The sequence below is a fragment of the Arachis ipaensis genome, chromosome B7, assembly GCF_059453495.1.
Source record: "Arachis ipaensis isolate K30076 ecotype BB chromosome B7, ASM5945349v1, whole genome shotgun sequence".
In the NCBI taxonomy this organism is placed as follows: Eukaryota; Viridiplantae; Streptophyta; class Magnoliopsida; order Fabales; family Fabaceae; genus Arachis; species Arachis ipaensis.
The window spans coordinates 112,751,003-112,894,588 of NC_142442.1; the positions used below are offsets into that span (position 1 = coordinate 112,751,003).

Below are 143,586 nucleotides of genomic sequence, written 5' to 3' on the forward strand. Positions count from 1 at the left end.
TATTGATTCTCCTATTTCAGTATGATGATTCTTGAACACAGCTACTTTATGAGTCTTGGCCGTGGCCCTAAGCACTTTGTTTTCCAGTATTACCACCGGATACATAAATGCCACAGACACATAATTGGGTGAACCCTTTTAGATTGTGACTCAGCTTTGCTAAAGTCCCAATTAGAGGTGTCCAGAGTTCTTAAGCACACTCTTCTTTTTGCTTTGGACCTTGACTTTAACCGCTCAGTCTCAAGTTTTCACTTGACACCTTCACGCCACAAGCACATGGCTAGGGATAGCCTGGTTTAGCCGCTTAGGCCAGGATTTTATTCCTTTAGGCCCTCCTATCCACTGATGCTTAAAGCCTTGGGATCCTTTTTATTTACCCTTGCCTTTTGGTTTTAAGAGCTTTTGGCTTTTTTTGTTTGCTTTTCTTTTTCTTTCTATATTTTTTTTTCTGCAAGCTTTGTTCTTTGCTGCTTTTTTTTGCTTCAAGAAACATTTTTATGATTTTTCAGATTATCAATAACATGTCTCATGTTCATCATTCTTTCAAGAGCCAACATATTTAACAGTCTTAAACAACAAATTCAAAAGATATATGCACTGTTCAAGTATTCATTCAGAAGACAGAAAATATTGCCACCACATGTTACTAATTAGAATTTTTTTTCTTATTAGAACTCGAATTTTATTGCCTCTTATTCAAAAGATCTGCTATTTTATTCATGTTTGCTGATGATGATAAAAATAGACTATAACTTAATTGGAGATAAAATCAAAATAGACAATAATTACTATTATATGACTCCTAAGGTAAACTCCTATAACGACAACTATCACAGAGTTAAAGCAGAAATTGGAATTTAACAACCTTTGTTCTGGGAAGTGGATGTTCCTCGAATCTGTGGGGTGCTTGGTCCTTCAAGAGATAACTTCTGGCGCTTTAATTCCCTCAAGTCACGCCCTTGCTCTTCCTGTTCTTTAATCAAGTAGCAAAGAATTTGACTTTGTTCCTTCTGTTCCTTTATTATTTGTTCCATAGCTTCTTGCATCTTGGTAACTGATGTTTCAAGATACTCCCAATATTCAGATTGAGGGATTTCTGGGAGAAATTCCTGTGTTTTCTTCTTGATGGGGTCATCCTGTGCTTGTTGTTTTTCTATTGATGCTTTGGTGATTGGTTTCTCAATTGAGATATACTCAGTTATTCCCATTCTTACTCCAGCGTCCTTGCAGAGCAGAGAAATCAAGCTTGGGTAAGCCAACCTGGCTTCTTTAGAATTTTTGTTAGCAATTTTGTAGAATTCAGTTGAAATCAGTTGATGAACTTCCACTTCTTTTCCCATCATGATGCAATGGATCATCACTGCTCTTTAACATTGACTTCAGAACGGTTGCTAGTGGGCAGCAGAGAATGCCCAATGAAGTCCAGCCAGCCTCTGGCCACTGGTTTGAGATCTTCTCTTTTGAGTTGATTAGGAACACCCTTCGTGCTGGTGGTCCACCTGGCTCCAGGGATGCATATGTCTTCTAGAATCTTATCCAGGCTCTTGTTTGTTCTCATCATTCTCCTATTGAAGGAGTCTGGATCATCTTTCAGCTGAGGTAGCTTTAAGATCTCTCTGATCTTGTCAGGGTGGGTATGAATAATCTTTCCTCTGACCACGGTTCGATAGTCATAGATATCAGATCCAGATAGTCTTTGCCTGTCTGTATGCCACATATTAGCATAGAACTCCTGGACCATATTCCTTCCCACTTTCGTTTCAGGATTAGCTAGGACCTCCCAATTCCTGATTCGAATTTGCTCCTGGATCTCTGGATATTCGTCTTCTTTCAGATCGAATCTAACTTTCGGGATCACTGATCTTAGACCCATTATTTTATAATAATGGTCTGAATGTTCTTTAGATAAGAACTTCCCTTGATTCCAAAGTGGTTTTGGAACGCTCTCTTTCTTTCCTCTTGAAGTGGGTTGTTTTCCCTTAAGAGCCATGCTCTTAGTGATCACGGATAAACACACCAAACTTAGAGGTTTGCTTGTCCTCAAGCAAAAGAAAAGAAAGGAGAGGGATAGAAGGAGAGCTAGGTGCAATTGTTGATGGAGGAGGGTGGAGGCCGAACCCATATATAAAGGGAGGGGTGGGTTCGAAAATTTTGAAAAGATATGATAAAAAGATTGATTTGGAAAAGATAAGATAGAAGATATGATAAGAGAGGATATAGTTTAAAATTGAAAAGATATGAAAATTTTTTGAAAAAGATAAATCTAGATTTTGAAAAAGATAATGTGGAGATTTGAAAAAGATATTAGTTAAAAAAAATAGATTTGTTTTGAAAATTTGAAAAAGAGTTGGATTGAATTTGAAAAAGAGGGTTTGTGCTTATGGATTAAGATACATTTGATATTTTTAAGGTAGGGTTTTTAGAAATTAGGGATTTTAGAAATCAGGGTTCTTAACATGTTTATGCAAGAAATCATGAATTGAAGCATGAAAATTAAGATTAAAATGAAAAATATGAAGAAAAAATGAATTTACCTCCTCCCCACCATCCTGGCGTTTGAACGCCCAAACGCTGCATGTTTTGGGCGTTCAATGCCCAAATGCTGCCTCTCCTGGGCGTTCAACGCCCAGCTGCTGCTTCTTTCTGGCGTTGAACGCCAGGAAGTCCTTTGTTATTGGGCGTTTTTCTGAACGCCCAGAATGCTGTAAATCTGGCGTTAAACGCCCAGAAAGAGCTTCTTTCTGGCGTTTAACGCCCAGATGGCTATCCTCACTGGCGTTCAACGCCCAGTGGATGCTTCTGTTGGGCGTTGAACGCCCAAAACAGACTTTTACTGGCGTTTTCTTGCCAGTGAGCTCTTTTTCTCTGTTTTGTGTGCAAAATCCTTCTGTAACCCTGTGAACTTATGCAACTGATTCTTTACCTTGTTATCAATGAACTTTATATAAACAAATAAAAATAAAAATAGGGCAAAATGCTTAGAGGATTGATGCCCCATGGCTGGGTTGCCTCCCAGCAAGCGCTTCTTTATTGTCTTTAGCTGGACCTTGCTGAGCTTTTAGTCTAGCTTCAGCCTTGAGCACTCTTGCTCAACATTGCCTTCAAGATAGTGCTTGATTCTCTGTCCATTGACAATGAACTTCTTATCAGAATCAATATCTTGAAGCTCCACATAACCATATGGTGATACACTTGTAATCACATATGGTCCCCTCCACCGGGACTTCAATTTTCCGGGGAATAGCCTGAGCCTAGAGTTGAACAACAGAACCTTTTGTCATGGTTCAAAGATTCTAGATGACAGCTTTCTGTCATGCCACTTGTTTTATTTTTCTTTATAAAGCTTTGCATTTTCGAAAGCAGTGAATCTGAATTCCTCTAGCTCATTTAGTTGGAGCAATCTTTTTTCTCCAGCTAATTTGGCATCAAAGTTCAGGAATCTGGTTGCCCAGTAGGCTTTATGTTCCAGTTCCACGGGCAGGTGACATGCCTTACCATAGACCAGTTGGTATGGAGAGGTCCCTATAGGAGTCTTGAATGCTGTTCTGTATGCCCACAGAGCATCATCCAAGCTTCTTGCCCAATCCTTTCTACGGGTATTTACAGTCCATTCTAGGATTCTTTTTAGCTCTCTGTTAGATACTTCAGCTTGTCCATTAGTCTGTGGATGATATGGAGTCGCCACCTTGTGGCGAATCCCATACCGGACCATGGCAGAGTAAAGCTGTTTGTTGCAGAAGTGAGTGCCCCCATCACTGATTAGTACTCTAGGGACCCCAAACCTGCTGAAGATATTTTTCTGGAGGAACTTCAGCACTGTTTTAGTATCATTGGTGTGTGTGGCAATGGCCTCAACCCATTTTGATACATAGTCAACTGCCACCAGAATATAAGTGTTTGAGAATGATGGTGGGAAAGGTCCCATGAAGTCAATTCCCCATACGTCAAACAACTCAATCTCCAAAATTCCTTGTTGAGGCATGGCGTAACCATAAGGCAGATTACCAGCTCTTTGGCAACTGTCACAGTTACGTACAAATTCTCGGGAATCTTTATAGAGTGTGGGCCAATAGAAGCCACATTGGAGGACCTTGGTGGCTGTTCACTCACCTCCGAAATGGCCTCCATATTGAGATCCATGGCAATGTCATAGGATCTTTTGTGCTTCTTCTCTAGGAACACACCTACGGATTATTCCGTCTGCACATCTTTTAAAGAGATAGGGTTCATCCCACAAGTAGTACTTTGCATCAGTGATTAATTTTTTCTTTTGTTGCCTGTTGTACTCTTTGGGTATGAACCTTGCAGCTTTATAGTTTGCAATATCGGCAAACCATGGTATTTCCTGAATGGCAAATAAATGCTCATCCGGAAAAGTCTCAGAGATCTCAAGAAAGGGGAGGGACGTCCCTTCTACTGGCTCTATCCGGGACAGATGATCAGCCACTTGGTTCTCTGTCCCTTTTCTGTCTCTTATTTCTATATCAAACTCTTGCAGAAGCAACACCCATCTGATGAGCCTGGGTTTTGAATCTTGCTTTGTGAGTAGATATTTAAGAGCAGCATGGTCAGTATACACAATCACTTTTGATCCTACTAAGTATGATCTGAACTTGTCAATGGCATAAACCACTGCAAGTAATTCTTTTTCTGTGGTTGTGTAATTTTTCTGGGCATCATTTAAAACGTGACTAGCATAATAAATGACGTGCAGAAGCTTGTCATGCCTCTGTCCCAATACTGCATCAATGGCGTGATCACTGGCATCACACATTAGCTCAAATGGTAATGTCCAGTCTGGTGCAGAAATAATTGGTGCTGTGACCAGCTTAGCTTTCAGCGTTTCAAACGCCTGCAGACACTCTGTGTCAAACACAAATAGCGTGTCAGCAGCTAGCAGATTGCTTAGAGGTTTTGCAATTTTTGAAATATCATTTATAAACCTCCTATAGAGTCCTGCATGTCCCAAAAAGCTTCTGATTGCCTTAACATTGGCAGGTGGTGGTAATTTTTCAATTACCTCTATTTTTGCTTGTTCCACCTCTATCCCCTTGTTTGAGATTTTATGCCCAAGGACAATCCCTTCAGTCACCATGAAGTGACATTTTTCCCAGTTTAAAACTAGGTTGGTCTCTTGGCATCTCTTCAAAACAAGTTTCAGGTGATCAAGACAGGAGCCAAATGAGTCTCCATATACTGAGAAGTCATCCATGAAGACTTCCAGAAATTTTTCCACCATATCAGAGAAAATAGAGAGCATGCATCTCTGGAAGGTTGCAGGCGTATTACACAGCCCAAATGGCATCCTTCTATAAGAAAACACTCCAGATGGACATGTGAATGCTGTTTTCTCTTGATCCTGGGGATCTACTGCAATCTGGTTATAGCCTGAGTAGCCATCCAGAAAGCAGTAATAATCATGACCTGCCAGTCTTTCTAGCATCTGGTCTATGAATGGTAAAGGAAAATGATCCTTTCTGGTGGCTGTATTGAGCCTTCTGTAGTCAATACACATGCACCACCCTGTAACTGTTCTTGTAGGAACCAGTTCATTTTTTTCATTATGAATCACTGTCATGCCTCCCTTTTTTGGGACGACTTGGACAGGGCTCACCCAGGGGCTATCAGAAATAGGATAAATAATCCCAGCCTCTAGTAATTTGGTGACCTCTTTCTGCACCACTTCCTTCATGGCTGGATTTAGCCGCCTCTGTGGTTGAACCACTGGTTTAGCATTATCCTCCAATAAGATTTTGTGCATGCATCTAGCTGGGCTTATGCCCTTAAGGTCACCTATGGACCACCCAAGAGTTGTCTTGTGTGTCCTTAGCACTTGAATAAGTGCTTCCTCTTCCTGTGGGTTTAAAGCAGAGCTTATGATCACTGAAAAAGTATCACCTTCTCCCAGAAATTCATATTTTAGGGATGGTGGTAATGGTTTGAGCTCGGGTTTAGGAGGTTTTTCCTCTTCCAGAGAAAATTTCAGAGGCTCTTTAATCTCCTCTGAATCCTCCAAATCAGGCTGAGCATCTTTAAAGATGTCTTCCAACTCTAATTCGAGACTCTCAGCCATGTTGATCTCTTCTACCAAAGAGTCGATAAGATCAACTTTCATGCAGTCTTTTGGTGTGTCTGGATGCTGCATGGCTTTGACAGCATTCAACTTAAACTCATCATCATTAACTCTCAGGGTTATTTCCCCCTGTTGGACATCAATGAGGGTTCGTCCAGTTGCTAGGAAGGGTCTTCCTAAAATGAGAGTAGCACTCTTGTGCTCCTCCATTTCCAGCACTACAAAGTCAGTGGGAAAGGTGAATGGCCCAACTCTGACGATCATGTCTTCAATCACGCCTGATGGGTATTTAATGGAGCCATCAGCAAGTTGGAGACATATCCGGGTTGGTTACACTTCTTCAGTTAAACCAAGCTTTCTGATAGTGGATGCAGGTATTAGGTTGATGCTTGCCCCAAGATCACATAAAGCTGTCTTGGTGCAATTACCTTCTAATGTGCATGGTATCAGAAAACTCCTAGGGTCTTTAAGCTTTTCAGGAAAGCTTTTTAGAATGACTGCACTGCATTCTTCAGTGAGGAGAACTCTTTCAGTTTCTCTCCAATCCTTCTTATGACTCAAGATCTCTTTCATGAACTTGGCATAAGAAGGTATTTGCTCAAGTGCCTCTGCAAATGGAATCTTTATTTCAAGAGTCCTGAGATAATCTGCAAAGCGAGCAAATTGCTTATCCTGCTCCTCTTTTCGGAGTTTTTGAGGATAAGGTATCTTGGCTTTATATTCCTCAACCTTAGTTGCTGTAGGTTTATTGCCTACAGAAGTGGTTGAAGAAGCCTTTTTAGAGGGGTTGTCATCAGCACTTGTGTGTGTCTGATCCCTCACTGGCAATGGAGTGCCAGAGTTAGAAGCTGGAGTGACGTTAGACGCCAGCTCCTCATCTATTCCTGGCGTTTGAACGCCAGAACTGTGCCTCTTTTGGGCGTTCAACGCCAGATCCTTGCTTGTTTCTGGCGTTGAACGCCAGTCTTGAGCATGGTCTGGGCGTTCAGCGCCAGCCTTCCACCCAACTTCTGGCGTTTTAGTGCCAGAATTATTTTTCCTTGGGCTCTTACTGTCCTCAGATGGATTTTGGGTGGTTTGCTCATTTCTTGGTTTCCTGCTGCCTTGAAGTGGGGAATTTAGTGCTTTCCCACTTCTTAATTGAACTGCTTGGTATTCTTCTGTTATTTGTTTTGACAGCTGCTGCTTTGTTTGCTTTAATTGTACTTTCATGTTTATATTAGCCATCCTTGTCTCTTGTAGTTTATCCTTGAATTTGGCTAACTGCTTTGTTAGAAAGTCCAATTGCTGATTGAATTCATCAGCTTGTTTTACAGGGCTGAGTTCAGCAGTTACTGTTTGAACCTCTTCTTTCAGAGGGGTCACTGCTTAGGTACAGATGCTGATTCCTGGCAACTGTATCAATGAGCTCTTGAGCCTCTTCAATTGTCTTTCTCATGTGGATAGATCCACCAGCTAAGTAATCTAGAGACATTTGAGCTCCTTCTGCAAGCCCATAATAGAAGATGTCTAACTGAACCCACTCTGAAAACATTTCAGAGGGGCATTTTCGTAGCATCTCTCTGTATCTCTCCCAGACATCATAAAGAGATTCATTATCTCCTTGTTTGAAGCCTTGGATGTCCAGCCTTAGCTGTGTCATCCGTTTTGGGAGAACGTATTGATTCAGGAATTTTTCTGTCAGCTGTTTCCATGTCCTTATGCTGGCCTTAAGTTGGTTATTTAACCACCTCTTAGCTTGATCTTTTACAGCAAACGGAAACAATAATAGTCTGTAGACATCCTGATCTATTTCCTTATCATGTACTGTGTCAGCAATTTGTAAAAATTGTGCCAGAAACTCTGTAGGTTCTTCCTGTGGAAGACCGGAATACTGGCAGCTTTGCTGCACCATGATAATGAGCTGAGGATTCAACTCAAAGCTACTGACTCCAATGGAGGGTATGCAGATACTACTCCCATATGAAGCAGTAAAGGGGTTAGCATATGACCCCAGAGTCCTCCTGGACTGTTCATTTCCACTTAGATCCATGATGGAGAAAGGGAGATGATGTCAAATAAAAAATTTATTTTTATTTATTTATTTATTTATTTACTTATTTAGAAAATAAATAAATTAAAATAAAGTAAAAAAATAGGTGAATATTTTCGAAAAAATTGAGGAGAGAGAAAGTGGTTAGGAAGTTTTGAAAAAGATATGATTTGGAAAAGATTTTAAATTTTGAAAAAAAATCTGAATTTTTAGAAAATAATTTTCGAAAATTTGTTTTAGAAATAGAGAGAAAAGATATTTTTTAATTTAGTGAGGAAAGAGAAAAACAATAAAATAGCACAAGATTTAAAATTTTTTTAGATCTAATGCTCCTAGTTTTCGAAAATTTTGGGGGGAAAACACCAAGGAACACCAAACTTAAAAATTTTAAGATCAAGACACAAGGAAAACTCAAGAACACTTTGAAGACTCATAAGAACACAAGAACATGAAGGAAGAACACCAAACTTAAAATTTTTTAGAAAACCAAACTAAAATTTTCGAAAAACACAGAAAAATTAACAAGAAAACACCAAACTTAAAGTTTGGCACAGAATTTAATAGAAAAATTATTTTTTGAAAAAGATTTTTAATAAAACTGGTGCCCAATCATCAAGAACATAAACCAACACTCTAGCCAATTGGGCAATAAATGTAACACTTGTTTTGAAGAAGTATATTTTTTTTTTGAAAAGAAAATAAAAGACTCTGACCCAAAAGACAAAAATTTCCTAATCTAAGCAACAAAATTCACCGTCAGTTGTTCAAACTCAAACAATCCCCGGCAATGGCGCCAAAAACTTAGTGCACAAAATTGTTACTCTCTTACAATTTTGCACACATGACCAGCAACTGCACTGGGTCGTCCAAGTAATACCTTACATGAGTAAGGGTCGAATCCCACGGAGATTGTTGGTTTGAAGCAATCTATGGTTATCTTGTAAATCTTAGTCAGAAAGCCAATTATGTTTATCAGTTTAAATAGTGGAAAATAAAGGAGTGCGAATTAAATACTTGTTGTGCAGTATTGGAGAATATGTTGGAGTATTGGAGATGCTTTGTCCTTTGAATCTCTGCTTTCTCCCTATCTTCTTCTTCACGCACGCACGTCCCTCCTATGGCAAGCTGTGTGTTGGAGGATCACTGTTGTCAATGGCTACCATCCTTCCTTTCAGTGAAAATGGTCCAGGTGCGTTGTCACCGCACGACTAATCATCTGTAGGTTCTCAATCATACCGGAATAGGATTCGCTATCCTTTTGCGTCTGTCACTACACCCAGCACTCGCGAGTTTGAAGCTCGTCACAGTCATCCAATCCCAGAATCCTACTAGGAATACCACAGACAAGGTTTAGACTTTCCGGATTCTCAAGGATGTTGCCAATGGATTCTAGCTTATACCACGGAGATTCTGATTAAGGAATCTAAGAGATATTCATTCAATCTGATGTAGAACGGAGGTGATTGTCAGACACACGTTCATGGATTGAGGAAGGTGATGAATGTCACGGATCATCACCTTCTCCATAATTAGGCGCGAATGGATATCTTAGATAGGAACACGCATGTTTGAATGGAAAATAGAGATACTTGCATTAATTCATCGAGGCACAGCAGAGCTCCTCACCCCCAACAATGGAGTTTAGAGACTCATGCCGTCAAAAGGTACAAAGTTCAGATCTAAAATGTCATGAGATACCAAATAAATCTCTAAAAGTTGTTTTAAATACTAAATTGGTAACCTAGGTTTACAGAAAATGAGTAGACTATGACAGATAGTGCAGAAATCCACTTCTGGAGCCCACTTGGTGTGTGCTGGGGCTGAGACTGAAGCTTCTCACATGCCTGGGCTGTTTTGGGCATTCAACGCCAGGTTGTAACCTGTTTCTGGCGTTGAACTCCACTTTGTAACTTGTTTCTGGCGCTGGACGCCAGACAGCAGCATGGAACTGGCGTTGAACGCCAGTTTACATCGTTTATCCTTGAGAAAAGTATAGACTATTATATATTGCTGGAAAGCCCTGGATGTCTACTTTCCAACGAAATTGGAAGCGCGCCAGTTGAAGTTCTGTAGCTCCAGAAATTCCATTTTGAGTGCAGAGAGGTCAGAATCCAACAGCATCAGCAGTCCTTTTTCAGCCTGAATCAGATTTTTGCTCGGCTCCCTCAATTTCAGCCAGAAAATACCTGAAATTACAGAAAAACACACAAACTCATAGTAAAGTCCAGAAATATAAATTTTGTCTAGAAACTAATGAGAATAAACTAAAAACTAACTAAAATATACTAAAATCTATGTGAAATTAACCCCAAAAAGCGTATAAAATATCCGCTCATCAGAACAATCCTTAACTTATAATTTTACTTATTCACTTGAATATGGTTTGCTTGAAACAGATGGCCAGCTTAGAGCTCTCTGCGGCTTTAAGAGTAAGAGGGAAATGGCTCGTATTCAGAGCTGGTGCACCAGGTTCAATAAGGTTCCACGCTTCACCTCGAAGTACACGGATTGGTATCGTGCTCAATTGCATGGATCACGGAGGATGTTTGGTCGCCACGGTGAGATTCTACTCTTTAACCTGCCCGAATGGAAACTTACAAATCAAAACGGAGGCGGATCTAAAAACACAGCTTGGGATCATGGATTATGTTCTGACATTCGTCATCCCGGGAGGCTGGATATCTGTTTAAAGCTGCGCAGAAGCTTTACATGCTTAGTTTGGGACCCCGGAGGCTATTGGCATTCCAAGCACTGGTGGAGATTTTTAGACGAATTTAAACACAAGCCACCATAACAGGATACTTTTCCAATGTCCAACTTAAGGACTTTAACTAAAAGTGCTAGGTGGGAGACAACCCACCATGGTATGGTCGCTTCTTTTTCAATTTATTTCTTGTTAATTGCTTTCAATTTTTCCTTTTTCATTTTAATTTATTAAACCTGGAATCATGCATAAGCATCCATGATAGTCATTGCATTCTGCACTTTTCACACATAAAAAAAAAAAAGTGGTTGCACGACGCGACCGCATGCCCCATGCGATCGCGTCATATCGCGAAAAACACCACTCATGCGACCGCGTGACCCACGCGGCCGCGTGATATATATATTGGTGTAAGGATCCAACGAACAGAAAGTTGGGCTAGAATCGTGCGGCCCTTGTGCGTTTCGCACAAATTGGCCCACGCGATCGCATGCCCCATGCGATCGCGTCACTTACCCAATACCAATCCCACGCGACCGCGTGAGCGACGCGATCGCGTCGCGTGGATTGCACATCGCCCCAAAAGGAGACAGAGAGTTGCGCTAAAACGGCGCTGGAGTCGTGCGTTTAGCACGACTTCCAGCGACGCGATCGCGCGATCCATGCGATCGCGTCACTCCCATTCTCGTCCCAACCACGCGACCGCGTGCCCCACGCGGCCTCGTGGATTCGAAAATATAACCCCCCCCAGCCCGCGAACCCTATCAGTCATGCAGCCCTCACCCCCAACCCTTTTCCCCTTCTCTGCCTCCTCTCCCTCCAACCACCACCCACCACCTTCCAGCCGCCACCGCACCATCACCCAGACGCCGCCGCTGACCCGCCACCACCGTCGTACCACCCCATCCCCTCCCCTCTCCTTCCTTCTTCCTCTCTCCTTCCCTTTCCACCGCTGCTCGTCGCCACCACCGCCCACCACCGCCGGCCATCCACCGTGCCCCACCCTTTCAGCCAGCAACCCCAACCACAACCTCCCACCCCTATCCTCTCCCTCCAACCACCACCCACCACCTAAACCCTTTCTCCGACACCAACCCCCTCCGCCGCCACCACCGCGTCGCCGTGCACCACCACCGCGCCGGACGCCGCCGCAGCCACCTTCTTCCCTGTTCCACCCCTTCCGCTTACCAGGTTCCGCAACACGCAACCATTTTTTTATCTGTTCGTCACTTTTCTATATTTTTTATTCCGTTTATGTTCATAATTAGGATAGTTAGACTTGCATGTTGTAGTGGATTTTTAGGTTGTTAAGTAGCATAGGCTGTGGTTAGTGGATCTAGGTCTGTTTACTTGCACTGTTCTTACTTCTGTTTTACCCTATGTGCAAATCTATTGCTGCTATAATCATGATTCATATGCTGCTTTCTTGTACGTTGCTGCTGTTTACATTGAGTTTTTATGTTTATTTTATATCTATGTACATGCGGCTTGATTTTTTTTTAATTCATATGAACTGATTAAATTGCTGTTTATTTTTCGGGACAATCCAATTTTAGCCGGAATGCTACCCAAATTTTTTTTAAATTATTTTCGTTCATGTTTTGGTTTTGCATTTCTGAAATCTGTTTTACTTTGTTTTACCCAAACCTTTACATGCATGCTATGGCAGACTTTCTCATCCTTTTTGATTTCCTAGTTCATAAACTGCTTGTTCAATTATGAGTACTTCTATTCTTACCTGTGAATCCTTGTTACATGGAATTTTTCTATGCCACTTACCTTCCTAACTCACTGATTTTAAATTACTAATTTCTTTTTCAAATCCTAACCATACCAACCCTTTTGGTCACTTTTCTGATTATTTTCCCTTTCCTCTAACTTTCTAACCATGGCATATTGCTTATTTTTTTCCATTTAACATAAATTCAATCTCATTTCATATACTCATTTTCCTTATTCTATTCATCCCTTTCCGCTTTGAGTTTCCTTTATTTAAATTGCCTATTTGCTTTCCTATTTTTTTTTATCCATTCCTGATTTTCTGTTTTTCAGGATGTCTGCCTCACACAGGAAAGGCAAAGGCAAGGCCACTGGCAAGCGCAAGAGAGGAGATTCCTCCCAGTCCATCATTTCTCTAATGCACGATACCTCATGGCGGGAGAAGAACTTCACACCACAGGAGAAAGCTAACCAGCTACTTCCTGCAAATGATCCTATAAAATTTGCAAACCGGTACTGTGAACTGAAGTACCCGACTTTCGCAAACTCCAGAAATCTATACCTGGAACGTACCTTGAAGATTCCAGAAGCCCTCCAGCAGTACACTACTGAGCAAATCAAGCAAAGGGGCTGGTACTTTCTGGAGAGACCACTGACAGAGATCAATGCATCTTGGGTCCGGGAATTCTATTGCAACTACTACCTTACTACCCTAGATGCAGTGAACCTGAGGGGAAAGCAAATTCTGATCACTGAGGAGGCCATAGAGACCATTCTCCAGCTCCCAGCCAAGTCCGATCAGCCAGATGGTTTTGCACAGGCTGAGGAGGACATGGGCCAGATGCAGTTTGACTGGGATGCCGTAAAGGCACGGATAGCTCTCGACCCTGCTGTTCCTTGGGAGATGGGTCAGAACACCACTATGCCTAGAGGGATCAAGAGAGTGTACTTAAATGATGAGGCTTGGCTATGGCATCAGATCTTGAGTAATTTTGTGATGCCGAGTACTCACGAGACGGAGATCCCGGCTACCATGATCACCCTCCTTTGGTGTGTGCTGGAGGGTAAGGACATATACTTACCTCGTTTTATCCGGCATTATATGGCCAGGGCCCACGTACGAGGCACCCTCCCCTTTCCTTACCTGGTTACACGGCTAGGCCGTCAGGCTGATGTGCCTTGGGAGGATGCCGATGAGAGACCATCAGTAGCAGACTGCAGGAAGATCATCCCGCACAGTAGGAACTTCCTTGCTTTGGGCTACAGACCACCACCTGTCACTGCTACTGATGAGACAGCCCCTCCGTCTGCTGGACCCTCTTCATCCACAGCTGCCCCAGCTGCCCCTGCTACCACCACTGCACCTCCACCCGCCTCTGAGCCGGTCTATCGCCTCGTGCACCATCTATTCCGCCAGCTTGATCAGATGGAGCGCCGTAACAGGCGCCGGTATGAGAGATTAGAGCGCCGCAGTAGGCGACGCTATTCCCATCTGAAGCTGATGATCAGACAGGGCGCCGACATCCTCTCCGAGCCTGACACCCCTTCAAAGCCATCAGAGGATGAGCACGAGGAGGAGGATGAGCACGAGGAGGAGCCTCATTCCCAGGCGGAGACTCATCAGCAGGCAGCCATAGAGCAGGCTACCCCACATCAGGAGGTTATGCCCCAGATAGAGGCTGCAGATCCGGAGATCCTGCTCCAGTCTGTCCCACCTCCACAGCAGCCAGACCCCCAGCCCACCACCGCCACAGAGACCTCAGGTACCATCCCTACCATTGATGACACTCCTTCACACCAGGCTTGATTGAGCATCGAGGACGATGCTTCATTTTAAGTGTGGGAAGGTCGCCATCTCTGGCGTTTATTTTGGTGAACCACTACATACTTTTTCTTTTATTTTGGATATTTTTCTGTATTTTTGTCTTTTCCTTTTATTGTTATTTTCTGAGTACTTATACATTGCTACTTGTGTATTTTACTCTATGTGCTGCATTTTGCATCTTTAGTTCATACTTTAGCCATTTAGTTTATTTTAGTTATTTAGTTTAGTTTGCAATTCTGATTTATTAGTGGATTAATTAGTATAGTTTACCCTTTTTAGCATAAGATAGTATAGTTTAAATAGAAAAATATAAAAAGGAAGTAAACTAGAAACTTTAACAGAATCAAAACAACCCACACCTTGTATATATAGCATTACATGTTAGTTGACAACATTTCATCAAGGAGGAACATTAAAACTTTAAAAGCTACCCTAAATAATTTTTTCAAGAGAATAATGGGAATTTTTAACTAAACCTGCATATAATATATGAATGATATATGATGCTTGAGTTAGAGAACACACAGCCTGTGAGTCTTGAGCTTAAATTGTATGGTTGCATTCAAACCATAATTTCATTTCTGTGTGTCACATTTCTTTTTATTCTGATGTTCTTTACTTTGCTTTAATTTATATGTCCAATTATAGAATATAGAATAGATACATACCAAGAGAATGATTGAGGCCATCATTTGATTTTAGCTCACTCACCCCAAATCAGCCTACCTTTTACATCACCCTTGTTAACCCTCTTGAGCCTTTTTAAAACCCCTTTATTCTATTTAGCCAAATTACTAGCCTTAAGCAGAAAAACAAGGAAAATTCCAAGTGAATCCTTAGTTAGCTTAAGATAGAAAATTATAAATAGAGTTAAATGTGGGAAACCTTTTGGGAACATGGATGATAGAAACAAAAGGGTAGAAAAAGTAAAAAGGAATAAAATAAAATTTGGGAAGCATGCTCATAAGAAAATCTAAGTGATTTAATTATCATGTGCATAAAAAAAAAGGTTATTTTTCAGCATCTAAATAAAAGGGAATACAAAAAGGAAATTCCCCAATGAAAACAATGCACATGGAATAGAAAAAAATAAAATAAAAAGTGAAACATGAGCATGTAACAATAAGTGGGAAATTATGGGAATTTAGGTAAAGAAATTTTATTTTACTAGATGTGTATGTTAGGTGAGATCTTAGTCTAATTGAGGATTCACTTATTAGCTCACTTAACCCTATACATAAATCCTTACCTTTACCTTGGCCCCATTACAACCTTAATTAAGACCTCATGACTTTTTGGTATGACTATATTCTATAATTGTTGATTGGTTAGATGAAAAACAAAGCTGTAGAAATTAAGAATAAAAAGAAAAAATAGAGTGAATAAACCCAATAAACACTGAGTGACTAGAGAGTAAACACAAAATCCAGTGAGGGTTCAATAACTCATCAACATATATCTGTGCTCAAAATTTACTAATTGTTTTGCAAGTTTGTACAAAGTTTTCTTTCCCATCTCATTTGCTAAAATGCTTTGTTATTTAAGGGTTAGCTATATATATATATATATATCTCTCTCCTTGAGAATAACTTGACTACATGTAGGCTTTATATATGAGTGGATGAATTAGAATTGCATGACTCATTAGGTAGATGCATTTAGCATAGGTTGCATTTCATAACATTCCATCACTTTAACCTTAATTATTTACCTTGGATTTAGCATGAGGACATGCTAGTATTTAAGTGTGGGGAGGTTGATAAACCCATATTTCATGAGTTCTTTTGTACTTAATTAGAGTGGTTTATTCAACTCTTCACCTACTTATTCACATTAATTGCATAGTTTTACTTTCCCTTCCTTATTATGTCATGTAATGAAAAAAACATGTTTTTTAAGCTTTAAAAATTAATTATTTTAATTACCTTTATTTCCATTTGATGCCGTGATTAGTGTGTTGAGTAGTTTCAGATTTCCTAAAGGCAGAATGACTTAAAGGATGAAAAAAAAACATACTAGAATGGAAGGAGGAAGCAAGACGGAGCTTTAAAGAAACTGGTATCCACGCGATCGCATGGATGACGCGATCGCGTGCCAAGCACGAATCAGCAGCGACGTGACCGCATGCCTGACGCGACCGCGCGCCTCAAGCAGAATATACATGACGCGGTCACATGACTGACGCGACCACGTGGCAAGGAAAAGCTCCGAATGACGTGACCGCGTGATCCACGCGGACGCGTGACAGAGGCCACGCACCAGAAATTACAGAATACGCCCCCAGCGAATTCTGAAGCTCTTTTTGGCCCAGATCCAAGTACAGACAGCATAGACCAGAGGTTATAAAGTGTGGGAATGCTTCCATTCAAAGAGAGCTCGCATATATTTTCACCTTTCAATGATTTAGATTTAGTTGAGAGGGAGATCTTCTCTCTCTCTCTTTTAGGATTTAGGATTTCTTCTTGTTTTAAGAGTAACTCTGGATCCAGGTTTAATGTTCTTTTAGTATTACTTCTATTTATTTATTCCAACATTTGAATTGATTATTATTATAAATTGATCTAAGAATTATTCCATGTTACAGATTTCTAATTGAATTAATGATAATTTGAGGTATTTTCAGTTTATGATTGTTCTCTTGATTTAAGTTGCCATTGCTTCCCATCTAAGGACACTTTTATTATTTCAGCAATTTACTTTTTCCCCTTTTGGTTTTGGTTAAGAATTCAGTAACTCAACAGTTATTAAACTCAACATAATTGATAATTGTTATCTTGCTAATTAAGTTGAACTTAAATAATCCCAACCTTTTCTTAGGAAATAATTAGGATTCAAAGGTCAATTTAATTAGTCCCTTGACTTTCCTTTGCTCCGGTAAAGGTTGACCAAGTGGAATTAAGATACAACTTTCATTATTGTTGAGAAGGGTAACTAAGTTGGACTTCTAATTTTCCTTATCTTGCCAAAAGTTGTTTTACAGTTATTTTTTTTTTTACTTGCCATTTAATTCACTCGTCATTTAAATTACTTGCTTCTCACCTTCTAAACCCCGATTACAACCTTTATAGCCAATAATAAGAACACACTTCCTCGCAGTTCCTTGAGAAGATGACCCAAGGTTTGAATACTCGGTTAACAATTTTTAAAGGGGTTTGTTACTTGTGACAACCAACACGTTTGTAAGAAAGGTTGATTGCTTGGTTTAGTAACTATACTCACAACGAGAGTTTTTATAACCTCTAAACCATCAATCTTCTTGCTCTTTCACTGGCTCCAGTCTGGTCCTCTCACAATTGGAGCTTGAGTCAGGGCGGTCTTCAGCTTATCAAACGCTTGTTTGAAATCTTCACTGAACTCGAACTCAATATCCTTCTACAGTAGTCTGGATAAGGGAAGTGCTACCTTACTGAAGTCCTTAATGAATCTCCTATAAAAACCTGCATGGCCAAGGAACGAGCGGACTTCCCTCACAGAAGAGGGGTAAGGTAAATTGGAAATAACATCCACCTTTGTTGGATCTACAGAAATGCCAGTATTAGACACAACATGTCTTAGTACAATCCCTTGTTTAACTATAAAGTGACATTTTTCAAAATTTAATACAAGGTTTGTACTGACACATCTATCTAATACTCTAGATAATCCATCTAAGCAAAGGCTAAAGGAATCGCCATAAACACTAAAATCATCCATAAAAACTTCCATACAGTGCTCAATAAGATCAGAGAAAAGACTCATCATGCACCTTTGGAAGGTAGCTGGTGCATTGCACAAGCCAAAGAGCATCCTCTTGTAAGCATAAGTCCCAAAAGGACATGTAAAAGTAGTCTTTTCCTGATCCTCAGGAGCTATATGAATCTGGAAATAACCTGTGTAACCATCTAGAAAATAATAATGTGATTTACCTTATAGGCAATCCAGCATTTGATCAATGAATGGAAGAGGATAGTGATCCTTACGGGTTGCTTGGTTGAGGCGTCTGTAATCAATGCAGACCCGCCAAGCGTTATGTACTCTGGTTGCTATGAGCTCTCCATGCTCATTTTTCACTGTAGTGACTCCAGACTTCTTTGGCACTACTTGTACTGGACTTACCCATTCATTGTCTGAGATGGGATAGATGATATCTGCCTCCAGTAGTATGGTCACTTCCTTTTTGACAACCTCTAAGATAGTGGGGTTCAGTCTTCTCTGGGGTTGACGAACGGGCCTTGCTCCCTCTTCTAAAAATATTCAACTGCTCTTCTTGTTGAGAAGTGAGTTCTCTTGCAATGATAACTGGACACTGTTGCTTGTCCTCAAGGTAAGCATATTTGAGGTGTGGAGGAAGGGGTTTCAAGTCTAACTTCTGATCATGGTCAGGCTCTGGGTTGTCTGGAGCTGGTAACAATGGTAAAGCACTGTCATTGTCCTCTGAGAATGTCCCCACACTTGGACCTTGTCCTGTGTGCTTCTCCTCTAATTCCTCCTGGTGAACTTCAGCTACAGTTTTATCTATAATGTCACACTGGAAGATATAATGATCTTCTGGAGAGTGCTTCATAACTCCATTCAGATTGAAACTTACTAATCGGCCATCTATTTCAAAAGAGTATGTTCCTAAAAAAGCATCCAATTTGAACTTAGATGTCTTCAGGAATGGTCTTCCAAGTAGGATTGATGATGGCTTCTCTGAGTCATTTTGGGGCATCTCCAGAATATAAAAATTAGTGGGGAATGTGAGTCCCTTAATGCTCACTAATACATCTTCAGCAACTCCAACCACTGTAATAATGCTTTTATCTGCTAACACAAAACGAACTGCCGACCTTTTTAAGGGAGGGAGCCTCAAAATATCATATATAGACAAAGGAATTATACTCACACATGCTCCTAAATCACACATGCAGTCAGAAATTATCACACCACCAATAGTACAATTAACCATACAAGGACCTGGGTCACTACACTTCTCAAGTAAACCACCCATTAAAGCAGATATGGAACTACCTAAAGGAATAGTTTCTAATTCATTAATTTTGTCTTTATGTATATATAAATCTTTTAGAAACTTTCATATTTAGGTACCTGTTGAATAACATCAAAAAGAGGAACAGTTACCTCAACTTTTTTGAATATCTCTACCATTTTGGGATCAGGTTCCAGCTGCTTCCTGGGCTTCCTTGCAAGTTGTGGAAATGGGATAGGAGTGGTGTCTTCTGCAGTATCTGCGCCCTGTGGTGCTTCCTCCTGTGGTTGAACTTCTTCTTTTTCATCTATGTCCTGTGTGTCCTCTTCCTCTTCAGCATCTTCTATTTCCACTACCTCTTCAGCTGAGGCGTGTTCTGGTAGGCTTGGCTCCTCCTGATTCCTCTCCTGCAGTGTGGTTTCGGACCTCAGGGTGATGGCATTAATGCCACCCTTGGGATTGGGTAATGGTTGAGAAGGGATTCCACTGAAGCTCAAAGGCTGGTTATTGGAGTTATTCATTGATCCAATCTGTGAGACAAGAGCTTGCAGAGTAGCGTTCAAACCATTTAGAGTGGCATTAATGTTATTTTTCATGGTCTGTTGTCTCCGATCAATGGATTGTAGTAAATCATCATTAGAAGATGAGGAAGGATAAGTAATTTGAGAGGTCTGCTGTTGGGTATTCTGTGGTCCTTGGGACTATCTCAGGTGAGGTGCTCTGTAAGGCTGGTTCTGGTTCTGCTGCCTGTTGTTGTTATTATTCCACCTTTGATTTCCTTGAGTGTCTCTGCCTCCTCTGTTGTTGTTTTTGTCCCTCCAATTCTAGTTAGAATTGTCCTTCCATCCATGGTTGTAGTTGCCACCTTGATTGTACCCTTGGTTGGGGCGGTCATAGAAGTTATGAGTGGCTGCCACGGTGTTGTCTTCCTGCTGGAGCTGCAGACATTCATCAGTATAGTGGCTATAATCAGCACAGATTTCACAAACTCTCTGTGGGACTAACTATTGGCCTTGCTGTGGTGGAGAGGGTTGAGCTTGCTGAACTTGTTGTTGATTCAATTGCATCTGCTTCAGCAAGTTGGTCATTTCACAGATACTCTGAGTCAAAGCAGCAGTCTCTCTGCTAGAGGATACTTCTGCAACGGCTTTTGAACGGCCTTGTTTCTGCCTGTGATTCCGAGTAGATTCAGCTAAGTCGCTGATCAATTGCCATGCCTCGTCAGTGGTCTTGTACTTTTTCATAGACCCATTGCTAGCACTTTCCAATGTGGTATTATCTTGGGGCCTCATGTCCTGTGTGACGTAACCGAGTAACACTATCTTGTCAATCATATAGTGGGGGCATGCTTTCAGAAGATTATTAAAGCAACCCCAGTATCCATAGAGAGTCTCAGATTCATCCTGAACAATCATGAAAATGTCTTTCCTCAGTTTATCAGTAACTTCAGCTGGAAAGAATTTTTCCAAGAATTCTCTTCTCAGTGTATCCCAGTTGGATACAGTTGCTGCTGGTTGAGTGTAGTACCACTCTCTTGCCTTCCCCTCAAGAGAAAACGGAAAAGCTTTCAGCAAAATTGAAGTTTCATCTGCACCATCACGCCTAACAGTAGAATAGGCTGCTTGAAAATCTCTCAGGTGCTTGATAGGCTCTTGAGCAGGCAAGCCATGAAACTTGGGCATTAAATTGAGCAGTGCGTTCTTTAATTCAAAGTCTGTAGTCACCGCTGGGTGATGTGCTTGAAATGGTTGCATTGTAAAATCAGGGGCTCCAGCCTCCTGGATAGTAACTCTCCTAGCTGCTGCCATGTTACCTGCATGTAAATCAACTAAATCAGTAGAACGGGGGTTGGTTTCTTTCTCAAGTGATGTTTCAGATCCGCCCTCAGAGAGGACTAACCGACGCCGAGCTTGCCTTATTCGTGAAATAGTTCTTTCAATCTCAGGATCGAATACTAGCAAGTTTGGATCAGAAAGTGAACGCGTCATCTAACGAAAGAAACAAGCAGCTCATGGTAGCAAGATAAAATAAAATGTAAATAAATAAGATCCAATTAATAACTTTAGCACTCTATTGTAACTCCCCGGCAACGGCGCCAAAAATCGATGTGGCGGAAATTGGCTAATTAAGAATTGATATAAGTTGTGCGTTGCAAGTATAGTTCTTAACCAACCAGAAACCCGCTTATCAATTTAGAAGGGTTGTCACACAAATTAAAATTAAAATACTGGGAGTATGAATCCCAGGTCGTCTCCCAACGAGTTGTAGAAAGGTGTGCTATTTTATTAATCAGATATTTTCAGAAAGAGTTTGAGTTGAATAAACAGGAAATTAAATTGGGGAAATTAAGTAATTTAAATGAAAGCCTTGACTGGGAGTAGATTAGTTGGAAGCCCTATTCTTGTTGCAGTACTCTCAAGATTAATTGATAATTGAAGGTCGTTCTGTTTAGTTATCCCTTACTAAATAAGGGAAAGTCAAACAAGTTGGAATGATATTTCTACTCACAAGTCTCAATCCGCTTACTTGGAAGGATTGGCGTTAGTTACTAGAGAGCCATCCAACAATAAACCCAATTACAATTTCTCCTTTGAACATTCCAACTCAAGGGTTCCTTTCAATTAACTACCCATCAAGTCAGGGAACTACTCGCTCATTGTGAATGTAGAACTCATAACATAGGAAAGGGAATTAAAGAAAGACATGATAAATAAAACTCAAGAGAATCAATTAAAAATAAAAGTAACTCTTGTATTAATAAATTCTAAAATAATCCAATAGTAAAATTGAGTAAATTAAAGGACATGGAAGAGTAAAGCCAAGTAAAGAAAACGAACTAGAATGACGAAGTCTTGATGAGGTAATAACTCTTCTCGATATCCCAATGCAAATAACAATAGAAAATAAAAATCCTAAGAACTATGAGTGAGTAGAGAGAAAACCTAGAGGAAGAGTAAAACTAGATCTAAAAACTAAAAACTGTGTAGAATGAATGTTGTTTTTGGTTTCTGCATGTTCTCTGGCTCTAGTCTGCTTTTCTGAGCCGAAAACTGGGTCAAAACAGGGCCCAAAATCGCCCCCAGCGAATTCTGCAGATTATGCAGATTGCGCATGTCACGCGATCGCGTCATTCATGCGGACGCGTCATGCGGCGTTTTGCTTTGACACGCGGGCGCGCCGTCCACGCCTCCGCGTCACTTGTGCTATTCCAATCCGCGCGGTCGCGTGAGCCATGCGACCGCGTCACTGCGATTTCCTCTCTTCCGCGCGGTCCCGTGAGCCATGCGGCTGCGTTACTTCTCGCTGGTCATCTCCTTAATTTCTTGTGTTTCTTCCATTTTTGCAAGCTTCCTTTCCAATCTCCAACTCATTCATGCCATATAAAGCCTGAAACACTTAACACACAGATCACGGCATCGAATGGAATAAAGGAGAATTAAAATACATAATTAAAAGTCTCTAGGAAGCAAGTTTTCAATCATGTAATAATTTTAGAAAGGAAATATAAATGCATGCTAATCATATGAATAAGTGGGTAAAGATCATGATAAAACCACACAATTAAACACATTATAAACCATAAAATAGTGGTTTATCAACGTCCCTCAGAATTGGTTCAGCTTCTCCTCCTATACTCTTTGATTTTAATGCTTGAATGATCTGTAAATTATTTGATTCTATCAGTACTTTTTTGAAATGTAGATTCCTGGCTAAAATGATGGCGTTCCTGACTGCTGTAGCCTCTGCTGCTAGGACCGAGCTTGTCACAATTTTTTCAGTCGTTCCAATGAGCAGCTGTCCCTTATTGTCTCTAACCACTGTTGCTGTCGCTCCTTTCCCGGAATTCGGATTGAAAGATGCATCCACATTCGTCTTAATCCAATCCCCGGGTGGAGGCCTCCAGGTAGCTGCTCTACCTTTCCTTGAATTGATTTTTTTAGAATCATGTTGTTCCTCTCTGTCTGCTGCTCTGAATTCAATTTCTAGTGAGTTTGCTGTGCAAATTGTAGAACTAGGATTGATGTTTAAGTTCTGAAAGTAAGCACCATTTCTAGTTTTCCATATTTTCCAACATAAGAAGGCTAGTTTGCTGATCATGATCTCCTGGTTTGTGTTATTGTTTGCTCTAATTCTTCTCACATTCAAAATGAACCAGTTTTTGAAGGTAGAGATTGAGTTTATTGAGTGACTGAGCTGGCATTGTGCCCCAAACCATGTTGCCCTGGTCCAGGGGCAGAGCAAGAGAGCATGTTCTGTCGTTTCTATATTCTCATTGCATATTTGGCATATAGGATTTTCTGCAAGTTTTCTCTTATATAGGTTAGCTCCCACTGGTAGGATATCTTGTGCTACCTTCCACATAAAAATTTTTATCTTCTGCGGTACCTGGAGCTTCCAAATTTCTCTCCATATTTCCTTGTCTTCGCCGCTTGTGCTTGGGGTGTTCTGCCTTTGTTCCAGCCCTTCTTTCCTTGCTGCGTGGTATCCTGTCTTGACTGAGTAGCTTCCATCTAGTTTATGCGGCCAGCTAAGCTTGTCATCCCTGCCTTTAAGACTGATAGGTGTTCTGAGAATTCTATTGCAAACTGCCCTCGAAAAGATCCTTCTGATTTTCTCCACATCCCATCCCTCTCCCTGCTTTATCAGGTCCTCTACCAATTTTACATCTTGATTTTGACCCCTTCCAATTTTCCCCATACCGTTGATCCATATGTCCTCCCATATCTTGATCATTTTGCCATCCCCCACAATCCATCTCCCGCTTCTTCTTAAGAAAATTCTGCCTTGTAAAATGCTGTTCCATGCCCAAGATGATCCTGCCATTGACTCTGCCTCCCAGAAGTTGCTATTTGGAAAATAAATGGACTTCAGAATTCTGACCCAAACTACTTCTGGATTCTCTAATATTCTCCATGCTTGTTTTGCCAAAAAAGCCAGATTTTGATGATGGAAGTCCTTGAATCCAAGGCCCCCTTCTTTTTTGCTCTCACATATTTTCTCACATCTTCTCCAATGTATGCCCGATCCCTTTTCATTTGTCGCCCACCAAAATTTTGCTACTTTGGCACTAATTTTGCTGCAAAACCCTTTAGGAAACAGGATTACATTCATGGCATATGCCGGTATGGCTTGAACAACCGCTTTAATGAGGATTTCTTTCCCGGCCTGGTTCAACAAATTTTCTTTCCAACCCTCTAATTTGTTTGTCACTCTCTCTTCTATCCAGCTCAAAGCACTACTTTTTGCCCTTCCCCAATGTGCCGGTAGACTCAGGTATTTTCCCGGATTATCCCATGCACTCATTCCCATCACCTCCTCTATATCTACTCTAGCTTGCAAAGGTACTTGTTTTCCGAAAGTAATTCCTAATTTTTGGAGGTTTATTCTCTGACCTAATGCATTTGTATACTTATTGAGGATGGAGATTATTTGGTATGCCTCTTCTACATTAGCCTCTGCCAATATAATACAATCATCTGCAAAGAGAATGTGTGTAAGAGTCGGTGCAGTTGGAGCAATCTTGAAACCTTTGACCCTTCCTTTCTCTTGTGCCTCTTCCATCAGGATCGTGAGAACTTCCGCAGTTAATATGAATAAATATGGCGATAATGGATCGCCCTGCCTTAAACCTCTGCCTGGAATGATTTTATTGGACAGGATCCCGTTCACTTTAAATCGGTAGGAAGTAGAGCTGACGCATTCCATGACTAGCTGGATCCATTTTGAATGAAACCCAAAAGCCTTAAGTACCAATTCAATAAAGTCCCACTCCAAGCGATCATAAGCTTTGTTCATATCAAGTTTGATTGCCATGTTTTTAGAAACCTTGCCTCTTTTTTTATCTAGACTGTGATACACTTCTTGTACAATGATAATATTGTCTTGAATAAGCCGGTTGCTCACAAATGCACTTTGAATTGGGGAAATGATAGAATTCAGCATCTTTTTTAGCCTATTTACCATAATCTTAGTGATTACTTTGTATATGAAGTTGCAGCAACTGATAGGCCTCAATTGATTTAGATTTTTTGGCCTCTTTATCTTCGGAATGAGGACGACTGTTGTTTCGCTAATTTCTTTGTGCATTTTTCCATTCTGAAAAAAGTCCTTAACTACTTCAAGAATCTCTTTCTTAACAACCTCCCAGTGATTTTGGAAGAATTTTCCATTAAGACCATCCAATCCTGGGGCTTTGAGGCCTCCCATGCTAAAAACTGCCTCCTTGACTTCATCTTCTCTTACTTCTCTTGTGAGTTCTTCATTCATCTCCTCCGTCACCCTTTTTGGAACTTTTTGGATGCATTGATTAATTCCATTCCTGGTTGACTTGGTGAAAAGCTTGAAAAAGTGTTCTTCAATCAGCTTCATTATTGCCGAACTGTCATATACCCACTTCCCGTTGTTGTCCTTTAATCTCTCGAGCCTATTTCTATCTCTTCTTTGAATTGTTGTGGCCTGAAAGAAAGCTGTATTCCTATCTCCCCATTTCAGCCACTTCAACCTTGATCTCTGGCCCAAAACTTTTCTTCTTGCCTCCATAATTGCTCTATCTTCCTTCTGATTTGTTATGTAACCTTCATTCTAATTCGGGTTCTTTTCTTTTCCCTTATTTTTGGTTGGACGACCTTATTTTTAACCTTTTCTTGTTTTGGACAGTTTTTTTTTTTTTTTACCTTTTAGTTGAAAGTGAGAGGCAGAAGTGAAGTATTGCACTGACTTTACTTTGAGAGGCCCAATTTCCCTTTTAGTGAAGAACTGCACCAACATTCATGGTTTTTTGGACATAGTAACTTTATAGCTGTCTCTTTTGGATCTTAAAGTATATATTGGGCTTCCTAATAAAAATGTGCCTATTGGGCTTCTAATAAAATCCTCGAAGACTCAGCGTTCGACCACACAGCAGAGTTTGAGATCTCTTGCCCTGTTTTCGTATCTAAGTCCAAGTAAAAAATTCTGTCCAAATAAAGAAAAAAGAAAAAAAGAAACCTCATATTTTTAGGATTTAGATTTTCTAAAGTTTGAATTTACTTTAGAGAATAAAGTGTGATCTCTCACCATTTATTTTATGAGACCAATAATAAATATGAGAAAGAAACCATTCAAGAATAAAAGATTGAGGAATGCTAGGAGGACAGCAACTTTTGTGATTTGTAGCCATCAAATAGCCATCAATGATAGTTTTAATGGTGTAAGATTGGTGTGAGTTTTTATCCAATGACTCACTTTTCTTTGCTGGTTACATGCTAGCCAGAATTTAACAAAATTGCTGGTCCCTAGACTTTTTCTAAAAAATTATACTTTACCCTCTAAAATACAAATTTAAAATTTCGAGAATTCAAATTCATATTTTTATATCCAAGTCCAAATAAAATTTTCGTCCATAATTTGCTCACAAACAACTGCACTACCATGACCACACAAAAAAGAACAACTGCTCTACGTTCATTTCCCAGCTAAGATTAGGATTTGGTACTAGAATCCTTGCATAAATGAGGAAGATATACATATAGGTAATGATTCAAACAACATTTATTGATTTGATCAAATAGGTAAACAAGTTGCACGTACACGCGGACAGATTTAGCAGTACATTGGTATACAACGCAGTAGTAATAGTAATAGTAACAGTAATAATAATAAATATTAAAAAGGATCTATGAATCCATTGTAATGTAACAGAGTCGCATATATGCAAAGTAACTCCTATATTACATTCTTCATAGTTGACCCCTTCTTCTTCCACAGCAACCTTAGATGTTTGGCCTCACATTCAAACGACTTGCTACCTTCTGACCAAGAGAACGATCAGCCTGAGTCAGGTATGAGATCCAAATGCTGCGGATTTCATGGGTCAGACGTTGGTCAGACAATGCCTCAATCCATCTGCGGATAAATCTTTCTTGTCTGCCACAATCATAATAATCCAATGTTAGGACATAACAACATATAAACATGCATGTTATTAGTTCCACATTATACTATAATTTGTGATAAGATAATAAGAACCTGTCAGGTGCCCAAGAACGGTATCTATCTCCGCCTTCCTTAAAGTTGTTCTCCTTCACAATTACACTCTGCATATATTAAAATAATTTAATTTGTTATCAGGATTAAAATTCAAACAACTATTGTCATCTGATTGAAGAACTAGCTAACCCTTTCGCGTTGTCCACTAATAAGAGCACTAGACATGGGGACCCTTTCTGCGTGACGAACAGGATCAAACCTTGAAGGGAAGTAGTTCACCTGTCAAATTTGAACAACCAAACCAACACTAGTTAGTTACAAATTTAGTTAGCGAAACAGCATGTAAACTAAAGCAATTAATAAAGGTGTGTGTACCTCTTCATCCCTGTGCATGAAGTTCATAAAACCATCATGGTGATTGTTATGATGAGCACATTTTGGAGCATTAACAGGAATCTGAAGATAGTTAGGACCAAGCCTATGCCTCTGAGTGTCAGCATAAGCGAAGATCCTACCTTGAAGCATCTTATCATTGGAGTAGCTAATACCAGGCACCACATGCATACTGAAAGCAAGCATTTCATTCTCAGCGAAGAAATTGTCAATGTTCTTGTTCAAAACCAAGCGACCAACCGGCTGAAGAGGAAGAATATCCTCCGGCCAAGTCTTGGTAGTGTCAAGAGGGTCAAAGTCAAAATTGTCCTCGTGATCAGGGTCCATAGTCTGAAAGTAGAGCTTCCATTCGGGGTAGTTACCGGCAGCGATGGAATCATACAAATCTTGCGTTGCGTGGCTGTGGTTGGTTCCTCCGATGCGAATGGCCTCTTCTTCTAGAAGGGACTTAACGCCACAAGTTGGCTTCCAGTGAAACTTGACATACAGAACCTTGCCAGCTTTGTTGAGGAGAGTGTAGGTGTGAACACCGAAACCCTCCATGTGACGGTAATTAATGGGGATGCCCACGTCATCATAGAACCACGTGAAAGTGTTGAAGCTTTCGGGGTGGTGGGAGAGGAAGTCGAGAATGCGCCAATTCTCTTGGACGTTGGACTTGGGGTTTGGCTTGAAGGCGTGGATGACGTCAGGGAATTTCATGGCGTCGCGGATGAAGAAGACGGGGAAGTTGTTGCCGACGAGATCGAAGTTGCCTTCGCGGGTGTAGAACTTGGTGGCGAAGCCGCGGGGGTCGCGGATGGTCTCGGGGCTGCCGCGCTCGTGGATGACGGTGGAGAAACGGACGATGACGGGGGTTTGCACTCCCGGGGCGCGGAGGAAGTCGGCGCATGTTAGGTGTGAAACGTCGTGTGTCACTTCGAAGAAGCCCTTAGCGCTAGCTCCCCTCGCGTGCACTACACGCTCCGGGATCCGCTCCCTGTCGAAGTTTGCAAGCTTCTCCACAAATTGATAATCCTCCAACAGAATTGGACCTGCATGCAATTAATTAATTAAACACTCTATTAACTTAATAGAAAAGTACACCATTAGAATACTAAATAATATAAATAATAAATACGTAAGCTATTCAATTTAATAGGTATACAGATGATTATGTTAATTATTTTAAGTGAATAATTATTTTTTTTATTCGATTTACTTATGTGCAGTTAATATTATGTGCAGTTAATAATGATTAAATGTTTAATTTACTAATGTTGAGGTTTATAAAATAATTTGAAGTGAAATATTTTTTTTATTTTATTAAATCAATTTTAAAATTTATTGTTGACATTATTTACAAAAATTATTATTTAACTGACAAAATCCTATATTAATTAACCATATTTTTCTTGTCGCTTCTTCTTTCTCTCTAGTATATATTTTCAATCCATGAACCATCAACTCCACCACTCATCTTTTTGTCTTTGTTCAACTAAAACAATATAGAAAAAGTACTTCTCTTCTTTCTAAAAGAAGAAAGCTTGCTAAGATGGTGAAAGAGATGTGTATCACGACACGGATATTGACCTCAATTTGTTTTCATGAAATTGAAAAATATTTGCTCAAAAAATTATATTTCATCATGAGCTTGTGCGGCTATTCTTGCAACTCAACTAGTCAACTACACTTCTTTGGTACGGTATAATAAAAGAATTGACACTTAATTATATATCATTATATCATAAAAAAACAATTAATTTTTAAATCTATTATTTAAAAAATTATCTAAATAATAAATTAAATTTTATTAAAAGACTAAACTTCTTTATACTATTAACATACTCAAATTAAATTAATATACAAATTATTTACTAAATCAACCAATTTGTATTTATGTATATTTGTGTATATTATTTTATATATTTTTAAAATAAAATCAAATACTTCTAATAAAATAATTAAATCTGTCATGATAAAATACTTAAATATTTTTATAATATTATAATATATTTCTTAACACTAAATATGTATCTTTATAATTATAAATCCTAATTAGTGTCTAATATTTTACGTTGATGGAGCATAATTGTTTTATTTGAACAAAAACCTTTTTAACCTTTTTTTTTCAGATTAACCCACTCTTTCTTAGTTTCTTTTATCTCTCTTCCTTTTTTTTAAATCTCTTTTCTTTTTTTTTTTTCTCTTTGCAAGAGAGAGTTACACACAATTAAAGTTTAAAATGCTAATAATTAATTTAACCTTGATATGTATACCAAAGACCAAAAATATTCCAGTCATTTATATAATTAATGAACAATTAATTAAAAACAAAAAGAAATAAATTTTGAATTTATTATGTAAAAGATATATATTAATTAATTATTTATTTTTACCTTTATATACATAGTTATCTAAAATTAGTTATTTGTATACTATTTTATGAAAAGTGTTAAGGGCCAACAATTTTTGTATTTTGTAACCATTAATTAGTCATCAATAGTATTTTTAATGGTGTGAAATTATAAATCCAATAGCATGGAATCATTCAATTTTCATGATTAAATGTTGGCCAAACTTTTAAAAAAAATACTGGCCCGAGACTTTCCCATATTTGTTTTTTCAAAAGGAAAAGGGTAACAATAATTAAGATGGATGATACCTCTGTTTCCAACAGTAAGAACGGAGTTGTTGTTCCAAACAGGGTTGCCGCTGTTGGTGGTCCAGAAGGGTGTGTTGAACGCGCTGGATGGCCGGTACTGAACAACAACAACCCAATCACCATTAATATTGAAACTCAAACTCAGAACACAACAGATAGATATGTGCAAATAAAAACAAAGCGATCAGTAGTTGAGAGATCAGAGAGTTAGTTTCTCCTTAGCTTGAGTGAAGAAATTAAAGAACGAAATGCATGCATGGATGGTAGTGTTGCATATACCTTGTAAGGATCCATTGTGTTGGAAGGGTAAAGAAGACTACCGTACTCTACTGTAGTGTGACTATCCACACAACAAGAACCCTGTGTTTTCGTGAGCAAACCACAAGCCTTATATAGTTATATTACACCTTTATAAAGCCTCCTCTCTTATTTTCCGCTTTTCTTTTCTCATCCTTATTTTTATAAAAAGGAAAAAATAACAGGTATATTCTTTATTATTAATTAATAATGACTCTTATTGACATGATTGAAATTAAATTATAGTAGATAAAAGTGTTAGGTATATCGCTACAAATATCTCGATCTCAAGTCACAGGAACCATGATCGTGACATATCATCTCTCTCTCTCTTTCCATTAATTAATTATAAAAATTAACCGCGGTAAAATTCCTCATAAATATGAGTAGCCAATTGTGTCCTACCACGTCCCCAATTATATCATGGTCATTATCATCACCAAACAGAAGTGGAAATGTGGAATTATAATCAACTTATGAATTATAAACAAGTATTTTTAGAATAAAATGTATAAAAAATTAATTTTTAGTTAATTAATATTAGTTAATTTTAGAATTTAAAGTTTATAATTTAAGCAATATAAAATGAAGAGTTTATGATGTAGAATTTACAATTTAAAATGAGTAAAATAATTTTAAAAAATTAACTAATACTAATTGAAGAAAAAAAATTAATTTTTTAGCATTGTTTTTTTTTATAGAAATAATTATTAACATTCAATCACCATGCATATCCTTCCATAATTCTTCATCTTATTATGTCCCTAAAAAGATATGACTAGCTAATATAATTAAGTAACTTTAATATACTTTTATTTAGTCATATTTTAGAAAAACCTTAAACTTAGATATATTTCATAGATTTTTACGTGAACAATATATGAAGTGAACCGACAACACACACTGTGTATAGATCCATACAAATCTACATTGGATTCCAGCTACGAAGGGAAGCATATCTAACACCAAAGGCATGTAAATTAATATTAAAATAGCTAGGAGAAGATAGACATATCGAGTATTGGGGAAATTTTTCATAAATTGATACTATTTAAATAGATTTTTTGCTTAATACATCACTTATTAAGAACAGTGCAGATAATAAACAAAATTTAGTATACTTTTGCAGTTAGTTGATCACACAAAAGCTGGTGATTTATTTACTCTTGTATATCTAATTTTAATTTTCTTTTCATGTTGATTTTAACCTTTCCTCCAAAATTTCTCAAATGAATTAGTTGTAAGGTTAAAATATATATTTTTTATTTTTAATATTTATTTTTTTAATTTTTTAATATTTAATTTTATTTAATATTTTTAATATTTTTTATTTATGTTAAAATTATTCTTAAATATTAATTTTATTTAAAATATTAAAGATAAAATTAGAAAATATTTAGAAGTCGATTTGATATAAATTAAAAGCGTTGTAAACAAAATTGAATGAATATAAATCGTTAGAAATAAAATTAAATAAAACATTAAAAATATTTGTTAAAAAAATTTACAAACGTTAAAAAAAATTACACATCATTTATATGTTATATAATTAATATCAATATCTTTATTTATTAAAAAAATTACAAACGTTAAAAACAAAATATATATTTTATATATTATATAATTAATTTCAATATCTTTTATTAAAATTAAATATTTTATTTTATGATTGTCCAAAAGGGGTAAGTATGATTTTGGTCTCTAACGTTGAGGGCCAGAATCGAAACCGTCCCTCATCTAATTTTCGACATAGAATCGTCCTTAACGTTTTTTTTCGTATTAAAATCGTTCTTTTAATTTTTTTTGGACAAAAATACCCTCACCACTACCAACAGAATTACCTCTTCCACCACCAACACCAACACCACCGCCACAACCTCCACCAACACCATCACCAACACCACCACCAGCACCACCAACACCACTACCAATGCCGCCGCCGTCTCCCTCCACCCTTTCCCCTTCCCCTCCCCCTCCTCGCCTCCCCTCCCCCCCACCCCCACCGTCCCCTCCCCCCCACGTCCTTTCCCCTTCCCCCTCTCCGCCTCCCCTTCCCCCTCCCCCCACCCCACTGTCCCCTCCCCTCACCCCCACCCCCACGCGTCCCCTCCCCCTCCCCGTCTCCCCTTTTTCCACCCCCAAACAGAAACAGAAACAGAGAAATAGAAATTCAAGTAATAAATTAACAAATTCAAGTACAAAGTCAAATCAACAGAGAAACACAAAGTCAAATTAGAAATTCAAAGCACAAAGAAGAGATCTGGTTCGAAGAAATTCAAATCAACAGAGGAGCATGCATGAACGGCGGCAGTGAACTCTGGTTCGAGGAGATCCGAGACAGGGAAAAAGAGAAGGACGGGAGAGGGTCGCGGTTGATCTGGACAGGAGAGAGGCAGCGGCTGCAGCGGCGGGACGGCGAGACTGCGGCGGCGGGACGGCGGCTTCCCTTCCCCCTTCATCGTCATCATCATCAGAGTTCTGGAGAAGGCGGCGGCGACGACGGAGGCTCCCCGGCGCCCTCCCCCTCTTCCCCTCCCCTCCCCTCCCCTCCCCCCCTCCCCCTCTTCCCCTCCCCTCCCCTCCCCTCCCCTCCCCCTTCGTATACCCTTTTCTTCCCCCAACCTCCCCCCCCCAAATGCGTTTTCTTCCCCTTCCCCAACACTGCATTTTCGTTTTTTTTTTAATTTTATAATTTTTATTATTAAAATAGGAGTAGGGGTAGTTTAGGAATAAAACAAAAAAATTTATTAAAAATGATGATTTTAATACAAAAAAAAACGTTAAGGACGATTTTATATCGAAAATTAGATGAGGAAGGATTTCGATTCTGGCCCTCAACGTTAGGGAGTAAAACCATACTTACCCCTAATAATAATAATAATAATAATAATAATAATAATAATAATAATAATATATGGACAAGCTAAGGTTCACCTTACAGGGGTAACAGAAAAGAAATTTGCCATGACTGCTGAGATTTAGATGAAATTATAAGATAATGATGAGACAGTCAGACAGACAGTAATGAGACGCAATATTTTTAATAAATTAAAAGTTAAAAAACTAAAATAAAAATTAGAGTGATGATGATAGATGACCTGTAGTGTAAATATCTATGGACTACAAGACGAGGTAAAGCTAAAGGTCCACGTTTGATTCCTGTGTTAATTGAGTGTTTGTGTAGCTAGAAAATAGAAATAACATATTGGTGAAAATTCATGACGTAGCAAATAAAATCGAAAAGTGGGGCTGCTCTTATGGAAATTTTTCTATGCTCACGTGGGAAGAATACCGCAGGACTAGACAATTTTATTTTCAATTATTTTTTGTCATTGATTATCACAGATCAACTGGAAAGAAAAAAATCAAAGAAATATTATAGAGTTAAATAATTTTATGTATCCATTTGTTATTGTTATAATTTGTTTAGTAAACTTTAAAATTTTCTATTTTAATTATTGTTATTAGTTTGTTCTTCTGTTTAATATCGTTGTAACAGGCTAAATATGGAATAAAAACTAAAAGATCAAATTAATAATAAAAACTTAAAATAAATTAAAAACTTATTTAAGTAAAGATTATAAACATGCATCATTAATTGATTAGGAGGAAAGAACGGTGCTTGTGTAACATATATTATAATATTTTTATTTTATATTATTTATTTTGCAAAGAATATTTAATCATGTATAAACTTTTCATTTTTAAAAATTTCAGTCCCTATCCAAACAAACAGGGTAGCACCGAAAAATCTCAAAGTAAGCTTAATAATTCATCCATAAATGGGTCCAAGTCGCTTTCGCTTTAGCTCCAGCTTATTGCCGCAACTTGATTTTTTATGCTACTTTATGTTAGTTTGCCATATATTTTTGTCTAAAGGAAAAAGATTATGCGGTACTGTTTAGGGTTTAGATTAAAATTGATATTTGATAATAAAATTATCAATCAACTTTTTAAGGGTAAGTTACATAAATAAATTAATTAGATTTTAAATTTATTTAATTACAACTTTTTGAAATAAAAGATATATTTATAACAGTTGTAAGAATATTATTGTTTCATTTAAATATTCTCAAATATTTTTGATATTATGCTATGCAACACTCAATTTATTTAATTAATAGGTTATCTAGTATATTTTTAAATAATACAACTTTATATGAGATTTTATTTCATTTAAAACTTGATTTAAATGAACTTAAAATTTTTGATTATCTTGTGTTTCTTATAATTAGTAGGACAAAATTAGATTTTAGAATTCAGAAGTGTATTTTCTTAGAATACAAGTCATGAACCAAAAATTATATTTTGTTTGATTTTAACACACACAAAATTTTTATCTCACAAAATACAAAACTTTTTGAATGTATTTTTTCTTTCAAATATGTTCAAACAACAACCAAAACTCATGCACACTCAAATTCTCACATACAACACTATTTTAGTCCAATAGATTTTAATCCTTTTCCTGATTTATAATTGTCTTTGCATCACATTATGAGGATATTATTCATACATCATCACATCTTAGAATTACTGCTGATGTCTCTAACAATAATAGCTCTTTTTTCATTTTTGAATAATGACATTAGTAAGAATTTTGTATCATCTGCATCTGCATCTCATGAAAATAGTGATAATGCTGCTACCCTTATGCCTCATGTTGATTACATTCAACCTGAACTAACTCAGCCTGTCTTGAGTGGGTCTGAGAGGGATAGAAAACTACTCTCATACCTTAAGGACTTTCATTGTTTCAGCATGACATCACATGAGGATCCTATCAATGCTGTTCATTCTTCTTCAAGCTTTAAGTACCTTTTATCACACCATTTGTCATTTGCATCTTTCTCTCCAAAATATCTAGCCTTCACTTTTGTACTTATAAATAATCCTGACCCGAAGCACTACTCAGAGGCTATTATACATGATTGCTCGAAAAAAACTATTGATGCAAAATTTGCTGCTCTTGAGCAAAACAATACCTAGATCGTCACTTCTCTTCCTTCTGGCAAGAATGCAGTAGGCTGTAAGTGAATTTTTCACACGAAATTCAACTCAGATAGGACAATTGAAAGATATAAAGTTCGGTTAGTTGCTCATGGATTCACTCAAATTTCAGGAGTTGATTATATTAACACTTTCAGCCCAGTTGTTAAAATGAGCACAGTGAAAGTTCTCTTGGCAATTGCAGCATCAAAAAATTGGTATCTTCGTCAACTTGATACTAATATAGCTTTTCTTAATGGGGATCTCCATGAAAATGTTTATATGAAGTTATCAAAAGGACTGAAGTGTGATAATTCCAAGCTAGTTTGTAAATTAAAAATATCTCTTTATGGTTTAAAACAGGCGAGCCGCCAATGAAACATCAAACTATCCAATGCTCTAATTGAATTGGGATATATTCAGTATGAAAATGATGACTCTTTATTCACCAAGTTCACTAATGTTAGCTTCACTGCTATTTTGGTCTATGTGGATGATCTTGTGTTGGCTGGTGATAATCTCTCGAAAATTGAAACTGTCAAACGCTTCTTGGACAACAAATTCAAGATAAACGATATTGGTATTTTAAAATTTTTCATTGGTATGGAAGTAGCAAGAAGCAAAACAGGAGTTGCTCTTTATCAAAGAAAATACGCTTTGGATTTGATCAATGATTGTGGCATACTTGGAGCCAAACCTGCCACTACACCCATGAATTATACTACATCTTTGTCAAGAAATTGTGGTTCTCCTCTACCCGATGCTGCTCTTTATAAAAAGTTGGTTGGTCGCCTTTTTTATTTCACCAATACTAGACCCGACTTGAGCTACTCTATAGGTTGTCTTACTCAATTCATGAATTGTCCTACTGATGTTCATCTCAAAGCAGCTTATAGAGTGATTAGATACTTGAAACAGTCACCAACATCAGGTCTTTTCTTTTCTACCTCTAATTCTTTTATTCTCTCTGGATATACTGATTCTGATTCGGAGGCTTGTAAAGATACTAAAAAATTTATTATTGATTATTGCTTCTTTTTTTACCAAACTCTTATATTTTGAAAAAACAAAAACAATCAAAAGTTTCTATATTCTCTTCTAAAGCTGAATATCGAGTTTTAGCAAATGGAACTTGTGAATTTGTACGGTTGCTAAAACTTTTAAAAAAATTCAAGATTTTTTTTTCCCATCCGTTGATATATTCTGTGACAATAAATCTGCTATATATATTGTTTCAAATATGATTTTTCATGAACGAATAAAGTATGTTGAAATTGACTACCATCAAGCACGGACCCACCTTCATGAATGGGGGCACTTGCCCCAGTGACATTTGATATTATATATATATATGCCCCCACTTTAAATTTTAAATGATCCTACTACAAATAAACTAAGCCCAATTATTAAAAGTCTAAGCCCGTTTTATCTTTTTATGATTTTGACTATTAGTTAACCTAATTAAATTTAGTCTTCTTCTGTTTTTAAATCCTAGCCGTCACTTATTTATTCTCTTAAATCCTTTTCTTAGTTTCATATTTTCAATCTTCTTTTTCTATTCCTTGTCTAGTGGTCATCTTCTCTTCATCAAAAGGTAAATTTTGAATTCTCTATTTTATTTTATATAGCTCTCTATGACTCTATGTATCTTTCAATTTCATTGTTTCTCTTTTTGATATTTTCAATTGCAAATTTTAATTCAAACAATTATAGTTTAGGTATTAATCTATTTTTTATTCTCTTCATGAATTTATATATTTTATTTTATTCTCAATTTAGTGATCCTTATTATTTATTTGTTTATCTTTCGTTCTATTCTATTATATGTAATTAGATTACATATAAATTTTTAAAGTGAATTGATCAATTTACTAATTTAGAATATCTATTTTTATTTTTAGAAATAGTAATGGAAAAATATTTCAAAAGAAAGTTACCACTAGAATCTGAAGTCACTCCATTAGTCTCTTCTAATAAAAAGAAGTTCTTAGAATTCAATGTGGAAAGTCTAGCAGCTGATCCTGGACAACGACCCAAAATTTCAAATTATGATCCAAATGACAAAGATGAAGTTAGACGAGCTTATTTGCAAAAAGATCCTTGTCAACCAAGAGAACATGATTTTCCACAAACATATTTTGGAACTTCTCTCCGTAGATTTAATGCTGATTGGTTTGATGAATTTGGCAATTGGTTGGAATATAGTATTTCAAAAGATGCTGTATTTTGTCTCTGTTGCTATCTTATGAAACCTGATGGTGCGAGTGGTGATGCTTTTGTAAAAGAGGACTTTTCAAATTGGAAAAAGAAGGAGCGATTACAAACACATATTGGAAATCATGATAGTGCTCATAATCAAGCTCGAAGAAAATGCGAAGCACTCATGAAGCAAAAGCAACATATTGAAGTTGTTTTTCCAAAGCATTCAGACCAAGCTAAAAGAGATTACCGAACTCACTTAACAGCAACAATTGAGTGCATTAGGTTCTTATTGCGACAAGGATTGACCTTTCGTGGTGATGATGAATCGCACAATTCAAATAATCAAGGTAATTTTTTGGAGCTTCTTGACTTTCTTGCTCAACATAATACAGAGATTGATCGTATTTTCAAAAATGCTCGTGGAAATCTTAAGCTAGTAGCACCTAAAATTCAAAAAGATATTGTTAGAGCTGCTGCAAGTGAAACTACTAAAGTTATTATTGATGATCTTGGAGATGATTTATTTGCTGTTTTAGTTGATGAAGCTCGAGACATTTCTGTTAAAGAGCAAATGGCTGTTTGTTTGCGGTATGTGAACAAAGAAGGGATTGTAATAGAGCGATTTCTTGGCCTTGTCCATATTTCTAGCACAAATGCGTTGTCGTTAAAAGTAGCTTTGGAATCTTTATTAATAAAGCATAATTTAAGTTTAGCAAGAATACGTGGACAAGGTTACGATGGAGCTACTAATATGCAGGGAGAATTTAATGGCTTAAAAAGTTTGATCTTAAATGAAAATGCTTGTGCTTTTTATGTTCATTGTTTTGCTCACCAACTTCAATTAGCACTTGTGGTTGTTGCAAAGAAACAAGTTGAAATTGCACTACTTTTTAATTTGCTTGCTAGTTTGTGCAATATTGTTGGAGTTTCTTGTAAACGTAAAGACATGCTTCGTGAAAGTCAAATGCAAAAGACAATTGTTGCATTACAAAATGGAGATGTTTCTAGTAGGCATGGCTTAAATCAAGAAACAACATTGAAAAGGACAAGTGATACTCGATGGGGCTTACATTATGGTACAATACTTAGCTTGATTTCTATTTTTTCTTCCGTGGTAGAAGTTCTTGAAGTTATTGAGGAAGATGGAAATAATCTTGAACAAAGAGTTGAAGCATGCCAATTATTGAATCATATTCAATCTTTTGAATTTGTATTCAATCTACATTTGATGAAAAGTATATTAGGAGTTACTAATGAGTTGTCTCAAGCTCTACAAAGAAGTGATCAAAACATTATAAATGCTATGACATTGGTTAAAGTGTCTAAGTAACGATTGCAAAGTATAAGAGACGATGGTTGGTCCTCTTTGCTCAACGAAGTTTTACTATTTTGTGATAGTCACAATATTCTTGCTCTAAATATGAATGATATATTTGTAACACAAGGAAGATCAAGGCGCAAAATCCAAAAGGTCTCAAACTTGCATCATTTTTAAGTTGAATTATTTTATCAAGTGATTGATAGATAACTTCAAGAGCTTAACAATCGTTTTACAGAGGTAAATACCGAGCTACTTCTTTGTATAGCTTGTTTGAATCCAAGTGACTCATTTTTTGCATTTGATAAGGAGAAGTTGCTTCGTTTAGCTGAATTTTATCCACATGAATTCTCTTCTACTCAACTTTTGGCACTTGATAGTCAACTTGAGAATTTTATATTGGATATGCGTCTTGATGATCAATTCTCAAATATAAATGGAATCAGTAGACTATCTCAAAAGTTAGTTGAGACAAAAAAACATATTGTTTATCCATTGGTATTTCTTCTGTTGAAATTAGCTTTGATTCTACCTGTGACAACAGCATCAGTTGAGAGAACATTTTCTGCTATGAATATCATAAAGAGTCGACTTCGTAATCAAATGGGAGATGAGTGGTTGAATGATTGTTTGGTTACATATATAGAAAGACAGACATTCAATCAAGTTGATAATGAAACAATTATTCAACATTTTCAAAATATGAAAACAAGAAGAGAAGTACCTTCAAGATTTGAAGCGAAGAAAGTTAGCAGTTAATGTAATTTTTGGTTTTTTTGTATTCGAATAATTAATGTGCACTTTTATATTTTTAAATTTAAATTAATATATATTTTGATAATAATGTGTATTATTTTTGTCTCCCACCATAAATTTTCTGGGTCCGTCACTGACTACCATGTAGCTCGTAATAAATATAAAGAATGAGTTTCAAATCTTCAATATATTGCCTCTAGTGAGAAGCTAGCTGATTTGTTTACAAAGTCTCTTGCACAGGGACTCTTCTCCTACTTGCTATCCAAACTGGGATTACTTGATCTATACAAGTCAAGTAATACTAGCTTATGGGAGGATATTAGTTAATATAGATGTTGAAAATAGTATTTTCAAATGTAAAAGATTTGTTAGTATATTTTTTGTTTGTTAGATTGTACAACTGGCTAGTTTGTTAGGACTAGTTAATAGTTTGTTATTCTCTTTCATTCTTTTCACACTTATTGAACAAATATATAAACTGTATAGTATAGTGTAAAGTTCTTATATATGATGTATTATTCAATTGCAATCAAAATATTCATCATCACAACACTCTTTTCTCTTTCTCTCGATTTTTTTCTAATCATTCTTTTTTCTTTTCTTTTCTTTTTCATTATGTTGTAGCCATTTTATTGGCTGACAGCAACTCTTTTTTAATTTATTGTTAATTTGTTGTTCAAGATTGATACTATTTTTATAATTATTATTATAAATAATAATTTTTAAGCTTTTGTAAATTTTGATAATACTTTTTTTATGAGAATAAATTATTTTTAAGAATTAGATTTTAAAATTTTAAATAAACATAGAAATAATATATTTTTACAGATAATTTTCCATAATAAACTAAAATTCTTTTAAACGAAGCACCCACTTGAAAAAAGGTTATGCTTTAGATTCAACTACTAAATAACTAAATACCAATAATGTTATTTGAAAAAAAGAAAACAATAATGTTGGTATCAAACATATAAATTAACCCAGGCATGACTTTTAATTAGCTTTTGTATTTTGGTTAGACACTTAGAGGTTGGAAGATGAAATATGCTACAAGCACAATTATTGGAGTTTAAAGGGATCCATTTATTTCACTTATATATTCATTTTTTCTTGCCAAAATTTTTTTGGTGACTTTTTCTATGCCAAAATAATAGAGGTATTCACGAATCAAATTGATTTAAATTTAAAAAAAAAATAAACTGATTACATTTTAATAGATTTGAGTTGTTTTAAATATGAAAATTTTGTATGTAGACCCGAACTAATTTAAATTGATTAAATTCAGATTGGATATTTTTTTTTTTTACTAGATTGGATCTATTTGAATAATTGAATATTTCAATTGAAAATAAAATTTTGAAAAATGAAAAATATATATATAAAAAAAGAGAGAACCATTTTATGTAAATAATACGTAATAATAATAAAAAAAATAATACATCATTAAAATTATACTTAAATAAATATTATAATTTAAATTAAAAAATTATATATATGTTATTATATTTTATTTTTTAAAATAATATAAACTTAATTAAATAATTAGATTTATTTGAATTTTGCGATCTCAAAATTAATATCTAAATCAATTAAAATGAAATTAATCAAATTCAATTACATTCGATTATCCTTTAAATACAAAACTAATATAATAAAATCAGATCGATTTTAGTCGGATCAAATTTTCTGTACCATAAACACCCTTGCAAAATTGCAACTATTCAAGTAGATCGGAATTGGAAGGTACAGATAAGAGAGTTTGATTTTAGACGATAAAATTAGGACCCACACATAAATCGCAATCCTTATCTTGCTTGTTTGTGTCGTTTCTCATCAAAATTTTGGAGAATGAAGCAACATACAAGTAACTAGCTGTATTGTGGTTGGAGTACATGGACCATTGGTCCTTTAATTTATTAATTCTTACTACACCAATGCACAAGATAAAGTCAAGTCCCCAAAAACACGTGCTTTCATTCAATTTTGTTGTATATGCTTCATTTTTTATTTATTTATACCTTTATCTACATACCGTATATAGATATATGCTAGACCTTAGATATTCAGTTCTCGAAGAGGCAAAGCTAGGGGTGCACAAGATTCGGTCCGTCTGAAGATTCGGACCGGACTCGATGATTTTGGGACTAATTTAATTTGGTTTTGTTATGATTCGGTCAGACCTGAGATTTCAATAAATAGTTTCGGTTATTTATTAAATCGGGTTCGGGCCAAGTTTCGGGTCACCCGACCCCGATTCCGACACGTTGGACCTGTGTAGTTATTTGCTATTTAATATTTTGTTGTTATAAGTTGGTATGACACTATAAATTATTATTATTATGTTAATCTTGTGTTAGTTGTTAACTTTGTTTTAATTGTCTTTTGAACTTTGAATGTTTAATGTGTAATTGATATAATTATTATTATGAAACTTTAAATTATTATTATTAGATTCTAAATTATTATTATGCGAATGTTGTATTGTTATGAAATAATTATTTTTCAAAATTTAGAGGTTCAAAAGATGTAGAATCTAATTTTTGGTGATGTCGTGATAAAGTTGATCAAGATCCGGGTTTCACCCGATTTAGATCCGGCTTAAGTATGGTCCGAAAGTAACACGATTTCATCGGATCTAGGGTCGAATAAGGGTCTCATAAATAGATCCGATCATTATTTAGAGTCGAATTCGGGTCACGACGAACCCGATTTCACTTGGCCCCATGTGCACCCTAGGCAAAGCCATTCTAATATTGCGGAAGCTAAGATTAATTAACTCATCCTGTGTTACAATATAATTGCCCCCTCCATTATTTTTAAGGAAAAATTCACACAGTAATTGGAGCAGTAGTAGTTGAGGCCTTTAGTCTATAAAATAATTAGGGAAAGTTTAAAATATTAATATTTTTATTAAAATTTAATCAATATTTAATTAATAAAAAAATGAATAATTTTATATTATTAGATATAATTTTACATTATTTAAAATATTAATAATAACTAATTAAAGACTATAAATCACAAAATTTACTATTTCTTAACATTTCTCAAATAATTATTCCATATATAAAAGTATGCAAACAAATATGTCAATTGACATATTCAATTATTTATAAACTAATTCGGGTGAGATGGACATTATTTTCTTTGATCTTTCTTTTTCTTAATCTAAAAATAACTCCCATTTCCGATATATAATATAAGTAATGAATGAAAAAAAATTAGTACCTTTTTTTTAAGTTAGGAATGAAACTCAAATTTGTAATTTCTAAATGAGTATGGGGAGATTATGCTATTTGAATTATAGTTTATTCGAAATACTTTTATTTTTTTAAAATTTTAATACAATAATAATGTATAACAATTAACCTTTAATTTTAAGTAAAAAAAATATATTTAAAGCACTCTTTTTTTATATTTTTTATAGTATAAAAATAAATTTAACATTTTTCTCAATTTTTTATCAATAACTTTTAATATTAATAATAAAAAATACATAAAAATAGTGTATACAAAAATATTAAATATATAATTATTTATATATCTTTTTTCTCATTTTAAATTTTTTGAAAAAATAATTTTATAATATGGTATTAAAATTTTTATAATCAAAAGATCTAGAATTTAATTTTTATTATTCTCCAAAAAGAAAAAATAATAATATAAGATAAATAAAAAAAATTATATAAAAAATCAAAAATTCCAAACAAAAATTTTTATTTAAGAGAATACATTAAAAATATAATTATACATATTTTTTATCAGCTTAAATTCTTAAAAAATAGTTTTATATAAAAAAACATATAATATTACTCTTTTAAATAATAGTTATTTTTGGTGAAAGATTTGATGCTTGATTCTTTGAGCAGCGACCTAATTGAATTGAATTGAAGGTTATGCGTTTCTGGTCGTAAGAATGATGCAATAAAAAACAAAATCCAACGGAATCAATTAAGGATAAGTGGGTCAGATACATGAGACAATAATCATGTGCGTTGCTTCTGTTCTCTTTCAACCCCCTCCATTATTCCTTTATTCTTATCCTACGCCACCATAAAATTACAATTAAGACTCTCAAGACTTTTTGCTAAACCAATTAGGTCCAGTTTGGGTAACCAACTTAATTAAGCTCTTTTTGATAAAATAACTTAAACAATAAATGACTCTATTAAAAGTAACTTATAAATAAGTTATTTTGTGTTTGGATTTTTAACTCTAAAAGTGCTTATTTTATAGAAATGTAATGAAAAATAGAAGTATTATGAGAGAAGTCATTTTTTTTAACTTCTCTATAAGCTCCAAAATAGCTTCTTAGAAAGTTACAATTTAATTTTAAAAATTACACCAAACATTAATACTACCACTTTTTATAAGTCAAAAATTAAAAAAAACTACTTATAGAGTTTTCTAAACGGACCCTTAATCTCTTAAGACTGCTATGCAAATTAATTAATTAATTATTAAAGCTAAGATAATGCGTGATTGGTTTTAAATAAAGTTTATCTTTCTAAGCTAGTAATAATAAACCATGGTTGAGAAATTATACTAGTTCAAATTAAAACTTTGAAGAATTGAACGACTAGCTAACTCCAAACTTTGTCACTAGTACTCAAAACACGAGAAACTCTTCAACTATAGCCCATGTCTATCAAATACTTTAATGTTCCTCCGATAAGAATGAATTTGGTATTTTAATATTTGTGACTACATCCATGCATGATGCATGCATCTATATTAATCAGTACAATAGTTATTTTCTTGTACAAAGTAATGGAAGGTTTTTAAATATACCGATATACCGGTGTTTCAGTAATTTTTAAATGTTTATTTTAATTATATATATTATATATATTTTTTATAATTTTAAAAATTACTGAAACATCGATATACCGATATATTTAAATTTTTTTCCAAAATAATAGTGAAATATCCTAATAAGACTGAAAAGTTTGTTCAGCCTTTCAAAGAAAATTAGAGAGGTCCAATAATTTTGCAGGAATCCTTGACTGCATGGTCACTTATCTAGATAGACTTATGTATTACCATTTTTATTAAATTTTGGGTTGGATGATTTTAGATTTTCTTGCACAGTCTCTTTTAATCTGACAAACAAATTGAAAGATTGATTTATTACTAATCGGAGCTCTATTTCAGAAATAATTTTAAAGTGATTATAATGAAAAATTGAATTCGATATCTTTAAATTATGAAAGTCGCGTATATACAACTCTGAACTATTATTATATCATATAAGATATATACATCAATATTTGAAATGTGTCTTGACAAAACGCTAATAGTAACGTGAAGTGTACAAGTAAACCAACAGAGAAGAATACAAAAAAAGGAAAAGTAGGAAAGACAATGATAGAAATGCATTATTGTTCAAAGGAAAAGAGGGACTGTCCCTACCCACCCAAAGTTCCAAATCTTCGTTGTATGACCAGTTCAGATACATACACACATACCTCCACTAGCTAGCTAGGCTATGCAATGTAAACAAATTTCATAAGGATATATAGTAATAATTGCACCAAACTACTACAAAAAAATTAAACTAATAAAAAAAAACTGTGATCTTTGACCTATGGTTATAACTTTTTAAACAAAGTCACAATTTTTAACTATGGTTAACATAGTCGTGGTCAAAGTAATAAAAATTTTAATATTATATTATAAAATATTTAAATTAATAAATAAAAACACATAAATAATTATATCTCTTATTATAATAACGTAGTGGTGGAACCTATCGACAAGGCGAAACGATATGTAATAATGATTAGAAATTTTACAGAGCCCAATTATTTTGATTACAAAATGTGGTTTAGTTCTTTAATTCTCACCTCTCTCTTAAGCAAGTGATCACATGTGAGTGTGGGGTGGGTGAGTAGGTGAAGTGAGGTGAGATAATGCCAAAATCAATAGGCCTTTGCATCCACATGTCTGCTGGGACCGTCCTAAAATCAATCTCAAACAATTGATTCAATAATTCAAATTCAAACAAATCTAGCTAGTAACTATATAAGATGTAGTTAATTAGCAGTTATTGGTAATAATATACATTTGTACGGTACATACGGTGTGATCTCTTTGTACTGCATCATATATATATATATATGTACTTCACTTTTTCTTACAACATTGACATTCATGATTCATTATTGTAGTTGCGTGGCTTAGCTCCATGAAGAACAAAACTATGTATGTATATCTGTCTTCATATTACATTTTTCTTGATTTCATGAAACAATGATACAAAAATAAATAATGTTATCATAATATTAATTGTTAGGTGCATATCACTACAAAAATCTCTATCAAAGAAACTATGCATTATGCATATGTGACTATGACTCGACAACTAACACCCGTGTTTCCAATTGATTGCCAATTAGTAAAAAGTTTAATTAGTTGCACTACTAATCAAAATTCTTAGCTAGCCATTACTATTTTTCAACGCCTTTACAACTACGATTACTGGCGCTAATAATGAAATAAATCAAATTAAAGTTGCATTGTCTCGCAAGGGGATAAGATCGGATCATATATATGATTAACCACAAGTAGTGCGCATGTCATCCATCATTATCACCATGCAACAGTACGTAGTGTAAGACTAACAACTTAATGATATGAAACTTAATGAAAAATTAAAGGTAAATTGATCGAATTCTAGTCTTTTACCTTTGAAAATTTTAATTCAATTTTAAAAGTTATCTCATGAGCGAAGGAATATTTCACACCACTTATAAATTATCTTTAAAGAATTTAGAAACGATAATCTAAAACGTGAATAAAATAAATGGATGACCTAACAATATTAAATTAGATATGTTCTAATATCATATTTTAATTAAAATTCAATAGGTCTAACTTAACATTCAAATACTAACTCGCCAAATGAATGATATTTCACACTTATAAATTACTTAGAAATTTTATTCTTGATATATATATGAGTGATGGAGGGAATTGAAGAAAGGGTGTCGGCAGCTTCATCAATTCATCACGTTAGGAAATGAAATGAAATGAATGATATTGGCAATGTTCGTAGGTTCTTTTTCTTGTTTGTTGCATAGCAAAGCAATAATGAAAAGGCTCACTCAAAATCATAATTCATGTCAAAATGGTCCCTTCACCCTCGCTAAGCTACGAGCTACCTGTGGCTCCAACTTGTTCGCACTGTTAGATATTTATTCATTCAGAAAGTATAAGAAGTCAATGGAATATTTATACAATATGTATAAAGACTCTTATTTATTTATTTATTTTTATATATATGCTTACTAATAAGGATATATTGGTTATTTTTCTTTTCTATATTATAACACTAAATGACTAAAACCGGACTATGAAACGTGAGAGATTGATTATATATATGGCCCACCGTAACAAAAATATTTTATATATATTAAAAATTAATTATCAAATTATATGGTCGTTATATATCTATATGTATATATTTATATATATTGGTTTATATTATTTTTTAACTAAATTAACTATTAAAATAATTAAATATGTCATAATAAAACAATAATCAAATTAATAAAGATAAATAGTCAAACTTATTTTATATATACTCATTGATTGATGACTGATTTCTTCTATTGGAGTTAACATAATTGTTAATTTTGTTTTTTTTTGTTTTTTTAAACGATATTTATCTACCCATAAATTAAAAATTAATCTTGTCACAAGTATGAGTTTTATTTAAAAATGTGTAGTTAGTCTATAAATATTACTATATGCATAAAATAAAAATTAAATTTTTGATATTTGTTTAAGCGAACTAGCTCTAGTTATTAAATAAACTCTTTTTTTTTTTGCTTTTGATTAATATAATAATAACAATTAGTATTTTCGGGAGGGAAAAAAGAGATGGGTTTAGATGAGAAATTAGGAGGCACATTAATTCTAATTTTGTTGAGTTGTGAGAGTAGAGGGCGACATTGCATTTGCATGTGCGTGTCACTTTGATGTGTGGCATAAAGAAAGAAAAGTCTCAAAGCTAGCTTAATAATTCATATGAAAATGGGTCCCTTCCACTTTCCCCCCACCTTATTGGGGGATCTAGATATTTTCATATCCCTTACTACAGAAATTTCAGATCAAGACATGTTATGTGGCTATAGCAGATTAACAAGTAGTTGTAAAGATCTAAATTACGAAACCAATGTTTGAAATTATTTTTTTAATTCACAAAGTTTGAAGTTTTCACCATCAACACGCCATGTTATGTTGCCATCAATTATGTTGATTTTGAACGCTGTTTAGCCACAATCCACATATACAAGTCTTCGGTGGGTCTCACTACAGTCAGCATGCAGCCACTACAGTTAATGCTTATCCCAATAAAATGATTAGTTGATTTAATTTACTATTTCTCAAAGGTGCCTTCAATATTGAAAAACTTTAATGCATTAAGCGTACTATGATAAAATTCGTATATATTAACTTTTATTCTTAGCACTAGAAAAATATCATCAGTATTGACAAAAAAAAAAAAAAAAAAAAATCAAAGTCACAGGCATAACCATTTTGAGGTGGTTGATTTTAATTTAGACGGAAACAAATTTATCAAGTAATAGTAGATAAATTTATACTGAATAATCCAGAAATTAGCAAAATCAATAGAGCATCCACTACTACCGTAATTAATGTCGACAAATAACAGATTTTTTGACCGTTTTTAAAACAATTTCGGTATATTACCAACAATATTTTTACTAATTTTTTACAACTGTTATTTATAATTGTATTTAATGAAAGTGTCTAATAAAAATATCTTTTTTATGGTTATGTTTAATAAAATTATCTTTATAAATATACTTTTTAGATGTATTTTTTTATATATGTGTTTAAAATATAATAATTAATTATTATTAATAATAAGTTGGTAGTACAGGGTAGCAAACGGTAGCTAAGAGTACTTTTACTTTTATAATTTTATATTTTATATAAGTAACCAAAATATTGATTTTCTTTCATTAAATTCTCTGGCATAGCCTATTAAACAAGTAAATGACACGGAAATAACGTTTCATGTTAATTTTCTGTTTCTCCAAAACACACAAGCATTAAAAATCATTCCATAACAACATGTAGCATAGCCCAACAAAAAGGGAAAAAAAAAAAAGGGAGAAGAGAGCTTGCATTATTGAGAACATGCATACACCTCCCACATGTACATCAACAATGGAAAACAACGAAACACAGATAAAGAAAATGAGCAAAGCTGGCTGCAAGACAACAAAGGCATCGTGAAAGATGTGATTCAATCCATTCAAGCGACCAAGCTTAGCTTGTATGTTAGCTTTAATTATCATCACCGATCAAGAGCTTTGATGGTAAGTATATATATTATATATTTCAGTAATGTTTGTATTAATTAGTGTCTGTGCTTGAAAATTAAACAAAAAAGGAGGAAAGAAATCTCGATGAGCGAGGAGGATCTGAAGTCTATATATATATATATATATGTGTGTGTGTGTGTGTGAGTTAGCTCTTGCGTGGTTTCTAATAATGGTATTAATTTGTTTAGGGCTTAATTATATATTCACATAACGTGTTCCTATACATACAGCTGATATTTTTTGCAGGAGTGGAATGGAATTATATATAGTCCTTCTTTGCCCAGAAATGTTGCTTCTCTCACACAGTATGTTTTAACTTTCTACCCTCAACTCCACTTTTTTGTTTGTTTGTTATGTGTTATGTTAAACATGCTTTATTATTAGCTAAAACAAATTAAAAACTTCAAAAACTCTGCTAACAATTTCCTTCGTTAATAATAACATGGTTGAAAATTCTTAAAAATGCACTCTGCTAAAACAAATTTCTTACTCTCAAATAAATTTAACTTGAACACATGATAAGGTAATGTAAGAATACGAGTAGTCACCCATTTTTAAAAAATCTTAAAAATATAAAGTTATGTATAAGTAATACGAGATCTGAATTCTCTGCAATGTTATCAAGGATAATTACTACGTCATGTCTACATGTATCCCATTGAACTAGTTAAATTAACATTCAAACGTTTTAATTTATGCATTGTCTGGTTTAATACCCAATCCAAAATTTTGCTGATACCGGACAGATCATGAACATAGCAACGTGGCGTTCTTCTTCTATTTTAATTTTTTTTTCTTTTTGTTTATTTATTTATTTGGTGTGTTTTACATGGGAATTGAACTAGGAACATATGGGAGAGAAAACACATGATCATGTACTTGGTACCGACTGGACTATTCCCACTTTCCCAATTGGCAATGAAAATAGCATTTGGGCCAATTCAGAGGCAAGTTTCCTTTATCACATACAATATGTTTGCAATTAGAATAGCCTCAAACTCGGTAGGTTTAGTGGTTAACTCACTAATTTAATGGTTAACTCACTAATTCGTTTAAATAAATATCGAAATTCAAACTCTACTTAGTATATACAGCAATAAAACTAAAAAAAAAAAGGAATAGTGCAAAAGAAAAAATGAAATTTTAGTGAAGAATAAAAATTACTGTTTTAATAAAAAAATCCACCAAAAAAAGTTGTCATGTGTAATACACATATCTTTTTGAAATTTAGTTAAAATTTACTTTTTATTCAATTTTATCTTTCACTAAACAAAATTTCTTTACAATTAATGTCAAACCTGCTTGATAAAGAGTGAATATCCAACTCGGTCCCTGATAATTTTGTTGAAGTACTATAAGGCTCTCAAACTAAAAAAATATTCTTTCCAGCCTTTATATTTAATTTTGTGGGATTTGTTAGTCCCTCTATCAATGATCTCTTTTCAAAACATACTTATGTGACATGTTAATCACTAATGTATTCTCTATTTAATTTTTATAAGTAAAAACAATCTAAAAATCACTAATATTTTTTAGTTTTACATAGTAAATTTAGCTAATGTATCTGAAAAAGATAATAGAAAAATAAAAATAAAAACTAAATGGTCTTGATAATTATCCTTAAAAGACAATGAGACTCCCAACAAAAAAGAATTTATTAATCCTAGTTAGTTCTTAATGGATAAATCAACAATTTAACATATCATGTAGGCTTATTCTGATAATATCAATAGAAAATATTAATATAGGAGCTAATCAGTCTCATAAAAGTAAAGATCAGGGATCAGGGATAGAAAAGAGTATTTTTTTTTTGTTAAGAACCTTGTTGTCTTTTGAGGTAATTGTCAGAGTCCGTTTAAAATTTTTTCTCGCTTGATAAATGATAATTTCACCATTTTTCCCGTCAACATTCTCAAAACACTTGTAGAGTTGTTGGGTGTAGGCGTAAGTTGGGGTTGTGATTACGATCGTACGTTTGAAGAACGAAGGCTTGCAACTTTCAGGTTTGAAGAAGGAAGAAGCATATCGGGTATGGTATAACAATTGCCCTCTAGCCACTGAACTTTTTCAATTTTTGTGTAAATTATAAATTTTCATTTATAGAAATCTACAGATAAAATTAGTTTCATTTATTCATAAATAGCTAAATATGGAACCAAGTGGTAGCCAAATTTAACTGTCCCTTATCCTCTTCCGTACAACCATTTTAACCTTCATAAATAAATTTATAAACATTTTTAACATTTTTTATTACCAAATTCGTGCAATATATGTTAGGGCTTTTTTTTTTGGGTAGTGTATGCTAGGACTGCATTGTTCATTTGTTTTTCTTTGGGGACCGGAACACGTTGGGACTTTCTAAAGAAAGTCAACTCTAAGTCCAAAAAAAAAAGTCCACTTAACATATTTTTGAATGAAAAAAAACATCGAAAACAAAATATAAGGGGCCCGTAAAAGATAGCCCAGTTTGTCTTTAGGGCATTGAAATAATAACCAATGACAAAAAAAAACTTGACCAACAGTCCAACACCACATATGACCACTAATTAGATCCCATAAGCCGCATTATTTAGGAAACATAATCAAAGGCTTTAGAGGTTGGATAGAGTTACAATATCTTAATTATTCTGTGGAATGCTATTACTTTCTCAAGACGGCATGCATAAGAAATTACACCAGAGAGAAGAGTGCTCAAAAACCTAGTTATAAATAACGGAAACAAAACATTATTTATTTTGAGACAACAGCTTAAAGGAGTTGCATAGACAAATTTGTAGGTATATATTTGGTATTTGGTATACAACACAAATATATTGCTATATCAACCCTTTAAAGTGATCCAAACTGGCATTATCCTTATCATAATCCTTCCACATCTGCAACTCTTGCAAACAAACTCTGCTTTGGTGTGCCAAACAGCCTTAGATGCTTGGCCTCACGTTCAGATGAGATGCTAATTTCTGACCAAGAGAACGATCCGCCTGCGTAACGATACAAAGAGAAACATTGAATGAGCAAACCAGTATAGATTCATTCGGCATTCATGAAAATAAAGTTCATCAAGCGATCAATTTGCACTTCAAGTCTCACCTGAGACCAGTATGAGATCCAGATGCTGCGGATTTCATGGGTGACACGTGGGTCAGACAGAGCATCGACCCATCGGCGGATAAATCTATCTTGCCTGCAGAACAAGCAGAGAGAATCCAGTTATACAGACATCAGCAAATATAATATATTGTATTAATCACATAATTGGTTTATGACAGGAACCTCTCAGGTGCAAAAGAACGGTATCTCTCTCCTGGTTGCTTGAAGTTGTTCTCCTTCTCAATTATGGTCTGCATTAAGATGTAGAGTTGCTTACACATTGTTGATCAATAAAGGAGACATTTTGAAATCAACTAGCTTTCATATTAACTTTGGCCTAACTTTATTGGCAACTAAGAAATATAACTGATTTCAAGTTGGAAGACATTTAAATATGAAGTATTCACATTCACAATAAGAAATCCATCAGAACATACCTTCTCACGCCTTCCATTGAGAATAACCGAAGGAATGGGGACCTTTTCTGCATGACGAACAGGATCATACCTTGAAGGGAAGTAATTGATCTGTGAAATCAAGCATTCAGTCAACAGAGAAAAAGAATGAAAGCAGCTAAAAGCATTTCGCAATATCACAAGAGTTATATATGTACAAAAAAGGTAAAAGCACTACTTTAAAGTGGCAACCAGCTTCTGATCCAAAATTTGAATAAGAAAATTGCAGACAAAGATAAAGATTCACCTCTTCATCCCTGTGCATGAAGTTCATAAAACCCTCATGGTGATTGTTGTGGTGAGCACACTTGGGAGCATTAACAGGGAGCTGCAAATAGTTTGGTCCAAGCCTGTGCCTTTGTGTGTCAGCGTAAGAGAATATCCTAGTCTGAAGCAACTTGTCATCTGAATAGTAAACACCAGGTACCACAATTGCAGGGCAGAATGCAAGTTGCTCATTCTCAGCAAAGAAATTATCTATGTTCTTGTTCAAGACCAAACGACCAACAGGCTGCAGGGGCAAGATGTCCTCGGGCCAGGTCTTAGTCACATCAAGCGGGTCAAAGTCAAATTTGTCTTCATGGTCGGGATCTATAGTTTGAATGTACAGTTTCCACTCAGGATAGTTGCCCGCAGCAATCGAATCATAAAGATCTTGAGTAGCATGGCTGTGGTTGGATCCTCCGACCTTAACAGCATCATCCTCTAACAGACACTTAACCCCACATGTGGGCCTCCAGTGAAATTTAACATAGTGTACTTTCCCAGCCTTGTTGATCAGAGTATAAGTGTTAACACCAGAACCGTCCATATGCCTGTAATCTTGTGGGACACCCACATCATCAAACAAAAAGGTGAACATGTGAAGGCTTTCTGGGTGGTGGGAGAAGAAGTCAAGAATCCTCCAATTCTCCTGGATGTGGGACTTGGGATTGGGTTTAAGGGCATGGACCATGTCTGGAAACTTCATCCCATCGCGAACAAAGAAGACTGGAAAGTTGTTTCCAACAAGGTCGAAGTTACCCTGTATTCACGGAGCAAAAACAGGAATAATGAAATTGCTTCAAAAGATAAATACATTTAAACATATAAAACATCTTTTAATATTTGACATTGAAAGGTATATTTATTAAATTGTGTGGTATGGTCCTAAATGATTACCTCCCGGGTGTAAAACTTCACAGCGAAACCACGAGGATCCCTCAAGGTTTCAGGGCTGCCACGCTCGTGAATAACAGTTGAGAAACGGACAATAATGGGTGTCTGAACTCCGGGGGCGCGAAGGAAATCGGCACATGACAAGTGAGTAATGTCATGTGTGACCTCAAAGAAACCCTTTGCACTTGCTCCCCTAGCATGGACAACACGTTCTGGGATCCGTTCCCTGTCAAAGTTTGCAAGCTTTTCGACAAGATGATAATCCTCTAGGAGAATTGGACCTGCCAAAAGGGTTAAAGAAAAAAAAAAGAAAATTCAGTGAAACAACACTCATCTAAATTCACATCCTAGCTTTACACAAACAGATGGGATACATAAACACCCTCCTTAACAAACCCAAACTATAAATAAAAATTCCAAAACAAACAAAGGAAAAAAATACAGTGTGTTTTGTTTAAACATAAGAAAAGATACGGAACTACTACAACTAAATACTCCACAGTCTACACTTGACAATCAGATAACCTTGAAATAAAAAATATAATCATCACAAAGATAAGAGTGTTTAACAAATCAAAATTATTCATAAATGGAAGAAAATCAAATCAAACCACATTAAAAAGTATGTTATTTCCTAGGGATTTCAGCAATATTAAGCAAATAAGAAAGCATTCAAATAAGTTAATATGTAAAATTATACAATATATACATCACAAATCCAATATATATACATAACCTCTAGACACAGAAAATTATTCATCGCCCAAAAAGGATAAAGAATAAGAAGAAACCTCTATTTCCAACGGTTAGGGATGAGTTGTTGTTCCAAACGGGAGCACCGGAGTTTGTGGTCCAGAACGGAGAGTTGAAGGCGCTGGATGGCCGGTACTGTATGAAACGGAGAAAAAAGGCAATGATTTCAATCACCAAACACCGTTTCACAATTAAATTGATCCGCAAAAAATGGCTCAATTAAACAAAACTTCAAAGAAGCATCAAAAGTCAAAACCAATAGGCTTAGCTTTAACAGATTCACGAGAATCGTTTTCAGAGGAACGGAAATCGATATGAATGAGCTTATGATTAGGAGTTTGCGTACCTTGTAGGGATCCATGGACTTGGAATGGTTGAGAGTGAGAAACAAAGACGAGATTGTGAAAAACAAAGTCGAGAGAGTTTTCGTGTGGGGAACACAATAAAAGCCAGTATTTTACGCTTTATAAAGGCTCTCCTTTTTCTTCTCTATTATTTTTTTTTTTAATTTCTTCTATTATTAGTGGATTGGCAATAAAAAATAAAATCCATTTTTTATTTATGTTATTTTTTAAAAAATAATCTAACGTGAGATTAAACAATCCATAAATAATTTAGTATCATAATCAAGGCTTATTGAATTCTCTAATTAGGCTAATTCCCTACATCACAAATTATGAAAAGTTTCCATTTTAACCAAAATACTTAAAGCATTAGTAATTTAGTGATCGATATAAAAGCAAGCAGTCAGGATAAGGCCTAAGGCCCTAAGGGTAACGAAAACTAAGGTTACCTTAAAAAAAAATTAAAAACTTAAAATCAAATATATAAGACATAAAATTGCGGCATAATTACTTGTAAAAAATTGTATATAGTTATTCAATCATATTAATGAATATAGTTAATTTTTAAATGATAAATGTCAAAATTAATTATTTTTATTAATGTGATAATATAAAATTAATTATTTATAAAATTAAATTCGTAAAAAATTATCTAATTTAGTAAAAAAAGTGTAAATTCGATTGACATATTTAAAATTTAATATTAAAAAATTATCAAATTGAAATTTTATCTATCTTTGATTAGAATAACAAAGTACTACTAAATCAGCAATATCTTATTCGCAAATTAGCAGCACCTGTATTTTATTTCGTATTTTGAAAATGAGAAAAAAAAATTTTTAAGACTAAGATAACTCCAACAAACCGTTGATGCATAAGCAAACGGAACTTAAATGATAATTCCTTCAACAAATGGATATATAAAATTGATGGAGAGAATATTTTATGGAAGGTAATAAATTAGGACCCACAATGATTATTAATTAATACATAATTGGCATTTAAAATATTTTATGGTGGGAAGTGGAAAGATATAGATAAGAGTTTTGGAAGAATATGAGGAAGGGATTAAAGTAGCAGTATTTGAGAACATCATGGATTCATGGTTCCTTATCTTGTTTGTGGCATTTTCTTCAAAAAATTGCCAGAGCCACTTGTGAGAAACGGCGACATGGACCAGTAGTATAGTGCCACGTATGCTAAAGTCATTGAAATGTGTGCTTTTCATCACAATCTTGAATCTTGGCCATAGAGATAAGCAAGGAGCCACTTTTAATTTGGAAGGTCTGACAATTAGAGATGCTCTCATCTTCGAATGTTCACACTTGATCACTTCTAAGTTCTAACATCACAAAATGCTAAACATGCCACGCCCTCATGCAATCTTCAGCATTCTTGTGCACGTATAATTGCTTGGTTACTGTTTTACACTTTTACTAGAATAGAACAAGCTGAGATTTGTTGAATAGGATAATTTTTTTTAATCTTTTATTTACTTTTAATTAAATTTAGAAAAAATTCTACTCTCCTTTCTTAGATACTAAAATGACACTCTTATTCTCTTATTTATAAAATATATATCCTTTATGCCAATGAGTTATAGCTCAAATGACATAATCTTCACATATTTAATTAAGAGGTTACGGGTTCGAGTCTCCTATCTTTGGTAAAAAAAAATGTATATCCCTTATAATTTTTTAAAAAAAATTTTAATCCATTTTAAATTTTTTGTGTTAACTAATATTAATTTTATTTATTTTTCTAAATTTTACAAAAATATCCTTTAATAAAAATTTTAGTTTTTTGTCATTAAATTTTACTTATCAAAATATCTCTTAATAAATTATTTTTTATTGATTAAATTATATTTTTATCAAAATAATTTTTTTAAAAAAATTAATTATTAAATTATAATTTTACTAAAATTTTTGTTAACAATTATTTTTATATTTTATTATTAATTTTTTTATATCAATATATATTATTTTAACATTAAATAAAAAAAATCTTACCACTGTTAATATATATAATAATTAATATATATTGGTACCAAAAAATAATCTTACCAAGATTTTTTTATTTAATATTAAAATAATATAATATTGATATCAAAAAATTAATAATAAAATATAACTATAATTGTTAATGAAAATTTTGGTAAAATCATAATTTAATAATTAAAAAATTATTAAAGGATGTCTTAGAAAAAATAATTTAATTATTAAATTTTTTTAAAAATATTTTGATAAAAATATAATTTAATCAATAAAAAATAATTTATTAAAGAATATTTTGGTAAATAAAATTTAATGACAACAAATTAAAATTTTTGTTAAAAAATATTTTTATAAAAGATAATTTATTTTTTTAAAAAATAGATAAAATTAATATTAATTAATACAAAAAATTTAAAATAAATTAAAATTATAAGAGAAAAAGATGTAAATTTTATAAATAGAGAGAAAAATAATATCTTTTTAGCATCTCTCAAATAAAAGAATTGAAATTTTCTCTTAAATTTATTATAGTTGATATATTTGATATGCTGAATTTGATAATCTCCCGAATTATAATTAAGACTATTATTTATGAATTGAACATGAATCCTTCATCAAGTATTGTGTTTGGCGATATTCGAGTTAAACTCCACTTTGATATCTGAAATTGATGAGTTACATTGATTTAATTTTTGACTTTTTAATTGTCAAAATTCAATCATTTAGATTAAAAAAAGTGTATCAATATAGTCCCCTTGTCAGTAAGATAGCTCAAATTTTGTTATGTTAGACATATTATAACAACATTGTACACGTTTTGACGCTAAAAGAGCACTAAATGATATCATTTCAGGGTTTGGACAATATTAAAAGGGACGTGTTTAACGCTAAAATGTATATCATATCATTTTTAATATGTCTAATGTAACAAGGTTTGAGTTATGCTGCCAATGAGTTATAGCTCAAATGGCATAGACTCTCCATACTCAATTAAGAAGTCGCGCGGGTTCGAGTCACATATCTTTCCAAATTTTTGCCAATGAGTAATAGCTCAAATGACATAGTCTCTCCATACTCATTTAAGAGGTTGCGGGTTCGAGTCTCCTATTTTTGGTAAAAAAAAAATTGAATTATGCCACTAAGTGTTGAATTCCAACAATGAAAAATACACGAAAAATTATATTAATGCATTTTTTTAAATTTAAAAGATTAAATTATAACAATTAAAAAATCATAGATCAAATCAGTACAACTCATTAATTTCATATACCAAAACAGGGTTTAACTCTCGATATTCATGAATTGTGTTTCATACTTTCATTACGAGTTTGGTTATTGTGCGTTATTAAGTTAGAAATATGTCAAATAGTATTATAACATTTTCATTATTTTATTTTTCGTATATGTTGATCGAAAACAACGAAATTTGAATAATGCTGGTATATATGTATTCGTCCGACGTACGAAAAATGTTTATTTTCTTATATTTATATTTGAAATATAGTTTTTGAAAAAAATTATCATGAATAGATTTTAGTTTATATAAAATAATTTTATATTTTTTGTTATTTATATAAATACCAAATAATAATATATTAATCATGTTTTTAATATCTTATATGAGTTACAAAAATTTTATTCTGATTATAAAAATTTAACTAATATCAGTTTTATTTAATTATTAATTTATTTTTTTTATTATTCGTAGTCATAATGAGTAGATATTTTATTTATAATTTTGTATAAAATAAATTTTAAAGATATTTAATATTATTAAAAATATATTTTTTTCATAATTATACGCTCCCAAAATATTCATGTGTAAATAGAGAAAAATAAAAAAACATTAAAATATAATTATACTCGATTCAACAAGAAATAAAATTTTAAAATAATTATCTAAAATAAACTAATAATCAGATTAATATATTTATTCCTTAAAGTGAGTCTATGTATTTAATTTATAATATCTTAAGATTAAAAAAATTAATTAATAATATAATAATTCCATAACAAATAATTATGTATGATTTTAGTATAATTAATATTTAGTGTAATTAATAATAAATTAGATTATTATATTTTTCTAATAATATAATCAAATACATTTTTACTATTAATTGATTTAAAGTATTATTACACGTATTTTAATTTTAATAATATATAAATATTTTTTCTCATAATCATATAGTAATATATACACGTTTCTTTTATAAGCGTAATGCTTTTAAGATTAGAAAAGAAATTATTAATTAATAATATAATAAAGAACATAAAAATAAAATTATACTCAATATATCAAAAAATAAAATCTCGAAATAACTACTTTAAATAAACTAATTACAAAATTTTTAACAATAAAAAAGTTGAAATATTATTATTTTATTCTCAAAATTAAATTTAAAATTATTTTTAATAGATTTACATATTTATCTTTTAATTAGAGTCTATTCATTTAATTAAAATATTTTTAAAATTAGAAAATAAATTATTAATTAATATTATACTAAGTTTATTCTCTAATTTAAAAACAAATAGGTTTGTATAATTATTGTATAATTTGTATAATTTACTTTTAATATAATTAATAATAAATTAGAATATCATTTTTCTCCTAATAATATAATCATATATATTACTACCATTAATTGATTTAAAATATTAATACGCGAATTTTAACTTTAATAATATATAAATGTTATCATTTTTATAGTCATATATTAATATTTATGTTCTTTCTGTAAATACAGTACTTTTAAGAATATTAAAATAAAATTATACTCAATATATTAAAAAACAAAATTTTAAAATAATTATCTAAAAAAATAAACTAACTACGAAATTTTCAACAATACAAAAATTTAAAATTATTTTATTCTCAATATTTAATTTAAATATTATGTTTAATATACTAATCCTCTTAGTTAGAGTATATGCATTTAACTATAATACTTTTAAAATTAAAAAATAAATTATTAATTAATGATATAATCATTTAATTCTCTAATTTAAGAACAAATAATTATGTACAATTATAGTATAATTTGTATAATTTACATTTAGTATAAATAGTCTTAGTTAGTTTTAATTTATATTATTTTTCTCCTAATAATATAATCATACATGTTCTTACTATTAATTGATTTAAAATAATATACACATTTTGATTTTAATAATATAAGAATATCTCTAATATTTAATTTTAATTTTATTTTATTTTAGATCTTATAAAGTGTTATCTACGTATTTTTAGGACCATATATTATAAAATTTAATTTGAAACTCTATAAAATTTGTTACTCCAATGCTTATTTCATTTCAATTTAAATTTAATTTTTTTAATTATTTCAAATAATTTTAATGAAATTGTGAAATTTTAACTAAAATAAAAAATATAAAATTATAAAATTAATATATGTGACACTATTTAATTAATCTATTTTAAAAATAATATAATATCACTTTATTGATACTAGTATCATTTCAAAAATGATATTTAATATAAATTTTAATTTTATATCATTTTAATTACTGTAAAAATAAAAAAATGATACCCAATTAATTCTATTGGAGTTATTTTAAATATTATCTTTCTCATAATAATATATTAATATCTATCTTCATTAAATAATATTAGTTATTAATGTTATGTAATATATTAATAATATACGTAAAGTATTATGTAGATACGTATTTAAAAACATTCTTTTTCTTATACATATTTGTTATTATTGACAAAAGAAATATTATTATTATTTTAAATAATTTAATTTTTAACTATTGATAGATAAAAAATATATTAAAATCATATGACATATTATCATATTAATCGCATTTTTTATTATATTATTTGGATATGTTACTGATAAAATAAACTTATAAATAATAAAAAAATAAAATTAAAAATTAATAATTAAATATTATATATCTAAATTAAATAGACTTAAGTAATAAATTGAGATTAATTTTCAAATTCTTTTGAAACTAAATTAATTAAATCCTAATATTAGAATTAAGTTATTTAAATAATATGTAAGGTATTAAATTATAGATTTTAGATGCATATACATTAGAATCATTTTTGTAACCATAACTAATAAAAATAGTTTGACCAAATTGAATATATAGAATCCATATAAATTCACATCTTTCTAAATAAACTCCATCATTTGTTAAGTTAGACAAACATTGATGTTTTACAATCTCCTTCTAAGGAGCTTTAAAGTGTATGGGTCAACTTTGAGTTCCTTATTCAAATGACATAGAAATGAGTTAAATAATGAATTCATTATATGAGAATGTGTACAACAGAAAAAACGATACCTATAAAAAATATGTGCAGATTTAGAGACAAGAGCTAAAGTAACGTCAACGAGAGCAGATAGAGATTTATTTATGAATTGAGATTTTTTAAACCTTTCTCCTTTAACTTTAGTTTTTCCTACACACTTAATGCCAGCTAGGTCTACTAGCCAAAGGTGGCTCCTTGTGTTAGAATAAATTGTTTTATAATCCAGATCATCCATGTTAAACCATAAAAAATAATGTCACAATACAAAAGCGTACATGTATTCATAAAAGTGATAGAAGAGTTGTCTCAATCTTTCTCAATTAAAATTTTTTGTGTCTCTGATAAGGCTAAATTGTAACTCTTCTAATGAAAAAAGAGTGACAGAGACGGCTTTGGTATCTTGAGAACCGCCGAACCAAAATCCTAAAGTCACTATTTATATTTGAGTATGGCACCCATTAAACCCTAAAACCCAAATAAAAATAGTATATAGAGCCCAAATAAAGATAGTATCTCATTTTATTCTCATTTAATTCCAAATCAAAAGTAATTATGACTTATTCAATTTAGCATTTATAATAATAATGAGATTACTGTTATATAAGTCATTTAATTTGAAATAACATAATTTGTAATTATAATTAATATATGTATTACCCACAAACAAATTAGAAAATTAAATAATTTCTCAACAATCTCCCACTTGGACTATACATATATTCTTTCTTGAGATAATCACATCTTATAAATTTTATGCGAGTATCTGAATGCTATTTTCCTTATTACTTTAACAACTGGTCCGTCTTGTATGTTAGTTATAGAATTATCGCAACTTTTATCACATTAGTGTCGTGACTGAACTACGATAATCACCGTTGATACAAACACATAATATACGAATTAGGAAATAATTAACTATTAGGGATTCATAAATATTAGTAAATATTAGTGATGAGAAAAATAGTATATATAAGGATATGGACTACACTATTGTGATAGGTAGAGAAATTTAGTTAGTTCTCATTTGGAGTTTTACCCTCAACTTGAAGGAGAAAATGACTGTATTTCTTCTTCATCTCAATACTCATACTCATATATTTTTCATTTTCATTTCTTCAATTTGCAGCTCATATGACTACTTTATTGGTATAGTTTATTGTTTACAATTCGTAAATTTTAATTTTAATATTGGTGCTCTCATTGAGAGTCTTCCATGGCGGAAGGAACTCAAGTCGTTGAAAATACCTTCACTATATTCGATGGAATCAACGGTTACAGATAGTCCATTTTAGTGGGCAATTCTAGGATGTTCGTGGCACTCCGAAAGCTCAGAGGTTGTTAGAAGTTTCGAGTGATTTCTCGTGTCGATCTTCAATATGGTTTCAACTATGGAGTTACCGGAATTCACATGCACATTGGGATACTTTTGATCTGACTTTTCTCTATCAATTCCAACCCAATATGCGCCTACTTTTGCCAGAAATTTGCTAGAATAGAGTAAATTTAAAAGAAAACTTAGATCTGCATTTGGAGCATTCAGATCTGAAAGTAATAGATCCAGTTGAGGAAGAAGATGCCATCAGCGGTGACGGTACATCTACAAGTCACAGTGGCATGCGACGCACGACCAATAGCGGTACTGCGGTCGGTGCCGTCATGAAGGAGGAAGGAGATGACACTGTGAAGGAAGGCGGCAGCTGGGTCCAGCGTGGCAACGAGGACGGCAGCGCGAGTGGTTCTGTGGGTGTGCTTAGCGGTGGCATTATTGCAATGTGAGAAGGAGAACTGCGAGCGATGAATAGTCACATGGTGGCAGCGCTGAGTTCCAACAGAGATCTTCACCAAGGTTGGTTCCGATGTGCTTCTCCGATAGTGGCTAAACCACCGGCACTCATGGCGGCGGCGTTTCCATGGAATCGAGGCTGTGAGATCACAACTACCAAGATAACACCACGCAACCAAGACACCAAGAATAGGGCGGTAACCGTAGCAAAGGTGAAGATCCCGATCTCTACAAAGATCATGATTGGCTGCACCAAGGAGGGTCCGCCAGCAGAGGCGCATGCCCCGCCAATGTCACCGAGGTGAATCAGGATGAGGTAAGGGTACAAGTGTGCAATACAAAAGAAGCAACGTCACTGTCAACAACAATTATTAAATCCGTAAGAGAGGAAGTCGGCGTCGACATCGTCCAAATTGGGTGGCACGTGAAATTGGATTGTGTCAAAAACAGGGAGGAGATGTTGATTGTACTCCTAATTAGTAGTGGTGGCAAGATGAAGGATCAAGGGGAAAAAGGAATACGAGCAGGGGTAGTTTCTATCTCTGCAGAAAATGACGAGTTGGTTGGGCAAACAATTTCTGAGGCAATTGACAAGGTGGGACCAGAGGGTGTCTTATCCAATGAGTTTTCATCATCATTTGAGACTACCGTTGAAGTTGAAGAAGGAATGGAGATTGACAGAGGACATACCTTCTTTCAATTTGTTACAAACCTTGAAAAGTTGATTATTGGATTCGAGAATGTAAGAGTCTTGATTACAAATCTGAAGAGTTCGACAATTAAAGATATAATTCCTCTATTGGAGAAAAGAGCTCAAGTGAGACCTCCTTTACTTGTAATTGTTGAGGAAGTCACTGGTGAGCCTTTGGCTACCCTTGTTGTGAGTAAGTTACAGGGTATTCTTCATGTTGCTACCATCAATGCTCTTGGATTTGGTGAGCATAGAAAGCCCCTACTTCAAGACCTTGCTATATTGGCAGGTGCTGAGTTCTAAGTCAATAATTTGGGACTATTTGTTGAGAACATCTCAGTTGAGCAGTTTGGTATTGCTTGCAAAGTAACCATCTCCAAGAATTCCACAACTAGTATTGTTGATGCTGCATCAAAAGATGAGTTGCGAGCTAGGATTGCACAACATGAACTTCAGTAAGAATATGAGAGCCACAATAAGGCTATTGTCCTCCATTTGACTATATTATTGGCACGGATGCTCTCTATGTAGAGCATATATTGGAACCTCTATAACAATACTTGCTTTATCTGAATCTAGGACTACAACTTTATTCAATGGCCGTGGCAACTTTGGAGTGGACAATGATCAACTTGTGGCAAGGGGCAAGAATTTATTTGATGGGACAATAAGAGGCTCAATTACGATGAAACAATTTCCACTGATGCATTTTAAGTAATGGGATCCTGGAAGATTATGTTTTGTGGATTATGGAATATCACTAGAAGTTCCATATAATTTTAGGAGATCATTTGGTTGTTATTTGAATTTAAGTTTCAATGCCTTTTTCCTGAAAATACCAACCTTGACGGCAAGATTGTTTTGAGGGGTAGATAGTTGATATGAACATATAATATACCAATTAGAAAATAATTAGCTATTAAGAATTCATAAGTATTAATAAATATTAGTGATGAGAAAAATAGTATATATAGGGATATGGACTACACTATTGTGGTAGGCAGAGAAATTTGGTTAGCTCTCATTTGGAGTTTCACCCTCATCTCGAAGGAGGAAATTATTGTATTTCTTTTTCATCTCAATACTCATACTCATATATTTTTCATTTTCATTTCTTCAATTTACAGCTCCTATGATTACTTTATTGGTATACTTTATTGTTTACAATTCGTAAATTTTAATTCTAACAATCATACTAATATAATTAACAACATAGATTAAATTTAGATGAGTAATATAGAAATTAAATGCTAAGTGATCTCGTGCATATCTATTTCCAACTGGTCCAACTTTAAAACTTTATTGAAATCAAACACAAAATAAATATTGCAAAATAAACGTTGCATATAACATAAAATAAACCATCAACTTAATTCTGCAGAAAGATAATTCAATATCTGTCATAGGACATATAGTATAAAATAAACTCCCACTAAACTAAGGCATCACATATATTGACACCTATTCGAGTATTGTGCTCATGAAAGACTTTAGGGATTAATTCCTTGGTTAATGGATTTGCTAGCATATATATACTATATTCTTATATGTTTTATGGAAATATGTTTTTCTTGAACTTTTTCATTGACAACTAAGAACTTGATGTCTATATGCTTCGATTTCGTTGAGCTCTTATTGTTGTTGGAGTATAGTACTACTAACTTATTGTCACAAAATATTTTCAATAGCCTTTCAATGTCATCTACTATACGAAGCTAAGTGACAAAATTTTGCAACCATATGCCATGTTTGGATGCCTCAAAGCAAGTAACATACTCTGCCTCCTTTGTTGAAGAAGCTACAAGAGTCTGTTTGTTAGACTTTCGTGCAATAGCTCCTCTAACCAACATGAAGACACATCCTAAAGTAGAGCGTATAGTCGTTTACTATCTTGGCATCCCGCAAAATCAGAATCAGAGTACCTAATAATTTCCAAATTTTCCAATCTCCGATAACTAAGCATTTAATCCTTTGTTCTCTTCAGATAATGCATTACGTGTTTAGCAACTATCCAATGATCCATGCCAAGATTGCTCAAGTATCTATCCAATATTTCCACTATGAATGATATATTGGGACGTGTGTAGACTTGAGTATACATTAAGCTTTCTAGTGTTGATGCATAAAGTTTATCATGCATTGCTGTCATCTTAAGATCATTTTTAGGGTATTGCTTGAGATTAAACTTATCTCCTTTAGCTATTGGTGTGTCCACTGGTCTACGAATTTTCATGCTATATCTACTTAAAATATTTTCAATATAATTCTTTTGTGATAATCCAAGATTACCTTGAGAGTGATCTCTTAGTATCTCGATTCCTAATACAAAAGAGGCATCACCAAGATCTTTCATTTCAAACTTGTTCGATAGAAATTTCTTAGTTTCATGCAACAATCTTATATCGTTATTGTCAAGTAGAATGTCATCAACATATAAGACTAAAAATATGTATTTATTCCCACTGAACTTGCGGTAACACATTTATCTATAATATTTACCTCAAAACTAATGAGATAATGACTTGATGAAACTTGTGATACTATTGAGGGAAAGCTTGTTTGAGACCATAGATGGATTTCTTTAACTTACAAACCATAGATTTTGAATCGCCTAATACAATTTCTTTTTGTTGTACCATATACATCGTTTTATCAATATCACTATTGAGAAACGCTGTCTTTACATCCAAATCAAAATGAGCTACTAATGCCATTATGGTTCTAAAAGAGTCTTTCGATGATATTGAAGAGAAAGTCTCTTTATAGTCTATGCTTTACTTTTGAGTAAAGCCTTTAGCGACTAGATGAATTTTATATCCCTCGACATTACCCTTAGAATACCTTTTGGTTTTAAATATCCATTTATAATTAATTAGTTTCACACCTTCAAGTAATTTTATGAGATCCCAAACGTCATTGTCTTTCATAGACTTTATCTCTTCTTTCAAGGCATCGATCCACTTTTTAGAGTTATAATTTTGTATGACTTGAAGAAAATTGATTGGGTCATTTTCTGACGAACTAATGTCATCCTCATATTTTTGGAGATAGACTACATATTCATCCGAAATTGCACTTCTCTTTTTTCTATTGGATCTCATTAACGACACTTCTTGGAGTTGTTGAGCTTGCTGTATGGGTTGGGATTGAGGAGGATTCTCATTATTCCCCTGTACTGTAGGAGTATCTACAGTAGGATTCTCATAGTGCTCTTGTACTATAACTGCATCTTGAACAATAATAGGTATAAAGACCTGATCATTATCAGTTACAGAATGCTAATCAAAAGTAATATTCCTAATATTTTCTTCCCCCAAACTCAACATCCTCAAGAAATCTCGCATTTTCCATTTCAAAAATAGACCTTGATGCAGAATTATAAAACTTGTACCCCGTGAACGCTCAACGTAACTAACAAAATAGCAACTAATTGTTCTTGAGTCTAATTTTCTCTCATGCGGCCTATAAGGTCCCACCTCAACTGGACATCCCCAAATGTGTAAATACTTTATATTGGGCCTTTTTCCAGTTCAAATTTCATAAGGAGTTTCATTAACTACTTTGCTTGGTACCCTATTAAGGATGTACATTGCGGTCTTTAAGGCTTCTCCCTAAAGTGATTCAGGCAAGGAAGAATAACTAATCATACTTCTCACCATATCTTTAAGAGTTTGGTTCCTTTGCTCTGCAACATCATTCATATTATATTTTCCTGGTATGGTGTATTGTGGAATAATACTACACTCCTCTAAGAAAAGCGCAAAAGGCCTGAGACGTTGCTCACCTGAACCATCATGTCTTCCATAGTATTTACCACCATGATCAGATTTGATAGCTTTAATTTTCTTCCTAAGTTGAGGTTCAACTTCAGCTTTGAAAGACTTGAAAACATCCAAGACTTAGGACTTTTCATGAATTAAATATAGATACCCATAATGAGAGTAATCATCTATGAACGTAATAAAATACCATTGTTATTCAAAGAGACAGTAGGGACTGGGCCACATATATCGGTATGTATTAGTTCTAAGATATCTTTGGCTCTCTGGGGACCTAATTTCCTTTCATTTGTCCTTTTTCTCTTTATGCACTCAATGCAGACTTCAAAGTCTACCAAATTTAGAGGTCCAAAAATTCCATTCGACACGAGCATATGAATTATCTGTTTAAAGATATGACTTAGGCATTTGTGTCATAATGATGCCGAATTCTCATTTAGTTTTCGTTTTGTACCTGTTTGCAGTATTTCATTATTATAGGAATTCAAATCAAGCTTATATAGATTATCTATAAAACCCGGTAAATTAATAAAAAATAATTAATAAATTAATTATGAGTCAAAGAAATTAGAAAATTAAATTTTATAATTTGAAGAAGTAAAAATATTTAGAATGCGAATTAAAACACTGATTTTAAAAATTTTGGCTCAAAATTGAGCCAACCCGGCTAAATCTAGTGAATCAGACCCAAGTGGGGTTCACTCCACCCCATATATAAGTATGAATTCAACCTCTTTCCCCCTTCATTTGTGCAATTCCATGCTGAGAAGAGAAGGTGAACCATGGAACCATAAACCCACTCCTTTTTATTTCTAATTTCAATTCCTCATAACTTTCAATCCGGAGCTTTGATTGACGAGTCATTTATGACCATGCGTTCAACTTGGGATCCTCTTTAATTCTATCTGAACAAAATGGTAAGAAGCTTTGTATTTTGTGCCCAGTTTTCTCTTCCATTCTGAATTCGTATTTTGGTTAAAGGTATTGAGTGCTTTTCACAATTTTGATGGTTTAGGTATAATCTAACATTGGGTTATTGTTGAGTTTTGCCCCAATCATCGGTGGGTAAGGTGAGGAACCACCAATTCCTTGTGAATTATTGAATTAGTGAATCCCAGAATTGATTATGATGTAATCGAATGAAATTAGATTGGATACATTTGAATTGAATTCAAATTGGAGAAGTTGAGTACTTAAATTAGAGTTTTGGTGGATGGGACTAACGAAATTGGTGAAATTGGAGACTTGGGAGTTGTGAAAAAGAGGCTTTGGTGGTTGAAAGCTTGTGAAGGAGGAGTTTTTTTGGTATTCTAAGCTTGAGGAGAAATTGGCCAAGGTATGATTTCGGTTTCTTGTAGTTAATATATAATGTTGCATGAAAACATAGGCTAGTTACCTTAAGATAGGTTGAATTTGCATGAATGATTGAATTGTTATTAAGAGTTGTAAATGTGTGTGATATGAGAATGTTGAATGGAGGTTGAATCAATTTGTATGATGTTATAGAGCGAGGACAAATATTGACGAGCATGTGAACAAAATTGGTGTATAATGATTTTGATGATGATTATTGATATTGATGAAAATATATGACAATTAATGAGTGTTGGTGTGAATTATGTTGGCCTGGAAATTGTTGAGTGAGTTGATAAAATGAAAAATTGATTAATTTAGGTGTTTGAATGATTGAGAGTTATTGAGGACTATTTGGTAATAATGTAGAAGGGGTTGGTATTGATTTTTGGGTATGATTTGGTTTGGTTTGAAAGGAGATTTTGAAACTAGAGGACTTTGGCAAGTTTTGATAAAAACCTATTTTTGACCAACTTTGACGAGCTTTAACTTGGTTTCCGAATTCCAAATCTTGTAAAACTTATTTTGAATAAAAATGGAGTCCGTGAGGTTTATAACATTTGAAGAACAGACTGAAAATGATTTTTAACAAAAAAGTTATGCATGTTCGAAGTTTGGTGTGAAAAACTGATTTTCTGAACTTAACAGCTTTTTGACCAAACTGTTATACTTGCGTACGCGACGGTGTCACGTGACGCGAGTAATGGGCTCTGTCCACACACTCGTGTATGCGAACAATGGCTGTGTACGCGACATTGTCACTTTTACACTCATGCGTATAGGAAAACATGCATGCATATGCAAAACCCTTCCTCTGTCCAAAATTCTCGCATACGCAGACAGTTCATGCGTACACGACATTGTCTTTTCGCTGAAAAGTGCAATTTTTGAGTTTTTAACTATTCCTTTACCTTTCCAAATCTCTGTAAACCTTGTTTAAGGTTCGATAGCTAGTTTTTAGGCTTCGGAGTAAGTGCAAACATATTGAGGGAGTTAAATTGAGATTGAGGGAGATTGTGAAGTGAAGAATTTAGTTAAAAATGAGCTAATAATGCTGAACAAGTTATGTGTTGAGGATGATTATGATATTGTTGAATGAGATGATGGTGATGGTGATCAGGTGTGTACTTAAGAACATTTATGATGTTGAGAGATGAGGACGAATGAAGTTGATTGAGTGATAATGAATTAAGGTTAATGTTTGAAATACTTGGGTAATAGCAAAAGTTGTGGTTCATCCCACTTGTTTCGGGTTCGTAATTGAAACACTTCGATAGTAGCAAGGGTTGTGGTTCGTTTCATTACTCTGGGTTAGTATTTGAGACGCTTGGGTAGTATGCAAGGGCTGTGGTTTGTCCTACTTGCTCTGGATTGAGTTTGTAAACACCCGCCTGGGTAGTACGTAGGAGTAGTGGTTCGTTCCACTTGCTCTGGGTTAAGCGAATAGTATGCAAGAGTTGTAGCTTAGTCCCACTTGCTCCGTGATGTGGTGTTTCTATCCAGGGTTTGCTACCGAACATGTCGGGATTGACTGTATAACCGACAGATGATATTATCGGCCATATGACAGACATGCATCATATGCACTTGTACGTTTTGTTTGAGTATGCAATTATTTTGGCTTGCCTATTTGGTCAACTGTAATTATCAGCTACTTAATCTATTTGTTGTATCTGTGCTCATATTTGTGTTTTCTCTGTTTGTCTTGTCTGTGTTTGTTTTTGAGAGATCCCTCAAATGGTGGAAGAGTGTTGAGGGTTGTTCCACTTGGTGATTTTGGGGAGGTTTGTAGAGAACTAATTACAACGAGTTAGACTAGAACCCTTAAATATAGTTACCTTATTTCTGGCTTAGTGAGAACTCTAGGATTTGATTTGAATTATTGGAGATTTTGGAATACCTTTAGCTTCCCGGGACATTATTTATTATCTATATGGGTACCTTTACCATACTAAAACCCCCGGTTCTCATTCCATACATATTCTGTTATTTTCAGATGTAGAACGTGAGACACCTCGTTGAGCATGTTGGAGGCTCTTCTAAAGAGAAGATTTATTTTTGGACTTTATCCTTTGTTTTTTGTATATATATATGTATTATTCTCTAGTTCTGTATAGATTTGTATTTTGTCTATCTTAGAGGTCGACTTTAGAGAACTAAAAACTGTATTTATGATATTTAGGTTATTTTGGGATATATATATATATATATATATATAGGTCGGCCTTTGTTTCATAGGTCGAGTCTAGAGCTTGTTAATATATATCTCTTTTTGAAACTCTTATCTCATATGTATTGTGTTTCTTCTGTTTTATTACTCACGCGTTTTTCTTAACCGTTTCGAGTGTGATGTGAATCTCAAGTTTCTTTTGTTTAACTTTTTTTCAAGGCTCCTAGTTAAACTATTCTTCATATATATACGCGTGTGTGTACGTATTTTACTTTTAGAGGTCGTAATACTCCTCCACCTCTGATTTACAAACTTAAGCATAAACTTTTGTGTGGTAGGGTGTTACATTATCCTTCAAATGACTAGAGAAAATATAATTCGAATTATAAAAGTGATTGACTTTATTGTTTTCGAACGAACAAAAATAACCTGACTTGTCCAAACAAAAACAAAACTAAATTCTACCTAAACGACAGTACATAAAATGTCTCAAACAAATCCAAATAAAATTCACTCGTAGAACATAATCTAAAGGTTCCTATAGCTTCGACTGCAATTATATTACCGTCTGCCACATAAGATATATCTTTTAGCATCACTTGGCGGTCGGCTCCAAAGGCAACCCTGCATAGTAACACTTACATGAGTAGTAGTAGTAGTAGAATTTACCCACCGAGTATCAACAGGTGCATAACTTAAACTAGCTTCAGAACAAACAAAAGTAAGAATCATACTCTTCTTTGTACGCCAAGTGGCATATTTGGTATAATTCGTCTTCATGTGTTCCACCTTCTTACAGAAGAAACAAGTTGAAGCTTGATCCTGTTTCTTACCTTTTTTCCTGCTGAGAAGGCGAATCCATAGTAGTATCACGCTTTCTTTTATACTGAGAAAATGAAACCATATGAAGACTTTCAGTCTTATCTCCCTGTAGCCTCTCTTCTTCTTGCACACAGTAAGATATAAGTTAATTAGGGACCAAGTATTTTTTAGAGTGTTATAACTCTCTTTGAATTGCCCAAAATATATAGGAAGTGAGATCAAAATAAAATTCACAAGTAAATCCTCAGACAACTCTAACTTTAGTGCTTTCAGTTTAGAAATAAGATGAGACATTTTCATAATGTACTCCCTTATGTTCCCTTTACCTTTATACCTCACGGAGACAAGTTTGTTCAAAGATTACTTGCTTCCGCCTTTTCATTCTTATCAAAGAATTTTTCAACAATTTTCAGGATCTTTTTGGCATCTTTATCCTCAGTAATTAAGCCTCGAAATGCCTCAGGAATTGAACATTTCATAATAATAATGCCCATTCAATTGGATCTCTCCCACCAATGTTTTAACTTCATTGGGATTTTTTGAGGTGGAAGTGGATTTCTCCTCTCAAAGAGTTATATCCAGATCGATACAATCGAGGACAATCTCCACGATATCCTTCAAAACCTTAAAGTTTGTACCATTCAACATAGGAATACTGCTAACTTGTACAGAAATATTAGTAGCTAAAGCCATAGTAACTAGATTAGAACAAAAAATATGCAACAAATATTAGTTAAATAATGAAAAAAAATCCATATTTAGATATCTAGAACAACATTAATTCTCAATCTTTGGATAGAAAAATTAATTGTAAGTGATACTCTCATTGTAGTAATCAAATATTGTCAAAAATTCTTGTCACACATTAAGCCTTTCTTTGGACCAACTAAATACACACATGAAAACTTAAACTTTGCAACCTATTTATTATCGCATATATTTTCCATTAATTGGCCAAAATAATAACCTTCCTTTAGGCTGATTATTGACCACATAATTGATAGAAAATAAACAAAAGTATGCAATTCTTATTATTTGGCCAAACAATAAACTTCTTTTGGATCGATTATTATTTACATAAATAATGAACATCAATTTATTCTTAATTTTTTCTTATTCAAATATTATTAATGTGTACATATAACTTGGCCAAATATAAATCTTCTTTTGGATTGATTAATATTCGCATAAGTTACATACACAATAATTTTTATATGGGATAAGTACTTTTTTCGTCCCCAAGGTCTGGGGTCAAAATCAATTTCGTTCATAATCTTTTTTTGTTATTAAAATCATCCTCAATGTTACAAAACGTTATAAAATCGTCCTTTTCTATTTTTTTGGACCAAATTATCCTTAACTATTAATAAAAATAATATTAAAAAAATAAAAACCCACCCCACCCCCAACCCACCCCCAATTTCCCTTCTTCCTACTCTTTGACTCTCCACCCCAAATCCCATCCCATCCTATCATCATTATCAGTTTCCACCTTTCATCTTCTTCTTCTCATATCTTCTTTCTTCTTCATCTTCTTCTTCTTCTCATTCACAACAACAACCCTTCATCTTCTTCGTCTTCACTTCCATGCGGTGCAGAGAAGATCAAGCCCGTTCACTGTCGGAGCAGCCATAGCCTAGGATGCAGATCTTCTGGAAGAGCCAACCGGTGTCGGAGCCAGATCCGTGGGTTATGAAGATGGTGGCGGTGGGTCCCTTCTCCTCTGCTTCTTTGCTCCCTCCGATTCCTCTCTCCGCACATGCTTCTCTTGCTTCGTTTTCATCCATCACCTTTGAGTTCCATCACCCACAACTGTGACAGTGCCAGCGCCAGCAGCAGTAGGAGAAAATTTTTTTATTTTTATCACTTCCTTCCTCTTTTCGTTCTTCCATTTTTTATTTTTTTTTTTAATTTTTGAAGAACATAAAATTTTTTTATTATTGCTGATTTTGATCTGAAGTTGTAGCTGATGATGATTGTTGAATTGTTAAATCTAAAGTTTCTATTGATTTATTTTATGGTTGTTGTTGAATTGGTTAAAAATGCTGAATTTGTTGTTGCTGTTGTTTTTGTTTTTGTGGTTGTGGTTGTTGTTGCTGAATTGACTGAAGGAGGAGGGTGTTTTGTTTAAGTTTGAGAAGAAGAATTGGGGTTTGGAAAATGGGGAGTTCGAAGAGGAGTAGGAGGAAGGGAAGGGGAGGGAACAAGGAACAGGGGAGTAGGGCGGTGGGGGGTTGGAGTTCGAATAAGTAGGGCGGCGGAAACAGAGAGAAAAAAAATTGAGGTTAGAATTGGGGTTGGGGTTTTGAAGAGAGGGGCATGAGGAAGGGGATGAAGGGTTACGGGAGTGGGGTGAGGGAGTGGGGGGTTACGGTGAAGGGGTGAGGGAGTGTGAGGGGGTGAGGGAGTGAGAGGGTGAAGGGTGGAGGGTTACGGGAGTGAGAGGGGTGGGGGATTAGTTTTGTTTTAATTTTTTAATTAATTTTATTATTTAAAAGGATAATTTAGTAAAAAAAATAAAATTAAAGTAGAAAATGACGATTTTATAATATTTTGTAACGTTGAAGATGATTTTAATAACAAAAAAAGGTGAGGGATAATTTTGATTTTGATCTCAAACTTTAGGGACGAAAAAAAATACTTATCCCTTTTTATATTCTAAAAGGAAAATCAATTAATTTTATCCTATATTAATGACACACACAATTAATTTCGAAACAATTAAAATTTAACAATACTCTATTAATATTTTAGAATAAATTAATTAATTACTTATTATATCAAAAATATAATTCTGCCAAACTAAATAAAAGAAAGACGGTCTCATATAATATATATGAAAAATTGCGATCAATTACATTAACCTTAAAAGGATTAAATTTTATGTTTGTGCAACAATAATAATTATATATGACACACACATGATATATATTAAAGTTAAATTAGTATGTGTAACAACAATGAACAGAACCAATGAGTTATAGCTCAAATGGTATAGTCTCCCCATACTCAATTAAGAGGTTGTGGATTCGAGTCTCCTATCTTTGGTAAAAAAAAAAAAACAACAATGAACAGAACTACATAATACTATTTATAATATACAATTTTACTCTGTAATAATGCTCAATGTAAACAACACATACATATACAATCTAAAAAGATAATAAAATTAAATACTTGTAATGACTAAATTATAAATATGTCTGATACTATTTGTTAGAATAAATTATTTTATAATTCAAATCATCCATATTAAATCATAAAAAATATATGTCACGATACGAAAGCGTACATGTACTCATAAAAGTGATAGAAGAGTTGTTTCAATCTTTTTCAACCAAAATTTTTTGTATCTTTGATAAGGTTGAATTGTAACTCCTCTTATTAGAAAAGAGCGATAGAGACAACTTTGGTATTTTGCAGACCGAAACTCTAAAGTCACTATATTTGAGTATGACACCCATTAAACCCTAAAGCTCAAATAAAAATAATATCTAAAGCTCAAAAAAAGATAATATCTAATTTTATTCTCATTTAATTCCAATAAAAAATAATTATGACTTATTCAATTTAGCATTTATAATAATAAATGAGATCACTGTTATATAAGTCATTTAATTTGAAATAGATTATAATTAATATATGTATTCCCATAATTTGTGTTTGGTTTAGCATTAGGAAGAAGAAAAGTACGTTTAAGTGCATTGAACGCTTTCTTTTTATATTTAGATACTTTTTGTAATCTGAAAGCAAAAGTAATTTTACGTCCTAAACGTACGTTTACAAAAAGTTAGAAATTGTAACTTCTGCATTTAAAAAATTACTTTCGGTAATTAGTGGATCGAACTTATTTTCTTCTTATTAATTCTACCTTTTATTTTCTTTTTCGTAACAACTTATTTAAAAACTTTTAGTGATATAGAATTGAATTCTAGAGTTTGAAATGAATTAATAAAATTATAAAATTGAATTGAATTCTAGTGTTTAAAATGTTTATCAAATGAATTAAAGTCTTATAATGACACTTTTATCCTTTATTAATATAATATCATATTTGAATAATAAATATACTTATTTATTAAATTATATAAAATAATTTAAAAATATATTTTTAACTAAAATTTTTTTTAACTAAAACTTGTTCACTTCTTTAAAAAAAAATAAAAACTAGATTAATATAAAAATATTAAATTTAAAAATATTGTTATTAATTAAAAAATAACAAAAATGCTAGATGTCCAAATCTTTTGAGTAACCAAGTTGTTAAAATTTAAAAACAACTCACGCCCCACTCTGTCTCTCTCACTCCTCTTCCTCTTCTTTTTCCTTCTCCTCTTTCTCCTCTTACGTTCCTTTTTTCTTTTTCCTTTTTCAACGTCATCGTTGTTGCAGCTACCGTTGCCACCGCTGTCTTCTTCTTCTTGATGATGTTATTGTTAATGTTGTTATTGTTATTTAATTTCTTTTCTTTTTTTTCTCATTCTCTTTTATTATCATTATCATCGTATTCATCGTCTTCATCATTTTCTTTCCTTATAAATATTCAGGAGACCAGAGCACATAAATTTTGATGCACAACACATAAATTTTGGTGTACAGCACACAAATTTTAGTATACAACACAAAATTTTTAAAAGATCATACACCCAAAATATTGACACCCAACCAATGAAATACGCATAGTACATGAATTTTGGTGTACAATATAATAATTTTGGTGCATAATACATAAATTTTGATGTGCAGCACATAAATTTTTAGAGGACTACATATCCAGAATATTGACTCACCTAACTAAAAAATACATTTGCAGCCAAAATTTGTGTGCTATATACAAAAATTTGTATACTATATCTAGGAATATTCAAAAAAATCCCTTTAACCAATTTTTTTAGTATATATAATTAAAAGTTTTGTGTCACATTGTACTCATAAATGTATAATTTCAGTTTGATCAATCTATGATTATATTAGAATAAAATATTTTATAAGAGGATAATAAACAAAAAAAATCTTTGTATAAAAGCTTAAAAATAAAGATAAAGAAATTAAGAAAGAAACTAAAGAAAAGATAAATGATGATATAAAGAAAAAAAGAGAGGTTGAAAGGAATGAGAGAAAAAGGAGAGAGGTGAAGAGAGGAAAAAGGGAGAAGAGAGAGGAGAGATGAGAGAGGTTAAATATGATTTTTTTTATATGTTAAAAATTAGTTTTAGCATATAAATTAATTTAAATTAGTTTTATTTTTATAAATTAGTTTAAATTGATGCATTACATTATAAACTGATTTAAAATTAGTTTCTATGTGAAAAAATTGAAATATAAACACCCTTAACTATATTGATAAGTTTGTACAAAATTGTGTTATACTTTAAAAATTTGTGTGCTACGTTTCAAAAATTTGTGTTATATGCAAAAATTTATGTGTTATATCGATAAGTTTGTATTACGTGCAAAATTTAGTGTGCTATACTTTAAAAATTTGTGTGCTATACTTCAAAATTTGTGTGCTCTCCAACAAAAAATTGTGTGCTAGAAAAAGTGTAACACTTTAATTACGTTAAACCTTATCTCATGCCGTAAAACAAAGGATAACTAAAGGTTACGATAATTCTAAAGCTTATATGTCACTTTTTGTTAGTATTATAATTGACACAATTTTACTTAAAATTTCAGATGAATCAGACTGAAAAATATTTGGTGTCATTCATATAAGTTAAATACATAAAATTTATATGTGTGGATATTTTTTTTAGGTCTACATAATAGATCTTTCAAAAAAGGAAGAGAAGAAAATGAAGGTGGTGAGGGAAGAAAAAATGTGTGTCGAAAGGTAGGAGGCGTTGGAAAAAAGTGCATGAGAAAAGTTAAGAAGAAGTAATTAAATTATAAGAACATTTTATACGTTTTAAGTTTTAAGTGAAATTTTAATGGAATGAAATTTTAAATAGAATCTATTTGAATTGGAATTGATTTGGAGAGAAAATAATGGAATTGAATTGAATTCCATCAAAATTAATTTAATTATTTATGTTTCAAATATTGAAATTGAATTCAATTTCTACAAAAATTAAATTTTAAGAAATTTTCAAATATCTTATTTAATACTCAAATCTTTTATATATATATATATATATATATATATATATATAGTTGTATTTTTTTTGTGATTTATTTTTATTTTTTTTGTGAAATTTAATAAAATATATTTTAATATGTTATTCATATATTATTTCTGTTTTTGATATAAAGTATATTTCTTGGTTTCATTATTACCCTGTTAAGGTTAATTAATACAGTTCAATAATATTGCTTGGTCGTACATTGTTACCCCTGTCAAGGTTAACCAAAAAATTAAACATGTTTTTGATTAACTAAAAATTTGGTTTAAGCTAATTAACAAAATTGATTTTATTGAATAAAATTGATTTTCATCCGATTAAAAAATAAAAAATTAGCTTTTACGCAATTATAAAAATAAAAATTTATTTAAAAAAAACCTTGATTTTTGTAAAATAAAAAAACCAATTTTTTAATAGAAAATCCAATATTTTGACAAAAAAATACAATTTTTAAATAAAAAGTCAATTTTCTACCGACAGATCGAACAAATTATTAAAATTGTAGATTATGAGGAGGGATATGGTAACCCACAATATATAGAAGGATATGATAACTGAAGACATTCTCATGTTGTTCAACGCGGTCAAAATATTGACAATGTTTTGAATAGAATTCGAGCTAATCAACGTGGTGATCATTATTAAATGATAAAAATTATTGAAAATATCCTTAATTATATAGAAATAAACATGGATTTTATAAATCAATTCGATTTTATTTCACATACTTCTTACATGTAGTTCTACTTTTTTACTATTATAAAAAAGGAACATAAAAAATCACATGAAAAATAATGAGAAAAAGCTATTAAAGTACTACTAGCACTAAACATATAAGGAAATTTTGTATATTAAACATTAGATTCCTTATCAATGATTTTGCTTGAGCGACCACAAATTTATTGTAAAAAAATGATCTAAAAAAACAAACATGAAAACAAGTGAAAGCAAGACATATGATTAAGAAAGTGGGCGGTAGTTTTCGGATTGGTTAAATTTGCCTACTTGGTCGTTAAAATAATACAGCTCATTTTAAGTATATAATTTTCCATAGCCGTGGTTAACAGTCAATACATCCATCATAATCAAAATGACTATATTAGTTCAATTTTGAGATTTTATTTGTTTAAGATTTTGTAGTTTTTTAAATTGAAGTAATTAGTTTTTGAAACATGTCATTAGGTATACTAAACATGAGATTGGGATAATCTTTATTTTTATTTTTATAATAATACAAATAGAGAGTTCTCAGATTAACATAGTGCTTATACATTGAGTTTAGAAATTTATTTGCTTAGACATGGTCATTAGAAATTTTTAAAATTTTATTTATAAATTATAAATTATTATTTATTTAAGTTGTTACTTTTAAAATTTTTAAATATGCTTTCTTAAGTTGTAAGGTATTTAGTTTTTAATATTGTTAAACTAATTATTTGCTTAGGTGTCGTCACTATAACTTTTTAAAAATTATAAAGGGTAAAGTACTAAATTGGTCCTCTACGTTTGGGTGTAATCCTGTTTTGGTTTTTAAGGTTTAAAATGTCCTATTTGAATCCAAAAAAGTTTCATTTAGCTTCAATGTAGTCCTACCGTAAGGTCAAAATTAAATAATTAACGAAATATCCTCCAGGACAGCAATACAAGAACAAAGTCGATAATATGGAGAATAAGTACAAGCTTCAGAGGTACAAAATCAACCATGGATGCATCAATACATTTATTTATCATTTTCTTTAGTTCTATAGAAAATATTTCATTTAAATTATAAGAAAGATAATTAAAAAATGTATTGATGAATACATGGTTGATTTTGTGCCTTTAGAATTTGTATTTATTCTTCAGATTATTAACCTTGTTCTTGTACTGCTGTCATGTAGGACATTTCGTTAATTATTTAGCTTTGACCTCACGGTGGGACTATATTGAAACTAAATGAAACTTTTTTGAATTCAAATAGGACACTTAAAACTTTAAGGACCAAAACAGGATTACGCCCAAACGTAGGGGACCAATTTAGTACTTTACCCAATTATAAATTATTATTTGCTTAGGTTGTTTACTAGAAATTTTTAAATTTTATTTATAAATTATAAATTATTATTTGTTTAGGTTGTTACTTTTTAATTTTAAGTTATCTGCTTAGGTTATTATTTTTTAAATTCTAAGTTATTTACTTAAATTGTTACTTTTTAAATTTTAAGTTATTTATTTTTTAAATTTTAAATTATTTACAAATTACTCTTTTAAATTATAAATTATTATTGTAACATTCTACCACACAGAACTTTATGCTTAAGCCGTAAAATAAAGGTGGTGTGGTATTACAACCTCTAAAATAAAAGTATATATTATAATATTGAAAAGAATACAGTATATGAGGAACCTTGAAAAAAATAGATAAAGCAAAAATCAGAAAATAAAAAGCGCAACACTCAGAAAATAGGATTACTTGCGTGCAAAAAAATCCAAGATTTAAAAGCATAACTAAAGAAAGTAGAAGTAGAGAGATAAGAAAATGACATAACAAGCTCCTAACTCACCTTGCGAAGTTAAGGCTAGCCAAAGAATATTTACATACAGTATATACATAATAAAAGCCCAAAAGAACATGGTTAAAAGCCCTAGTTCTCCATAACATAAGGTCCTGAAAATGCCAGAGATAATTGTAGAACGCCGACACTCAGATTACGAAGCTTAAATTACTAAACAAAAACCATAAAAGGTGGTCCTCTAAGACCATCTCCAGTAGAAAACTCATCTCAGTTCCTATTTATGGCCGACCTGTCATAAAAAGTAACTCCACATCAGCTTTTGCGTCATAAACAGTAAATAGAAACTCAAACCATCTCTCTCTTCTCCATTAGGAGGAACTAACTTTAGTCCATGTTGTCCCACTTAATTAATTAATTAAAATACTTAAAATTAATGTAATTACTTTTTTTCAATAATATAATTTAAATTATAAATTTAAAAATAATTCACTATTAAAAAATATTAATATTAAATAAATTCATATATAACAATAATACACAATATATCATTCGGAATTACACTAATTTGTAAAATTACTTAATACAAAGAAAAACATAATTAAACTCAATAGTTGATAACAAGCATTGTGAAATTGTCATATGTATTCAATCAAGTCCTTTTTCAATTGTCTATGCTGCTGCCTATTTCGAAGTTGGGCATTTCTTTGGAGAAATTGATGGTATGGTGCAAAATCTTCTTCTCCCAGTTGAGGTTGTGATAAGCCATTTTCGACATCATCATACTCTAAGTCTTAAGCAAAATTTCCTGCATAAGTGTCTCTTTCATCCTCAACAATCATATTATTTAATATAATATAACCTCTCATTATGTTGGCAAGCTTCTTCTTTTCCCAAAAGCGCGCTGGACCACATATAATTGTAAAGCATGCTTACAACACTCCGAATGCTCGCTCCACATCTTTTCTTTGTCCTTCTTGGTATTGTGCAAATAACTTGCGTTTCTCCCCTTGTGGCTTTGAGATTGATTTGACAAATGTGGCCCATTCAGGATAAATACCATCTGCTAAATAGTATCCCATAGTATAATCATTACCATTAATAGTATAATTTACCTCCGGAGCACGGTCATTTAGAATATCATCAAACACTGGAGAACGATCTAACACGTTAATATCGTTATTTGAACCAAAAACTCCAAAGAACGCATGCCATATCCAAAGGTCTGAAGATGCTACAACCTCAAGTACTATGGTTGCAACCCCACGATAACCACTCATGTACATACCTTTCCACGCCTTTGGACAATTTTTCCATTGCCAATGCATGTAGTCAATGCTACCCAACATGTCAGGAAAGCCACGACCCTCCGCCATTTGTAGCAGGCGTCGTACGTCATTTGGATTTGGTTTTCGCAAGTATTCATCCTCGAACACCAAAATGACACCTTCAACAAATTTTTTCAAGCATTCAATTGTAGTGCTCTCGCCTTGCGCACATAATCATCAACAGCATCAGCTGCTATGCCATATGCTAACATCAGTATCGCAGTGGTACATTTTTGGAGTGGTGACAAGCCTCTTCTTTCAGTTGCATCAACCCTCTGTTAGAAATACGGATAGACGTTTGAGAGAGCGTTTACTATCCGAAAGAACACATGTCTTCTCATTCAAAATCTTCGTAAAAAAATGTCAGTATTATACACCGGTTCATCTGCAAAGTAATCTTGGAAAAGGCGATCATGTCCTGCTTCTCGATCTCTGTTGATCCATCTACGAGGAGTTGGGATAGAGCTTCTGTCGATATCTTCTTCTTCTGAATCTTCGAGTAAACACTCATCGATCTAATTATCTATGAGTGTGTTATCTTGCCGTCTTCTTTTGCCATACAAAGCCTCATTAAACATATCATCAAAATTTCTACTCATATCTAGAAATGTAATTTTTAGTTCTCTTTCGATGTGAGAAATAAAAGTTGAAGTGGAGTTGCAGAGTCGGTGATAGTTGATATTTATAAGTGTGTTTGCAATAAGTATCTACTCCTCAACGGCTAGTTTTACAATGGCTAGTTTTGCAACGGCTACTTAACGGCTAGTTTTGCAACAGTCACTTTCATGAACAATAATGGCACAATAATATTGGCTAATTTAAAAAATTACATCAGAAATAAATAAAACAAACTACATCACATACCAGTAATACGCAATAAAAATAAGAACATACTACATAACTCTACGAATAGAAGGAACCATTAAGTAAACCACTTGGCGATTATTTTCTCACATGCACTCTCATGAAGAGCTCGTCATTTTTCACTCATTGTAGACGTGTCAGCATTAAGTATTTGCATATCCATTTCCCTTTCCCTTTCCTTGGCCATCCTTTCCATTTTCCTTTCTTTTGCATTTATCTCCATTTCTTTAATATACCTCTGAATTTGTAATTCTTGTTCTTTCATTGCCGCTTGAGCTTGTAATTCTTGTTCTTTCATTGCCGCTTGACTTTGTAACTCCTTCTCTTTGATTGCCATAATCTTTGCTCTATGTTCCCTCTCCTCTTCTCTTTCTTTCTTCCTATCCATTAGTTCCTTTTCTCTAACATTCTTAATATCTTCCATGAGAGATAATTTTTTAACAACCGATGATTTTTTTCGCTAAAATCTTCAAATATTTGTGCTTTTTCCTTACCTTTTCGCTTGCTATTCTTTGATCCTTGTGGGCGAATGAGAGATTTCACACCGGGTTCATCAGCCAACGGTGTTTCTTAGTTTGATGAGGATGAGTATGCTCTAGTTGCACTAACCTTGGTTCTCTTCGAGCCGCCACTGTGTGTAGGTAGTTGGCTTCTCCATTTTTGCTCCAACCGAAATATGTTCCAATGCCTCTCAAAAGTGAATTTTTGACCATAATTTGTGGAATAAAGTTTATAGGCCAACTCCTTTATATCATCAACGTTCGAACCACTCCTTATGTTTCGACTAGCTTGATCGTAGCAACCAGCAAATTGTGCAACAGCCTTGTTGATCTTATACCATCGTTTCACATATGCAACTACCTCCCTTGTCATGTCGGAGCAAAATTCTACACAGTAGCTATGAATTCGACTCCAAAATGTCCCCCCCTTTTGATCGGTACCAACTATAGGGTCAGTTGAAACATTAACCATGCACTGATCAGCATTTCATCATCTTTTCAATGCCAGTGTTGAATACTATCTTGCCTCCGATCTTCAATATCATCATCATTGAGGTCGATAGCATCTAATCCACGAAGTTTGGCAAAATCTGAATATTGTGAATTTGGACTAGATTGTATAGGAGTCTGAGAGGATGGGTTAGAAGAGCCACCAACACCAGATGAGTTATGTCTTGATGCACTGAATTGAGTTGGAAACGGTAAGGAAGTTGGAGTAACATTTCCGATAGAGGGGTTAAATATGGATGAAAATGGAAAATGTGGTGTTTGTGAATTTGATTTTGCGGTTGAAATATAGGAAATTAATTATTATAAGGAGCTTGAAAATTGAAATTAGAAAGATTTTGTGGATTTGAATTTTGAAATGTATTCGGTAGTGTGAAGTTTTGATTTGGAACTTGAGAGTTTGCAGTTTGAGATTGTTGGGTATTTGAAATTTGAGAAAAGTTTTGTAAGTAATTGAAGAAAGAGTTGAGTTGGTTTGGATCCATTCTTTCGAACAAAAAATAATACTAGCAGAACTTTGATTTTGTAAACTTGGAAGAAGATGAAGAAGAGTAGTAGATAGTGTGAGAATAGAAGTATATCTAAGTGGTATATATAGAGTAACAAAATATTAATTTGTTAATGATAACAGTAACATAGTAATGGCTAATTTCCAACAGCTAATTTTACAATGACTAGTTTTACAACGGCTAATTTAATATAATAATATAATTAATATTCAGTATTAATTTAATTACTTATATTAATTATGATTTAAATAATTAATATAAATTATTAATTAAATAAAATTATAATTAATTATTATAATTATTAATAAATTAAATATAATTTAATTATTTAATATAATTTTTTAAATAACTATATTAAATACTTAAATTATATTTAATTTATAAATAATTATAATATTTAATTATATACGTAAAGTTAAATATATGTATAGTTAACATATTATGCAACGTTAGTTATTATATTAATACTATATTATTTAATTTTTTTAATTTAATTACCACATGTTAGAATATCATTGATTAAAATGAAAACAAACCAAGTCCCTCTGAGTAAGGTCTTGCTTGCTTTGAAAAATGTGCTAGAACTCATCTTTATTTTGCTCTAATAGTTAGTCTTCATTTTTTGTCAGACAAACAGTAAACGGGTCCTTCATTTGTTCACCATTGGAGATGCTCTAAGGATATCTAAGCCTAGTTTAAACTTAATCTTAACACTAAGTCTTTTCACCTTTCTTCCGTTCCTCCATCACTGGTAAGTTTGCAAAGACAGACAAACAGACAGTTGCAAGCACAGGTAGAATACAAGTAATACAGATAGCAAGTATAACAGTTAGCATACTAAAATCATTTAGGCAATCCTAATTAATGCACAAACAATCAAATCAGACAATATGCATATGATGTATGCTTGTCTTATGACTGTTGATATCAACTGTTGGTTATGTAGTCAGCGCGAGATGTCCTGGAAGCTAACCATAAAAAATTAACCATGGAAAGAATTCTAAGCTAACATGGGGAAGACACACCCCAAGCTCATTGATAACCCTGGGTAGGATCCCAAGCTGACATGAGGGAGCAACACCCCAAGCTCAATATTATCCATGGGACGAATCCCAGGCTGACATGGGGAGACAACACCCCAAGGTCAATATATTCAATTATTTCTCATAAATACCATTTTCATTCTCAGTAATAATTCATAGCTCATCTCATCTTTCTCAACGTTACCTTACTCTCTTAAGTGGTTCATATATCACTTTCATAATCTTTGTCACTTTAAATACTATCTTCTCAAACTACAAATACCTTTTAAAAATCTTCTTTTATTTCCAAGTTAAAGGAATGTAAATAGAGGTTTAGAGGTTTGAATTTGAGCTTTAAAATATAAAATCCATTTTTGTTGAAACAGAGGCCACGCGTACGCGTGGGTGTGCATTTTCTGAGAGGTGTCATGAATTTTGGCACAGAGGTCACTCTTTTCTTTCAAGGAATCGACATCCTGGTGGTTATTCTTAGGAGTTGTTCATGGTTCTAAACAAAGCTCGGGTTGATTTTTTTTTTAAAAGATAGTAGGCCCAAAAGTGATTGAACTACTCAAACGGTATTCACTAGAAGATAAAAGGATGTCCTTTGCGGTGATTGCAACAAGTCTTAGAGATTAGGAAAAATGCACAAGAAGGAAAGTAAGGTGTATTTCCAAAGAGAGAATTGAAATCCAAGCTTGATGGAGGGGGAATAAAGTGCATCGAGTTTAATAAATCTTAGCTGATGTCAACAAAATGCAAGCTCGCTAAATAGAGCAGTTTCACTTGCAGCAGCCCCAAGATTCAAGGATTTACACGATTACTCCAGGACAGGCTCAAGTTCCTTTCGGGAGAGATGAGATTCACGCAAGTAGGAAGATAGGATTTGGGAAGTTGATCAGTTAATAATTCATGAAGAAATTTAAGATGGACTCTAGTGTAAGTCACTAAAGGAAAAATTAGGTTGACTCACCGAGACTCCCTCACATATCATTCATCCTGTTATTATCTTCTCTTTCCTCGACATAACTGGTGCTTCACACCGAAAACACTTGATTGAACGGATTTCGTTTTCAATTTCATACTCCTTCAAGCTCCTAAGTTCTACCGATTCTAATAGTGTCGTCGCACCACTCTTAATGCTCCTGATCCCTAACTTATGGTTCAAATTGTATGTACTCTTTCAATCCTCTTGTACTACATAACTCTAGTTATTATTCTTCAAGAACCTAGTCACTCCATCTAAACCAACCAAACGCCGTTTTATCTCACCAATTGGAAGTCATCATTTGATCATTCCCTTGGAAATCTCAATTCGCACAGTTCGATAATGCATTATGACGAGTACTACAGGTCATTATCATGCAAGGCAGTCAAAATTTCAATTACTAATTCACCATTACCTCTAATCGGAGCATCTTTGCCCTCAGTACCATCCGCCGCCATGGTGTACACTCGTCCCGCCTGCAGAGCTCTTCTAACTTTATGACTCTTCTTTTCTGGGCAATTCCAGGACAAATGCTCGGTTCTCCCACAATAATAACATACATCCCAACCGGCTCTATACGGAGTGTTCGGGTGGTACCTCCTACAAGTCAAGTCATCTTGCAAAAACTGAGCCTATTTTTCGTGTCCTCTTCCCTGGTTGTTGTTATTGTTGAACCTTCGGAAGTTACTTTGACCTTGATGTTGCTGTGGAATATTGCTGCCTCGCCTGAAATCTTGACCTCTAGGCGCCAAGTTTCTTCCTTGATCTCCCCTAACAGAGGCTCGGTGATCACCCTTATCTACTACCACCTTCCTCACACACTCTTTTGCCACTCGACTCTTGTTTACGTGCTCGGAAAAGACCCTGATCTTTGATGGAAAGGCAGAAGTCATCCAATTAAGAAATCAATATAAGAAATACGTTGCGAGTATAGCTCTTAACCAGCAAAAATCCACCTCATCAATTTAGAAAGATTGTCACAAAAGTTTAGAATAAAAATACTGGGAGTATGAGTCCCAGGTCGTCTCCCAACAAGTTGCCAAAAAGAGTGCTAATTTATTAATCAGGAATTTTCTGGGTAATTTTGAGTTTGGGCAATGGGCAAATAAATAATTATAAATTCAAGCAGTGAAAATTAAAAGAGATTTATATATTCAAATTAAAAGCCTTGACTTGGGGAATAATTAATTGGAAGTTCTATCCTTGTTGGAATTTTCTCAAGTGTAGTATAAAGATGTTGTTATTTTCACTTAGTTAACCCTTACTAAATAAAGGAAAGTCAAGTGATTGAGCTAACTCTTATTCGCAAATCCTAGTCCTCTCCCTTGGAAAGGTCTAGCGTTAGTAAATACAGAATTAGCCAACAACTTCCAATTTAACTAATCACTTGAGCATTCCAACTCAAGTGTCTCCTCTTAATCAACCTCCATATCAAGTTGGGAGTCTACTCCATCAACATAGATACCATCTTCGTTATTGGGAGTTTGGAGTAGAAAAGAGACATGATAATTTAAATAAGATAGGAATTCAAAATTAATTAAAAGTAAAAGTAATCCTTTGCATTAATAAATTCTAAAAATAATCCAATTGTAACTCTAAACAAGAATTAAGAATATGGAATAATAAAAGAGTAAGAAAACAAACTAGAATAGTATCTTCAATGGAGGTGATGACTCTTCAATATCCAAAGCAAAAGCATAAAACTAATAAACTATGAATGTAAAGAAAACCTAGAGGAAGAGCAAATTCTCTCTCTAGATTCAGATCTAAAAACTAAATGTGTTGAGTCTCTACACATTTCCTGACTCTAGTATGTGTTTCTGGGCCGGAAACTGGGTCAAAACTCGTCTCGAAATCTCCCCCAGCATTTTCTGTTATTTCTGCAGATCGCGCATGTCACGCGTACGCGTCTGTCACGCGTACGTGTCATCCACGCGCACGCATCTTTTTGCAAACTCCAATCCACGCGTACGCGTCAGGCACACGCACGCGTCGCTGCAAATTTCTCCATATCGCGCGCACGCGTGAACCATGCGTGTGCGTCGATGCTTTCTGGTTATCTCCTTAGTTTTTTGTGTTTCTTCCATTTTTGCAAGCTTCCTCTCTATTTTCTAAGCCATTCCTGCCCTATAAAGCCTGAAACACTTAACACACGGATCACGACATCGAATGGTATAAAGGAGAGTTGAAATACACAAATTAAAGATCTCTAGGAAGCAAGTTTTTCAACCATAGAATAAAACTAGGAAGAAATTGTAAAATCATTCAAATCATATGAATAAGTAGGTAAGGACTTGATGAAAACCACTCAAATGAGCACAAGATAAACCATAAAATAGTGGTTTATCAACCTCCCCACACTTAAACATTAGCATGTCCTCATGCTTAGCTCAAGGAGATAAAATAAATGAGTAGGAAAAAATAAGACTCATGCAATGCAATGCAACCTATGTATGAATGCAACTATATACTAAGATGATTCTGTCTACTTAGTTTAAAAATAAATAAGTTCTTCAAGACAAACATAAATCAAATTCCACTAATTCAAATTATACACTAAAAGACAAGTAAACTTGTAAGAAGACAGCTCATGAAAGCATGGAACATAGAATCAAGCATTGAACCCTCACTGATGGTGTATATGCACTCTAGTCACTCAAGTGTGTAGGGTAATCACTCTACTCTTCTCTAATCATGCTTTCTAAATCTTGTTCTTCACCTAACCAATCAACAAATATTTAATGTACCAATGCAAACATCATGAGGTCTTTTCAAGGTTGTAATAGGGCTAAGGTAAAGGTGATGGTATATATATGGCTAAGTGAGCTATAAATCGAATCCTTGATTAACCTAAGCTCTTACCTATACATACACTCTTTATACTTTTAAAATCATACCTAGCAACCCAAAGTTCCCACTTTTGCATATTTCACATACTCATGCATCAACTTTTCTTTTAATTTTTATCACATATGCATTGATCTTCTTCTTTAACTTAACATTGGGGTAATTTTGTCTCCTTATTTATTTATTTATATATTAAATCTTTTTGGATTTTTTTAAAAGTAAAAGTAAACATAACTTATCAATGCACATGAATTTTTAATTTTTTTGGTCTCACATGAGTAGGTACCCAAATTCTCAATATTTTATCAAAGTAATAACATAACATATTCCCTTATTAACCCATGTTCCCACAGTTTTCTCACACTTAATTGACATACAATCTCTATCTTAAGCTAACCAAAGATTCAATTGGGGTGTTTAATTATTTTTTTTTTCGCTTAAGGCTAGTGATGTGGTAAAATATAGAACAAATGGGATTAAAAGGCTCAAAGTGGCTAACAAAGGCAAATGGAAGGGTAGGCTATTTGGGATAAGTGAGTTAATAATCAAATAATGGCCTCAATCATATGCATGCATATAAACACATTAAACATTGGACATATAGGATGGAACAAAATAAAAATTACAATCATAGAGAAGAAAATACACAAGAATAAAATTTTTATGGTTTAATAGTGTAACCATGTAATTAAGCTCAATTCTCACAGGTTGTGTGTTCTAGTTCTAAACTATGTTCCAATTTACAGTCTTCAAACAAGTTTAACACAAAGGTTTTGATTTAAATTAGTGAAATTTTTCAAAAATATGGTCTTAAAAAGAACTTATTATTTTTTTCAACCAATTAGAACATGCATGCAAATACTTATTACTATGCAATCTATCCTATCCTAAACAAAAGAAAAATAAATAATTTATTGGTGCTAAGAAAGAGAAATTACCTCCGGAAGTCAGGTACTGACCGACCTCCCCACACTTAAAGCTTGGCACCATCCTCGGTGCCATCAGTCAGGAACAAAGGGGGGCTGGTAGCACCATCTCCACAATCGGGACCGTCATGGCTCCCTGTGCTGGTAAATGAAGTGGAGTCTGGGGTGTCTGGGTCTTCTTCAGGTGGGTGGTTGCGAACAATCAGCTCCTTGAGGTATGTAAATCGGCGCTTGTTACGATGCTCTCTATGCTTTCCCTGCCGGTCAAGCCGGTCTAACCTCTGAATTATCTATAGGAACAATTGATTTATTGAAGGTTCTTGTGATGTGGAAGGAGAAGGAATATCTCCAACCGGTTCTGCAGGCCGGCTAGTAGTGGCTGCTGGAGGTCTGATATACTTCCCGTTAGGGACGTACTGATCATCCCGTGGAATCATGGCCTTGCTGTCCCCAGCTCTGTAGGAGACTCCGGCTGCTAAGACTAGATCTGAAACCAAGGCAGGAAAAAATAGGTTGCCCACAATCTGTATGTGTCCCATAGCATGCCGAAGGTGTCTTGGTAAATTAAGAGGCTGGTCTGTAAGGATACACCAGAATAGAACAGCCATGTCTGCAGTGAAGGAGGACTCGTGAGTGCTCGAAAAAACGTAATGGGACATAATCTGTGCCCATACTCGAGCCTCCAAGGTGAGTGCTGAAGCCAATATGCCCTTAGGTCAGGATCGATGGTATCCATAGATCCATCTGCTGCCAGGTTGTGCTATAACTCTGAGGACGGTATCCCAGTCAAATTGGTATGTCTGGCGCTTGAAAGAGGCTTCTTGGTATGCGTCCAATCCTTCTGGAGCAGGAGAAAGATCTAAAACTTGCTGAATAGCCTCTTCAGTTATGGGAATTTGCTTCTGACGGACATAGATAGACTGCAGGGTTGGCATGTAAAAATTGGAGCAGAATTCAACTACCCATGAGAGATTAACCTGCCGTGGCTGTCTCCGTAAGAATCTCCATTGTCTACGTTCAATTCTGGGCTCTACAAAATCAACAATGTGGGTCGGGAGGATGAGGAGGTGCTCATTGTTATAGTTTCGCTCAGCCAGAATGGGGAACATCTGCTCACAGTAGCGGTTAGTGAACTGTGCAATGTCCTTTGCTAGAAAGGCTTTCTCTTTTTCATCAACCTTGATGATCCTCTTGACTCGCTTTGTTGAGGGCTTTACTGCTGTTGAGGATGGCTCTGCAACTAGTGCTCTTTTTGTTCCTTTCCTTGCCGGTGGTTTGGTAGTAGCTTTCTCTTTACCTTTCTTAGTGGCCATCCTGAAAAGGGAAAAGGAAAGTAACATGTAAAGCTAAGGGTTGAGCAAGGAAGAGGACAATATAAGTGATAATCAATGCCAAGGTAAAGAAGGATGTCGTTAACACATGGCCGCGACTACATGTGATCAGTTCATCCATGGAAATATAGCAAATGTATATTATGGCAAGTAGATGCAAGATATTTATTGGCATGCTGGCAAAGGCATGAGTAGCATAGATCAAGCATTAATTGCCCAATTTGATTATCAAATGTTTCAAACTAAAAATCTGTTTTTATTGATAATTATATTCAATTAATAAAATATTAAAAGGGATTTTGTGAAAAACAGGCATTAGAGTAGAAGAATAGAATAATATAAAAATGCATAATGCCATACGAGCTTTTTCACAAATACTTAGCATGCATGGTAAATATGTTATTAAAAGTATTAAATTTGAACATGTAAGCAACCCTTAAGAAGTAATATTAATTGTCAAACAATTCCTTAATAATCCACAAGCAAAATATAGAAGAAAATAATCACCCAATTAAATTTCTAACACTAATTAAAATAATGTAAAAAGAAAGAAATAGAAAACATAGATAGTGAAATTTAAAAAGAAAAAGAAAAAGAAAACATAAATAAAAAATAATAATGGAAAAGGAAAAAGAAAAGAAGAAAAGAAAAGAACCTTGATGATGAAGATAAAGAAGGAGGGGGAGAATATAGTAGAAAGTAAGAGGGAATAAAGAAGGAAGAAGGAAGAAGAAAGAAATAAGAAGGGAGAAAAGAATTAGGATTGGGGAAGAAAAGATAAGAATTCTGGTACTAATCTGGGTAAACTATACGGCGCAGGCGACGCGTGCGCGTGGAGCACACAGACGCGTAGTTTGTGCTATTTTCAAGTGACGCGTACGCGTGGGTGACACGTACGCGTGACCTGAATTATGCTATTGGCGCGAGAGCAGCCTCGCGCACGCACAACTCTCTGTCTCATACGCACTTATTGCCAAAAATTCAACTGATGCGTGCGCGTGAGGGACATGCACGTGTGGATGGGCTGGAGGGGGAAATTGACGCGTACGTGTCATGGACATGCACGCGTGACATTGTTTGCACTCCTAGCACTATTCCAGCATTAAGCCATCACAACTTTCTGCCCAAATCTTGTTTATGCCGATTTTGCAGGGTCACGCGTACACGTAAGTGACGCGTATGCGTGGGCTGGGTTTTTCGTAAGCGACGCGTCCACGTCAGGGATGCGTACGCGTGGTCATGTTTGTGCCTAAGGTACGCCTCCAGCCACGCTCTCGCGTAACTCTGTTTCATTCTTCTTTTTCATGAATGCATATATGACGTGTACGTGTCAGCGACGCTCGCGCGTCGCGTGCTTTTTTTTTAAGCAGAGTGCAAATGCAAATGCAGACTATATGCAGAGATTATGAGAAGAGTCACAAAGAAAAATAAGGTAGAATAAAATAAAACAAAACTAAGACTAAAACGGAACGATCATACCATGGTGGGTTGTCTCCCACCTAGCACTTTGCTTTTACGTCCTTAAGTTGGACGGTCTTCAGGCTCATTCTGCTTCTGTTGGTGGGTCTTCCAAGAGGAAGACCTCTAACTCTTTGTGATCCTTCATCTTCTCACCATGATAAAGCTTTAGGCGATGTCCATTGACCTTAATGAATTTGGAGCTAGAAGGATAACGCAGGTGAAAAACTCCGTATGGCTCTGCCTTTTCTACTCTGTAGGAACCTTCCCATCTTGATCTCAGTTTGCCTGGCATGAGCCTCAGTCTGGAGTTATAAAGAAGAACTAACTCCCCTGGTCTGAACTCTCTCCTCTTTATGTGCTTATCATGGACAACCTTCATCTTCTCTTTGTATCGCCTGGAGTTGTCATATGCTTCTAGGTGAAGGTTCTTTGATTCTGCTAGTTGCAGCTTCCTTTCAGCACCAGCTTCTTTAAATCCCATGTTGCACTCCCTCACAACCCAGAAAGCCTTGTGTTCCACTTCTACTAGAAGGTGGCAAGCCTTTCCGTACACTAAGCGGAAGGGGCTCATCCCAATGGGTGTCTTGTATGCTGTCCAATACGCCCAGAGCGCATCAACAAGTCTGGTGCTGCAGTCCTTCCTATGGGGCTTTACTATCTTTTCCAAAATGTGCTTTATTTCTCTATTAGATAGCTCTGCTTGCCCATTGGTCTGGGGATGGTATGTTGTTGCTACTTTGTGAACTATCCCATGCTTCTTCAGTAATCCTGCTAATCTCCTGTTACAAAAGTGAGTGCCTTGATCACTCACGATTGCTCATGGTGATCCAAAGCGACAAATAATATGGTTTCTAACAAAGAAAACAACAGTGTCAGCATCATCAGTACAGGTAGGAATTGCTTCCACCCATTTAGAAACATAATCTACAGCTAACAATATATACAGGTAACCACTAGAGTTTGAAAATGGACCCATGAAGTCAATACCCCAAACATAAAAAATTTCATAGAATAGTATAATCTGTTGGGGCATCTCATCCTTCTTGGATATATTACCAAACCTTTGGTAAGGAGAAAAAGATTTACAAAAAGCAGTAGCATCTTTAAAAAGAGTAGGCCACCAGAATCCACAGTCTAAAATTTTCCTATCTATTCTTTGAGGGCCAAAATGTCTTCCACTCTCAGAAAAGTGATAGACCTCTAAAATGGACTGGAATTCTGATTGAGGCACACACCTTCTAATTACCTGGTCAGCACCACACTTCCATAAGTATGGGTCATCCCATATATAATATTTAGACTCGTTTTTCAGCTTGTCTCTTTGATGCTTAGTAAAATTAGGAGGGAAAGTATGACTGACTAGATAATTAGCTACAGGTGCATACCAAGGAACTACTTCAGATACTGCATGCAAGCTATCAAATGGAAAAACATCATTGATAGGAGTAGAGTCATCCTTAATGTGCTCAAGGTGACTCAAGTGGTCTGCCACTAAATTCTGGTTCCCACTCCTATCTTTAATTTCTAAATCAAATTCTTACAGCAACAGTATCAAACGTATTAGCCTTGGTTTGGACTCTTTTTTAGCTAATAAATATTTTAGAACTGCATGGTCTGAGTACACTACCACCTTAGTACCAAGTAAATAGGCTCGGAATTTATCCAGAGCAAAAACGATAGCCAGAAGCTCTTTTTCAGTAGTAGTGTAATTGGACTGAGCAGCGTCTAAGGTCTTAGACGCATAAGCAATTACAAAAGGATCCTTACCTTCGCGCTGAGCCAGCGCCGCTCCTACTGCATGGTTGGAGGCATCACACATAATCTCAAAAGGCTGGCTCCAGTCTGGTCCTCTCACAATCAGAGCTTAAGTCAGGGCGATTTTCAGCTTATCAAATGCTTGCATGCAATCCTCACTGAACTCGAACTCAATATCTTTCTGCAGCAGTCTGGATAAAGGTAATGCTACCTTACTGAAGTCCTTAATGAATTTCCTGTAGAAACCTGCATGGCTAAGGAATGAGCGAACTTCCCTCACGGAGGAGGGGTAAGGTAAACTAGAAATGACATCTACCTTTACTGGATCTACAGAAATACCACTATTAGAGACAACATGTCCCAGAATAATCCCTTGTTTTACCATAAAGTGACACTTTTCAAAATTCAATACAAGGTTTGAACTAACACACCTGTCTAATACTCTAGCTAAACTATCCAAGTAAAGGTTAAATGAATCGCCATAAATGCTAAAATCATCCATAAATACTTCCATACAGTTCTCAATAAGGTCCGAGAAGATACTCATCATGCATCTTTGGAAAGTAGCCGGTGTATTACATAAGCCAAAAGGCATTCTCTTATATGCATACATTCCAAAGGGACATGTAAAAGTAGTCTTTTCCTGATCATCAGGAGCTATATAAATTTGAAAATAGCCTGTATAACCATCTAAAATGCAGTAATGGGATTTACCTGATAGGCGATCAAGCATCTGATCAATAAATGGCAAGGGGTAATGATCCTTGCGAGTAGCTTGGTTGAGACGCCTGTAATCAATGCAAACTCTCCATAAATTCTGCACTCTAGTTGTCAGGAGTTCTCCATGCTCATTCTTTACTGTTGTGACTCCAGACTTCTTGGGTACAACTTGCACTGGACTGACCCATTCACTATCTGAGATGGGGTAGATAATATCTGCTTCAAGTAGCCTGGTCACTTCTTTCTTGAAAACTTCTAAGATGGTGGGATTTAATCTTCTTTGGGGTTGACGGACAGGCTTTGATCCCTCTTCTAAGAATATCCTGTGCTCACAAACCTGAGGGCTGATGCCTACTATATCCGCCAAGCTCCACCCAATTACTTTCTTGTGTTTTCTCAGCACACTGAGCAGCTGCTCCTCCTGTTGGAAAGTGAGTTTCCTTGCAATGATAACTGGAAGCTTCTGATTATCCTCAAGATAAGCATACTTGAGGTGGGATGGAAGGGGTTTTAATTTCAATTTCTGCTCATGGCTAGGCTCTGGATTATCTTGAGCTAATGATAATGGCAAAGTGTCCTCATTGTGTTCAGAGGGTGTCCCCACACTTGGACCTTGCTCCATGTGCCTTTCTTCTGCTTCTTCTTGGTGAACTTCAGCTACAGTTTTATCAATGATGTCACACTAGAAGATAGAATGATCTTTCGAAGGGTGCTTCATAGCTTCATTTAAACTGACACTCACTGCTCTGCCATCTATCTCAAAGGAGTAAGTTCCTGAGAATGCATCCAGCTTGAACTTTGAAGTCTTCAGGAATGGTCTTCCAAGCAGGATTGATGATGGTCTTCCTGAGTCATTAGGGGACATTTCCAAGATATAGAAATCAATGGGAAATGTGAACCCCTTAATGCTCACTAATACATCTTCAACAATTCCAACTACTATAATAATGCTTTTATCTGATAACACAAAACGAGCTGCCGACCTTTTTAAGCGAGGGAGCCTCAAAGCATCATATATAGACAATGGCATTATACTAACACACGCTCCTAAATCACACATGCAGTCAGAAAATATTACACCTCCAATGGTACAGTTAACCATGCATGGACCTGGGTCACTACATTTTTCAGGTATACCCCCATTAAAGCAGATATAGAACTACCTAAAGGAATAGTTTTTAGTTCAATAATTTTATCTTTATGTATGCATAAATCTTTCAGAAACTTTGCGTATTTAGGTACTTGTTGAATAACATCAAAAAGGGGAACAATTACCTCAACCTTTTTGAAAATTTCTACCATTTTGGGATCAAGTTTCATCTGCTTTCTGGACTTCCGTGCAAGGTGTGGAAATGGAATAGGAATGGCGCCACTTGCTGCTTCTGCATCCTTTGGTGCTCCATTCCTTGGATGAGCTACTTCTTCTTCAACCTTGTTTTGTACTTCCTCTTCTTTTTCAGCATCTTCCACTCCAACTAAGTCTTCAACTGGGGCGTGTTCTTGTGGGCTTGGCTCCTCTTGGTTCCTTTCTTGCAGTGTGGTTCTGGACCTCAAAGTGATGACATTGATGCTACCTTTGGGATTAGGTAAGGGTTGAGAAGGAATTCCACTGGAGCTTGAAGGCTGGTTGGTGGAAGCAGGTAATGAATCTATCTAGGAGATGAGAGCTTGTAAAGTGGTATTCAGACTATTTAAAGTAGAGTTCAGTGTAATCTGCATGTCTTGTTGTCCTTGTGCAAGAGAACGAAGCATCTCGTCATTTGATGAGAAAGTAGGATAAGTGATATGAGGGGCCCGTTGTTGGTTGTGCTGGGGTCCTTGGGATTGCCTTAGGTGAGGTGCTCTATAAGGCTGGTTCTGATTCTGTTGTCTGTTGTTATTGTTCCACCTCTAATTTCTATTGTTGTCTCTGCCTCCTCAGTTATAGTTGTCTCTCCAGCCATGGTTGGAATTATCTCTCCAACCCTGGTTGGAGTTGTCCTGCCACCCTTGGTTATAGTTCCCACCTTGGTTTCAGTTGCTGCCTTGTTGATTGTATCCTTGATTCGGGCGGTCATATAAGTTATGAGTAGCTGCCACAGTGTTGTCTTCTTGTTGGAGATATGGGCGCTCATCAGTGTAATGACTATAATCAGTACAGATTCCGCATACTCTTTGGGGGACCAACTGTTGGCTTTGTTGTGGTGGGGGAGATTGTTGTTGTTGTTAATTCAATTGCATCTGCTTCAGTAGGTTGGTCATTTCACATATAGCTTGTGTGACGGCAGTAGTCTCACTGCTAGAGGAAACCTCTGCAACAGCCTTTGAGTGGCTGTTCCTGTGCCTGTGATTCCTAGTGGACTCAGCCAAGTCGCTGATCAGTTGCCATGCTTTATCTACGATTTTGTACTTTTTCAGAGAACCATTACTAGCACCATCCAATGTAGTTTTATCCCGAGGCTTCATGCCTTGAGTGAAGTAGCTGATCAACACTAACTTGTCAATCATGTGATGGGGGTATGCGTCCAGAAGGTTCTTAAAGCGCTCCCAGTACTCATAGAGAGTCTCCAATTCACCTTGAACAATATAGGAGATCTCTTTCCTCAATCTATCTGTAACTTCAGCTGGAAAATATTTTTCCAAGAATTCTCCCCTGAGCGTATCCCAGTTGGTAACAGTTGCTTCCGGTTGGGAGTAGTACCACTCCCTCGCCTTTTCCTCAAGAGAAAACGGGAAGGCGGTTAACAGAATAGAAGTTTCATTTGCACCATTACGCCTAACAGTAGAATAGTGAAGAACGAAACTCTCACGCGATCTCAAATTTTCACAATAAATTCGCGTTGTAAGTATAGCTTCTAGACCGACAAGAATTCATTTCTTACAAAAGTTTTGTTTGTCACTTAAGCAAATCCAATAAAATTGATAACCGAGTATTTAAACCTCGGGTCGTCTTCTCAAGGAATTGCAGGGAGGTATGACTTATTATTAGGAAAAGGTAGAATTTTGGGTTTTTAAAATAAGGAACAAGTAATTTAAATGACAAGTAAAATAAATTAATAAATATAAAATAAACTCTTGGCAAGGTATAAGAACTGGAAGTCGTATCCTAGTTATCCTTATCAATTGTGATGAGAATTGGATTCTTCCCCCACCTTATTAACCTCTAACTATGAAGGTAAGTTAAGTGGATGAATTAATTTTTGAATCCTCAAGTCCTAGTCTTTCCTTGGGAAAGGCTAGAGTTATTGGAACTCGATTTAATTCTTGAAGAATTCCAATTTTCAATCAGCACCTCGAGTTTGATAACTCAAGCGTCACCAATTACTTAACCAAAGCCAAGAGGAAGAAAATATCTAAATTAAATTTAAAGCATCCATATAAATAAAGCAAAGCAAAATTAAATCTGAAAATACCTCAAATTGCATTAATAAAAGAAATCAAATCTAACTTGGATATTCATAAATTAATTGGGAAAATAAATAAAAGGAAAATTGAACCTGAAAAAAAGAAACAATCCTGAAAGTAAGAGAAATCCTAATCCTAAATCCTAAGAGAGAGGAGAGAACCTCTCTCCCTAAAAGCTACATCTAATCCTAAAAATTATGAAGGAATGTTGTATGTATTGTTGTCTCATGAATGAATGGATTCTCCCACTTTATAGCCTCTAATCTGTGTTTTCTGGGCCGCAAACTGGGTCGAAAACAGCCCAGAAATTGCTGGAGAAGAAATCTGCCACGTCGATTTTCGTCACTGCGACGCGTCCGCGTGAAGCGCCCGTTCGTGTCGCCTAGCGTCAGGGCAACTATGACATATTATATATCAAATCGAAGCCCCGGACGTTAGCTTTCCAACGCAACTAAAACCGTATTGTTTGGACTTCTGTAGCTCAAGTTATGATCGTTTTAGTGCAAGAGGGTCAGGCTAACAGCTTTGCAGTTCCTTCAACTTCTTGTATTCCTTCCACTTTTGCATGCTTTCTTTCCATCTTCTAAGCCATTCCTTCCTTGTAATCTCTGAAATCACTTAACTCACATATCAAGGCATCTAATGGTAATAAGAGAGGATTAATAATAAGCAAATATAAGATCAAAGAAGCATGTTTTCAATCATAACACAAAATCAGGAAGAAAAATATAAAACCATGCAATTTATATGAATAAGTGAGTAAAGAGTTGATAAAAATCACTCAAATTAGCACAAGATAAACCATAAAATAGTGGTTTATCAACTTTTCCACACTTAAACATTAGCATGTCCTCATGCTAAACTCAAGAGAAGCTATAAGAGAGTGAAGAGGAATGGTAGAAAGTATGAAATGCAACCTATCTATATGAATGCAACTATATGCTAAGATGTTTCTACCTACTTGGTTAAAAGTGAAATAAGTTCTTCAAGACAAATACAACCCAAATTTCACTAATTCTAATCGTACAATAAAAGTAAGTAAACTTGTAAGAAGATAGCTCATGAAAGCAGGAAACATAGAATTAAGTACTGAACCCTTACTGGTAGTGTATATCACTCTAACTCTCTCAAGTGTCTAGGGTAATTCACTCTACTCCTCTCTAGTCATACTTTCTAAACTTTGTTCTTCGTCTAACCAATTGACAAGTATTTAGTATACCAATGCAAACATCATGAGGTCTTTTCAGGGTTGTAATGGGGCTAAGGTAAAGGTAAGGGTACATGTATGACCAAGTGAGCTATAATATGAATCTTTGACTAACCTAAGCTCTCACCTAATATACATATACTCTATATACTGTTAAATTCATGCCTAGCTACCCATAATTCCCACTTTTGTATGATTTCCATACTCATGTACCAAATTTTTGATATTTCTTTACTTTTATCACATGTGCATTTTTTTTATTAACTTAGCATTGGGGTAATTTTGTCCCCTTATTTATTTATTTATTTATTTATTTATTTATTAATTTATTAACTTATCAATGCACATGGATTTTTAATTTTTTTCTGGTTTTACATGAGTAGGTTCCCAAATTCCCAATATCCAAATAAATTAGAAACATGATACATTCCCTTATTAACCCATGTTCCCACAATTTTCCCACACTTAGTTGATGCACAATCTCTATCTTAAGATAACCAAAGATTCGATTGGGGTGATTATTTGTTTTTCCGCTTAAGGCTAGTGATGTGGTAAAATATAGAACAAATGGGGATAAAAAGGCTCAAAGTGGCTAACAAAGGTAATTGAAAGGGTAGGCTTATTTGGGATAAATGAGTAAAAATTCAAATAATGGCCTCAATCATATGCAAACATGTAAATACACTAAATAGTGGACATATAGAATGGAACAAAGCAAAGATTGCAATTATAGGGAAGAAAATACACAAGAATAAAAATTTATGGTTAAATAATGTAACCATATAAATAAGCTCAAAATCTCACAGGTTGTGTGTTCTTGGCTATAATTCATGTTCCAAATACAACTTCAAACAAGTTTTAACATAAAAATTTTTCAATTTAAATTAGTGAAATATTATAAAAATTTCTTGAAAAAGAAAATATTACTTCAACCAAGTAGTAACTAAATGCATAAAATCAAACAAATATGCAATCAAATATGCAAATGCAACAATGAACAAACAAAGAAAATAGAGTATTGGTGTTGGAAAGAAGGTAACTAACCCCTGGAAGTCGGTATCGACCTCCCCACACTTAAAGATTGCACCGTCCTCGGTGCATGCTAAGATGTGCAAGTGGACGGGTTGCTTCAACTGACGCTTTTCTCATCAAGGAATGTGCGTAGGAACTTGTTTGTCTCTCCCATGTAAACGTCTTCCGGTTCTCTTCCTGGTGGCCATCCTGAAAGAAAAAGGGAAGAAAAGTAACCCAAAAAAAAGATAAAAAATAAATAAAACATGGGTTGGTTAATGCCAAATAATGAGGGTCTCAATTACATGGTAGCTACAACATGCAAGTGAGAAAACAGTAGAAGTACATGGCAAATCAAGAGTGCAAAAATTTGCAACAATAGGGAAGAAAGTGGGTAAGGAAAGATAATAAAATTCATGTCAATGCAAAAGTAATACAGGTATAAAAGATTGGCATTGATTTAAATAATATTACCTAACCAGAATAACACAAGTCACTAAGCACCCAAAATAATTCAAGAAAAGATGCAACGGTTAAATAAGAAAATTTTTAACACCAAAGGAAAAATAATGAATTTAGAAAAGAAAATAAAAATATGTACAAAATTAAGATGCAATGAATGAAATATGCAAATAAATTAAGTAAAATAAAATAAAAGATAAGAAGAATGAGAAGGGAAAGAAGGGAAGAAGAAGTAAGTAAGAAAGAAGGGATGAAAAATTAGGATTGGGGAAGAAAAGATAAGATTTTTGGCGCTGATTTGGATAAGTTGTGCGGCGCAGGCGACGCGAGCGCGTGGGTCACGCGCTCGCGCAGATAGCTCTTCTATGAAGTGACGCAGACGCGTGGGTCACACATTCACGTGGAGTGATTTGGGCCATTAGCGCGAGTGCAGCCTCGCGTTCGCGCAACTCTCTGTTCGAAACTCTTTTTGCCAAATTTTTGGGTGACGCGGTCGCGTGGTTGACGCGATCGCGTGGTTGACGCGATTGCGTGGATGGCCATTTTTGGAAAACGACTCGGCCGCGTGGGAAACGCGTTTGCGTGGGAGGGCTTGGGCATCCAGCACGAGTCCAGCCCCATTCCAGCCCAACATACTGCCATACACCCCTTTACGTCGATTTTACAGAGCCACGCGTTCGCGTGGGTGACGCGGATGCGTGGGAGGCATTTTTCCACTTGACGCGGATGCGTCAGCAACGCGGTCGCGTGGATCAATTTGTGCCAAAGGCATGCCTCCAGCCACGCTCTTGCGTGACTCTCTGTTCACTTTTCTTTTCTTCCTAATGCACTTGTGACGCGGACGCGTAAGTGACGCTGCCGCGTCGCGTGCGTGTTTTTTTTTATAATAATGCAATATGCAGAATGCAATGCTAATATGAATGTTATGCATGATTCTAGGTCCAATCAAAACTCAAAAACAAACAAAACAGACTAGAATTAAAACTGAAAAAGGAACGATCATACCATGGTGGGTTGTCTCCCACCTAGCACTTTTAGTTAAAGTCCTTAAGTTGGACATTTGATGAGCTCCTTGTCATGGCGGCTTGTGCTTGAACTCATTCTGAAACTTCCACCAATGCTTGGACTTCGAATAAGCTCAATCAATACTAAGTAAATTCCTCAAGCTTTGATGGGGTTCTTCACAAGCTTTTAGCTCCCAAAGTTGATCCTCATATATTCCTGGATCCCAAATATTGTTTCTACACCCATCTTCAAGTTGATTATCATGATTCCATCCGGGTGGTTCAGTCTTAGAATTTTCACTGAAGCGTCCAAACAACTTCCCAGACCCATTCAGTTGAGCTTTACACCAACCCTTGCATTTAAACTTTGAGCACACAACCATGTTGAACCTTGCTTGACAACTCCAACCACTAACCATCTTTCTCTTACTCTTAATGCCACAAAGAGCTCTAAATTGACCATCTGTCTCCAGTAGCCCATATTCAAGTGGAATTAGAAAGCTAAGGGATATGAATTTTACCCATTTGAATGTTGTGAAGGATGATGGCAACTTAGGGGGAGGTATTTCTAACGAATTTGCAAGCTCCACTCCCTTGTGCTCTTCTCTCACAACTTCCACCTCTTTGCAAGTTTCTTCAATATCAACCTCTTCCTCTTGGTAGCTTTCTTCCAATTCAATCTCTTCTTCATTGCTCACCAAGGGCATGGGAGACTGTGCTTCTTCTTCTTTAATCTCCATCTCTTGATCGACCTCTTCCAAGTCCTTAACCATGACATGCCTTGGAGGTTGTACACCCTCCTCAACATCAAATGCAACCGTCTTGGAAGGAGGTTCTATAACCTGACTTTCCCATGGAGGTTTAGCATCTCCTAAGTCTGCAACCACTTTTTCCTTTTTAATAATTGCTGCTTTGTTCAGTAGTTTTAATATAAAATTGTACTCATCCTTGATGATTTTCTTTCCATGACAACTCTTTTCAACTATTCTTTCATCTTCAAGGGTCTCTCCTATCTCCACATTTTGGGCCTCCCCTTTCTCTAAGACAAAATCAGACTCCTCCTTGATGTCTTCCTTCACTAATTCTTCAACTACTCCTTCGACTTCAAGGGTTTTTACTACCTTCACCTTTAGGGCCTCCTCTAGCTCCTTATGAAGTGTGGATTCGCGAAGATGATCCCTTCTCTCTTGTTCCATGTCAATAGTATCATTGGGATCATGTTGCTCTTGGATTGATGAATGTGGGTGCTCTTCCATGGATGGTGGTGATGGGATGGAGAGATCATTCTGTGGTTGAAAAGGAAGTGCACTAGAGCTTGAGGGTTGATTGTTGAAGGTATTTGGTGGTCTAATTTGGGCGACGAGAGCTTGTATAGTAGAGTTTAAATCGGTAAGTTCTTTTTCCATGGAGGTTTGGGGTGGATAGGAGGGTTCATTTGTTGGGAGAAAGGGTTCATGGTAGGAAGGTGGTTCATCTTGATAATGATAAGGAAATGGTGTATATTGAGGTGGTGGTTCATGAGAGTATTTGTGTTGGAATGGGGGTGGTTCTGTGTATGGTTCATATGATGGTTGGTGTGGTGGATAAAGATCAGGGTCATATGGAGGTGAATGGTTGTAGGTGGCTTGTGAGTATGGTGGTTCAAAGCTATGTCGAGGAGGCGGTTCATAAGCATATGGTGGGGCTTGTTGGTAACTGCAAGGGGGTGGTTGTTTCCATGAGGGTTGATCAAATCCTTGTGGCTCCTCCCATCTTTGATTGTTCCAACCTTGATGCTTGTTCTCATTGTAATTTCCTCTTCCTGCAACATAATTGTAACCAGACTCATAGCCAAAGGGGTGAGAGTTCATAGTAGCAAATAAAAATAAAAAAAAATAAAAACAAATTTAAATTAAAAGGTTATTGAAATTTAAATTTTAAAATTTGAAATTTGAAATTTGAATTTTGGAATTTGAAATTTTAAAATTTTTAAATTTGAATTTTTAAATTTTGAAAGTTGAATTTTGAAAAAGTCAACTATATAAGATAGAAATTTGAAAAAGGTTTAAATTTTGAAAAGGTTTGATTTTTAAAATTTAAAATTTAAAATTTGATTTTGAAATAAGATAAGATAAGATTTTGAAAAAGATATGATTTTTGAAAAAGATTTGAATTTTGAAATTTAAATTTTTGAAATTTGAGATTTGAATTTTTAATTTTTAAATTTGAATTTTGAAAATTAAAATTTGAAATTTGAAATTTGAGTTTTAAATTTTGAATTTTTTTTTAATTTAATGAGGATAGAGAAAAACAATAAAATGACACCAAACTTAAAATTTTTAGATTAGAATGAAGAAAACAATTAAGAACAACTTGAAGGTCAAGATGAACACGAAGAACAACTTGAAGGTCAAGATGAACACGAAGAACAACTTGAAGATCAAGATGAACACCAAGAACAAATTTTTGAAAAATATTTTTAATAACTAAATAAAAACCAATAACCTGTTAATTTATGAAGGAGCAAAAATAAAAAACAAAAATAAAAATAAATAAACAAGCAAAAAGCAAATATTTATAATAACCAATAATAAGGCACACGTTTACAATTTCCCGGCAACGGTGCCATTTTGAAGAACGAAACTCTCGCGCGATCTAGAATTTTCACAATAAATTCTCGTTGTAAGTATAGCTTCTAGACCGACAAGAATTCATTTCTTACAAAAGTTTTGTTTGTCACTTAAGCAAACCCAATAAAATTGATAAACGAGTATTTAAACCTCGGGTCGTCTTCTCAAGGAATTGCAGGGAGGTATGACTTATTATTAGCTATGAAAAAGGTAGAATTTTGGGTTTTTAAAATAAGGAACAAGTAATTTAAATGACAAGTAAAATAAATTAAATAACTATAAAATAAACTCTTGGCAAGGTATAAGAACTGGAAGTCGTATCCTAGTTATCCTTATCAATTGTGATGAGAATTGGATTCTTCCCCCACCTTATTAATCTCTAACTATGAAGGTAAGTTAAGTGGATGAATTAATTTTTGAATCCTCAAGTCCTAGTCTTTCCTTGGGAAAGGCTAGAGTTATTGGAACTCGATTTAATTCTTGAAGAATTCCAATTTTCAATCAGCACCTCGAGTTTGATAACTCAAGCGTCACCAATTACTTAACCAGAGCCAAAAGGAAGAAAATATCTAAATTAAATTTAAAGCATCCATATAAATAAAGCAAAGCAAAATTAAATCTGAAAATACCTCAAATTGCATTAATAAAAGAAATCAAATCCAACATGGATATTCATAAATTAATTAGGAAAATAAATAAAAGGAAAATTGAACCTGATAAAAAGAAACAATCCTGAAAGTAAGAGAAATCCTAATCCTAAATCCTAAGAGAGAGGAGAGAACCTCTCTCTCTAAAAGCTACATCTAATCCTAAAAATTATGAAGGAATATTGTATGTATTGTTGTTTCATGAATGAATGGATTCTTCCACTTTATAGCCTCTAATCTGTGTTTTCTGAGCTGCAAACTGGGATGAAAACAGCCCAGAAATTGCTGGAGAAGAAATCTGCCACGCTGATTTTCGTCACTGCAACGCGTCTGCATGGAGCGCGCGTTCGCGTTGCCTAGAGTCAGAGCAACTATGGCATATTATATATCAAATCAAAGCCCCGGACGTTAGCTTTCCAACACAACTGAAACCGCGTTGTTTGGACTTCTGTAGCTCAAGTTATGACCGTTTTAGTGCAAGAGGGTCAGGCTGACAGCTTTGCAGTTCCTTCAACTTCTTGTATTCCTTCCACTTTTGCATGCTTCCTTTCCATCCTCCAAGCCATTCCTGCCTTGTAATCTCTGAAATCACTTAACGCACATATCAAGGCATCTAATGGTAATAAGAGAGGATTAATAATAAGCAAATATAAGATCAAAGAATCATGTTTTCAATCATAACACAAAATCAGGAAGGAAAATATAAAACCATGCAATTTATATGAATAAGTGAGTAAAGAGTTGATAAAAACCACTCAAATTAGCACAAGATAAACCATAAAATAGTGGTTTATCAAACAGGCTGTCTGAAAATTTCTTAGGTGCTTGATAGGCTCCTGAGCAGGTAAGCCATGAAACTTGGGCATCAAGTTGATTAGTGCAGTCTTCAGTTCAAAATCTTCAGCCAGATTTGGATGACGCACTTGATACAGTTGCTGTGTAAAATCTGGGGCTCCAGCTTTCTGAAGAGTAAACCTCCATTCTATCTGCACGTGAATCAACTGAATCAGTAATAAAGGAGCTTGTTTCACTCTCAGATGGCGGTTCAGATTCGCCCTTAGATGAGACTGGTGAATCGATAACAATCACTTCACCACCCTCAGAGGCTAACCGATGCCGAGCTCGCCTAATACGTGAAAGAGTTCTTTCAATTTCAGGATCAAATGCGGCTAAGCTCGGATCAGGCAGTGAACGCATCATTCAATGAGAGAAAAGTATAGCTCATGGTAATAAAATAAAATAAAATACGCAAAAATTAAAAACATGTACACTAATTAATAGTTTAGCACGCAATTGCAACTTCCCGGCAACGACGCAAAAAATTGATGGGAAGGCGGAAGTCAGCCAATGAAGAAATCAATATGAGAAATACGTTGCGAGTATAGCTCTTAACCAGCAAAAATCCACCTCATCAATTTAGAAAGGTTGTCACAAAAGTTTAGAATAAAAATACTGGGAGTATGAGTCCCAGGTCGTCTCCCAACGAGTTGCCAAAAAGGGTGCTAATTTATTAATTAGGAGTTTTCTGGGTAATTTTGAGTTTGGGCAATGGGCAAATAAATAATTGTAAATTCAAGCAGTGAAAATTAAAAGAGATTTATATATTCAAATTAAAAAGCCTTGACTGGGGAAATGATTAATTGGAAGTTCTATCCTTGTTGGAATTTTCTCAAGTGTAGTATAAAGAGGTTGTTATTTTCACTTAGTTAACCCTTACTAAATAAAGGAAAGTCAAGTGATTGAGCTAACTCTTATTCGCAAATCCTAGTCCTCTTCCTTGGGAAGGTCTAGCGTTAGTAAATACAGAATTAGCTAACAACTTCCAATTTAACTAATCACTTGAGCATTCCAACTCAAGTGTCTCCTCTTAATCAACCCGCATGTCAAGTTGGGAGTCTACTTCATCAACATGGATACCATCTTTGTTATTGGGAGTTTGGAGTAGAAAAGAGACATAATAATTTAAATAAGATAGGAATTCAAAATTAATTAAAAGTAAAAGTAATCATTTGCATTAATAAATTCTAAAAATAATCCAATTGTAACTCTAAAAAAGAATTAAGAATATGGAATAATAAAAGAGTAAGAAAACAAACTAGAATAGTATCTTCAACGGAGGTGATGACTCTTCAATATCCAAAGCAAAAGCATAAAACTAATAAACTATGAATGTAAAGAAAAACCTAGAGGAAGAGCAAATTATCTCTTCAGATTCAGATCTAAAAACTAAAACTATGCTAATGAGAATGTGTGTTGAGTCTCTGCACGTTTCCTGACTCTAGTCTGTGTTTCTGGGCCGGAAACTGGGTCAAAACTCGTCCCGAAATCGCCCCCAACGTTTTCTGTTATTTCTGCAGATTGCGCATGTCACGTGTACGCGTCAGTCACGCGTGTGCGTCGCTGGTCATTTTGGTGTGTCACGCGTACGCGTCATCTACGCGCACGCGTCTTTGTGCAAACTCCAATCCACGCGTACGCGTCCGGCACGCGCACGCGTCGCTGCAAATTTCTCCATATCGCACGCACGCGTGAGCCATGCATGCACGTCGATGCTCGCTGGTTATCTCCTTAGTTTTTTGTGTTTCTTCCATTTTTGCAAGCTTCCTCTCCATTCTCTAAGCCATTCCTGCCTTATAAAGCCTGAAACACTTAACACATGGATCACGGCATAGAATAGTATAAAGGAGAATTGAAATACACAAATTAAAGATCTCTAGGAAGCAAGTTTTTCAATCATAGAACAAAACTAGGAAGAAATTGTAAAATCATGCAAATCATATGAATAAGTGGGTAAGGACTTGATGAAAACCACTCAAATGAGCACAAGATAAACCATAAAATAGTGGTTTATCAATCTCCATCGGTGCAACGAAGCTCAGAATATCACTCCGTAGGCCTCCCTCATACTTAATACATTTTCACTCAGCAAAGTCTTCAGGCGCACCTTGATAGATTCGGGAAAAGCGACATAATTCTTCGAACCTATTAGCATATTCAGTAACAGTCATCTACCCTTGTTTTAATTGAAGCAATTCAAGTTCTTTGGCATTTCTGATCGAGCTTGGAAAATACTTTCTGTAAAATTCTGTGCGGAATACCTCCCAAGGGATTACAACACCGTCTGGCTGCAGGATACGTCGTGTACCCTGCCACCAATACTGGGCCTTGTGTTGCAGCTGATAAGTCCCAAATTCAACCCACTGCTCCTCGGGAACCTGCTGAGCCTACAGTGCCCGTTCCATCGCCTGAATCCAATTATCAGCCTCAGTGGGGTTTGAAGTTCCCCTGAAGGTTGGGGGGTGAACCTTCAGGAAAGAAGCAAGCGTCATATTACCCTCATCGCCATTACCGTTGTTCTCATGGTTCATCTGGTTTTCCAGTGCTTCGGCTTTCGCCTGCATAGCCGCAGCCATATTTTCCTGGGCAGCCATGAAGTTTACAAGGTCATTCCCTGTCGGTTCAGGTTTAGTGTTGCCTATTCTACCTCTGCCTCGCCCGCGACCACGTCCGCGAGTCGACATCTGGTTCCTATACACATCAAACAAGTGATATCAAGTTGATCAGTCTCAATATCGCAAGTCTAGTGCTTCAAGTCCCAAATGCATGCTCACGAATATTTATGCCATATATATCAGTTAGATATCCTAATAGCACATAAATACACACACAGAGAATGCACAAAAGTATAGTCAGTCCATCCCTCAAGCTCTATGGTAGCGTTTGGTGGAGAGATAGAGATGGAAAGACTAAGACTGAGAGACAGAGACTAAGAGACAGGGATTGAAATAAATCTCAGTATTCTGTTTGGTGCAAAGTGGGAGACAAAAATTGAAATAAGAATGAAATTCTAATTTAATTTGTACAAAGGGTAAAATTAGAATTAATTAATTGAAATGAAGGTATTTTAGGTATAAGATGTTATTAAAGTTTCAGTCTCCATCTCTAAAAATTTTAGTCCCATGTGTCCCCACTTTTTGGAGGTACTGAAATACTGAAATTTTGGAGACAGAGACAGAAATTTTAGTACCAGTTTTTGAACTAACAAACATGATACTGAGTCTCAGTTTCTCAGTCTCTGTCTCAGTACCTCAAACCAAACGCTACCTATAGGAACCTCTGATACCATAATGTAACACCCTACCACACAGAGCTTTATGCTTAAGTCGTAAAGCAGAGGTGGTGTGGTATTACGACCTCTAAAATAAAAGTATATATTATAATATTGAAAAGAATACAGTATATGAGGAGCCTTGAAAAAAACGGATAAAACAAAAATTGTAAAGTAAAAAGTGCGCAACACTAAAAAAACAGGATTACTTGCGTGCGAAGAAATCTAAGGGGTTTAAAAGCATAACTAAATAGAAAGTAGAAGTAGAGAGACAAAAAAATGATATAACAAGTCCCTAACTCAGCTTGCAAAGTTAAAGCTGGCTGGAGAATATTTACATACAGTATATACATAATAAAAGCCCAAAAGAACATGGTTAAAAGCCCTAGTTCTCCATAAAACCTCTAAGAGGTTCTAAAGATAAAGTGTTCATATACATATAAGGAGAGTCTAATACATATATATATAACAAAAGTAGGGCCTCAAAATAAACCACTTCGCAATAGAACTCCAGACGCATAGCGAGGTGCCGCTCGACCTGTATCTGAAAAACAACGACAGAGTATGGGGTGAGAAACGGAGGTTCTCAACATGGTAAAGGTGCCACGCACATAAGAAATAAGGTCCTGGGAATGCCAGAGGCAATCCTAGAATGCCGATACTTAGATTACAAAGCTTAAATTACTAAACAGAAACCATAAAAAGGTGGTCTGATCATCTAAGGATATCTATGCCTAGTTTAAACTTAACCTTAACACTAAGTCTTTTCACCTTTCCTCCGTTCCTCCATCACCGGTGAGTTTGCAAAGACAGACAAACAGACAATTGCAAGCACAGGTAGAGTACAAGTAATACAGATAGCAAGTATAATAGTTAGCATACTAAAATCATTTAGGCAATCCTAATTAATGCACAAACAATCAAACAAGACAATATGCATATGATGTATGCCTGTTGATGAGCGGATAATTTATACGCTTTTTGGCATTGTTTTTAGTATATTTTTCTGGACTTTACTATGAGTTTGTATATTTTTCTGTGATTTCAGGTATTTTCTGGCTGAAATTGAGGGACTTGAGCAAAAATCTAATTCAGAGGCTGAAAAAGGACTGCAGATGCTGTTGGATTCTGACCTCCTTGTACTCGAAGTGGATTTTCTGGAGCTACAGAAGCCCAATTGGTGCGCTCTTAATTGCGTTGGAAAGTAAACATCTTGGGCTTTCCAGAAATATATAATAGTCCATACTTTGCTCAAGATTTAATGGCCCAAACCGGCGTTTCAAGTCAGCTTAAGAATTTTGGCGTCAAAACGCCAGAACTGGCACAAAAGCTGGAGTTAAATGCCCAAACTGGCACAAAAACTGGCGTTTAACTCCACGAAAAGTTTCTACACATGGAAGCTTCAATGCTCAGCCCAAGCACACACCAAGTAGGCCCGGAAGAAGATTTCTGCATTAATTACTTATTTCTGTAAATCCTAGGCTACTAGTTCTCTATAAATAGGACCTTTTTACTATTGTATTTTCATCTTGGTTCTTCAGGTTCCCTCTCTGGGGCCGAAGCCAATGACCACCATTATCACTTTTGTATTTTCAACGGTGGAGTTTCTACACACCATAGATTAAGGTGTGGAGCTCTGCTGTTCTTCATGAATTAATGCAAAGTACTATTGTTTTTCTATTCAATTCACGCCTACTTCTTTTCTAAGATATTCATTCGCACACAAGAACATGATGAATGTGATAATTATGTGACACTTATCACCATTCTCACCTATGAATACGTGCCTGACAACCACTTCCGTTCTACATGCAAACAAACTTGAATGTGTATCTCTTGGGTTTCTAATCTAAGATTAGAACCTTCGTGGTATAGGCTAGAATTATTGGCAGCCATTCCTGAGATCCAGAACGTCTAAACCTTGTCTGTGATATTCTGAGTAAGATCTGGGAAGGGATGACTGTGACGAGCTTCAAACTTGCGAGTGTTGGGCGTGTGACAGACGCAAAAGGATCAATGGATCCTATTCCAACATGATCGAGAACCGACAGATGATTAGCCGTGCGGTGACAGCGTGCGTAGAACATTTTCAATGAGAGGACGGGAAGTAGCCATTGACAACGGTGATGCCCAACATAAAGCTTGCCATGGAAAGGAGTATGAATGATTGGAAGAAGGCAATAGGAAAGCAGAGGTTCAGGAGGAACAAAGCATCTTCATATGCTTATCTGAAATTCCTACCAATGAATTACATAAGTATCTCTATCTCTATCTTTATTTTATGTTTTATTTATCTTTAATTATCAATCCTCCATAACCATTTGAATCTGCCTGACTGAGATTTACAAGATGACCATAGCTTGCTTCAAGCCGACAGTCTCTGTGGGATCGACCCTTACTCACGTAAGGTATTACTTGGACGACCCAGTGCACTTGTTGGTTAGTTGTGCGGAATTGTGACAAAGTGTGATTCACGTTTGAGAGCTCCAAGTCTTTGGCGCCATTGTTGATGATCACAATTTCGTGCACCAAGTTTTTGGCGCCGTTGTCGGAGATTGTTCGAGTTTGGACAACTGACGGTTCATCTTGTTGCTTAGATTAGGTACTTTTCTTTTTATTTTTCAGAATTTTTAAGAATGAATTCTAGAGTTTCAAGGTGATGTTCTTATCATCACAAAAGCTGATTGATTCTCATCAATTTAGCTGCTGAATGTAATGTCCTGCTGAAGCTTGGCTAACCATGTCTAATCTTTTTAGACTGAAGCTTTAGACTAACATTGCATGATTCCTGGAATTCTTATTAAAAGTTTTGAATCTCTTTATTCTCTTTTCCATATAATTTTCGAAAAATCACAAAAAAAAAAATTTATAAAATCATAAAATCTAAAATATTTTTATGTCTCTTGTTTGAGTCTAGTGTCTAATTTTTAAGTTTGGTGTCAATTGCATGTCTTTATTCTTCTTGCATTTTTCGAATATATGCATTATGTTCTTCATTGATCTTCAAGTTGTTCTTGATGATTTCAGTGCTCTGATCTTTAATTTCTCTTATTTTGTGTCTTTTGTTGTTTCTTACATGCATTTTCAAATTGTTATAGTCCTTAGTATACAAACTTCTAAGTTTGGTGTCTTGCATACATTGTTTATTTGATCTTAGTTGTATTTTTATTGTTTCTCATCATTAAAAATTCAAATTTTTTTTTCAAAATTGTGTCTTTTCAAGTCAATAACACAGAGAATTGAAGATTCAGAACATTCAGCAGAGGAATTACACAAAAAAGCTGGGCGTTCAAAACGCCCAGTGAAGAAGGAAAACTGGCGTTTAAACGCCAGCCAGGGTACCTAGCTGGGCGTTAAACGCCCAATAAGGTAGGATTTTGGGCGTTAAATGCCAGAATGGATGCCATTCTGGGCGTTTAACACCAGGAGGACACTAAAGGGAAGATTTTGTTTTCAATTCAAATCTTTTTCAAATCATATCTTTTCAATCATATCCTTTCAAAATCAATTTCTTTTCAATTTTTTTATTTATTACTATTTTCGAAAATCCTTGCTACAATTAGTAATTTAATTCAAAATTTTCAAGTTATTACTTGCCTATTAAGAAAGGATCAAAAGTTTTAATTCTAGAATCATATCTTCTAATTTCTTGTTAGTCAAGTAATCAACTTTAATGTTAAAACTTTCTTCTTTTAAATTTGATTTTCAATAATATCTTCTCAATCATATCTTTTCAATCACATCTTTTTCAAAATTAAGTCTCAATCATATCTTTTTTATTTCTAATTTCAAAATCTTTTTTGAAAAATCACTTAATTTCTTTCCCAGTCTTAGTTTTCGAAAATCATCAATCAAAATTTCAAATTTCTTTTAATTTTTTTTCAAAATCTTTTTCATTTATTTTCAAAAAAATTCTTCCCCTCTTCTCACACTCTTCTATTTAAGGACTAACACCCCTCCTCAATGAGCAATTCGAACTCTATCTCCCTTGATAAGTTTGAATTCTCTCTTCTCTACCTCCTCCTTCTATTATTCTTTTCCTCTGACACCTCAAGGAATCTCTATACTGTGACATAGAGGATTTCATATTTTTTTCTTCTTTCTTTTTATATGAGCAGGAGCAAGGACAAGGGCATTCTTGTTGAAGCTGATCCTGAACCTGAAAGGACCTTGAAGAGAAAGCTAAGAGAAGCTAAAGCTTAACTCTCTCTAGAGGGCCTAACAGAGCTCTTCAAGGAGGAAGAAGCCATGGCATCCGAAAACAACAATGCCACCAATGCAAAGAAGGTGCTTGGTGACTTTACTGCACCTACTCCCGACTTCTATGGGAGAAGCATCTCAATCCCTGCCATTGGAGCAAACAACTTTGAGCTTAAGCCTCAATTAGTTTCTCTAATGCAATAGAATTGTAAGTTTCATGGACTTTCATTGGAAGATCCTCATCAGTTCTTAGCTGAATTCTTGCAAATCTGTGACACTGTCAAGAACAATGGGGTTGACCCTAAAGTCTACAGACTTATGCTCTTCCCTTTTGTTGTAAGAGACAGAGCTAGGACATGGTTGGATTCACAACCCAAAGAAAGCCTGAACTCTTGGAAAAGCTAGTCAATGCCTTCTTGGCAAAGTTTTTTCCACCTCAAAAATTGAGTAAGCTTAGAGTGAAAGTCCAAACCTTCAGACAGAAGGAAGGAGAATCCCTCTATGAAGCTTGGGAAAGATACAAGCAATTGATCAGAAGGTGTCCTTCTGATATGCTTTCTGAATGGAGCATCATGGGTATCTTCTATGATGGTCTGTCTGAACTGTCCAAGATGTCATTGGACAGCTCTGCTGGAGGATCTCTTCATCTGAAGAAGACGCCTGCAGAAGCTCAGGAACTCATTGATATGGTTGCAAATAACCAATTTATGAACACTTCTGAAAGGAATCCTGTGAATAATGGGACAAATCAGAAGAAAGGAGTTCTTGAGATTGATACTCTAAATGCCATACTGGCTCAGAATAAAATATTAACTCAGCAAGTCAATATGATTTCTCAAAGTCTGTCTGGAATGCAAGCTGCACCAGGCAGCACTAAGGAAGCTTCCCCTGAAGAAGAAGCTTATGATCCTGAGAACCCAGCAATGGAAGAGGTGAATTACATGGGAGATCCCTATGGAAACACCTATAATCCTTCATGGAGAAATCATCCAAATCTCTCATGGAAGGACCAACAGAGGCCTCAACAAGGCTTCAATAACAATAATGGTGGAAGAAACAGGTTTAGCAACAGCAAGCCTTTTCCATCATCTTCTCAGCAACAGACAGAGGATTCTAAGCAGAGCCACTCTGACTTAGCAACTATAGTCTCTGATCTAATTAAAACCACTCAAAGTTTCATGACTGAAACAAGGTCCTCCATTAGAAATTTGGAGGCACAAGTGGGTCAGCTGAGTAAGAAAGTTAATGAACTCCCTCCTAGTACTCTCCCAAGCAATATAGAAGAGAATCGAAAGAGAGAGTGCAAGGCCATAAACATATCTCACATGGCCGAACCTAGAGAGGAGGAAGAGGCAGTGATATCTACTGAGGAAGACCTCAATGGACGTCCACTGGCCTCCATGGAATTCCCTGATGAGAAACCATGGGAATCTGAGGCTCACACAGAGACCATAGAGATTCCATTGAATTTACTCCTGCCATTCATGAGCTCTGATGAGTATTCTTCCTCTAAAGAGGATGAATATGTTACTGAAGAGCAAGTTGCTAAGTACCTTGGAGCAATCATAAAGCTAAACGCCAAGTTATTTGGTAATGAGACTTGGGAGAATGAACCTCCATTGCTCACTAAAGAACTGGATGACTTGACTAGGCAGAAATTACCTCTGAAGAGACAAGATCCTGGAAAGTTCTCAATACCTTATACCATAGGCACCATGACCTTTGAGAGGGCTCTGTGTGACCTAGGGTTAAGCATAAACCTCATGCCTCTCTCTGTAATGGAGAAGATAGGGATTATTGAGGTACAAGCTGCAAGAATCTCACTGGAGATGGCAGACAATTCAAAAAAACAGGCTTATGGACTTGTAGAGGATGTCTTGGTAAAGGTTGAAGGCCACTATATCCCTGCTGATTTCATAATCCTAGAGACTGGGAAGTGTATGGATGAATCCATCATCCTTGGCAGACCCTTCCTAGCCACAGCAAAAGCTGTAATTGATGTTGATAGAGGAGAATTGATCATTCAAGTGAATGAAGACTCCCTTGTGTTTAAAGCTCAAGGATATCCCTCGGTAACCATGGAGAGGAAGCATGAAGAGCTTCTCTCAATACAGAGACAAACAGAGCCCCCACAGTCAAACTCTAAGTTTGGTGTTGGGAGGCCACAACCAAACTTTAAGTTTGGTGTTGAACCCCCACATTCAAACTCTAAAGTTTGGTGTTGGGAGGTTCCAACATTGCTCTAAACATCTGTGAGGCTCCATGAGAGCCCACTGTCAAGCTATTGATATTAAAGAAGCGCTTATTGGGAGGCAACCCAATCTTTAATTATCTATGTTAAAATTTCTATTTTCTTTTGTTATTCTATATTTTTTGTAGGTTGATGATCATGTGAAGTCACAAAAATAATTGAAAAAGCAAAAATAGACTGAAAAACAGAATGAAAAATAGAACACCCTGGAGGAGAAACTTACTGGCGTTTAACGCCAGGAATGGACAAGAAGCTGGCGTTAAACGCCAGAAATGGGCAGCAGCCTGGCATTTAATGCCAGGATTGGTAGAAAGGGGCATTTTTGCACGCCACTTGGTGCAGGGATGAGATATCCTTGACACCTCAGGATCTGTGGACCCCACAGGATCCCCACCTACCCCACCTCTCTCTCTCTCTTCTTCACCCATTCATTAATCACCTCAATACCTCTTCCCCAAAACCCCTCACCTATCAAATCCTACCATTCTCTTCACCACTCACATCCATCCTTCATAAAACCCCACCTACCTCACCATTCAAATTCAAACCACTTTCCCACCCAAACCCACCCATAATGGCCGAACCATACCCCCTCTCCACTCCTATATAAACCCATCTTCACTCCTTCATTTTCACACAACATACACACTACTTCTCCCCCTTGGCCGAAACACTAAGCCCCCTCCATCTCCTCTATTTCTTCTTCTTCTACTCTCTTCTTTCTTCTTTTGCTCGAGGACGAGCAAACCTTCTAAGTTTGGTGTGGTAAAAGCGTTGCTTTTTGTTTTTTTTCCATAACCATTTATGGCACCTAAGGCCAGAGAAACCCCTAGAAAGAGAAAAGGGAAGGAAAAAGCTTCCATCTCCGAGTCATAGGAGATGGAGAGATTCATCTCAAGGGTGCACCAAGACCATTTTTATAAAGTTGTGGCCAAGAAGAAGGTGATCCCCAAGGTCCCTTTCAAACTCAAAAAGGGTGAATATCCGGAGATCCGACATGAGATTCAAAGAAGAGGTTGGAAAGTTCTCACCAACCCCATTCAACAAGTCGGAATCTTAATGGTTCAAGAGTTCTATGCCAATGCATGGATCACCAAGAACCATAATCAAAGTGTAAACCCGGACCCAAAGAATTGGCTTACAATGGTTCGGGAAAAATGCTTAGATTTTAGTCCGGAGAATGTAAGGTTGGTATTCAACTTGCCCATGATGCAAGGAGATGCACACCCCTACACTAGAAGGGTCAACTTTGATCAAAGGTTGGACTAAGTCCTCATAGACATCTGTGAAGAGGGCGCTCAATGGAAGAGAGATTCAAGAGGGAAGCCGGTTCAACTAAGAAGGCATGACCTCAAGCCCGTGGCTAGGGGATGGTTAGAGTTCATCTAACGCTCAATCATTCCCACTAGCAACCGGTCTGAAGTTATTATAGACTGGGCTATCATGATCCATAGCATCATGATTAGGGAGGAAGTAGAAGTTCATGAAGTTATATCCCAAGAACTGTACAAGGTGGCGGACAAGTCCTCTACGTTGGCAAGGTTAGCCTACACTCATCTCATTTGTCACCTCTGTAATTCAGCTGGAATTGACATAGAGGAAGACATCCTCATTGATGAGGATAAGCCCATCACTAAGAAAAGGATGGAGCAAACAAGAGATCCCACTCATAGACATGAGGAAATTCCTCACCATGAAATCCCTGAGATGCCTCAAGGGATGCATTTTTCTCTAGAAAACTATTGGGAGCAAATCAACACCTCCCTAGGAGAATTAAGTTCTAACATGGGACAACTAAGGGTGGAGCACCAAGGGCATTCCATCCTCCTCCATGAAATTAGAGAAGACCAAAGAGTCATGAGAGAGGAGCAACAAAGGCAAGGAAGAGACATTGAGGAGCTCAAGCACTCCATTAGATCTTCAAGAGGAAGAACAAGCCGCCATCACTAAGGTGGACCCGTTCTTTAAATTCTTTGTTCTTTATTTTCTATTTTTCGAATTTTTATGCTTTATGTTTATTTATGTTTGTGTCTTTATTACATAATCACTAGTGTCTAAGTGTCTATGCCTTAAAGTAATGAAAATGAATCCATCACCTTTCTTAAATGAAAAATGTTTTTAATTGAAAAAGAAAAAGAAGTGCATGAATTTCAAATTTTAAAATAGTTTAGTTATTTTGATGTGGTGGCAATACTATTATTTTTTTTGAATGAATGCTTGAACAGTGCATATTTTTTGAATTTGTTGATTCATGAATGTTAAAATTGTTGGCTCTTGAAAGAATGATGGAAAAGGAGAAATATTATTTGATAATCTGAAAAATCATAAAATTGATTCTTGAAGCAAGAAAAAGCAGTGAAAAGCTCCAGAAAAAATATATATATGCGAAAAAAAATGAATGAAAAAATGCGAAAAAAGAAAAAAAAAGAGAAAGAAAGAGCAAGCAGAAAAAGCCAATAGCCTTTTAAACCAAAAGGCAAGGGTAAAATAAAAAGGATCCAAGGCTTTGAGCATCAGTGGATAGGAGGGCCCACAGGAATAAAATCCTGGTCTAAGCGGCTAAACCAAGCTGTCCCTAACCATGTGCTTGTGGCGTGAAGGTGTCAAGTGAAAACTTGAGATTGAGTGGTTAAAGTCGTGGTCCAAAAGCAAAAAGAGTGTGCTTAAGAGCTCTGGACACCTCTAATTGGGGACTCTTGCAAAGCTGAGTCACAATCTGAAAAGGTTTACCCAGTTATATGTCTGTGGCATTTATGTATCCGGTGGTAATACTGGAAAACAAAATGCTTTGGGTCACGACCAAGACTCATAAAGTAGCTGTGTTCAAGAATCAACATACTTAACTAGCAGAATCAATAACACTATCTGGATTCTGAGTTCCTATAGAAGCCAATCATTCTGAACTTCAAGGGATAAAGTGAGATGCCAAAACTGTTCAGAAGCAAAGAGCTAAAAGCCCCGCTCATCTAATTAATACTGATCTTCATGGCTGTTTTTGGAATTCATTGTATATTCTATTTTTTTTATCCTATTTGATTTTCAGTTGCTTGGGGACAAGCAACAATTTAAGTTTGGTGTTGTGATGAGCGGATAATTTATACGCTTTTTGGCATTGTTTTTAGTATGTTTTTAGTATATTTTAGTTAGTTTTTATTATGTTTTTATTAGTTTTTAAATAAAAATCACATTTTTGGACTTTACTATGAGTTTGTGTGTTTTTCTGTGATTTCAGGTATTTTCTGGCTGAAATTGAGGGACCTGAGCAAAAATCTAATTCAGAGGCTGAAAAAGGACTGCAGATGCTGTTGGATTTTGACCTCCCTGCACTCGAAGTGGATTTTCTGGAGCTACAGAATCCTAATTGGCGTGCTCTCAATTGCGTTGGAAAGTAGACATCCTGGGCTTTCCAGAAATATTTAATAGTCCATACTTTGCTCAAGATTTTATGGCCCAAACCGGCGTTCCAAGTCAGCTTAAGAATTCTGGTGTCAAAACGCCAGAACGGGCACAAAAGCTGGAGTTAAACGCCCAAACTGGCACAAAAACTGGCGTTTAACTCCATGAAAAGTCTCCACACATGGAAGCTTCAATGCTCAGCCCAAGCACACACCAAGTGGGTCCGGAAGAAGATTTCTGCATTAATTACTTATTTCTGTAAACCCTAGGCTACTAGTTCTCTATAAATAGGACCTTTTTACTATTGTATTTTCATCTTGGTTCTTCAGGTTCCCTCTCTGGGGGGGCCGAAGCCAATGACCACCATTATAACTTTTGTATTTTCAACGGTGGAGTTTCTACACACCATAGATTAAGGTGTGGAGCTCTGCTGTTCTTCATGAATTAATGCAAAGTACTACTGTTTTTCTATTCAATTCATGCCTACTTCTTCTCTAAGATATTCATTCGCACATAAGAACATGATGAATGTGATGATTATGTGACACTCATCACCATTCTCACCTATGAACGCGTGCCTGACAATCACTTCCGTTCTACATGCAAACAAACTTGAATGTGTATCTCTTGGGTTTCTAATCTAAGATTAGAATCTTCGTGGTATAGGCTAGAATTATTGGCAGCCATTCCTGAGATCCGGAACATCTAAACCTTGTCTGTGGTATTCTGAGTAAGATCTGGGAAGGGATGACTGTGACGAGCTTCAAACTCGCGAGTGTTGGGCGTGTGACAGACGCAAAAGGATCAATGGATCCTATTCCAACATGATCGAGAACCGACAAATGATTAGCCGTGCGGTGACAGCGTGCGTAGAACATTTTCACTGAGAGGATGGGAAGTAGCCATTGACAACGGTGATGCCTAACATAAAGCTTGCCATGGAAAGGAGTATGAATGATTGGAAGAAGGCAATAGGAAAGCAGAGGTTCAGGAGGAACTAAGCATCTTCATACGCCAATCTGAAATTTCTACCAATGAATTACATAAGTATCTCTATCTCTATCTTTATTTTATGTTTTATTTATCTTTAATTATCAATCCTCCGTAACCATTTGAATCTGCCTGACTGAGATTTACAAGATGACCATAGCTTGTTTCAAGCCGACAGTCTCCGTGGGATCGACCTTTACTCACGTAAGGTATTACTTGGACGACCCAGTGCACTTACTGGTTAGTTGTGCGGAATTGTGACAAAGTGTGATTCACGTTTGAGAGCTCCAAGTCTTTGGCACCATTGTTGATGATCACAATTTCGTGCACCACCTGTCCTATGGCTGTTGATATCAATTGTCGGTTACGTAGTCAACCCGACATGTCTTGGTAGCTAACCATTGAAAATTAACCATGGAAGGAATTCCAAGCTGAGATGGGGAAGACACACCCCAAGCTCAATGATAACCATGGGCAGGATCCCAAGCTGACATGGGGGAGACAACACCCCAATCTCAATATTATCCATAGGACGAATCCCAGGCTGACATGGAGAGACAACATCCCAAGCTCAATATATTCAATCATTTCTCATGAATATCATTTTCATTCTTAATAATAATTCATAGCTCATCTCATCTTTCTCAACATTACTTTACTCTCTTAAGTGTTTCATATATCACTTTCATAATCTTTGTCACCTTAAATACTATCTTCTCCAACTACAAATTACCTTTTAAAAATCTTCTTTCATTTCTAAGTTACTACCATTTCCTATCTTCATCCTATTACTAAGCTTTCTAACAAGATCTAGAGTTAAAGGAATGTAAATAGAAGTTTAGAGGTTTGAATTTGAGCTTTAAAATACAAAATCCATTTTTGCTGAAACAGGGGTCACGCGTACACGTGGATGTGTATTTTCTGAGAGGTATCTTTAGCATCAGAAATCTTGGGAATAAGACAGATCTGAGTGTAGTTAAAACCCTTCAAAATTCTGTCCCCTGAAAAGAAGCTCTTAACTGCTCGTAACACATCACTACTAAGTATGTTCCAGAAGCTTTGAAAAAATTTTGCTGTCATACCATCATCTCCTGGAGCACTTTGAGGATGAATGCTAAATGTTGCACATTTCACTTCTTCCATAGTCACTGGTCTTTAAAGCCTACGGTTCATTTGAGCTGTAACCTTAAGTTCAAATTCAGTAAATTGAGGTTCAGGGTTCTTATGACAAGTGGAGGAGAAGATGTCCTTGAAATAAGATTCAGCCACAGAAGCAATACCAGCATTTGAAGTAGTCACTTCACCATCACTGCAAGTTAGTTGCCAAATTTTATTCTTTTTGGTTGGATTTCTGAATTTCTGATGAAAGAAAGTTGTATTATGATCACCGAATTTGAGCCATTTGACTCTAGACTTATCTTTCCAATAAGATTCCTCATTTTGCAATGCTTTTTCAAGTTTGTCCTCTATTTCTGAAATGATATTGACTACGTGAAAATACAGCCTCCCCTTGCCACTATGCCAAACTTGTTTCTTATTAATACATATGACAAAAATTATATTTATAACAAAACATGAATGATTTTTTATTTTTTTATTCTTTTAAGTATGGATTCACATGGATACCAAACAAATAACAACACATAGTATACAAATATATTGATATATTAATATTAATTGTTTTATCTTTTTTTTGTTTATTTAAATTGAAAAAATATTTTGTACTAATAACTAATTTATTATCTCTTTTTGCATTATAAATTATATCTAAGAATTGATATTTAATTGTTATTGATATATTTTTGAAAATATGCATTTAACTTTTAATTCTAATTTTCTTTTTATAATTTTATATTTTTATTTAATTATGACCGGGTCAACCGGGTAAATCAGTAATCCACCGGTTGAACTAGTAACCCAGTGACCCAGTCGTATGACCGGATCAATTACCGGTTTGATTCTGATAACTATGCTGTATTCTTGCTGCCATCTGACAATCTGATGCTGACAACACTTTATGTTTTGAGCTAGGATATACATGGCTGAACCATCAATCTGTTCGTGCCAAACCTCTCTAACTTATTTCATCATTAGAATACCATCTTTCTTAGAATTTGAATCGCTGTTTAGATCTCTCATTTCTCGGATTAGAGTCTAAGAGAAGAGGGGAGTGATCCGAACCTGATTTTGATAGTCTAAGAACCGATGCATTGGGATAGAGTTGCTTCCAATCAACTGCTACCAGGAATCAGTCCAGTCTTTCCTGTATCAACTCATCACCATTTCGTCTATTCGACCAAGTGAATGGTCTTCCGACCATACCAATATCAATCAGAGAATTATCATCAATAAAACTATTAAAAGTTTCAATAGAAGAAGGAGATTTAACACTCCCACCTGATTTCTCCAATTGATTAGAAATGACATTAAAATCACCCATTCACACAACCTTACCATCGAACTGTTGGGTGACTGAAGTTAATTCAGCAAACTAAGCCATTCTATGTTGATAATTTGAATTGAGATAAACACCTAGAACACCATAAGGATCATTAGAAAACGGAGTGAATTAAAAAAGAAATCTAAGGTAGGAATGAATTGGGAGAGGAAAAAAAATTAGGGAACCAAGTGAGGGTGAATTAGAAACAAAAAAAAAATTAAGAGAAGAGCGTAGAAGAAGATGGAAAAAACTTTGACAAAGAAAAGATAAAGAAAGGAGTAACCATGGAGACGACGCAGTGATACTCTAACAGAGCGTGGACGAACCCATAAGGCACTAGATGAGGAGTACGTACTCCCGCAATTATAAAATGGTGACGTATGTGGTGGATGAATATGTTTGGTGACTAAGATGGCTAAATGACGTATTTGGAGGATAAGTTGATAAGTGGAAGGAGATATGTAACTAACCGTGAGAACAAGATCCCTTCAAATTCTACCAAGTATAATTTTTTGTTTAAAGTCAACAGTAACATAGGAGAAAATGGTAAATTTATTATGTCTGAGTAGGTGAAACTAAACAATGCTTTCCTCAATTTACATAATTTGCGTAAATTTATATGTTTAAACTTTTAATATTAAATAGTCTAATTTCATAACAAATTTGATATCAAATGAGATAAAAATAAAAATAATAAAAAATAACTACAAATAAAAAATTATATCTTAAAAAATAATTAAATGCATGGCTATAAATACTTCTAAAGTATAAGTTGAAAGTGTTATAATAGTAAAATAAAAATTGACAACTTTTATTATTTTGCTCCCATGGAACCAAAAAAAGAAAAATAATTAATTTAAATTTTTGTTGATAAAATCTTAAATGCCAATAATATCATATTTTCATTTACTTAAAAAGTATTTAATTCGGATATAGTTATAACTTAAATTAATTTGTAGATAATTGGCATATAATAATCATGCATTACCCACATGATAAACAAATTAAAAGTGTAAAATTCAAAATAATTCTAATATTTTATGATCATTCTTACAATCTAAGTTCTAAATATATTATTTGTCACTGAATTACCAATTATATTGTTAATCAATAAATTTATATCAACAAACAATATTTAATAAAATTTCCAGTTTAAATTTTATAAAATGCTTACTTAACAAATAAGATAAAAAATAAAAATAAAAAATCTAATAAAACTTTTAAAATAAAAATAAATATAATTTAGTTGAAAAGTACATTTACTTAGATAAAATACACTAATAAACTACAGCCTCAAAATTACGTCAATGTCTTATTTTGATTTTCGTTACAAGTATATCATAAATAATTTTATGTAAATCGAATCAATTGGATCCAATTTTGCATATATATGTTGTAATAGTAGTAAATCTAATTGATTCGATTTATATAGAATCAATTAGGACATACTTGTAACGAAAATTAAAATAGGATATTAACGTAATTTGAGACTAAAATGATTTATTAGTGTGTTTTACTCTTGAATATACTCTTAAACGCAGGTAAATATTAATTTTGTTATTTATTTACAAAATACTTCATTCGTACATAGTTATAACTTAAATAAATTAAAAGATAAATAGTACTTATAATGTATTACACAAATAATAAAAATATTAAAATAGTTTATAATTCAAAATAATTCTAAAATAAATATTATTGTAAAATAAATGAAACTATTTTTTAATTTATAATATTTAAAAATTATAATTATTGTTCATATCCTGACCCAACATTAGGGCCCAAGTCCAAATAAGCTAAAAGGGCCCAATCTAAAGATTGGCTTTTGCTGTCAACCGACCTCCTTCGAAGGAAGTCGTATTCTACACAGACTTCACTCCCAAGAAGTCGGGCTTGAAGGATAGCTGGCAGATAACACTTATGTAAACCAGTAACTGCCCCTAAAATCTCTCAACCCACTTGCAGGAGCCATAACTCAACTCCCCTAAGATAAAGGGATGGTTATCCACCTTAAAAGGTGGAACTACTCCAACGATGGTTATTGGTTCGCCATTATAAATACATTGACACCCCTCAGGTATCTCTAAGTTCCAATACTCTCTAAAACCTGCTTAACCCCTTGTTGACTTAGGCATCGGAGTGTCTTTGCAGGTACCACCCCCCATTCCTTCATATACACAAGTCGGACGGCGGCTCCCAGATGTAAACCAAGTCGGAGACCATCTCCTCCAAACGTTTGGGCTAACCTCCCGAATCCAGCCCATTAATCTCTTGTTACCCATCGTAACAATTATATAACATATAATATTAATAATATAAATATTTTGTTTTATAGTAACAATATTTGAGTAAAATATTCTACATAAATTAAAGCACCAATTCGTAGTCAGTGACATAAAGTTAAGATAAAATAATGTCTATTTACATAATTTTTAGTTTCTTGATATTTGTTAATACATGGCTCCATACCTCCATCAATCTCGCCTTAAATAATTAATGAAATAAATTATGTTTTTTTAAGTTAAAAAAAAGCATAATATATAAATAGATTTTTTTTTCGTAACAAATATGATTTCATTTATTATTTGTTACAAATTATATTAACTTGGCAAAATATTACAAATGGTTGAATATAATAATTTATTGCATAATTTTAATTATTTAATATCACTTTTTTTCTATTATTGGCCAGCTTTTGTTGTTGCCCCTAATTTTTTTCAATCTCCTCGAGTAGCCAACCTTACAAAAATTCCTTTTCTAGAGAACAATTTTCATATTTGCCATTACTTTGTCGTTTACCACACTCTTCCTTTAGTACAATTTTTTATGAATTACCATATACGCCACATGTTGTAAGGTTATTTATGAGTCAACACATAATTACAGAAATTCTTCGCATACAAGCGATTAAGGCTTGTAAGCCTTACAAGTCCAATTAATGACTAACCCCCAAAACGCGCTCTTAGTGTTACATAACTTTCACGCGCTATATAACAGATCGCGCGAATATATAACTTCCAATTTTAAAAGATTTTGTTTCCTTCTTCGTTCTCCTTCTTGCCAAATTTCTTCGTTTTCCTTCTCGCATGCCTTTTCCTGCTTTTTCGATCGTTCTTTTTCCCTCCTTTATCACTGGTTTGTTCTTCGTCATTGATGTGAGTTCCTCTCTCTGTAACTCTAGCTTCGTTTTTTTTCGATTTTCTGGTTTCTGAAATCAAAGTTTGAACTCGTTTTGAAGATAATGGATGATTCAACCTCAGATTGTCAGTTGAATCAGGACGAAGTGGATTTTAAATTTGAATATAACGAAGTTCCTGAGGTTTGATTTACATTCAGCTAATTACGATTACTCTGAATTTTGATACAGTTATTCGTCTATCATTGTCTAGCTGAATAATTCGTGAACATTGACTGTGAAATTAATGCGTGAACATAAATCTGTGGATTGAATCTAATGTATTAGTTTTGATTAATTATCTAAAATTTATAGCAGACGCTCGGGTGTAGATCAGACATTTTTGGGTGTATTTTAGGGGGAAGTGTGGGTGTATTTACAGTTTATGGCTTTTTTTGTTATTTTAGTTGAGTTGTTGTCGTTCGGGTGTATTAGATCAGAAATTATTGGGTGTATTTTTAGTTTTTGACATGGTGTATTCTGCAGCCTCTCTGTGTTGTTGATGACCAGTTTGTTCCCAAGGTTGGAATGACCTTTACCACCCTTGAAGATGCTGGAAAATTTTACAGGGACTACGCCAAGGCTGCAGGTTTTTCTACAAGAGTTCGGAGTACAAATAGGAAGGGAAACGAGAGCACAAATAGGAAGGGAAACGAGATTAAGAATCTGTTGATTACACGTAGCAGAGAGGAAAAATAGAAATCTAAAATATCTCTAACCGAGAAGACAAATCCCACAGCCAGTTTAAACTGTCCAGCAAGAATTTATATACACACATTGAAGAATGTTGGTGCTTGGATCATTTCAAAGGTTGTGCTGCATCATTCACACCCTTGTTGTCCAAGTAAAGCAGAGATGCTCAAACAGCACAGGGAACTAAGCATGTCCATTCGTCGTACAATAGAGAATAACGAGGAGGCTGGTATTAGACCAAGCAAAACTTACCAATCATTTGTTGCGGCAGCCGGAGGTCACCGCAAGTTAAATTTTATTGAAAATGATGTGAGAAATTACATTACGAGAGAAGTGCGAAATGTTTCTGAACAAGAAGATGCAAAGAAATTCGGGAAATATTTGTTAAGAATGAAAGAGAAGAATCAGAATTTCTTTTTTGAGCTTGAACTCGAGGATGATCAATTGATTAAGCTGGCTTTTTGGGCCGATGCAAGAAGCAGAACTGCCTTTGAGTATTTCGGAGATGTTATTTCATTTGGCACCACCTACGATACAAACAGGTAATAAACTGTCCATGTTTATGATGCTAAATTAATGTTGTTTTATGAACCTACCGTAGAGGTGTATATTGGGTGTTTTTGGGTGTATACAAAGCATTTTTTGGATGTACATAATGATTTTTCATTCTGCACTATGGTAATTATTTCAGGTATAATTTGGTTTGTGGTTCTTTTGTCGAGGTGAATCGCCATGGTCAGTCAATACTTCTTGAATGCGCTTTGATGAAAAATGAAGAAATTGAATCATTCAAATGGTTATTTCAATGTTGGCTTCGTTGCATGGGAGGAAATGCTCCGAAAGGGTTTCTCACCGATCAATGTGCATCAATGAAAAGGGTTTTAGAGGCTTGTATGCCAACAACAATTCACCGTTGGTGTATTTGGCACATCATGAAGAAGATTCCAAGCAAATTAAATGGGTACAACGGACATGCAGAAATTGAACAAGAAATGAGCCAAGTTGTTTGGAACTCTCATAGTAAAGACTCATTTGATAGGAATTGGAATGATTTGCTGCTGAATTTTGGTCTTGTGGACAATAAGTAGCTTTCAGGTAATGTTTGTTTAAAATCTGCAGCAGAGGTGTAAATTAAATTTTTTTCGGGTGTATTTATAGTCTGTTTTTGGGTATATTCTGCATATCTCTATGAAGACCATCATATATGGGTTCCAATCTATCTGGATCACCACTTCTGGGCAGGGATGAGAAGCACACAAAGGAGCGAGAGCATGCATTAATTTTTTAACAAGTTTATTACCCGGAACAACTCACTTATTCAATTTGTCAAACAATACGATAATTGCCTCGGAAGCAGGGAGCAAGCAGAGAGAGAATCAGATGCTGCAGATTTTTATACGGTCATACCGTGTGCAACCAAATCCTCCATTGAAGCTCAGTTTCAAGATGTGTACACTCATCAAAAGTTTAGGGAAGTCCACGCACAATTCAGAGGAAAGGCGAATTACATCACTAGATTAACGAATTCTGCTCTAGGCTATTGATAGACCATTATTTTATGATTTATATTGTGTTTAATTATGTGGTTTTATCAATTCTTTACCCACTTATTCATATGATAAGCATGTATTTACAATTCCTTCCCAAAATTACTCCATGGTTGAAAACTTGCTTTCTGGAGACTTTTAATTATGTATTTTAATTCTCCTTTATCCCATTTGATGCCGTGATTTGTGTGTTAAGTGTTTCAGACTTCATAGGACATGAATGACTTGGAAATTGGAGAGGAGGCTTGCAAAAATGGAAGGAACACAAGGAACCAAGGAGATGACCAGCGAGCAATGACGCGAGCGCATTGCCCACGCGAACGCGCGATGTGAAGAATTCGCAGCGACGCGGACGCATGTCTGACGCTAATGCGTGGATTGGAGTTTGCACGCCTGACGCGGAGGCGTGCCTAACGCGAACGCGTGGCAAAGAAAAACGCTGAATGACGCGAACGCATGGACGACGCGTACACGTGACTTGCGCGATCTGCAAAAATAACAGAATACGCTGGGGGCAATTTCGGGCCGCTTTTTGACCCAGTTTTCGGCCCAGAAACACAGATTAAACCTAGGCAACATGCAGAGACTCAGGGGGCATCCACACATATTGAGATTCATCACATTAGGATTACAGTTAGTTTTAGATCTGAGTTTTTAGAGTTGCATTACATTGATAGTTTATGCTTTTGCTTGGATTTTTGGGATGCTGAAAGTCATTACCTTCGTTGAAGACATTACTTTAGTTTGTTTCCTTATTACTTTATTTTTAATTAGTTACTCATTGACTCTATTCAATTAAGTATGTTACATTTTGGATTTATTAAAATATGAAGTTATTTTTATTTAATTGATTTTAATTCTCCATTTTATTTTAATTAATTATGTCTTCTCATATTTTTATGATTATTAATTTCATGTCAATGGAGTAGAATTTTTACTTGATATGGGGTTGATTAAGAGGTGATACTTGAGTTGGAATGCTCAAGTGCTTGGTTAAACTGGACGTTGTTGGCTAATTTCATACCTGCTAACACTAGACCTCTCCAAGAGAGAGGGCTAGGACCTGAGGGTAAGAGTTAGTTCAATCACCACACCTTTCCTTACTTAGTAAGGGGAAATCGAGTGAGAACAACAATCTTTTTACACCATACTTGAGAAGATTCCCATAAGGATAGAACTTCCACTTAATTATTCCCCCCAGTCAAGGCCTTTTATTTAGAGTATCAATAATTATTCTTAGTTTATTTTTTATTGCCTTAATTCACAATTATTTTAATTGCTCATTATAAAACTCAACTTTCTGGGACCTTTCTAATTAATAAATTAGCACTCTTTCCTGCAACTCGTTGGGAGACGACCTGAGACTCATACTCCCAGTATTTTATTTCTAAAATTTGTGACAACCCTTTTGTAAATTGGTGAGACAGATCTTAGCTGGTTAAGAGCTATACGTGCAACGCTGTCTCTTAATTGAAATCTCTAAATTGGTTAACTTCTGCCACGCATCAGCTATTCATTATACGAAGTTGGAGAACAAGTTTCCAGCTCAATATTCAACAAGTTTGTAGTTACTTACGACTCAGTAGTAGCTGAGGTAAAATGTTAATGCTTATTATTCGAGTCAAGAGGCATATTGTGCCGTCACGCACTAAGCGTGTTAAGCTTTGAACGAGTAAGCCAAGTGTCACCTAGATATATACTGGAACGATGGAGCAAGAAGGTAAAGAGGCGACACACACACATCAAGAGTAGTCACAACAAGCCACTATTGGAGCCAAGAAGCAAGAGGTTTGATGAATTGATTTTTCGTTTGCAAAATATTTGCGAATTTGTATCAGAATCGGAGGAGTTGACTGCAATTCTGCACCTTGCATACAATAACGTCATGGTTGAGATGGAATCATTGAAAGCCAAAAGGAAGGGGACATCTTCTTTATCTCACGAAGATGCCAACTTGGAATCCGTTAACGAGCTTCAAAGCCCTCCAAGGATTTGAATAAGAGGACGTCCAAAAAATAGGCTAGGTTCAAAGTTGGACAAACAGATTGCAAATGGCTCAAAGAAGAAGAAAACGAAAGCTTTAAACGAGGTAAAAGTGATGTTCTTTAAATATGTGGTGATTAAGTTTAATTTTCTCGTTAATAGTTTAGTGATGAGCGGATAATTTATACGCTTTTTGGCATTGTTTTTAGTATATTTTTAGTAGGATCTAGTTACTTTTAGGGATGTTTTCATTAGTTTTTATGTTAAATTCACATTTCTGGACTTTACTATGAGTTTGTGTGTTTTTCTGTGATTTCAGGTATTTTCTGGCTGAAATTGAGGGACTTGAGCAAAAATCAGATTCAGAGGTTAAAGAAGGACTGCTGATGCTGTTGGATTCTGACCTCCCTGCACTCAACATGAAGTTTCTGGAGCTACAAAACTTGAAATGAAGCGCTTCCAATTGCATTGGAAAGTAGACATCCAGGGCTTTCCAGCAATATATAATAGTCCATACTTTGCCCAAGTTTAGATGACGCAAACTGGCATTCAACGCCAGCTCTCTGCCCAATTCTGGCGTCCAGCGCCAGAAACAAGTTGCAAAGTGGAGTTCAACGCCCAAAATGGCACAAAAGCTGGCGTTCAACTCCAAGAATGACCTCTCCACGTGTAGATTTCAAGCTCAGCCCAAGCACACACCAAGTGGGCCCTGGAAGTGGATTTATGCATCAATTACTTACTTCTGTAAACCCTAGTAGCTAGTTTATTATAAATAGGACCTTTTACTATTGTATTAGACATCCTGGATTGTATTTTTGATCCTGTGATCTCGTTTTGGGGGCTGGCCATTCGGCCATGCCTGGACCTTTCACTTATGTATTTTCAAACGGTAGAGTTTCTGCACTCCATAGATTAAAGTGTGGAGCTCTGCTGTTCCTCAAAGATTAATGCAGAGTACTACTGTTTTCTATTCAATTCATCTTATTTCGCTTCTAAGATATTCATTCGCACTTCAACCTGAATGTGATGAACGTGACAATCATCATCATTCCCTATGAACGCGTGCCTGACAACCACTTCTGTTCTACATTAGATTGAATGAGTATCTCTTAGATCTCTTAATCAGAATCTTCGTGGTATAAGCTAGATTGATGGCGGCATTCATGAGAGTCCGGAAAGTCTAAACCTTGTCCGTGGTATTCCGAGTAGGACTCTGGGATTGAATGACTGTGACGAACTCCAACCTCGCGAGTGCTGAGCGTAGTGACAGACGCAAAAGGATAGTAAATCCTATTCCAATACGATCGAGAACCTCCAAGATGATTAGCCATGCAGTGACATCGCATCGGACCATTTTCACAGAGAGGAATAGGATGCAACCAACGACAAGGGTGATGCCTCCAGACGATTAGCCGTGCTGTGACAGAGCATTTGGACCATTTTCCCGAGAGAGATCGAAAGTAGCCATTGGCACCGGTGACATCCTTACATAAAGCCAGCCATAGAAAGGAGTAAGATTGATTGGATGAAGACAGCAGAAAAGCAGAGGTTCAGAGGAACGAATGCATCTCCATACGCTTATCTGAAATTCTCACCAATGATTTACATAAGTATTTCTATCCTTATTTTATTAATTAATTTCGAAAACTCCATAACTATTTTATATCCGCCTAACTGAGATTTACAAGATGACCATAGCTTGCTTCAAGCCAACAATCTCCGTGGGATTCGACCCTTACTCACGTAAGGTATTACTTGGACGACCCAGTGCACTTGCTGGTTAGTTGTGCGAAGTTGTGAACCATGGTATTGGCATCATGTTTTTGGCGCCATTACCAGGGAAAGAAAGAGCGATGAATTTTACATAATCAAAGTGTAATCACAATTTCTGTGCACCAAGTTTTTGGCGCCGTTGCCGGGGATTGTTCGAGTTTGGACAACTGACGGTTCATCTTGTTGCTCAGATTAGGTAAATTTTCTTTTTGTTTTCTTTTCAAAAAAATTTTTCAATAATCTTTCAAAAATTTCTCCTTTGTTTTCGAAAATTTTTTTTTTATTTTTTTTAAAAATAAAAATGTTTTCAAAAATATATTTTTTTCAGAATTTTTAAGAATGAATTCTAGTGTTCATGAAACATGTTGAATCCTATCTGGCTGTAAAGCCATACCCAAACTGCTTTGGGATTGGTCTTCAACTAATCACCTCAATGGATGTAATTTACATACTAAAGCTTGGCTGGCTATTAAGCCATGCCTGACCCTTTGATTGGAGCTTTAGACTAAAAGATTCCTGGAATTCATATTAAAAATTTTGGAATCCTTATTTTTCTTTTCCAAAATGATTTTCGAAAAAAAAATTAAAAGAAAATACAAAAAAATCATAAAATTATAAAAATAAAAAAAATATTTTTGTGTTCTTGTTTGAGTCTTGAGTCATGTTATAAGTTTGGTGTCAATTGCATGTGCATCTTGCATTTTTCGAAAATTCATGTATTCATAGTGTTCTTTATGATCTTCAAGTTGTTCTTGGTAAGTCTTCTTGTTTGATCTTTGCATTTGCATGTTTTGTGTCTTTTCTTGTTTTTCATATGCATTCCTGAATTCTTTATGTCTAAACATTAAAGAATTCTAAATTTGGTGTCTTGCATGTTTTCTTTGCATTAAAAATTTTTCAAAAATGTGTTCTTGATGTTCATCATGATCTTCATAGTGTTCTTGGTGTTCATCTTGACATTCATAGCATTCTTGCATGCATTCATTGTTTTGATCCATAACTTTCATGCATTGCATCATTTTTCTTGTTTTTCTCTCTCATCATAAAAATTCAAAAATAAAAAAAAATATCTTTCCCATTTTCTCTCTTAAAATTTCGAAAATTAGATTTGACTTTTTCAAAAATTTTTAAAATCTAGTTGTTTTTAAGAGTCAAATCAAATTTTCAATTTAAAAATCAAATCTTTTTCATTTTTTTAAGTTATTTTCAAAAATTCTAGAAATATTTTTCAAAAATCTTTTTCTTAATTTTACATCATAATTTTCGAAAATAACATCATCAATTAATGTTTTGATTCAAAAATTTCAAGTTTGTTACTTGCTTGTTAAGAAAGATTCAAACTTTGAGTTCTAGAATCATATCTTGTGATTTCTTGTGAATCAAGTCATTAATTGTGATTTTAAAAAAATCAAATCTTTTTCAAAAAACTAATTTCTATCATCTCTTTTCAAAAATATCTTCTCATCATATCTTTTTCAAAAATTTGATTTCAAAATATCTATTTATATTCAAGTGAATAAATAATTTAATTTCTAATAATTTTTATAAAAAAAACAAAGAAAAAAAAAGAAATAATTAGAATACAATTCTTTTGTTTCTTTAATATTTTTTAATTACTAAAAAAAATTGCATCTTTCGAATTTATTCTTTCAATCTCGACGATTTACAATAAATAGGTTATTATGATTTCGGGTACCTTGTCGGTTCTCCGTAAAATACTCATTTGGCCGAGGACTTCCAAAAACATCGTAAGCTAAACCCGTGCTGACAAATAACCAACCCGCAATGAATAGGGAGGGTATAGTAATGCTATGAATAATCCAGTATCGAATACTGGTAATAATATCAGCAAAAGAACGTTCTCCGGTGCTTCCAGACATGTTGAGCTCCACATATTCTTGTACAGTCAAAGGGGGATCGATTCCATAAAAGATTTTCTAACTTCCTAACTTCTTATCTTTTCAAAAATTGATTTTCAAAATTTGTTTCAACTAACTAACTAACTTTTTGTTTGTTTCTTATCTTTTTCAAAACTACCTAACTAACTCTCTCTCTCTCTCTCTCTCTAATTTTCGAAAATATCTCCCTCTTTTTCAAAAATTCTTTTTAATTAACTAATTATTTTAATCTTTGATTTTAAAAATTTTCGAAAATTACTAACCTTTTTCAAAAACTATTTTCGAAAATCACTAACTCTTTTTCAAAAATTATTTTCGAAAATTCTCTCTCTCATCTTATTTATTCATCCATTAACATCTCTTCCTCACATCACTCACCAAATTCGAACCCTCTCTTCCATTTGTGTTCGAATTTCTTTTCTTCTTTTCTTCTTCCACTAACAATAAGGAACCTCTTTACTGTGACATAGAGGATTCCTCTTCTTTTCTCTTTCTCTTCTCTTTCTTATGAGCAGGGACAAAGAAAAAGGCATTCTTGTTGAAGCTGATCCAGAACCTGAAAGGACTCTGAAGAGAAAACTGAGATAAGCTAAATTACAATAATCCAGAGACAACCTTATTGAAAATTTCGAACAAGTAAAGGAGATGGCAGCCGAACCCAACAACAATAATGCAAGGAGAATGCTTGGTGACTTTACTGCACCTAATTCCAATTTACATGGAAGAAGCATCTCCATTTCTACCATTGGAGCAAACAATTTTGAGCTGAAACCTCAGCTAGTTTCTCTGATGCAGCAGAACTGCAAGTTTCATGGACTTCCATCTGAAGATCCTTTTCAGTTCTTAACTGAATTCTTGCAGATCTGTGATACTGTTAAGACTAATGGAGTAAATCCTGAAGTCTACAGGCTCATGCTTTTCCCTTTTGCTGTAAGAGACAGAGCTAGAGTGTGGTTGAACTCTCAACCCAAAGACAGCCTGAACTCTTGGGATAAGCTGGTCACGGCTTTCTTAGCCAAGTTCTTTCCTCCTCAAAAGCTGAGCAAGCTTAGAGCTGATGTTCAAACCTTCAGACAGAAAGAAGGTGAATCCCTCTATGAAGCTTGGGAAAGATACAAGCAGTTGACCAAAAAGTGTCCTTCTGACATGCTCTCAGAATGGACCATCCTTGATATATTCTATGATGGTTTATCTGAGCTATCAAAGATGTCATTGGATACTTCTGCAGGTGGATCCATTCACCTAAAGAAAACGCCTGCAGAAGCTCAAGAACTCATTGACATGGTTGCTAATAACCAGTTTATGTACACTTCTGAGAGGAATCCTGTGAGTAATGGGACGCCTATGAAGAAGGGAGTTCTTGAAATTGATACTCTGAATGCCATACTGGCTCAGAATAAAATATTGACTCAGCAAGTCAATATGATTTTTCAGAGTCTGAATGGAATGCAAACTGCATCCAACAGTACTCAAGAGGCATCTTCTGAAGAAGAAGTTTATGATCCTGAGAACCCTGCAATAGCAGAGGTAAATTACATGGGTGAACCTTATGGAAACACATATAATCCATCATGGAGAAATCACCCAAATCTCTCATGGAAGGATCAAAAGCCTCAACAAGGCTTTAATAATGGTGGAAGAAACAGGTTTAGCAATAGCAAGCCTTTTCCATCATCCACTCAGCAACAGACAGAGAATTCTGAGCAGAATCCATCTAGCTTAGCAAATTTAGTCTCTGATCCATCTAAGGCCACTGTGAGTTTCATGAATGAAACAAGGTCTTCCATTAGAAATTTGGAAGCACAAGTGGGCCAGCTGAGTAAAAGGATCACTGAAATCCCTCCTAGTACTCTTCCAAGCAATACAGAAGAGAATCCAAAAGGAGAGTGCAAGGCCATTGACATAAGCACCATGGCCGAACCTGTAAGGGAAGGAGAGGACGTGAATCCCAAGGAGGAAGACCTCCTGGGATGTCCAGTGATCAATAAGGAGCTTCCCTCTGAGGAACCAAAGGACTCTGAGGCTCATCTAGAGACCATAGAGATTCCATTGAACCTCCTTATACCATTCATGAGCTCTGATGAGTATTCCTCTTCTGAAGAGAATGAGGATGTTACTGAAGAGCAAGCTGCCAAGTTCCTTGGTGCAATCATGAAGCTAAATGCCAAATTATTTGGTATTGAGACTTGGGAAGATGAACCTCCCTTGTTCACCAATGAACTAAGTGATCTGGATCAACTGACATTGCCTCAGAAGAGACAGGATCCTGGAAAGTTCATAATACCTTGTACCATAGGCACCATGATCTTTAAGGCTCTGTGTGACCTTGGTTCAGGAATAAACCTCATGCCCCCCTCTGTAATAGAGAAACTGGGAATCTATGGGGTGCAAGCTGCTAAAATCTCATTAGAGATGGCAGACAATTCAAGAAAACAGGCTTATGGACAAGTAGAGGACATGTTAGTAAAGGTTGAAGGCCTTTACATCCCTACTGATTTCATAGTCCTGGATACTGGAAAGGAAGAGGATGAATCCATCATCCTAGGAAGACCTTTCCTAGCCCACTGTCAAGCTATTGACATTAAAGAAGCGCTTATTGGGAGGCAACCCAATTTTTATCTATCTAATTATATTTTTCTTAGTTATATGTCTTTATAGGTTCATGATCATGTGGAGTCACAAAATAAATATAAAAATTGAAAACGGAATCAAAAACAGCAGAAGAAAAATCACACCCTAGAGGAAGCACCTGCCTGGCGTTCAACGCCAGAACAAAGCATAGTTCTGGCGCTGAACGCCCAAAATGGGCAATATCTGGGCGTTGAACGCCCAAAATGGGCAGTATCTGGGCGCTGAACGCCAGAATTGCACCCTGGAGAAGAGCTGGCGCTGAACGCCCAGAACAAGCATGGTTCTGGCGTTCAACGCCAGAAATGGGCAACAAATGGGCGTTGAACGCCCAAAATGGGCACCAACCTGGCGCTGAACGCCCAGAGTTGTGTGCAAGGGCATTTTACATGCCTAATTTGGTGCAAGGTTGTAAATACTTGAACACCTCAGGATCTGTGGACCCCACAGGATCATCTCAGGATCTGTGGACCCCACAAAATCCCTACCTACCTCCACTCACTCTCTTCTCTCTTCTCAATCATCATCTTTCACACAATCCCATAAACACTCTTCCCCAAAACCCTTCACCAATCACCTCAATCTCTCTTCCCCATCACCTCTTCACCACTCACATCCATCCACTCTTCCCCATAAACCTACCTCATAAACTCCACCTACCTTCAAAAATTCAAAATCAATTTCCCACCCTAAATGGCCAAAACACAACCCCTTCTCCCTCTCCTCCAATTCTTCTTCTTCTTCATCTATTCTTTCTTCTCTTGCTCGAGGGCGAGCAAAAGTCTAAGTTTGGTGTGGTAAAAGCATAAGCTTTTTGTTTCTCCATTACCATTGATGGCACCTAAGACCGGAGAATCCTCTAGAAAAGGAAAAGGGAAGACAAAAGCTTCCACCTCCGAGTCATGGGAGATGGAAAGGTTCATCTCCAAAGCCCATCAAGACCACTTCTATGATGTTGTGGCCAAGAAGAAGGTGATCCCTGAGGTCCCTTTCAAACTCAAAAGGCGCAGGAAGCTCATCACCATGAGATCCCGGAGATGCCTCAAATGCATTTTCCTCCACAAAACTATTGGGAGCAAATCAACACCTCCCTAGGAGAATTAAGTTCCAACATGGAACAACTAAGGGTGGAACATCAAGAGCACTCCATCATCCTTCATGAAATAAGAGAAGATCAAAAAGCAATGAGGGAGGAGCAACAAAGACAAGGAAGAGACATAGAAGAGCTCAAGGACATCATTGGTTCCTCAAGAAGGAAACACCACCATCACTAAGGTGGACTCATTCCTTGTTCTTATTTCTTCTGTTTTTCATTTTCTATGTTATGTGCTTATCTATGTTTGTGTCTTATTACATGATCATTAGTATTTAGTGACTTTGTCTTAAAGTTATGAATGTCCTATGAATCCATCACCTCTCTTAAATGAAAAGTGTTTTAATTCAAAAGAACAAGAAGTACATGAGTTTTGAATTTATCCTTGAACTTAGTTTAATTATATTGATGTGGTGACAATGCTTCTCGTTTTCTGAATGTATGCTTGAACGGTGCATATGTCTTTTGAAGTTGTTGTATAAGAATGTTAAATATGTTGGCTCTTGAAAGAATGATGACTAGGAGACATGTTATTTGATAATCTGAAAAATCATAAAAATGATTCTTGAAGCAAGAAAAAGCAGCAAAGAACAAGGCTTGCAGAAAAAAAATAGGCGAAAAAAAATAGAAAGAAAAAGAAAAAGCAAGCAGAAAAAGCCAAAAGCTCTTAAAACCAAGAGGCAAGAGCAAAAAGCCAATAACCCTTAAAACCAAAAGGCAAGGGCAAATAAAAAGGATCCCAAAGCTTTGAGCATCAGTGGATAGGAGGGCCTAAAGGAATAAAATCCTGGTCTAAGCGGCTAAACCAAACTGTCCCTAACCATGTGCTTGTGGCGTGTAGGTGTCAAGTGAAAACTTGAGACTGAGCGGTTAAAGTCAAGGTCCAAAGTAAAAAAAAGAAGAGTGTGCTTAAGAACCCTGGACACCTCTAATTGGGGACTTTAGCAAAGCTGAGTCACAATCTGAAAAGGTTCACCCAATTATGTGTCTGTGGCATTTATGTATCCGGTGGTAATACTGGAAAACAAAGTGCTTAGGGCCACGACCAAGACTCATAAAATAGCTGTGCTCAAGAATCATCATACTGAACTAGGAGAATCAATAACACTATCTGAACTCTGAGTTCCTATAGATGCCAATCATTCTGAACCTCAATGGATAGAGTGAGATGCCAAAACTATTCAAGAGGCAAAAAGCTATAAGTCCCGCTCATTTAATTGGAGCTATGTTTCACTGATAGTTTGGAATTTATAGTATATTCTCTTCTTTTTATCCTATTTGATTTTCAGTTGCTTGGGGACAAGCAACAATTTAAGTTTGGTGTTGTGATGAGCGGATAATTTATATGCTTTTTGGCATTGTTTTTAGTATGTTTTTAGTAGGATCTAGTTACTTTTAGGGATGTTTTCATTAGTTTTTATGTTAAATTCACATTTCTGGACTTTACTATGAGTTTGTGTGTTTTTTTGTGATTTCAGGTATTTTCTGGCTGAAATTGAGGGACTTGAGCAAAAATCAGATTCAGAGGTTGAAGAAGGACTGCTGATGCTATTGGATTCTGACCTCCCTGCACTCAACATGGATTTTCTAGAGCTACAGAACTCGAAATGGAGCGCTTCTAATTGCATTAGAAATTAGACATCCAGGGCTTTCCAGCAATATATAATAGTTCATACTTTTCCCAAGTTTAGATGACGCAAACTGGCGTTCAACGCCAGCTCTCTGCCCAATTCTGGCGTCCAGCGCCAGAAACAAGTTGCAAAGTGGAGTTCAACGCCCAAAATGGCACAAAAGCTGGCGTTCAACTCCAAGAATGACCTCTCCACGTGTAGACTTCAAGCTCAGCCCAAGCACACACCAAGTGGGCTCCGGAAGTGGATTTATGCATCAATTACTTACTTCTGTAAACCTTAGTAGCTAGTTTATTATAAATAGGACCTTTTACTATTGTATTAGACATCCTGGATTGTATTTTTGATCCTGTGATCTCGTTTTGGGGGCTGGCCATTCGGCCATGCCTGGACCTTTCACTTATGTATTTTCAAACGGTAGAGTTTCTGCACTCCATAGATTAAGATGTGGAGCTCTGCTGTTCCTCAAAGATTAATGCAGAGTACTACTGTTTTCTATTCAATTCATCTTATTTCGCTTCTAAGATATTCATTCGCACTTCAACCTGAATGTGATGAACGTAACAATCATCATCATTCCCTATGAACGCGTGCCTGACAACCACTTCCGTTCTACATTAGATTGAATGAGTATCTCTTAGATCTCTTAATCAGAATCTTCGTGGTATAAGCTAGATTGATGGCGGCATTCATGAGAGTCCGGAAAGTCTAAACCTTGTCCGTGGTATTCCGAGTAGGACTCTGGGATTGAATGACTGTGACGAACTCCAACCTCGCGAGTGCTGGGCGTAGTGACAGACGCAAAAGGATAGTAAATCCTATTCCAGTACGATCGGGAACCTTCAAGATGATTAGCCATACAGTGACAGCGCATCGGACCATTTTCACAGAGAGGAATAGGATGCAACCAACGACAAGGGTGATGCCTCCAGACGATTAGCCGTGTTGTGACAGGGCATTTGGACCATTTTCCCGAGAGAGATCGAAAGTAGCCATTGGCACCGGTGACATCCTTACATAAAGCCAGCCATAGAAAGGAGTAAGATTGATTGGATGAAGACAGCAGGAAAGCAGAGGTTCAGAGAAACGAATGCATCTCCATACGCTTATCTGAAATTCTCACCAATGATTTACATAAGTATTTCTATCCTTATTTTATTAATTAATTTCAAAAACTCCATAACTATTTTATATCCGCCTAACTGAGATTTACAAGATGACCATAGCTTGCTTCAAGCCAACAATCTCCGTGGGATTCGACCCTTACTCACGTAAGGTATTACTTGGACGACCCAGTGCACTTGCTGGTTAGTTGTGCGAAGTTGTGAACCATGGTATTGGCATCATGTTTTTGGCACCATTACCAGGGAAAGAAAGAGCGATGAATTTTACATAATCAAAGTGTAATCACAATTTCTGCGCACCATTTAGCTAATATGTGAGTTTGTTATATTCAGTTAAACCTCTTTGATGTTGCATCAGTGGTGCATTCAAATTCCAGCCAATATCAAGGACGTATTATGAATTATCAGTTCAGGGTACCAGCAGCAACGGATAACTCTTTAGGTGTATAGTTACATAATATGGGTGTAAAAGCACTGTTGTTTTGGGTGTATTTATGAATTTTCTTATATTTCACATTTTACATATATATATTTCACAATCTGCTGTTTATGTTATAAAATATTGATTATTTTTTTAACTACGGTTTTAGGGTTTAGGGTTTAGCATTTAAGGGTTTTAGGGTTTAGGGTTTACGGTTTAGGTTTTAGTGTTTAAGGTTTAGGTTTTAGTGTTTAGGGTTTAGGGTTTAGGATTCAGGGTTTTAGGGATAAAGCATCAGGGGGATAGATGTTTGGGTGTATATTCAACTTTCTTTGGGTGTAAAAAATGTCAGGTTATGGGTGTATATTTGGTTTGATATTTTTCTTCATATTATAGTATCTGTAATTCAGACATTTTGAATACAGCAGAGAGAGTTTTACTCATAATTAGCAAATTTTTATAGCATGTGTTCAATTTGTTACAAGACTATATAATAGTTACATTAATCAGTGTCAATATTCTTAGAATCTATCTGACAATATGGACTCAATAACAATGAGGATAGCTTGGACAATCTTATTGCATTACTTCCCCTAATGGCTTTAGCTTTGTCTTGATTCATTTCATGGAATAGAATCCGGGAAGCATATTCTACTCTAAAGTGGTCCACCTCGTCCTACAGTTAAAAAGAATATTCTGTTTAATCAACTATGTTAATTGAGTAAAGTAATACAGAGTTATTTAGTTTTAAACACATTTAGCTGGGTCCAATTGTCCCACTCATACTTCAGCCTTTTAATGTTTGCGGGCTGAAATATCTCAAGCCACTTCATTACGTAGATAGCACAGTCATAGCTGAAAACCAAGAAAATAAATTACAAATTACATATAGAAAAATTTCATTTTCAGAGTGAAAGATTTATACCTTGTCTTTTGGCCTGAAATGTGAAGGTATGGTGGTACAATTTCCTTGTCCTTGTCCCTTGTCTTCAGAGGTGCCCCCCAGCATATACTTTAATTCGTGAAATTACATATCCCTTAAAACACAAAACAAATCAGTAATACATGAATAAATTCAATAAAGGGATACACCCAAAGGAACACAAAGTTACACCTTATATTGAACAGAAATACAGCCAACTATTAAAATACAGAACACAGAACCAACTTACAATGAATGTATTCAGGGCAGTTCTCTCATCGGACAAAGATTTCGTGTGGTATGGGTCGACTATATAAAATTTCTGCTTTCTTGTATCAGCCAACCATAACCACCAATGTTGTGAATGGCAAACAGGTGCAAAAATCTGAAATATGTTCAGATTGAACACTGTTTTAGTTTATTTGGCACATAAGTAAAAAATGGTAATAAGAAGTTTTAGAAATGAAAACTTACATAACGATGCGATGCTAATTTTTTAAGGTCCAAGAAGGGTATAAACATTGGGTAGTCTTCCACCCTGAATGGCTTATTGGTTTTAGGCCGTAAGAATACCCCTTTTGGATGATTTACAATGGCCATGTTCTGCAAAAATTGTGAACCACCAAATGAATACAGAAGATACACCCAAACGAATCCAGAAAATACACCCAAATGAATACACAACTTACACCCAATTAAACACAGAAAATACACCCAAATGAACACATAAAATACACCCAATTTAAGACAAAAAATACACCTGAAGGAATGCAGAAAATACACCCAAAATTCATTGAAGCAACCCTTACCACAATATCAGGGGGGAGACAGTATACTTCTTCTTAAAACCTTTTAATCTTTTGCTGGTTTAGGATGAAGTACATGGCAGAGACAATCTAGAAAAAGATGCCGAAATCAATTTTACATCAATCAACATTGCAGTTAATTTTGATGATAAAAACATTAATGTTATTGTAATATTACCTCAGCTTCTATATGCGTTTCAGCTGCGAGTGATGCAAGGTGGAGTTTTGACAAAATGTATCTATCTTGGGCTTGGAGTGTGCAGACGGTGTCAAACTCATTAGTTAGTCCATTTGCATATGTCTTCACTCGTATGGCCCAGAGGTAGCATTTCTCTTTCATGTCAGAAGTATCTTCATTCGTCCTCGTAGGAGTTTCAAACTTCTCGAAACTCTCTCCGCCACTCTTCTTTCGAATCTGTGGACTTTTTTCTTTTGTTGTCACCTCACCACTTGTAATTTTTTGTACCAGATCCCCTAATTGTTCTAGCAGTTTTGGGATTTTAGGAGTTTTTACCCTCTCTCCATCTTGTGTTGACGCTCCCTCCTGCGTTGCTGCTTTTTCTTGGCTTGAATCAGTCAAGCCAAGGCTGAATGATGGCGTCGGATCTGTTTTAGGAACATACAATACTGTCCGTGCCATCATCATCAGTGCAGCAGCATCTTCTGGGGCTGGATTATTGCGTGATCATGTATAACATATTATAAGAATAAGAATTTATGAATGATAACCAAACATTGATTTTACTCTGATGAACTTACATTTTAGATGGAGTTGGAAGAAGCGTGGGTGTGCTTTCTTCAGGTTTTTGGGGTGGTTCAGGAGTGCTGCAGGGTTACATAAAATTAATCATGTTATAAAAAAACTAGTCAGGGATCAATCGTGAAAATATACACCCCA

The 143,586-nt window shown here is 35.0% G+C and overlaps 6 protein-coding genes and 2 non-coding genes across 25 annotated transcripts; 2 read left to right on the plus strand and 6 right to left on the minus strand.

Moving 5' to 3' along the window:
- Nucleotides 1-26,816: 26,816 nt before the first annotated feature.
- Nucleotides 26,817-30,682, minus strand: LOC107609665 (catalase). The gene is made up of 6 exons (XM_016311674.3): nucleotides 30,586-30,682; nucleotides 30,307-30,403; nucleotides 27,645-28,696; nucleotides 27,459-27,548; nucleotides 27,309-27,376; nucleotides 26,817-27,206 (listed from the first exon to the last, which is right to left on the minus strand). The coding sequence occupies exons 1-6, from the start codon at nucleotides 30,598-30,600 to the stop codon at nucleotides 27,053-27,055; spliced, it is 1,476 nt and encodes a 491-aa protein (XP_016167160.1). The 5' UTR covers nucleotides 30,601-30,682; the 3' UTR covers nucleotides 26,817-27,052.
- Nucleotides 30,683-37,501: 6,819 nt separating this feature from the next.
- On the plus strand, nucleotides 37,502-39,124 carry LOC107607474 (uncharacterized). The gene has a single exon (XM_016309424.1). It carries the CDS (start codon nucleotides 37,502-37,504, stop codon nucleotides 39,122-39,124), a length of 1,623 nt encoding a protein of 540 aa, XP_016164910.1.
- A 9,689-nt stretch (nucleotides 39,125-48,813) lies between these two features.
- Nucleotides 48,814-119,362, plus strand: LOC107609667 (uncharacterized). Of its 18 annotated transcripts, none has more exons than XR_015892095.1 (5): nucleotides 48,849-49,221; nucleotides 49,474-49,532; nucleotides 50,073-50,174; nucleotides 51,155-51,256; nucleotides 110,766-111,398. XR_015892095.1 is itself a non-coding variant. In XM_088493063.1 (5 exons), exon 5 carries the CDS (start codon nucleotides 114,274-114,276, stop codon nucleotides 116,161-116,163), a length of 1,890 nt encoding a protein of 629 aa, XP_088349189.1. In that variant the 5' UTR covers nucleotides 49,081-49,221; nucleotides 49,458-49,532; nucleotides 50,073-50,174; nucleotides 51,170-51,256; nucleotides 110,766-114,273; the 3' UTR covers nucleotides 116,164-119,362. The 18 variants fall into 18 exon arrangements, 9 of the variants coding, with proteins under 9 accessions (XP_016167164.1, XP_088349195.1, XP_088349194.1 ...); XR_015892096.1 differs by lacking the exon at nucleotides 110,766-111,398 and adding an exon at nucleotides 84,865-100,887; XR_015892094.1 differs by lacking the exon at nucleotides 110,766-111,398 and adding an exon at nucleotides 70,918-71,199.
- On the minus strand, nucleotides 51,796-55,349 carry LOC107609666 (catalase isozyme 1). The gene is made up of 8 exons (XM_016311675.3): nucleotides 55,030-55,349; nucleotides 54,722-54,818; nucleotides 53,934-54,211; nucleotides 53,020-53,796; nucleotides 52,755-52,844; nucleotides 52,501-52,568; nucleotides 52,318-52,411; nucleotides 51,796-52,208 (listed from the first exon to the last, which is right to left on the minus strand). Exons 1-8 carry the CDS (start codon nucleotides 55,042-55,044, stop codon nucleotides 52,149-52,151), a joined length of 1,479 nt encoding a protein of 492 aa, XP_016167161.1. The 5' UTR covers nucleotides 55,045-55,349; the 3' UTR covers nucleotides 51,796-52,148.
- Nucleotides 81,460-81,903, minus strand: LOC107607476 (uncharacterized). Its single transcript, XM_021107890.1, has one exon. It carries the CDS (start codon nucleotides 81,901-81,903, stop codon nucleotides 81,460-81,462), a length of 444 nt encoding a protein of 147 aa, XP_020963549.1.
- LOC148553761 (glutathione S-transferase T3-like) lies at nucleotides 83,290-86,703 on the minus strand. Its single transcript, XM_088494876.1, has 3 exons — nucleotides 86,609-86,703; nucleotides 83,738-83,901; nucleotides 83,290-83,663 (listed from the first exon to the last, which is right to left on the minus strand). Exons 1-3 carry the CDS (start codon nucleotides 86,701-86,703, stop codon nucleotides 83,290-83,292), a joined length of 633 nt encoding a protein of 210 aa, XP_088351002.1.
- On the minus strand, nucleotides 114,367-114,474 carry LOC148553762 (small nucleolar RNA R71). Its single transcript, XR_015893449.1, has one exon. It is a non-coding gene; the product is annotated as a small nucleolar RNA R71 (small nucleolar RNA).
- A 15,745-nt stretch (nucleotides 119,363-135,107) lies between the features above and the next one.
- Nucleotides 135,108-135,211, minus strand: LOC148553763 (small nucleolar RNA R71). The gene has a single exon (XR_015893079.1). It is a non-coding gene; the product is annotated as a small nucleolar RNA R71 (small nucleolar RNA).
- Nucleotides 135,212-143,586: the final 8,375 nt, after the last annotated feature.

What these genes read in the sequence shown, in the direction of transcription:
- LOC107607474 (XM_016309424.1), top strand. Translation starts at nt 37,502, where the DNA reads ATGGAAAAATATTTCAAAAGAAAGTTACCACTAGAATCTGAAGTCACT.
- LOC107609665 (XM_016311674.3), bottom strand. An exon ending in TCTTACTGTTGGAAACAGAG is followed by an intron (nt 28,697 to 30,306) that starts GTATCATCCATC and finishes AATTGCATGCAG; the next exon opens with GTCCAATTCTGTTGGAGGAT. An exon ending in TTAGTGGACAACGCGAAAGG is followed by an intron (nt 27,377 to 27,458) that starts GTTAGCTAGTTC and finishes TAATATATGCAG; the next exon opens with AGTGTAATTGTGAAGGAGAA.
- LOC107609666 (XM_016311675.3), bottom strand. An exon ending in TGAAGTTTTACACCCGGGAG is followed by an intron (nt 53,797 to 53,933) that starts GTAATCATTTAG and finishes CCGTGAATACAG; the next exon opens with GGTAACTTCGACCTTGTTGG. An exon ending in TCATGCACAGGGATGAAGAG is followed by an intron (nt 52,845 to 53,019) that starts GTGAATCTTTAT and finishes TTGATTTCACAG; the next exon opens with ATCAATTACTTCCCTTCAAG.
- LOC107609667 (XM_088493062.1), top strand. Translation starts at nt 114,274, where the DNA reads ATGGTTGGATTCACAACCCAAAGAAAGCCTGAACTCTTGGAAAAGCTA.
- LOC148553761 (XM_088494876.1), bottom strand. Translation starts at nt 86,703, where the DNA reads ATGGCGGCGGATGGTACTGAGGGCAAAGATGCTCCGATTAGAGGTAAT. An exon ending in GCCTTGCATGATAATGACCT is followed by an intron (nt 83,902 to 86,608) that starts GTAGTACTCGTC and finishes AACTCAATTCAG; the next exon opens with TGCATCAAGACATAACTCAT. An exon ending in TGAAGATCGGAGGCAAGATA is followed by an intron (nt 83,664 to 83,737) that starts GTATTCAACACT and finishes CTGACCCTATAG; the next exon opens with TTGGTACCGATCAAAAGGGG.
- LOC107607476 (XM_021107890.1), bottom strand. Translation starts at nt 81,903, where the DNA reads ATGGCGGAGGGTCGTGGCTTTCCTGACATGTTGGGTAGCATTGACTAC.